The sequence below is a fragment of the Ceratotherium simum genome, chromosome 4, assembly GCF_057802395.1.
Source record: "Ceratotherium simum simum isolate JZ-2026a chromosome 4, ASM5780239v1, whole genome shotgun sequence".
NCBI lineage: Eukaryota > Metazoa > Chordata > Mammalia > Perissodactyla > Rhinocerotidae > Ceratotherium > Ceratotherium simum.
In genome coordinates, this window is record NC_141903.1 from 57,098,475 (window position 1) to 57,235,716 (window position 137,242).

Consider the following 137,242-nt stretch of genomic DNA (forward strand, 5'->3'; position numbering starts at 1 on the left):
TCACAGTCGTCTTTCCTGCAGCCATTCACTGGGCTCCTCCTGGCCACAGGTTCCCCATCTTTAATGCATCCCAGGATCAGATTCCAAGTGCAGAAGAATATGAGAGGCTATAAGTTATAACTGTTTTAATCTTTTCATATATGTATAAACCCTCAGAAAAATTACTAGTTGTTGTTTTCTCTTTTTCCTTTCCCTTCTCTGTCTTTTTTTCTCCCACACAATAAAAGCTCCGGGTATCTTCTGCTATTTGCCACAGCAGTTCACTTTGCTTGTCTCCCCTCCACGATGTTTTAATAATAGTGCTTCCAATAATTTCTAAACTTAAACACAATGCAAAGCTTGCTTACCTTTGATAAGTAGAAAAGCATTTTTACAAAAACAAAACCAAGCAAAAACTGCATACTTATGTTTATGTATGTCTGCAATGGAAAAAATAGGTGACCAGAATACACCCCAGGTCAAAAGTGGACCTCTATTTCCGGGAAGATGGAGTAGACACACTTTTCCCTATGCCTCCCACTAAGTACAACTACAAACCCTAGACATTATATAGAAACCAAAAATAAAAGACTGAAAGATGGAGAGATAAGGCAGACTGTCTACAGACAGCAGGAACCCACGGAACAACTTAGTGTTTAATTCTCTGGGTTTTCTTTCTTCCTCCTATACCCCAGACTTGGAGCTGAAGAATCCACCCACCCAGAGAAGTCGGTGGGTGCAGACACAAAAAGGTCCAACAAAAGCCTGCTTTCTCTAGCCAAAGGAGCAGGAAAGGGGCAGCCTAATAAGTCGGATAATAACTACTCTACTCCAGCCGAACACCATAGAAAATACTGTGGCTCCACCCCCAGCAAAGGTTGAGTGAGGAGCCTAGACTTCCACACTAGGCTGTAAGGAGGTGGTGTCAGAAAAGGCTAAGTAGGAAGCCAAGACTTTCATCTCTGCCAGATGGTAGCAAGTCCCTCCCTCAATGGTGTCAGGGGAGACCACGTGGGGGCTTGGAATCCCACCCTCCATGGACAGGAACAAGGCACTCCTCCTCCTTCCTGCTGGGGTAGTATGAGAGTCAGTCACCACCACCCCGTGGCAATGAGGCTCCCTCTCTCCCTAGTCAGTGTCAGTGGAGCAGTAACCAGGGGCTTCCAACCCCTCTGAGCCAGGGAGGTATCAACGGAGGCCTAGTGGGGAGCCAGAACTCCCACCCCTGCCTAGCAGTAATTTCCATCACACAAATTTTTAAAACTATAAGACTCAGAATAGGCACAGTAAGAAGTTATATATTTACTTGACTCTATTATTAGCAGTTCATTAAATCTAGTACCTTGGATGGTTGAAGTATTTAGTTTCCTCTCTGTTCTAAAAAACTTTAATTTTTAAAAAATTTACACAATATGTGAATATAGTCTAACTTGTTTTAAAAGTTCAAACTTATAGAAGTACTATGTAGAAGAAGGTATTTGTGGCTAACAGTTTATATATATCCTTCCAGACAATTTTATATCTATTTATATAAATATACACATATATATTTACGGATCTATATAGAGAAAAATAGCCATTGAAGTTTTCTTAACATAAGTGGAATCAGGTTCTATGGGTTGTTCTACTACTTTTTAAAAACTTAACACAATATCATGGAGACCTTTACATGCTAGTACATGATATTTACATGTCAATACAGTTTTTTCCCACTGTTATGAATATATCACATGATTATATCATAATTCAGTTATTCCCCAAATGAGTATCTTGTACATATTCTTTGGGCACATATACATGTATTTTTCTAGGGAAAATATCTAGAAATGGAATTCTTTTTTTTTTTTTTTTTGGTGAGGAAGATTGGCCCTGAGCTAACATCTATTGCCAATCTTCCTCTTTTTGCTTGAGGAAGATTGGCCCTGAGCTAACTTCTGTGCCAATCTTCCTCAATTTTGTATGTGGGACACCGCCACAGCACGGCTTGATGAGTGATGTGTGGGTCCACGCCCAGGATCTGAACCCTCGAACCCCAGGCCACTGAAGCAGAGTGTGCGAACTTAACCACTACACCATCAGGCTGGCCCTTAGAAATGGAATTCTTGATTGAAAATTGTGCACATTTAAAGTGTTGATCCATAACACCACATTGTCGTCAGTAAAGCCTGTGCTAATATACACTCCCAATAGCGTGTGAGTCTCATTCCCCGACACTTGGAACCCAGCATCTCTGAGCCGGGAGCACTAGCCAGAATAGCTCCCAGCTCTGCAGCAGCCCCTCCAACAGTGTCCTCTGCCAACCCAATCCTGTCTTCTTCCTTCCAGGCACTTTTCAAAACATCTAGTCCATTAATGGCAGTCGTTCTTGTTTTCTAGCATTACTTTGTTGCTTATTTTAAAAATATATGTCCTGTTAATTGAAAGGATTTGAAGAGATAGGCATAGGTGCTCAGTCTGACATCTTGTTCTGATCTTTTAGCTCTACACAAAGCGAAGATGAATGGTTCAGAATGGTCAAAAGAGAGAGACTTGCTAAGAACCTTTACATAGAAACTCTCTAGGAAATTTTCCTCTTTTGAAAATCTCTGACCCTGAAATCGGCCAGTGGGCTCTGTGAAACATCATCTGTGATGTTAGTTTTTCTGTTGAAAGCCTCTAGCTGCGGGTCAGGGGGCAGAGGACATAGATTTTTATATCATCCTAATGGACTAACAGCTCTAAATCAAATCCTGGCAGAGTATCAAAGACTCACGTCAGAAACGCAAGGGTGAAAGTTCCCTGTCTTGAAAATGTATAACTCTGGGCTTGTTTTTTTTAATGTTGAATATATTTGTCATATTCTTTTAATCTAAGAAACCAAAAGAAAACCACATGGTGCCAAAGTAAGAAAGAAAGACTCCAAAGAATACGGAATAATTTTGGAAGCAATAAAATCTACTTTAAAACATTTGCTTGTTTTAAAGAGCAGCCAAATGACCTCATGTCCATATCAAATTCTCAAATCTGGACAAACACATTCTGTTTTCTATTTAAGGTCCTGTAGGAGAGTCCAAGCAAATGCTTTGTCCAGCTGGTTTGTGCCTTGAGCTGCCTCTGCTCTGGCAGGATTTCACCTGCTCTAATCGGCAGGAAGGTTTCTGGCCACAAATTCCACACTCCAGGCTAGATCTCAGCAATGTTGGGAAGTGGAGAGATTTTTTTTGTATCTCCCTGGCTTAGATCCCATTTTGGATCTTTTTCTTCTTCCTCTGTGTTTTCTTCTGTGCCCTAGCTATAAAAAAGTTTTCCGATTCTTTGTTAGATTTAGGCGCAAATGACTGACCATAGCTTAAACTTTTACCCCTTGAAAAATGTCTGCATTTGAACATGGATGCTGTAACTGTGGAATCCTGGTGTCAGCGAGAAGAGGAGGAGCAGGTAAAGCCGCACTCTCTGGGCACCAGGGCCTTCCGAGTACTCAAGGTAGGTGAGGGGTAGCCTCCTTCATCTGCTCACCTGGCTGCCACTTCCGTCTTCTCACCAGGTCTCTCACCCCATGGAGGCCAACAGGATAATACCTTTGTGCCTCTTATGTTTAGAGAAGAGGCAAGAGTTGCAGGGCTTCGTGCAGTAACTGCTTAAATACGAGCCCCTCAGGGCCCTCCAGGGGAGGGAGGTGGTGAAAGCAGGTGGGATTCTGGCCCCTCCCCCGCCCTCTTCTTCAACCGAAGCCATTCTTGTTTTCCCTTTTTTAAAGTGTAAAATGTTTGAAAAAGGGGTTCTATGGCCAAAATAAAGGTGGAAAACAACAGTGAAGGAGAAAAAGCTCTCTGGAATGGAAAAACTCTGGGCTTTAATTCCTGCTTCCTGGAGCTCAGGTGACTTCACTATGCAGTGGCTGATATGACTAAGTCTCAGTGCTACATCTGGCCAAAGAAGATTGTACCCTGCAGCTGCCTCCCAGCTCAGGCCGCGCTTTTGTAGAGAGGGGACCTGTCCATTCCATCCTTGGGGCAGGAAAGATAATGCACATGAGAGACATTTTCCGTGAACGTGGAAAACCAGACTGTTGCAAACGTTATATTTTAAGTAACTCTCCACGCCTCAGTGTCGTCATCTGTAAAATGGGAATGATGACAGTGACCTCACAGTGTTATTGTGAGGATCCAGTGATGCCAAGCTCTCTGCCCAGTGTTTGGGCCACAATCAATTATCATTATCATTAAGTCAATTGTCATATCATCAAGGCTATTATCATTAAGTATATGCTGTTCTCTATCACTCTGCAGTCTCATCATGCATGACCACGTGTCTGGACAGGAACTGTTTGGATGGCATTATACTTCTTATCCTATATTGTTGAACTCCCATCTCCCCACAGCACCTAGTTTAGTGTCTGCACGTAGTCGCTTCTCAACAGAAACTCGTCAGTGAGTCATAAATATTGCAGCTGAGGTCGTGGACTCACAGTCCATGAAACTGTGTCGCCCAAGTTGCCCTTGTTTTTGTTTGCTAGAGAACGCTGCCTTTACTTCTAAGCACTTTGTGATTTTTACAGAAAAAGAAGTTTCTGTCATTTGATCTTTTGGTCTACCTACATGAAAATGTAGAGGAAAAGAGAGATAAAAATCAAGTTCTTTTGTGTTTTTCTAAATTTACTTTTGAGCAACCCAAAAAGAGCTTATATTTTCTGCTTTTAAACTATAGGATATTGGAAGAATCTTTTGGTTTCACTTTGCTTTGTATTCTCCACTTATAAAAAGAGGAGAAAAACACATTTTTGCATGCTGTGGAGACTATCTTGTTTTTATAAGATTAGAGAGGTAAACATCAATAAAGATCAGCTGCATAAAGTGTATTCAATTGTAGGAACATCAAGAGGACTACATTCTTTTCCACCATTGGGTGGATTTGAAATTAAAAATAGATCTGATATAAGATTAATTTTGTAATTTCTGAAGTGGCAAAATAAATGATTTAATTAAATTTGAAAATATGCATAATAAATATTGCAGTTAGTATTGAATAACAAAGGAGTTTTCTTACTTAACATATGCTTTAAAAATAAATAGGAATAAAATGGTACAGTCACTCCAAAATACAGTTTGGTAGTTTCTTTAAAACTAAACATGCACTTACCATATGACCCAGCAATTGCACTTTTGGGCATTTATCCCACAGAAATGAAAACTTATGTTTACACAAAGACTTGTACATGAATATTCATAGAAGCTTTAGTCGTAATATCTAAAAACTTGGAAACAACCCAAATGTCCTTCAATGGGTGAATGATTAAAAAACTGTGGTACATCCATACTCAGAAATAAAAAAGATCAACTGTTGATACAGACAATCATAGGAATTATGCTGAGTAAAAAGCCAATCTCGAAAGATTACATGCTATGTGACTCCATTTATGTAACATTCTTGAAATAACAATATTAGAGAGATGGAGAACAGATTAGTGATTGCCAAGGGTTACAGAGGGAGGGTTTAGCTGTAAAAGGGTAGCAGGAGGGAGCATTGTGTTGATGAAACGGTACTGAGTCTTGATTGCAGTGATGGGTACACTCATCTACACATATGATAAAATTGCATAGAACTATGCACACACACAGGCAAGTAAGGGCATGTGAAATGGGAAATCTGAATAACCTCTCTGTATTCCACCAAAGTCAATTTCCTGGTTTTGATATTGAGCTATAGACATGCAGATGATACAGTTGGAATAAACTGGGTGAAGGGTATTTAAGACCTCTCTGTATATATATTTTGCAACTTTTTGTGAATCTATAATTATTTCAAAATAAAAATTTAAAACAAAAATGTAAAAATAATAAACAGAAGTTCTATACAAAAGAAATTTCCATTGCAGACATTAGTTTTTTCAATAGACAGATATAAAATGGGTGCCCTATGGCGTGACAAATGATGTACGGAGGGTGAGCTTTGGGCTTCAAAAAAGTAAGACAACAGACTTTCTCTTTGATTTAGCTTGTTAACACAGATGGAGTAGATTTTATCATAAAAACTTTGCTCTCCAAATTAATAATTAAACTTTCCCTAACTCCAAATATTTTTACTAATCTCTTAAAAATCCAGGAGCGTTCCCCAGGATGGCTGTTATAGAGCACACATACTTATCCATATTTTCAGAGAAATAAAATGAAGCATAAAGTTTCTCACCATATTCATATTATATGCTACAGAGTTTCTGTTATCCCAGAAGTTCTTTATTCTTCCAATTCTCTGTATTTCCTTCCCTTTCATTTGATCTTCACAATAATAGCATGAAGTATGTAGAGGGAAAAAAAACAGAAGCAGAGAAATTTTAGGCTGCTAATACTACCATTCTCTATGAACTGCGAAGACAATCGAACATACACAGACACAGGTTTCGCCAGTAACCCAGACACCCCCGGTATTCCCCAAATGTTATACCAAAAGGACACAAAAATGTGGAGGGACTTGACAACTCCTCCAAAGTACTGTGCTGAGGCAAGCATTATACTGTTTGGTTCACTCCATTGCCCAACATTTATTCTCCAACAATCCTATGAGGTAGGTATCTTATAAAGAACCAGATAATTCATAAATTCATCAATGAGGTCTGTAGATGACTAAGCATGAGATTAGTCCTAGTCCTGCCACACTTGCAGTGACTCTGCGCTCAGCTTCTGGAGCCATGCTGCGTGGATGTGAGACTCACCTCTACAACGTATGAGTTATGCTGTCCGGGTCGGTTACATGACCTCTCTGTGCAACAGGTTCCTCATCTGTAAAGTAAGGGGAGTAATAACAATCAAGGTGTTTTGAGGGTCAAATAAGTTAATACGTGTAAGTTGTTTGGATCAGGGGTCATCATGTTTTGTCCTGTGGGCCACATCCAGCCCACTGCCTGTTTTTGGAAATAAAGTTTTATTGGCCCACAGCCACACTCATTCCTTATGTATTACCTGTGGCTGCTTCTCACTACAGCAGCAAATCTGAGCACTTGCAACAAGACCATACGGCCCACAAGCCGCAAACATTTACTATCTGGTCCTTTACAGAAGTTTGCCAACACCTGATTTAGATGAATGCTTGGCAAACACTAGGTGCTCAGTGAGTGTTGACTATTGTTGTCATTGTTTCTGTTAAAAGTTCACACTGAAGTCTTGGAGACTAGACTTGCCCCATTCATTGATGGATTGGAACTGTTTATACTTCAGATTTATCAATGAATCCTTCAATCACAATTCTAAAGTCTCTCAGTTACAAAATCTATACAGTTGGCCATGTTTTAGGCCTGTGTCATGAGGGCAGTAATCTGATAGACAGGTTTCTACTTTCAGAGAAAACTAGAGTCACTTTAATTAATCAAGAATAGCTGACCTGTCAAAAAATCTTGGTTTGTGGCATAGTTGCAGCACGGCTTTTCCAGGTCAGATGAACAAATGTGTTTGCTAGGAAAGCATGAGGCAATGGACTGATTTTCTCCTTATACCAGGTCATTATGGTCATGTGCTCTGGGGATGGGAAAGGTTATTACCTAAGAGGCCCTCCCATTTCTGGAGGTCAAGTCTAAAGATAAGGAAGAAGAAGGGGAGAGATCATAAACTAATCTGGATTTGCATAGAATAGAAAATAAAATAAAAATAATAATCCTTTCACTGACCCAGGTAGAACTCCTGGATTAATTGGTATCAGCCCAAATTACAAGGCTAAAATACATCCGTTCTTCACACAGCATGCATGTCATCTTTGAATATACAGATCAGATTATGTCCCTCCCTTGGCTAAAATCTTCTGCCAACTTCTTCTCATTTTAGCATAACATCCAGATTCTATGATCCTGCTCTGTCTACTTCTCTGACCTCGTTTCTGCCACTCTTCTCCCCGTTGGTCACTTGGGCCCACCACATAACCTTCTTTTGTTCCTAGCACACGGCCAGCATGCTCCTGCCTTAGGTAGTGGCACTTGCTTTTCCTCTCTCTTCTCTCTGCTTCGAATGCTGTGTCCCCACATCTTCACCGGCCTGGTTCCCGCTCATGCAGTGGCTCTCAGCTCAGACAGCACTTCCCCAACCAACTTTCTCCCAAGATTACCCACTCACATTCTCCAGCACATCTTCCTATTTTATTGCGTTCATCATCGTCATCACTCGCTGAAATTATCTTGTTTATTCATCTGCTTACTTGATAATTGTCTGTCTTCCTCCACTAGCACATAAGCTCTGGAATTTCCTTTGTACATAATTGGTAGTTAATAAATAATTGCTCAATGAATGAATAAATGAGTGAACCAGCAAGGTTTTTACCCCACAACTAAAACAAAAAGTCTGAGGTAGAAAAATCAGCACTCTTGAAAGAAAATTAATTTAGGTCAAGGAGCAGTATGTACTTGGAGTACAATAAGGTGACAGAAAGACTGTGTCAAACAGATCTATTTGGAATGTGCTTTTGAAATGCGTTCTTCTGATACGTCCATCCTATCTCCTGCCATTTGGGTAAGACTTTCCTACTTGGAAAGCCTATGGAAGTGTGTTTTAACTAGCAATTACATTCCTCCTTGTTAATCTTCACCAAACTGCCTTTGAGGCCAGCAGACAAATGGAATTCCCCTGAGCTCTGAGTTCCCCTAAATGCCTGCAGGTAATTTTTCCCTTCAGTGTCTCTGGGATCACAGTCAAAAGGTCAAGTCCCTCTTTCAGAAGAGAACAAAATAAATTATAAACACTCTGAACTTTTCCTTTGTGGTTCCATTTCCAGTTTTTTAAAAAATATGAGAAGTTATTAACATGCAAAAGCATATTAAGGAAAATTACCTTGCACCTGAGAGTAGCTCTCCAGTATTTTCACAAAGGCTACAAATAGACTCGTCATATGGAAGAAATGATGTCATTAGCCTTTGGAAAGATCTCTAACAAAAGTTCTTTTATACTAGTACTAAAATTAGACAAATATTCCACACAAAATGAGAGATCTAAACAGCCCCTTGAATTACCTGTACTGTGAACTAAGGCTGCTGTGAAAGCAGGCATCCGGAGCTTCAGGAATCTCTCCTAGGACCAAACGCGTCTACTTCCTTTGTCAATAACACATGGATATTACCATTGAAAATGTATTTAAATTTGCATACAATGTAAAATGTACACAGTTCATACATGTGAAAGGTTCTAGATTAACTTTAGAAATGAAAAAGAGAGGAGAGGGCCGGCCCCGTGGCTTAGCGGTTAAGTGCGTGTGCTCCAATGCTGGCAGCCCGGGTTCGGATCCAGGGCGCACACGACGCACCGCTTCTCCGGCCATGCTGGGGCCGTGTCCCACATGCAGCAACTGGAAGGATGTGCAGCTATGACATACAACTATCTACTGGGGCTTTGGGGGAAAAATAAATAAATAAATAAAAAATTATTAAAAAAAAAAGAAAAAGAGAGGAGAGTTAAAAATAATTCATTGAATTTAGAGAAAAACTACATGTAATACTCAATGCATTTGGATGACAGAAGCTTAGCCTAAGTACAAATCTTATTTTCTAGCTCAGGCGTTTTTTTAGTTGTGTGGTAAAAACCTTGCTGGTTCATTCATTCATTCATTCATTCAACCATGACTTATTAAGCTCCTATGATGTACCAAGTGAAATTCCAGGTTTTCTCAGAACTTATGCACTACTGAAGGGAGACAGATAATTATCAAATAAGCAAATAAATTTAATTCCAGATTTAAATCTGGAAGTTCTAAATGTCAAGCAAAATATCTGAAAGAGTCTTGACCAAGCTTTAATATTCTTCATGTAAATTATTTAACATCGATTTGGACAGATGTAGGGAACATTAATTCTAGCAAGAATTCAGAATTTCACATAAACACAGATTTCAGTGAGAATTTCAAAATAGGGCAGATGAGAAGTGTGTCTTCCAGTAAGATTATATTTTTATTGAGCTGAAAGAGGATTGGGCCCAGATTTTACTGAAGCAAATTAAATATTGGACATTTGTTCTAATCATGTAACAAAATGCATTTTCTAAATGGAGTTTATAAAATAAGATAGCTTTGTAGCTATTTGGTGGATTAGAAAGATTGGACTTTCACAGGGGGACACACTTTGTTGTTCTCTACAGAGAGCACAGCCCGAGGTGGATCTCTGAAGGAGAGCTTATATGCGCAGGAAAACTCGGGCCTTGTTTGCTGACTGCTCGGTCTCTGCTAGGTGCAGAGACCTTGCTGAGGGCTTTACACCCATGACCTCATTTAAACTTTACAAACAACCCAATCAGACAGGTAAGGAAATGGACAGAAACAGAGAGTTAAGTAACTTGCTCAGGTTGACACAGCTAGTAGGTCAGTGAGAAACCTAGATTTGAACTTAGATCCAACACTAGAGTCCATAGCACTCAATCACTTCACTGGGGCCTCTCTGTCTGAGAAATATCAATTAAACTTGAATCTGACTCAAGCAAGTGTTATGGTCCACTTGACTGTTTCCCTACAGCAAAGTGCTCAGATCCCTGGACAACTCCAGGGCATTCGAAGGGCTCATTTTGACAATGCCCAGCAAAGATATTTGGTCTTAGTGCTTTTATTTTTCACTGTGGATCTTAATACAAGTGAAGTATTGCCATTGAAGAATGCTTTCTGTGTCAGAGGAGGGCTTCTGGGCAAAGTCATGAGGCATTTACACTAAGGATTCATCTAACTGAAAATTTTCATTATGAAATATTTCAAATAAACAGAATAGCATAGAAAATAATATAACAGTTGCCTATGTAACCACCTCCAGAATTAAGGAGATGCTTACTATTGGGGAGGGGCTAGTGGTACATTTTTATCCACTCCTAAGATTTCTGTCTCTGTGAAGGGAGCTCAATTATTGATACACTTCTGGTCTCTCGCTGACGTCTCTGTTACTCCTGCTCATGGGAGGTGGAGAGTCTGCCCTCACTGGCAAGTTTGGTAACAGGAACTACTCACGCTTAGGGCTATCCCTTGCTTTCTTCTTCCTCTTGAGAGCATGCTTTCCCACAGAGAGCAGCTCTCAATTGCTTTCTGCCATATAAGCAGCTAAAAGTTTCAAAGGTGCTTGTGTGGGAGGCCAGAGGGGGATCCAGCCCTGTTGGTGACTGGATCAGCACTCCTGTCTATTTTTGGGGTCAAGTATTTAGAATTGCAGATCTGAGCCACATTTTCATCATCTGTTTAACTAGTAATAAATGTGATCTTTTGTTGTCAGTCTTTCTGACTCTTCAACTTCCTTTTATTTGGTTCAAAACTTAGGTGGGAAGAGGGGTGCTATTTTGAGGGACTCCTCAAACTCCAACATTAAAATTTAACTATGCTAAGAGCCCTCCTTCTCAAAATGAATAAAAGTTACAATGATAGCTAAAGATCACCCTCTGCCCCCAACCCTGCCACCATGTCTCCTTCTTCTTCCTTCCCTAGTGCTAACCACTAACCTGAGTGTATCCTTCCTGTACATATTTTGGTATTTTCACTATATAGATATGTTATGAACAATATTATATTGTCTTATGTGTTTTAAAATTTTATAAAATGGTATCATCCTGTGCACATCCTTTTGTAACTTGCCTTTTCCATTCAATATTTTCTTTGAGATTTTGTTCCATATTGATATATATGTAGACCTATTCTTTTTTAACTACTAAGTAGTATTTCATTATATCAATAACCTGAAGTTGTTTTTTTCCATTTTTTTCCTCAGAGTCAACAATGCTACAGTTGATATTCATGCGTATGTTTCCTTGTGCAAGCATTTTTCTGTGGTAGATATCTATATGAGTTAAAAAAATCTAGCTGATATAACCCTGGGTTCAGATAAACCCTGAAAACTTGAAACCTTGATGGCTTAACACAATGAAAGTTTACTTCTTGCTTATATAAAGTCCAAGTAGATGTGCAAGGTGGGTGTGAGGAAGAGGGAGACAGTTCTATTCCACAGAACCATTCAGAGACCCAGGCTGATGGTGATTCTGCCTCCTAGTCAAGGTCAACCTGTTTGTCAACATCCAGCCAGAAGGTGGAAAAAGAGAAACAGTGGAAAAGGTACTAGGTTTTTAACCTCTTTGGCCCAGAAATTACTTCCACTCACCTTCCATTGGTGAGAACCAGTGCACCTAAATGCAAGCTGGCTAGGAAATATTGACCCTGGTTGGGCAGACTCATTCCCCCAAACTGCTCTACCTTCAGAAGGGGAACATAAATTTTTGGAGGACAGCTGACCATCTCTGCCACAACACCTAAAAGTGTTGGTTCTTTCAAAGAAGAGTTATTCTCCCTAAGGTTTTTATTCTCTGGACTTTTCTTTGTACTGAGGATGGTATTATAGGCTTGTGAGTCTTGGTAGCAGAAATATATTAACAGAATTACTGTTAGCTTCGCTCTCTTGCCATCATACTTGATGGCATGATGAAAGTGAACCATTGTTAGTTGTGAATTATTGGTAGTGGGTGAGGGAACGGCACCACAGCAGATTTCATTCACTGTCACTTTCCCAGACTTTGAGACTTTGACAGATCCCTTGCTTACTGCAATGCCCAGTGATTCCACCAGGAAAAATCTTATCAACTCTAAAGGAATGGACCAGAAGATCAGACTGATTTTACCCAAATGTTATACCAAGAGAAATTCCCTGGGCAGGTTTTCTGAGGTCAAGACAGCTGGAGAACTCCTTGGGGCAGGACAGAGATGGAGCTTGGCTTCCACCCCTATCTTCCAAAAATTCTAGGCTACTTTCAGATCTTGTGTCCTCTGGTCACTGAACTCTGACTGCAAATAGGAAATAGAATTCTATCAAAGGCACTTGGGAATAACATAAAACCAACCCTACACATATTTAGGATCAGTAAGTAAAGGATCAGTGCCAAGAGGAGAGACGGTATTTAGGAAAAGTAGAGTTTGAAGTCTTTCTTTTAAAAACAGGCTTTAAAAAATACAGAAAACAAAACAAAACAAAATAAAAATATCTCGCTTTTGGCAAAGTACCCTCCAATCATCTAAATGGTGTTTCCTATAGAAAGGTAAAACTATTTGGTTAATAGTAAATGCTGCTCCATTCTCTAATTACTTTAGAGTTGACAATGATACGAGACTAGGGGAAAATACAGAATTAGAATTTAGTTGAGAGAGTATCAGATTCTCTATTACAGTCAAATATTCTGCAGCCATCAAAAAGAAGAATCATGTGTGCTGGTCTAGAATTATCTCTAAGATATTTGTTAAATAAAAAAAAAATGCATGTGTAGACAGTGTATGTAGCATATAAATATTTGTGTAAAAATAGGAGAATATAAATATATAAATGCACACATATATATTTACTCTTATAGGAAAGAATATTTCTAGGATTATAAACAAGAACCAACAATAGTTGTTTCTACTGACGGAGAATGAGAGATCAGGGGAATGGGCATCAGGGGTGAGAGGTAGACTAACTGATCACCATATACTCTTTTTTGTTTGAATTTGCTATTTGTGTGTGTGTGTGAGTGTGTGTGTGAATGTGTGTATGCCTGTGTTTAAGTGTGAGAAAGAGAAAGGTACAGTAGTCAATCCCACCACCTACTGAGAACAGTTTTTCAAATTAAGGATTAAAATCCAGTGAAAGTAAATTTAGTAATTGTCATTTGAAATTAAGAGAAAAGGGAAGCCAGCTATTATAAGACTTTCTCTCTATTTTTTCTAAGTTACTGCTTCTCCATCTGGTTTTGGCCCAACACACTGAGGGTATGATCCACGTAGTTAAAGAACAGCTACTCCTCCTGAAAGTGATTCTCCGCTGGGGGCCACACACCCTGTAGGACCAGGACAAGTGGTCCTGAACTTGTTCAAGGGACCATGGGCAGAGAGGAATGGAGAAACAACAGGAGGAGCAGATGATTCCTAGAAATGTGCTCACAGAATGGTTTACTTTAGAGAAACACATCCTTGTAAAACCATTAGGCATGTTTTTGCAACTATAATTGGCTTATATTCCCTTTTGTGACCAGGATAGATTATTTTAAAATATATTTCTATGTATTCTGTTTGGGGCAGAGTTCTCTGGACTGCATAGGGCCATCTTGCCAGCTAATATATTTTCCATTAAAATATTTCTGGTCATCCTGGACTAAACCCAATACAGAGCTCTGTTTCTTTGCCATCCTAACCTAAAGGGTAGCATATGACAACCATGGGGGAGGAGAATGGTGATAGTGTCATTTGGTGATTCTTATACCCACCTCAACCTAACACCCACACTCACTCACTTACCAGCCATCCTTGGGGAATAAACTGTTCTAAATCAAAGATCAATCTCATTGCCCATTGGCCATTATAACCTTCCACTGAAAGGGGAAATTAAACCAAACCAAAAGAAAGTTCACCAAATTCTTCTTACTGTGCTAAAAGGAAGAAAATTACCATAACAATTCTAATAATTTTTGATCCTAGTGTAATACAACTGTGACATACCTAGGCCATAGGTAGACACTTTATGGAGTGACACTTTCCAAAAATTCCTGTGGGTTTTGCCTTAAACTTTTCCTTTTCCTACAAATTTACTAATCAACCTTATCAAAAGGAAATTTGTGACATACCTAAATGCTTAGAGACCAGGGAACAAAGTTAGGGCTGGAAATAGTGACCTGGTTTCACTAGATGTTGCAGGAAAATTACTGATTTATAGGTCACTGTTTTTTTCTACCAGAAGTGTCTGACTAAATTAGGTTACAGCCTGCAGGCTCTTCACCTGTCTCTCACATAAATAAAATTTCCCAGGAGTGACTTCTCAGCCCTACTCATTGGATGACTGGCACAAAGACATTTCAGCCAGTATAAACTACCTTTTTGTTTGTTTGTTTCAAGAGAAACTCAGCTCTCTCAAATGGGTATGATATGAAAATTTGCTCAAAGCCAAAGGTGAGTGATAAAATAAAAATCTCTAAAAGGACCCTTCTCTGTCTAAGATTCTAGAATTCTATGATTGTAGGATATGGAATAGAAAGTAATGAGATGTGTTCCATGTAAATGAGCAGATCTAGGATTAGAAGTGTGTCATAACTTGAAGACAACTCAAAATTTATTTTTAGGCTACACAAATCTTTCAAGGCTCTTGATTTCAGAAACAAAACACACTCTAGTTAGTTTAAGCAAAAAACAGAATTTCATTAAAGGTTTTAAGTAGTTGTCAGAATCTCAGTGAGGGCCAGAGAATCAACCATGGATGCTCTGAGACCAGGAGCCACATGCAAGTTACACAGCAGGATGGCTCCAGGGAAGACCCCACTATCCCTAGACACAGACAGCCCAGCTCTTGACCCCAGCGGTGGACACTAGAAGCTACTGCTAGAATCTCTGGCAATGGTCTTGGAAGGTGCTGCCTCTCCCTGTACCTGCCACAGTGGATTCCTTGAGGTACCTCACTCACTTCCACATGGAGGTCTCAGTCAGGTGGGTCTGATTAGCAGAACCTAGACCCTCTATCCCCAAATCTAACATGTCAAGAGAGTTTCTGACTTCTTTGGAGTGCAAACTCTTCAAAATTAGAACATTCTCCAAATATAAAATGGGTCTAAACATAATGGATGTCCAAAATGCGTGACAAATGCCCACTTCAGTGAAGCAGTATAACCTCAGCTTCCCCTAGGTGCCTGGAGAGACTGAGACACATCTTTCCAGGGGAGTTAATGCCCCAGGTGGCAGACTCTTGACCAATGGGAGACGGGGAGTGGGAAAGAGCTGGCAGATAAATTATTTTCCCTTCCCTTCTTCTGATGGGCTGCCTTGAGATGCGGTAGTTTATTTGGTCTTCCTGTACCATCCCATGAGATAGAGCATTAACTGTACTTGCTACCAATAGCAGGCTGACTCAAGCCCTCCTCATGTTTGCCCCTGCCTCAGTCCCTTCTCCTCGACTCCTGCTTCCCTGAGACTGCACCTCCCTAAAAAGTGGCAGCTCATAAGCTTTTCCCTTAGGCTCTGGTTTCTAATGGAACTCAGGCTACAAGAGCATCTTATTGCAGATGCAATTTATTCTCACTAGAGTCTTTGCCTGGTCTCTCTATGACCAGCTTCAATTATTTTCCCTAGAAAACTTGTGATAGAAGCTCATGCTGATTTATAAAGTTTTCCTGTTGAAAACTTCTTTTCTACTATCTCTAATTTATTTTTGCCTTATGTGCAAAAAAAAAAAAGAATTATTCATTGGGGGATTGGGCTGTGAGTGTGGGGGTGGAGGAATTAACTTGTCAACTCTCAGATTCACTGAGAGTCTCCTAGCTCCTAGTTGAAATGGCTTCATGTTTTGTTATAGCATGTCTCTGTGCCCTCCCTCAGGTTATTTTCTCAGCTAAGAAGCCATTTGCCCTTCCTTTATTACCACAATTAAATGCTTCTTGTCCTTGAAAACTAGTCATTGGTGTCTCCTCTATGAGGAGGCTCTCCTGAGGACCCCCAACCACATCTCTAGTTTATGTCGAGCTGTGTATTCCTATAATACCCTATGCATTGTGTTTATGTGGGCTCCACTGGCCTTCAGCTATTGGCCTATTGGCCTGTCTTCTCTAAAAGATGGTAAGCTTCTTGAGGGCAGGGACCATATCTCATTTGACCTTGTAGCCCTAGCTTCAAGCAATGTAGCACATGGTGATTATTTAATAAAAAGCTGTTGAATGAATGAATAATATTTGTGGAATAACTGACAATAACTCCAGTCAAGGTCTCCGTGCCATGTTGTGGCAGTGCCATGTTGTGGTAGTGCCTGGAAAAATCCTCCATCCAAGCTCCTCTCTGTGTGGAAGAGCTGCTCCACCCTTACACTCACCTGTGAGATAGTCATAACTGCATTGCACCATCAGAGTTGAAAAAAATCCCTGTAATTTCCCTAGGTAGGAAGAAAGACCAATGAAAAGGTTTAGTGTCATGTTTGATTGGTTCCTGAGTGAGTGAATGAGGGTACTAAGAAATTAAATTTCTACTGAAAAAATAAGTAAAGTGTAATTTCACCTAGAACTTGCCTCATAGATGACCAGTGTTTTCGTCTTCCACATACCACTTCACGGATGGACATTTAACTCACTCCTCCCATATTTGGCAACCATCTGTCTCATACGTCTAAAGTTAGTACTCTTTTCAAATATTTGTTCAAATATGCCCTAATTTTTGGTTTATTCATTTATTTATGCATCCATTTAACAAATATTTATTGATGCTACAATGGGCCTGTTTCAGGCTAGAGATGCAACAGTGAGCAGAACAAAGATCATCCCTAATGGAGCTTGTGTTCTAATAGGAGAGGTGTACCAACATTGTAATCTTCACTCAATAATTCTTTCTTTCAACAAATATTTATTAAGAGCTATTTATTAAGCACTAGTTATTAAGGACTACATGGCAGAGATACAGGGGTGATTCATGGAGGTGACTCCAGATCAAATCATCACACAAATAGATAATAACAAATGGTGATGACTGTTATGAAGGAAAAACAGGTTAGAGGGGATCCAAATCTAGGTGGGGCTGGAGGTGGCCAAGGAAGGCTTCCTTGGGAATTGACTTTCAAACTGTGTCCAGAAGGATCATGACTAATAAGATAAAGAGAGTGTTAGAGGCTCATTCCAGACAGTGTTGCTAACGTATTGCAAAGGGATACTGGCACATTCAGGGGTCTGAAAGAGGCCCAGGGGAGCTAGAGAACGAGGAGAGAAAAAGAGGGAAGCAAGAAAAGTGGTCAGGACCAGATCATGCAGAGTTTCAGGCCATTTAAGGTGTCTGGTCGCTTACATCAGGGGATGACAGATTACAGAAGGCTGAATGAGGCTCTTGGTAAAAATTAGTTCATGAACTTAAAATTACTAGTCTCTATTCTTTTGGTTTACATTCTTGTATAAGAAGTTGAGGGGTTTTTTTCTGTTTGTATCATATAGGAATTGGTAATATTAAAAACTATTCTAACAGTTTTCACTAAAAAGCACTCTTAGGGGCTGGCCCTGTGGCTTAGTGGTTAAGTTTGGCATCCTCTGCTTTGGCCACCAGGGTTTGGTTCCTGGGGAATTAACGTACACCACTCATCCGCAGCCATGCTGTAGCAGCGACCCACATACAAAATACAGGAAGATTGGCAACAGATGTTAGCTCAGGGCAAATCTTCCTCAAGCTAAAAAAACAAAACAGGAAGATTGGTGACAGACGTTAGCTCAGGGAAAATCTTCCTCAGGAGGAAAAAAAAAAAAAGAAATCTTAGATTCAGTATAAAATTTGGGAAAGTGAATCTATTGAAGAGACTAAATGTCGGTTAACTATATTTGAGAGTCTGAATATGAGAGTAAGTGTTTTTATCTATCTTCCAGCATTTCAACTAGTATGTGCCTTCCTACCCTATTGCTTATATATCATAACAAGAACTTTCTAACTTTCACGCATAAAAGATGAAAATTTTTTTTGCAAAGAATCAAATTGAACCTCTGTACAGTTGTTTCTTGTTTCTCGGGTGACATCTGGTGGATAAAAACTGAAGTGCAGTTTTATACAGCTTAAGAAAGGTGAAGTTCTCAAATTCCATTGGTAGGAAGTCATTAAAGACTATGAGCTGAATTGGTTGAAAATTAATTTTGCTTATATTTTGACATGATATTATCCACAGCAAGTAGGCATTATGGTATCAGGTGTGATGGGGAGAACGCTCAGTGCTCTATTGGGTTTGGCAGGCCATGAGTTCTGCTCAAACCTCTGACAAGAAATAGCTAAATGATTTGATTTTTTGCTTTTTAAGGAGCTTCCAAATTAAAGAAACCGATTAGCTACAGACGGACAAGAATCAGATTGATATTGGACTTCTGGGTGGCAATACTGGATAGAAGAGACAACAAAACAATATCTTCAACATTCTGAGGGAAAATTTCTTTCTATCTAGAGTTCTCTCCTGAGCCAAACTCTCCTTCAGATGTGAGCAAATACAAGCATTTTCAGACATGCATCGGTATGAACATTAACCTTGCGTGAGTCCTCTCTGAAAGAGTTACTAATTTAAAACGTCATCTTTATCAAACACCATGTTTCAGTTTATTTTGAGGTATTTTCTTTTTTGCTATTTCAAGTTGGGTCTTTATTTCCGTTATGTTTTCTTTTTTTTTTTATTGAAGTGTAATTGACATACATCCATTATGTTTCTAACTGGTTGTCGTTTGTATAGATGAAGGCAATTGATTTTTACACATTAATTTTGTACCCATCTACCTCATAAGTTCTCATATTGTTTGCATTAGATTTATAATTGAGTTTCTTGGGTTTTCCAGGTATACAGTTATCTGTAAATAGTAATAAATGTACCTCTTTTTAAATATTCATACCCCTTATGTCTTTCTCTTGTCTAATTGCATTGGTCAAACCTCTAGAACTATGCTAAATAACAGTAGTGATTATAGATATAATTGTCATGCTGTTGATTTTAATGGGAATGCTTCTAGTGTTTCCTCATTAAACATAATGCTGACTTTTAAGTAATATCCATCTTTCCTATTTTATGAAGATTTTTAAAAATCAAGTATAGGATGTTGAAATTTATCAAATGCCTTTCCAGCATATTTGGAGAAAATCATATAATTTTTTTTTCTCTTTTAATCTATTTATCAGCCAGAGTTCAGTTGCAGAAAACAGAAAGGGATTTAACACAAGGAATGAACTGCTTATAAATCAGTGGAGAGCTGGAGGAGCAGGCTCTCAGAACCACACCACAGAACTGGCCCACCAAGAGACCTGCGCCCTCTGCCACAGTCAGGAAGTCACGCTCCCATCTGTTAGCTCCAGGAGCACGCCATCTTAATGTGATCTGGGATTGAGAAGTTGCCACCAGAATTCTTAACTCCAGGAACACAACTTCTTATCTCTCACCTCTGGATCAGGAAACTGATGCTAGAACTGTCAGCTCCAGAGTTGCACCATTTCTGCTATAATCTACCCCAGCAAAATGTATGCCTCAGACACCACCTCTTTCCCGATTTAATTAGAGTTCTGAAATCAAGTTTCAGACTAGTGCATCTGATTGGCAAAACATAATTTATATTGAGGACCCTAGGTTCCCATTCTGCAAGGGAACCTGGGAAATGATGATTCTGAGCATTCCAGCCTCTGCCGTATAGAATGGCACACTACAAAGAGATTGAAATAGATGCTGAGTGAGCCAACAGACTGTACCCAACCACTTCCTAACATAGTGATTAATATTTAATCATTCTTATGATCCTAGGGGGGAAAAAAACCTATTTTTCTTTTCATTCTTCTAAGGTGCTGCTGGATTCAGTTTGCTAAAACTTTGGTAAACATTTTTTGCATCAATATTCATAGTTGATTTTTTCAGTAGTTTTTCTGTGCTTTTGTTGTCAGTTTTTGGTAATAAGCATATGCTCCTTTTATTATTAGAATTTGGAAGCTTTCCTCTTTTTGTCTCTGCTCTGGAACAAATTCAAAAGCATTTGAGGCTGTAAGATTCAGTAAGATGAGCCTGTGAAGCCCTTTGGGCCTGGTGCTATTTGGGAGCCTACCATTTTGACAACTTTTTCTTTTTTCTTAAGTTTTTAATATTTAATGTTTAAATTTTGAATTTACCAATTTTAGTATATTGTATGTTTTTAGGAAAATGATTCATTTCATCTGGATTTTCAAATTTATCTGCAGACAGTTAAGCAAAATAGTCTCCTGTGATTCTTTTATTTTCCTTAGTATTTTTTACTATGTATATTTGTTTTTTCTTAATTTTAATTTTTGAGCAGCTTAGCTAGTAGTTTATCTATCTTAATTTGTTAAATTTATTTATTGGGATCATCATTTCTCTGTTTTTAATTTTATTATTTTCTACTTTTACATGTCTTAATTCATTTCTCCTTCTTTCCTGTTTTGGTTTTTTATAAACTGGCAGTTAGGAAACCCTTTTCAACTGTGATTACAAATCTAGAAGCATTAAAGAAAATACTAAAATATTGACAAATTTGACCACATAAAAATAAAAAGAACTTTTTCAAGGCAAAAGTTATAAAACAAGTTAAAAGCCTAGAAGAAAACATTTGCAATTTAAATCACAAAATTATATCACAATCACCTAATTGATAAAGAACTCTTAAAAACTGGAAAGAGAAAGACCAGATACCAATGGAAAAGGTGTGAACAGAGAGTTCAAAGAAAAAGAAAGCAGATGTCCTTCAAATCAGGAAAAAAAGCTGACCTTCACTCATTATAAGAGAAAGGCATATTAAAATTACTGGGAGATACCATTTTTTACCTATTCAGATTGTCAAAATTCCAAAAACTCCAAGAAATATCATGATGGCAAGTAATAAAGAAACAGGCACCCTCAGGTATTGCTAGTAAAAATGCAAACTGGTACAACTCCAATGGAAAGGAATTTAGCAATATCAAACTACATTGCATTTATCCTTGAGTCAGCAATTCCACTGAAGATACACTTCCCCAATATGAAATACTGATGAATCACTACTTGTAACAACAAAAGATTGGAAAGAACCCAAACATCTGTCAGTAGATGACTGGCTGTATAAAACAACGGAGTATTATGCATCCATTGTAAAAAAATGAGGAAGATTTCTGTGAACAGATGTTCACAGGTTATATAAGTTCCAGGATATATCGTTAAGTGAAAAATGTAAATTGTAGAGTATTATATATAATATGTGTTATGAGTTGAATTGTGTCTTCCAAAGAGATATGCTGAAGTCTTAATGTCCAGTATCTGTGAATGTGAGCTTATTTGAAAATAGTCTTTGCAGATGTAATCAAGTTAAGATAAGGTCATACTGGATTAGGATGGACTGTAATCCAATGACTGGTGTCCTTATAAGGAGAGGGAAATTTGGACACAAAGACAAACACACAGCGGGGAGGGCCATGCGAAGATGGAGGCAGAGACCGGAGTAATGCTTCCGCAAGTCAAGGATCACTATGGGTTGCCAGCAACCACAAGAAGCTAGAAGACAGGCATGGAACAGACACTCCTTCTGAGCCCCCAAGAAGGAACCAACCTTGATTTTGGACTTGACTTTGGATGTGTTTGGAAGCAAGACTTCTTAAATATACCTTGTCATATCGTTTTGACTTTACGTATATTACACGTTTTACATATTTTTAAAAAAGTAAACCAAAAAGAAAAAAAAAGAGGAAACACTAAAATTAAACACAAGTACAATCAAGAGAACCCAACTATATACAAATTGATTCCATAACCACACAAAAAAAGACAGATTTCAGAAAACTTTTGAACACAATACTCTGAGTGGATATCCTGTGCAGGACATATTCTAAGGGCAAAAAGAACTGCAAAATGATCTTAAACTTTGCTCAGTAGGTTTACTATTAGTGGTCATACTGGAATTATATTTTGAAACTACATAATTGTTGCAAGAAAAAGCAAATATGTAAATATGATATTTTAAGGAACCAAGATTTTCAGTGTAAGAGAAAAGAAATGTAAATATAAAAGAAGTTAAGGAAAGACAAACCTCTGATGTTAAATCAGAATTGGCACAAAATGTAAGAAATGAAACTATACAATAAAAATTTTTGTAGCTCGGACCACTGAAAGGGCCTAGAAGCGAGGACCCAGGCAGCTGCCTAATCTGCATGTTGCAAAGGCCTGCTCTAGTTTTCTAAGATTCTTTTTTTGTGTGTGTGTGAGGAAGATCAGCCCTGAGCTAACATCTACTAATCCTCCTCTTTTTGCTGAGGAAGACTGGCCCTGGGCTAACATCCGTGCCCACCTTTCTCTACTTTATGTGGGACGCCGCCACAGCATGGCTTAACAAGTGGTGCATCGGTGCGCGCCCAGGACCTGAACCAGCGAAACCTGGGCCGCCACAGCGGAGCGCACGCACTTAACCGCTTGCACCACTGGGCCGGCCTCATCTATTTATCAGATTCTTAATCATTTTTTGGAATTTCCTATCTTAATAACACATTAAAAATCTTGAACAAAGCAGTCATCTTGCTTGTTATATTTCTTTGGAGTATCCAGTCCAGTGTTGCCCCTTGCAGAGACCACTTAATTCAGGTCGTTGATTGACTGATTTCCCCTGAGGCTGCCAGGTGAAAGGGTGAAAGGTAAGTACATAAATTAGAGAGGTTTTACCTTCTCAATACACCCAAGCTACCTACTTCCTCCTACTTCATGGGGAAAAGAAAGCAGCCCTCTTCTCCCTCCACATCTACCAACCACCTTGTGCTAAACTCTCTGGTCAGGAAGAGCCTGTGCCCCTATCAAAGATCGAACTTTCCACTTGTGTCCTGGACTCCACGACACAAACACCGCCTACTCGTCCCCACCTTGAAACACAACACGACAACAACAAAGATCACACATCTTCTGTGATCACACATCTTCTTCCAGCTACTGCCTCATTTCTCTGATCAGCTGCATCACATAATCATCAAAATAGTTGTCTGAGGACATCATTTCTAGCCCCGACCTTCATGCTCTCCTCAGCCAGTCTCTGGTCCTCACCATGCCGCTGGCCCTGCCCTTGTCAGGGTGGCCCAGGGCCTCCCTGTTGCCAAATCCAACCATTACTTCTGTTTTCTTCTCACTCAACCTCTGGGCAGCAGACTACACAGTCGATCTTTCTCTCCTTCTCGAAACATTTGCTTCCATAGAATTCCAGTTTTCCTCCCTTCCCGCGGACCTCTCCTTCTGAGTCTCCTCCTCTTCCCGTCTGTGGTCATCTATGTTGGAGGGCCCTAGGACTCAGTTCTCAGACTTCAATTTATACTCTCCTTGAGTGATCTCATTCAGTCTTATTTTCAACATTTTCCATGTAGAGATGAGGACCAAATCCACATCTTCAGCTTGAATCTCTGTCCCGAGCTCCAGAAACGTTCATCCAGCGGCTTGTTTAACGTCTCTACCAGGATGGTCTCTGGAGTCAGGCTGCCTAGGTTTGTGTTCTAGTCTCTACCTGTGTGGCCTTGTGTCACTTAACTTGATCTGTGAAGTGGAGATGATATTAGGACCTACTTCGCTAGGTTATTTAGAACAGTGCTGGCACAAAGTAAGTGCTCAATAAATACCCAATTTGTTTACTTGTTTAAATTCCCTACTAGAAGTTATGAGAGAAGGAACCTTGTGTATGTGTCTAATTCAACAATGAATTCTCAAGGCCTGGCATATAGTAGGAGGTCCATATTGATTGACTGAATGAATGTATGAATTCCTTTAAAGGAGGAAAAGGCAGTGCATCCAAAAATCAGCTGAATTGCCCCTGGTTGCCTGTGCCTTGACTGGAGGTCATCTATGGCTTTTTTCCAACTTCCCAGCACAATGCCTTTGGAATCTCTCTTCTCATTGACCAAGTCCTAAGAGTGTAACTGTGTCATTCCTGCCTCTGGTATCTGACAGTGTGGGGCATGCTTCTGATTTTTTTTTTGGAAAATGTGAGATATAGTTTATTGTTCAAACTCATCAATACAGTAATGCTTTTTCATTTAGACTCAGTTTCGCAAGCACTTAGTAGAAACCCAGAAAGAAGTTCTATTATGTAAAATATCTATATATGTATAGATGTAGATAGATAAAATAGGCATATATAACCATATATGACTCGAATAAATTTAAGTATGACAATGAAAGACAATTTTCTTGGCGGTTAGAGAACGGGTGCGGGGTACAGGGGGTCGGTTTGAAAGATTTTGCCGAATAAGAGCCGATACTCGCAGGGAAAAAGCTTATACAAGGCTTTTTACAGAGCAGCGCAGAGCGAAGCCCGGGGCTCACCACCCTGCTCCGCCCCGCCCGCGCCCCGCCCCGCCCCCTCCCCGGCCCCGCCCCCTCCCCGGCCCCGCCCGCCCTGCTCCCGCCCGCCCCGCCCGCCCCGCGCCCCGCCCCGCCCTGCTCCCCGCCCCGCCCCGCCCGCCCTGCTCCGCCCCGCCCCGCCCCGCCCCGCCCCCTCCCCGGCCCCGCCCCCTCCCCGGCCCCGCCCCCTCCCCGCCCCGCGCCCTGGCCCCGCCCACTCTCCGCCCCGCGCCCCGGCCCCGCCCCACATCTCGGCCGGGTCCTGCATCCCGGCGGAGCCCGGCCGCACAGGGAGCCGTCTGCGCAGCCAGGATCTCCCTCTGCCTGAACCACTCGGGCCCGGGTGGCCGCAGCGGCCCCAGCGGCTCAGCGAGGAAAGATGGCCGCCCTGACGACGGTCGTGGTGGCGGCGGCGGCCACCGCGGTAGCCGGGGCTGTGGCGGGGGCGGGCGCGACCACCGGGACCGGCGTGGGAGCAGCGCCTATGCCGCAACAGGTAAATCGAGGAGGGTGGGAAGCTTCTCTGGTGGCGGGCGTGGGCCCGAGGGGGCTGCAGGTCCCGGAGGAGGGACGGGCCGCCGCCCTCGCTGAACAGGTGTCCCCTGCAGCGCGGCCCCGGGAGGTGGGAGGCGCGGGGTTAGCCTCCCGTTGCTCGGGGCCTGGTGCACCCCGGGCGTTGCTCTTTGTTCGCTTGTGCGTTTAGCTGCCCTTACAGAGCCACTTCCATGTGGTTTTGGAATCGAGAAAGACCTGGGTGGAAACCTGGCTCTGCCTCTTATGGCATGTGATAGGAGCATACTTATCCTCTCCGCGACTCAATTTCTTCTCTAAAAATTGGAGCTAATCATATGCACCTTCCCGAGCCGTGGACATTATGTCTGGGAAGCCCCTGGGACACTGCTTAGTTGGAGAGAGATTCAGTGCCCAGTAACTGGTGGCTGCTCTATTGTACCTGCGCTGGAAACACAAGGAGGAATCAAATATGGGATGGTCCAAGGCAGATGAGTTTCCAAAGATCCTCCTAGGACCTCTTTCTCCAGTAAGGACCAGAGGATCCCTCGAGGAGAATTGTTGGATCCACTTGCTCAGGCCAAAGATCCTAACTCCTCTCATTCTCACACAGACCACACCCAAAGCATGGGCAATTCCTGTCTGTTCTACCTTCAGAATAAACCCAGAATCCCACTCTTCTCACCACCTCCAGTGCTGCTACCCTTGTCCACGCCATGATGTCTCCCCTGGCTGAAATACTTTCCTGATTGGTTTCTAGTCTTCCACTCTTGCCTTCCTCAAGTATTCTCAACTGTCAGGGTGATTCAGTTGAATAATGGCACTCTTCTGCTCAGAACCCTCAGAGTATGAGCCAGCGTCTTTACCATGGTCTACAGGGCCTGTGAGCTGCTCCTAGCACCTCCCTGTCACCTCTTCTCCAGTTCCCTGCGCTGAGTCTGCTGCAACCATACTGGCTTCTTTATGGTCCCTCAGACATGCCACACACTCTCCTACCTCAGGACTTTGCAATTGCTATTCCTTCTGCTTGGAATGCTCTTCCCTCATGGTCCCATGGCTAGCACCATCACTGCCTTCAGATAGCTTTGTTCAAATGTCATCAGCCCAGTGATTCTTTCCATGACCTCCCCAAGCTGAATCCCCTGATCCAGCACACCCTGTCCCCTTTTCTCGTTTTATTTTTCTCCATAGCACTTATTACCATATCATATGTTACCTATTTTTTTATTGTTTTTCTCCACCCGCCCACTTCTCCACCATGGGAATGTAAACTCTATGAGGGCAGAAACTTCTGGAAGTTTTATTCACTACATTCCCAGCTCCAAGAACTGGGCGTGTTTAGTCCATAGTAGGAACATAGTAGGCACTCACTAAATATTTGTGGATCAGTCCAAACCTGCAGGAAGGCTGTTGTGAGCTGAGGACAGGTTCCATCTTTTTCTTCCCCTAAGAAAGCAATGATTTTGTGTCTTTACTTGTATAAGTTCAGGAAATTCCACCTCCGGCAAATTTTCTCACACATCCTCTAATTCTCTTTATTATTCTCATTCTGGCCCAAATGTCTCAGGAAAAACATATAAAATATATAAAGATACAAAATATATAAAATAATTTTAAGTAATTTAAAAATATTTTTTTGAATGTATGATCCTAGTAGTTTAGCTATCTTGCTGGCTTTCTCCATGAAACCTTTTTGGCTTGCTATAGCTCAAAGTGATTTGTTCTCTAAATTCTTATAACCATGTTTTACCTCCTGATTTGCGTTTCTTACAAGTTACCTAATATTGTTATTGATGCACACTTTTATCACTCCACTGCGGTGATTCTCAGAGGTTTGCCTTTCCAGGGGTTGGATCAGATTCACCTGTGGAGCTGTTTCAAATGTTTTATCAGTTCCCTACATTTAGCAATGTCTGGAGACATTTTTGGTTGTCACGATGTTGGGGCGGTGGTTGTGTGTGCTACTACCATCTAGTGGGTAAAGGCCAAAGTGTAGCCCCCTACAACAAAAAGTTGTCTGGTCCAAAATGTCAGTAATGCTGAAGTTGAGACACCCTGCTTCATATTCTCTCACCACTTTAGGGAAGGCAGAGCCACATAATTGACAATCACAGCAGTAATGGGGTAGAATTCCTCAAGGATGTTTGGGCTTTAAAAAGAGAATTAGAATCACTGCTGTACCATATTATGAGATCTTTTAGTTTAACTTTGTGTTATCCATCTTTGTACTTCCCTCAACATACCACACACATACCCATACACTCAAATTCTGCAGGCTAACACTGAACTTGAATATTTGTCATATGATTAAATGAATGAATGTTCCTACTGATTCTTAACAGTGAAACCAACTAAAATTTTCTTGAGAAGATATAATTTTCCTGGTGACAACCTCATGATATTAGAGATGCCCACCAAAATATTTAAAATTCCTGTATTAGTCTGCTGTCCATAACAAAATACCACAGACTGGATGGCTTAAACAACAGAAAATTTTTTTCATAGTTCTGGAGGCTAGAAGGTTCTGTCAGAATTGGTTTCCAGTGTGACTTCTCTTCCTGGCTTCTAGATAGCCACCTTCTCGTGTGTCCTCACATGGCCTTTCCTCTGTGCACGTGCAGAGAGAGAGAGAGCTCTCTGGTGTCTCTTCCTCTTCTTATAAAGATACCAGTCCTATTAGATTAGGACTGTACCTTTATGATCTCATTTAACCTTAATTACCTCCTAAAGGCCCTGTCTCCAAATATAGTCACAAAGGGGGTTAGGGCTTCAACATACAAATTTTGGGGGGACATAATTCAATCCATAACAGTTCCCTTAAATTATTTTGGAGTAATTATCTTTGAAATTTTAGAATGATTTTATGTTGTATTTTATTCTACAACCTCCTTAGGGTGTGAAATCCCAATTTCTTACCCATTAATTAAAGTAATAATGTATCTTATCTATGCTTTTTAATATTTGTGTATTATTTGTTCATAATCCCCACCACCACTGTCTTTCAAGACTGAAGACCACAAACCTCTTACCCTCCTCTCAAATCCATTTTCTTCTTGATCATTTTAATTGTTGAATTATGACTTTTTTGAAGTATTCCTAACAGATCACACTAGGTATGTCCTGGTTTTGTACCAGGGTAGGGCTATGTCTTCTGTTGTTTCTATTGACCTTCCCTCTGATGGCCTAAATTTTATGGCCCTTGGCTGCCTGCGGTAATCCTTCAGTAATAAGTACATTCCTTCTCTAACTTTAAATGATTACTCAAAATGGATTTCCTCTAGAAGATCACACACATGTGTAGGGCTCTATGTCCAAGGGTGGTAGGATGAATAATGGCTCCCAGGGATATTCATGTTCTGATTCCCAGCACCTGTGACTATGTGACCTTACATGGTAAAAGGGACTTGGCAGATGTGATTAAATTAATGATCTTGAGACAAGGAGTTATCCTGGATTATCTGGGTGGGCCGAATGTATTTACAAAGGTCATCATAAGAGGAAGGCAGAAGGATCAGAGCCAGTAATAGAGGATGTGACAATGCAAGCAGGAGGATGGAGTGATGTGAGAAAAGGGGCCGTGAGCCAGGGAATGAAGGAGGCCTCTAAAAGCTGGGAAAAATTAAGGAAATGGATTCTCCCCTGAAGCCTCCAGAAGGAACGCAATCCTGCTAACACCCTAATTTTAGACTTGACCTCCAGAACTGTAAGAGAATAAATTTGTGTTGTTTATCCCAGTAAGGTTATGGTAAACTAATTTGTGGTAAGTTTGTTACAGTAGCAATAGGAAACTAATATATAAGACCTGAGAAGGCCATAGGCCTCATCTTTGGCTAAAGCTCTCTGCAAACAGGAAGTGAAGGCTAAGGTTGAGTTGTAAACTGCCTGCCTGAGTATTGAATGTATGTCCCAGCATGCACACAGACCCCCTCAGCAAAGGCGGGGAGACTCACTGGTTCAAGGCATCCAAGAAAATCTCTTAGCTGACAACTAAGCTAACCAAGCAGAGATTTCAGTGCCACAGAAACAAAGAATATGGACTTTACAGAATTGGTTCGGGAAAGAGACTAAACGAACAGCAACAACAAAAATCCTTAGGGGTGGGAGAGAATCTCATTTTCAGAGTTACCACATTATATTTTTTTAAATGTCAAGTTTTTAACAAAAAAATTGTGAGACATGCAAAGAAACAAGAAAGTATGGTCCACACACAGGAGAATATTTTTTTAAGCAGTGCAGAGGAACTGCCCCTAAGGAAGACTAGATATTGGATATAATAGACAAAGACTTCAAGCTGAGTATTTTAAATATGTTCAAAAAACTAAAGGAAACCATGGCTAAGGAACTAAAAGAAAGTATGAGAATGATGTCTCACCAAAGAAAAAATATCTATAAAGAGATTAAAATTATAAAGAAGAATCAAATAGAAATTCTGGAGTTAAAAAGTGCAAGAACTCAAATGAATTCACTCGAAGGGCTCAACATCAGATTTGAGCTGGCAGAAGAAAGAATCAGCAGACTTGAAGATAGGTCGATTCAGATTATCCAGACTGAGGAACAGAAAGAAAAAAAGACTGGAGAAAAAGGAACAGAGCCTCAGAGTCCTGTGAGACACCATCAAGCATTATGCATAATGAGAATCTCAGAAGGAGAGGAGAGAGAAATGGGCAAAAAAAAAAAAAAAAAAGAAGAAGAAGAAGAATATTTCAAAAAGTAATGGCTGAAAACTTCCCAAATTTGATGAAAAATATTAATCTGTTGAAAGACAAAGACCAAAAGAAAATCTTGAAAGCACCAAAAGAAAAGTAACTCAATACATACCAGGAATCTTCAATAAGATTAGTAGCTGATTCTCATCAGAAACCTTGGATTCCAGAATGCAGTGGGATGATATAGTCAAAGAGCTGAAAGAAAAAGACTCTCAACCAATTCTATGTCCAGCAAAATTATTCTCTAAAAATGGAGAGATTAAGACATTCCCAGATAAACAAAAACTATGAGAGTTCATTGCCAGTGTATCTGCCCTAGAAGAAATATTAAAGGAAGTCCTTCAAGCTGAAATAAAAAGACACTAGACAGTAATTCAAATCCACATGAACAATAATATGAATAATATGAATAAAGTGTACTGGTAAAGGTAAATATAGGGGTAAATATAAAAGCTACTATAAATGTATTTTTTTGTTTGTAACAAACTTTTTTTTAGAAAATTGAAGAGGGAACACTTCTCAATTCATTCAATGAGGCCAATATTACCCTGCTACCAAAATCAGACAAGACAATATCAGACCAGTATCTCTCATGAATACAGATGCAAAAATTCTCAACAAAATACTAGCAACCCAAATCTAACACCTATAGCTAACGTAATACTTAATGATGAACAATTAAAAGCTTTCCCCATAAGATCAGGAACAAGACAAGAATGTCCACTCTCACCACTTTCTTCACTGGAGAGTCTAGCCAAGGCAATTAGGCAAGGAAAACAAACAAAAAGCATCCTGATTGGAAAGGAAGTAAAACTATCCTTATTTGCAGCTGGCATGATTTTGTATATAAAAAATCTTAAAGAAACCACAAAAAAACTACTAGAGCTAATAAACAAGTTCAGCAAGATTGCAGGATACAAGAGCAACATCCAAAAATCAGTTGTACTTCTATATGTTAGCAATGGACAATTCAAAAATGAAATTAATAAAATAATTCCATTTACAATAGTATCACAGAATAAAATACATAGGAATGACTTTAACAAAAGAAGGACAAAATTTATACTCTGAAAGCTCCAAAACATCATTGAAAAAAATTAAAGACTTACATCAGTGGACATTTTGGGTTTGTGAATATGAGGACAATACTATTAAGATGGCAGTACTCCCCAAATTGATTTACAAATTCAGTGCAATCTCTGTGAAATTCTCAGCTGCCTTTTTTTGCAGAAATTAACAATCTCATCCTAAAATTCATGTGGGCCATGCAGGGGACCCAAAATAGCCACAACAATCTTGAAGAACAAAGTTGGAGGATTCACACACTTCTTAATTTTAAAACATTCTAAACTATAGTAATCAACAGTGTGGTGTTGGCATAAGGATAGACATATAGATCAATGAAAGTTAAGTGGTAAACCCTTACATGTATGGGCAGTTGCTTTTCTGTGGGTGCCAAGATAATTCAGTAAGGAAAGAATAGTCTTTTCAACAAATGGTGTTGGGACAACTGCATATCCACATACAAGAGAGTGAAGTTGGACTTCTACCACACACCATGTACAAAAATTAACTCAAAATGGATCAAACACCTAAATGTAAGAAATAAAACTATAAAACTCTTAGAAAAAAAATAGATGTGAGTCTCCATGTCCTTTGATTAGGTGATGGTTTCTTTTATATGACACCTAGTGCACAAGCAACCAAAGATAAAAGAGATAAATTGGACTTTATCAAAATTGAAAACTTCTGTGCTTCAAAGGACTTTACCACAAAAGTGAAAAGACAACTGATGGAAATGTAAAATGGTGCATGCAACGTGGAAAACAGTTTTGCAATTCTTCAAAAAATTAAAAACTTTTGTGCTTCAAAGGACATTATCAAGAAAGTGAAAAGACAACTCAGAGAATGGGGGAAAATATTTGCAAATTATATATCTGATAAGGGACTTATATCCAGAATATATAAAGAATACTTCCAACTCAACAATAAAAAGATGACCCAATTTTAAAAATGGGAATGTAAAAAATAGAGTTACCTTATGATCCAGAAATTCCACTGCTAGGTGTATGCCCAAGAAATTGAAAACATGTATTCACACTAAAACTTATATGAAAATCTTCATAGTCGCATTATTCATATTGGCCATATAGTGTAAATAACCCTATTATCAACTGGTTAATGGGTAAACAAAATGTGATAGATCCATATAATAGAATATTATTTGGCCATAAAAAGGAATGAAGTACAGATTCATGGTACAACATGGATGAAGCTTGAAAACATTTTGCTAAGTGAAAGAAGCCAGACACAAAAGGCTACATATTGTATGATTCCATGTGGATTAATTGTCCAGAACAGGCAAATCCATAGAGTCAGAAATAGATTAGTGATAGCCAGGGTCTGGGGGGAGGAGGGATGGGGAGTGACTGCTAATGGGTACTTATGGTACTTAATGGGTTTCTTTTTGGCATGATGGAAATATTCTGGAATTAGATAATGGTGATGGTTGCACAAATTTGTGAATATCCTGAAAACCAGAGTTGTACACTTTAAATGGATACATTTTATGGTATGTGAATGATATCTCAATTAAAAAAATATTTCCTAAACTCATTACTTTATTCTTGCTTGCTCCTAGAAATGTAAAGCCTTGTTTCCTTTTTCCCTCATCTCCCACATCAGTCTGTCAGCAATTCCTCTTGGTTATACCTCCAAAGTGTATTTAGTCGTCGTCTTTTAATCTGCACCATCACTCCATAGTCCTAGACACCATCATTCCTTGTCTGTATTGCTGCACCAGCTACCTCACTGATCCTTCTGCTTCCAGTCTTGCCTCACCCCCTCCCCCACCTCCCACCAATTTATTCTCCAAAAAATATCCAGAAAGATTTTCTTAAAAAATTAAATGTATCATGGCATTCTTCTGCTCAAAACCCTTTAGTAAAATCCAGACTCCCTAAGTGACTTAAAATGCCAGTGTGATATGCCAGGTACCTACCCCTCTACTCTCATCTCCTACCAAGCTCCCCACCTTTACTAATCTATGTCACAATTGCCCTTCCTTTTTCCTCTGCTTGAACTAGCCAAGGTCTTTCGTCCTCTAGGGCTTTTGCACGTGCTGGTCCCTCTGCCTGGGACACCTTTCCTACGGCTTTTGGCATGACTGGCTGCATTCTTCCTTAAACATCATCCCCTTGAATAGAACTTCCATGACCATTCTAACTGAAAAACAACGCTTTACCCCATTATCTCCATCCGTTTTATTATTGAGTATAAATTTATTTTTGTTTTTTATGCAGGGTGATGGCTATTTTGGTACTTCAGGTGGAATTCGTCCTTTTCATCTTCAAAACTGGAAGCAGAAAGTTAGTCGGACTAAGAAAGCAGAATTTATACGCACAGCAGAAAAATTTAAAAATCAGTAAGTATACGAACACTATCTTCAAATAACATTACTGGCCATTTTATTATGAATAATATAAAGTTAATTCTCTTCCACGCTATCCAACCCCACATTAAGTTACAAAATTCCTGTCACTAGCCTTTAAATGTAAAACAAGAGAAAGGTGGGAAGTGTGAAATAGACAAATGATAGATAATAGGCTATTTAATATAAAGTTAATTTTTAGTAGAGTTATTTAAATTATATTTATTTATTTTTACCATTTGAATCAGTATATTTCAAGGGAAACGAAACAGTTATTACTTTAGATCTCATAGATCAAATAACAGATTGAATACATTTTCACTTAGCAAGGTAAGCACTAGGTAAACATTTTTGAGTGAGTGAATAATTTTAATGAAAAGTCTCTACCCTTGAGTTATTTTTTTTTGAAATGAGCTTTTAATTGATCTCCCTCCCTTGGTCTCTGCCCCTTTCAGATCCATCCTGTGCATTATGACTAGACTAATTGAAAAGTTGCCATTTATTTTAATTTTTAGTGTGTATGTATTTTTTCTTTAAATAACCAGTGATGTTTATTGAATGTTCAGTGTTGTCAGCAGCACCATGATATAAATATAGTGAGGAATGATAAAATAATTAGAACTCAGAGCACCCAACCCTACCCTGTGGTGGAGAGCTTTATGAAAACACTGCTTTGAATTTATACAATATCAATTTGCTAAAGAACCAAGAGAAAAGGAGCCTTTTGTAAGAAATGGTCACTGGACCAGAATTAGTGGCAGTTGTTTGTTTAGAAATTTTACCACTAAAAAAGTATATTGCTTGAATTTTGAAGTTGTACCATACTATACTTTTATAGTATGTGCATACATACTGTACTACCATACTATACTTTGAGAGATTGAATTCTCACTGCATTTATATAATATTTAGATTCTTAATACTCAGAATTTGAGAAAATACAGTTTTATTTTCTTTGATTTCCAAAATGCATTACCTTAGATAGAATTGGACTCTAGGTTAGGGGTTCTGGTTTATGTTTCTCTCTGGAGTGGGTAATCCCCCAAATGGTTAATGTCCATATATATATGTATAGCAAACCAGTAGTTTATGCCTGTACAGATACCTTGTCTACCACTACGCGTTGGTTTTACAGCTCTAGACTTTCTTCATCTGTTAGAAGGTTTTGGAAAAACTCATTGAAAGAGTATTAGAAAAATCCATTGGAAGAGTGTTTCTATACAACAGTTCTCATTGGGTACAAAGAAAAAAACATAATTTGTAATATAATTCTGTTCCATTTTCAGAATAGATAATACATTCACATAGTTCAAAAATCAATACATATCAAAGGGTACACAGTGGAAGGTCTCTGGTTAACCCCTGACCCCAGCCGCCGACTTCGCCTCCTCAGACAACCACTACTTTTAGTTTCTTGTGTATCTTTCCACAGATGTTTTATGTGCGTGTAAGGAAATAAAAATACATATTCAGATTTTTTCTTTTTTATGTAAATAGTAGCATACTGTACACACTGTTCTGCATCTTGTTTTGTTTTAACTTGAGTATATCTTAGATACCAAGGAATTTTTATTTTGTCAGGCATGATAATGGCATTATAGTGTTATGTAAGTCAAATATCCATAATCTCCAGAGATGCACACCGAAGTATGTTGGGGTGAAATTACATAATGTACTGGATTTACTTTAAAATACTTAAGTAAAAAAAAGAAAAGAAAAGAAAGATAGATGAAGCAGGAGAAGTAAAATTACCAAATCAGAGTGATATGAGAGGCATATCATATGAGGGTATATGAGGGGGTCAATTTACTATTCTCTACTTTTGGATATGTCTAACATTTTCACATGAAACCTTTGTTATAAAAAGAGTGTATCTTGGAGATCTTTCCCTATCAGTACGTAGAACATGGTACCACTGGATTGTATTCCAGTGTATGAATGTATCATAATTTATTTGACCTGCCCCTTAGTGATGGACATTTAGGTTGTGTTCAGTCTTTTGTTTTAACAAACAATGCTGCAATTAATTGCAGTATCCACATAGGTTCCAAGTCATCTTGCACATGTATGAGTGTATCTTTAGGAAAAATCCCTAGAAGTCGAAATGCTGGGTCAAACGTATATGAATTTGCAGATGTGATAAATATTGCTTAATTGTCCTCCATAGGTAATTTGCAATTCCACCAGAATGTATGAGAGGACCTATTTCCCCACAGTTTTATCAACAGAATATGTTATTTAAACTTGTAACGTTTTGCCAATCTGCTAGGTGTACAGTGTTGCCGTGGAATAGTTTTAATTTGCATTTCTCCTATTATGAGTGAGGTTGAGCATCTTTCATATGCTTGGCAATTTGTCTCCATTAGTATTTTTTGAATGTCTTTATAGGTTAATATTTCTAATCCAGGCATGGCAAAACATAATTTACTTACTGTCATAGCATATCCTGTGTCCACGGCAGATATTTTGATCGTAGTAATTTCCCCCACCCCCGTCCAGAGCCTAGATGGGCTTCCCAGTCCTCAGCACAAGACTCCAGTAGCCACCCTACTCCATTAGAGCTGACCTGTAGACTGAAGTCTGACATCCCATTGCTTCCTCTCTCAGACACACGTGCTGAGTTATGATCCCCTCAGCCTTTGGGGCAGCCAGGTAAGGCCTGGGACAGTCTCATCTGTTTACCCTAATGTGCCGTATAAATATTAAAATTTTCTCTATGTGTAGCAAAGTGAAAGAGATTGGGAAACTGCCTTAGATAGTTGTCCTTCAGGTTGTATGAAATTAAGTGGCCAGAGACACTCCACCACTCATTAAATCCGGGATTAGTGGAGAAGAATTCATATTAATTTCTACCTTCTGGGAGAAAGAAAACAGGTGTTGAAAAATAAATGTCTTCGTCCAACCGAAAAAGTTTCTTGATAGTATTTGTTTTGTTTTACCCCAGGGCTCAATCTAACAATTAGAACTCTTTACTGGTAGATGGACTAAATCCAGGGAATGAGGATGAGACAAAAGAAGCTTTGAAGTAAATGGAGACAATATCCCTTAAATATCCTAAAATGCCTGTCTTCATAGATAGTTTGCCTCTCAAAGTTTTAGTTTTATTAACAATATTAATAACTTGCATTTCCATAGTACATTTTTACTGTGTAAAGATCCCTCACATATATTATCCCATATAAGGTTAATCACAGCCCTGTTAGGTAGTGGAGAGCTGTTATTATACACATTTTAGTGATGAGGCAGTTCACACCAGGAGAGGTTAATATTATTCACATTTTAGGGGTGAAGAGGTTCACACCAGGAGAGGTTAAATGTCTTGGCTCAGGTTACAAAGTTAACAGTATCTCTGTTGAAAGCAGCCATCAGCAGTGGCGGCCATTTTCAGGCCACAGTGAGATTGAATTGGAATCAGTAGCCAAATAGCTATTGTATTTTCGAAGCAAGGATATGACTGCATTTCCTTAAACTAACATTTTGTAATTTAAATAACAATTCAAATTATTTGTGATTTTAGTTGAACTTAACTCTTTTCTAACTACTCTTTTGACTCTTTAGCCTTATTAATCCAAGTAATTATATTTTGACTCCTGGAATTAATCCAAATATAAAGTACTGATTATTATGAATGTCTTCATATTTTAAACAATTAAAAATACATTTAAATCATATTTATACCATTTGTTTCTTTTCCTAAAGAGTTATTAACATAGAAAAAGATAAACACAGTCATTTCTACAACCAAAAAAGTGACTTCAGAATTGAGCATAGTATGCTGGAAGAATTGGAAAATAAGTTGATTAACAGCAGGAAAACAGAAAGTAAGTTGAGTTCATGATGAACAAAAACTGTTGAGTGATATAAAGGTGGAGTTTTGCCCTGTGTTTGTCTTTGTGCATGGACTGTGTTATATTCTTGATCAAGGTTCTTCCTACTTGGTAATAAGTTTGTCGTTCTATGTGTATTTCTTCCAATTTAATAGGAGAAGGAGGGTTTTGTTTTCTGGTTGACAAACGAATTAATGCTATTAAAATTTCTTAAAATGAGGGAAATTGATTCTTGGGCTCTCTGATCTTAGCTCATCACCCTGGTATTGACTGAGGGAACATCAGCAGATTCAGAACTTATACTTAGTAGTGATATGAAGTGGTCAAGTCACATAATTGCTTAAACCTGAGTTTACTTATAAAACATAAATAAGATATAAAACCTACCATTTCTACCTCAGGAGAGCTGTCCTGTGCAGCCCATGAGATAATATATGAGAAAGTGCCTTATAGATTGTACAGCAAATATGTTCTATTGTTTGTTATGAATATTAATAGTGTACTAAATGTTGGCCTTAAAGAAGAATTCTATAAGAACAGCTTGTTTTATTGTAGAGTAAATTTTATATGTTGCAAAATCTTTATAATAAAAAACTGCTTAGCATTGCTTAAAGGAAAAATAATGGTTATCAACTGACTAAGCTTTGTAAAATATTAAGAGTTAAATATAGAGATTATACGGCTTATGGTAATCCTTCATAGCCAATTAAAAGAAATTCTTAAGTCTTTTTCTTTCAAAATATGAGATTGCGCTATTTTTAAGTCATCTTTTGTCAGGTAGTGTCAAGAATCATTCTCCCTCTTCTGTTGGAACGACAACAGGACCTAATATAAAAACCAAATTTCCAGTTCTCCTCTTTGATTCATAGAGAAATCTAAACATCCCTAGTTTAATATTTCTTAATTTCCCTCAGGTCTTTTGTAGAAAGTTGAGAGGCTGATCTTTCTATCTCTCGATCATGCCGTTAAGTACAATGTCTTCATTCTGTGCATTGTAAGACACTTGATATTCTCTCTTTTTCTTTTTTTGGTGAGGAAGAGTAGCTCTGAGCTAACATCTGTTGCCAATCCTCTTCTTTTTGCTTCAGGAAGATTGTCCCTGAGCTAACATCTGAGCCAATCTTCCTCTATTTTGTATGTGGGATGCTGCCACAGTGTGGCTTGATGAGTGGTGTGTAGGTCCATGCCCAGGATCCAAACTCGCGGACCCTGGGCCGCTGAAGCAGAGTGTGCGAATTTAACCACTACACCACCAGGCTTTCCCCTTGATATTCTCTTTTTTAAGGCAACTTTATTTTTATTTATTTATTTATTTATTTTTGTGAGGAAGATTAGTCCTGAGCTAACATCTGTTGGCAATGCTCCTCTTTTTGCTGAGGAAGACTGGCCCTGAGCTAATTTCTGTGCCCATCTTCTTCTATTTTATGTGGGATGCCGCCACAGCGTGGCTTGATAAGCAGTATACTGGTCCAGACCCGGGATCCAAACCTGCAACCCCCGGGCTGCCAAAGCAGAGCGCTACGCCACCGGGCCGGCCCCAAGGCAACTTTATTTTTAATCTTTTTATTTCCCTTTGTTCTACAATTTTGCCTCTCTTTATTCACACTTTGTTATTCACACACTCTCTAGGAGACGAAGGAATGCATTGTCTTTGTATAAGGATGTAGATATTTCCCCTTCCCATATGACAGCTCAGAGGTAGTAAATACCTTTTCCTTGCCTTAAATGTCATGCCACAGTTTTAGCCTGCATTTATGTAATATTGTACTTAAATGCTTTGCCTAATCAGAGTGGTAGTTCTAAATGAATAAATACAAGATCATTTGCCCTACAGTGGTATCGCTGTAGCTGATGAAACTATGGCAAAACAAAACAACAACAAACACTTTTCTAATTACTTAACTTTACTAGAGAAGTTTCTTGACCTAAAGTCCAACAGTGAGTAAGACCCTATAAAATACATTGGATATAGTTTCTGCTTTTATGAAACTCTTGAATTTTAATAAAAAATAGAATAAACCAAAGTCATATATACATATTTGAGGTTTGTTTTGGATATTAGCACTCGCTGCAGGCCTATAGGTAAACTTTTTAAAAAGATAATTGCTTTTAAGGACTTTTGGACAGAGCCATTTGGTGCTTCAGGCTCGTCTGAGAAGTTGCAAAAAATAACAGGAGGGAGGTGCATAAATAAAGTACCCAAAGATGATAAAATAATAATATTACTATTATATGAATATATATATGTATTTGTATGAATGTGAATATATGATGTTGGCCTAATCATTTAAATAAATATTAAAGTAAGATTATTACTTCAGAAAGAAAATATGGAAGAAGAATCCAGTTTTTCTGCTACTGATACAGAACATCTGGAAATGTCTCTGAGACCTTCCTCTGTTCTTCAGGCTTTTATTGTGGGCCTAACATTTTACTTCAGGCTGGTCCTTTGGTTGAGCTTGGCAACCTGTAGCATAGATACCACTAAATGGCACCTAAGGCACCTCCTCAAGGCTGTGACCAGAACACCAGCGGCTATCACCAGTCCCTGTCTTAAAGGATGTGGTTAGATGAAATTAATTCTCATTAGGAAGTTTTCAGTATTCATAGAATTAATATTGGTTAGACAGTTTTAATATTCCAACAATAGAGTTGAGATCAAATTTCAAATTCTCTTTCTGTAAATTATAACAAATTAAAAAGAAAAGACAAAACTGTTAAAGAACAAGACACAACGGAGCCTAAGCTACTGATGCATGTATTTAAAACAGTGTCCAATAACTCAGTCTCCACAGAGTTAAAAAAAAAGAGAGAGAGAAACATTTCCTTGGCACAGGTTACTGTAAGATTTAACCCATTGTGCTTTTAAATATCAGAGGAAATGGAGAGAGGCTTTATTTAGAGCAAAGGTACTTGAGATTTTCAGGCTGTTTTGACACTTATAAATAACCATCTTTTGGTTATTATTTTGTTGCTTTTGGCTGTCTTTTACTAAGTGAAGGTGATCAGTCTTATGTGTAGAATCCTGTATTGTAACTACATTTGTCATAGAATTATTTTAAAGTACATACTTCTTACAGGAGCAAAAATCCAGCAACAGTTGGCCAAAATACATAACAATGTAAAGAAACTTCAGCATCAGTTAAAAGATGTGAAGCCTACACCTGATTGTAAGTAAATTTAGATTTCATGTTCTTTCTTATGAATTAGTATTTTTTATTCGTTAGAAAAATTTATACTTTTCTAATAAGGAATTTTTCTATTTGGCATTAATGGAGCTAAGCCCTACTTTATTGGATAGGGATTAATAAGGTTACATTATAGAACTGTAATATCTGATGTTTATGTAGTTTTTATTATCTTTAAAATGCTATCAAGTCCTTACAAATCATGAAGTAGGCAGAACAGATATTAATGTCATTTATAGGATGGAAAATCTGTGGTGTGGAAAGATTCCGATTCAGCTAGTAAAGAGGAGAAAAGACTGATTCCTTGATTCATAGTCTAGTGCTTTTCCTATCATTTGCTTTTTGAAATAGTTGCCTCTCAGAGGCATTTTGAATAGCTAAGGAAATGGTTAAATAGCATTGGAGCAAATACTAGTCATTTGTAAAAACAAAATTGTATCCTTACCTCTCTGCTTACACCAACATTCATTCCTGAAGGATTAAAGCAATATAGTCAAGTGCTCAAGATGTATGGAGTTAAGAGTCAGACAGATGTTGGGTCAAATCCTTTATCTATCAGTTATGTGATTTTAGGCAAGTTACTTGATCTCTCTGAGCTTTCATTTCCTCAGCTCTAAAATGGAGATAATCTTAGAACCTAACTCTTAGGGTGGGTTGGTTGGTGAAGTGAGACAATGCACATAAAGCACTTGTGCAGTGCTCATAACATAGTAAGCACTAAAAAATGGTAAATGTAATATTATAATTATTATTTATTAAATTAATACATGAAACCATAAAAATACTGGAAGAGAACATGGGTTAATATTTTTATAATTGTATTATAGTTTGTAAGAATGACAAAGATCGGAAACCATAAAGACAGAAGTGGACATAATTGACTATTTTTATTTCATTTTATTTATTGATTTTTTTTTTTTTTTTTTTTTTTTGGTGAGGAAAACTGGCCCTGAGCTAACATCTGTGGCAGTCTTCCTCTATTTTGTTTGTGGGTTGCTGCCAAAGCATGGCTTGATGAGTGGTGTAGGTCCATTTCTGGGATCCAAACCCGGGAACCCCAGGCCACCAAAGCAGAGCATGCTGAACTTAACCACTATGCCACCAGGCTGGCCCCCATAATTGACTATTTTTTTAAAAAACTCAGGGGCTGGCCCAATGGCCTAGTGGTTAAGTTTGGCACGCTCCACTTAGGCAGCCCAGGTTCAGTTCCTGGGCGCGGACCTACACCAGTCATTGGCAGCCATGCTGTGGCGGCAACCCACATACAAAATAGAGGAAGATTGGCACGGATGTTAGCTCAGGGCTAATCTTCCTCACAAAAACAAAAATAAATAAATAAAGGTTCGTCAGTTAGAGAATCAATTAATTGAATTAGGGTAGATTTAGATAATGAAATATTATGTAGCCATAAAAAGAATGAGGTAGCCGTATACATATTGATATGGAAAGTTAACCACGTTTTTTTTTACTTCAACGTTTTGTTAAATAAAACATGCTTGTCACAAAACGGTCTGTGTAGTATGAAACATTTTTTTGTAAAAAATAATAATATTAATATTTAATAATATGAGTGCCTAGGAAAATATCTGTAATCAGAAAAAAATTGCAATCATAAAAATTAGCTTTATAAAAGCACAATTTTCTTATCCTTTTGGTTAAGAAATGTTTTTAAGTTAAGGGAACATTCCATTTTTTCCTAATATTTAATTCTTAGTCATACTGAAATATGATGTAACATAATTTTTCCATCCTTTTTTTTTTTTACAGTTGTTGAAAAGCTCAGAGAAATGATGGAAGAAATTGAAAATGCGATTAACACTTTTAAGGAAGAGCAGAGATTGATGTATGTTTTAAATTCATTTTGGATATAAAATTATTGACTTTTATTTTTCAATAATTCTCCACTAGCTTATTGTATACAAACCATTTTATTCTTATGTATTTAATGTTAGTCTTACACAAAAGCAATATAATATCTCTCTTCTTTTGTTTTAGGTTTTAGACTGCTTTTCATGTTGAAAGTGAATTTTCATTTCTATTTGGACAATATAAAATCCCAAATAAGAATTTGAAAGATTGTTTTTTTCTATGAGGAAACTCTTTTAAGCCTAAGATTTATAAATGTTAATAATTTTAAATGGCGACGATGACATGAAAAGAGTCAAGAATAATTAAATTTGGGGAAAAAATGAAGGGTTAATATGGATTGGTTTGTATCTTATTCAAACTTTATTTTTAAAATTTTAGATATGAAGAGCTTATTAAAGAAGAGAAAACAACTGATAACGAGTTGAGTGCCATATCAAGAAAAATTGACACTTGGGCTTTGGGTAATTCAGAAACAGAGAAAGCTTTCAAAGCAATGTCAAGCAAAGTTCCTGTAGACAAAGTAACACCAAGTACTCTTCCAGAAGAAGTGGTAGATTTTGAAAAATTCCTTCAGCAAACAGGAGGGCGGCAAGGGGGCTGGGATGATTATGATCACCAGAACTTTGTAAAGGTGAGAAACAAACATAAAGGGAAGCCAATGTTTATGGGAGAAGTTCTAGAACACCTTCCTGGAAGAACACAGGATGAAGTTCAACAGCATGAGAAATGGTATCAAAAGTTTCTGGCCCTAGAAGAAAGGAAAAAAGAGGTAATAATAATTGTAATAGCTATGTTTGTTGTACATGTCTGTGTTCGAGGCACGGTGCTAAACTCTTTAACATGTGTCATTAACTTTACAACAACCCCATGAGGTACATTTATATCCCATCTCAGAAAGGTGAAACTGAGGCATTGAGAAGTTAAGTAATTTTACCCAACTAATGGAACTATAGTTGTATTTCCTCAAGCCCAAACATTTCTACCCCAAGAAATAATACAGTGGGCCAGAAAACTTCTGATTGTGGGCAAAACCCTCTGTGTCCACTGGAAACGTGGGAAATCCAGATCTACTCAGGCTTTTGATAAAAGTCATCTTGCCAGCAAAAGCCACATTGTTTTCAGTAGAAATAAAGAGGCAGTAAGAAAGAACTCCTTGACTTTTAAAAGTTTATTTGAGTTTTAGAACCTCAGTCTCTTTGCTTATTTCAAAAGACTCAAAATTTTGGCTACCCCAGAGAAAAGAGTAACTCTTAATTGTAGCGAATACCTAAAAAGTTCCATTTTCACAAAAGTATTATTCTGGCTTTGGTTTAGATGAGGACTTCTCAGCCTTGGCACTGTTGACTATTTGGGCTGGACTATTTGCTGTGGGGACGGTCCTGTGCATGGTAGATGGTCAGCAGCAGCCCTGGCCTCCCCTCACTGGATGCCAGTAACACCCGCTTAGTTGTGATTATAAAAATGTCTGCATACATTGCCAGATGTCCCCTGGAGGGCAAAAATTGCCCCTGGTTGAGAATCACGGGTTTAGATAGTCTAAGTCTGAGTCCTTTTTTTGTAGACTTCAGCTATAATAAACTTCAGCTCGCTTGGTTCAACAACAAAGGTATGACTGTACAAGAGACAATACACCTAAGGAGCATTATAGAAATACTGATTCCATGTTTAGTCTAAAGTTTTAGAGGAAACAGCTGGGGTTTGTTGTTTTTTCCCTCTGAAATAAATTGAATGTAGAAAGATTGACACTTGGGACTTTAAGAAAAATTTTTGAAACATAAATTGTTTTTGAAAACTCAAAATAACAAGCTATTAAGAATTATTTGGGCTTTTTTTCCAGGCTACTGAAAACTTGGGGTCCCTGGACCAGCAAAGTGGTCCGTGGACCAGCAAAATCAGCATCACTTGGGAACTTGCTAGAACTTACCAAGCCCCAACCCTAGACCTAATCTGAACTCTGAGGGTGGGGCCCAGCAAGTTGTGTTTTTAACAAGTCCTCTAGGTTATTGTGTTACAAGCTCAAGTTTGAGAACCACCTCTCTAGGGGTTCCTTCTTGAGGGAAAAGGAACAGACACAGTGCTTCTTGTAATGAAGGTCAACCACCTGGATTCTAGCTTACTCTTCTTGTTCCCAACCACTCTGCTTCCTGATATTTGATGATTGATTGGATGTAGGGGTGAGGTAGGAGGGGGTGTGAAAGTGGAGGTGCCATTTACTGAAGTAGGACATGTTGGAGGGGAAGAGGGAAATTGGGGGGAAAAGCATTGGGAATGTAGTTTTAAATGTACTGAGTTTAAGATGTTGAGTAGGGAATTTACCATTTTTATCTCCCACTTCCTTTAATATGTCCTTTGTTTTGCCTAAATGAAGATACTTATTTTCAGACATGCCCTGAACTTTCTGGCCTGAGTACCCTTGCTTATCTTATTCTCATTTTCTGGAACCTCCATTTTTTCTTGTCCCCTCCACTGCCAGCCTATCACAATCTGCCCAGATCAGATGCTGCTTCCTGCTTGCCCACGCAAACATAAGTGATCCCCCTCAGAATTTCACTAACACTCTGTTTATACCTCTTTTATGATGTGCTATGGTGCATTCTGTATTCTAGTATTGATGCACATATCTCATCACACCTAGAGGAGACGCACTCAAACTTGATCCATGGACTGGATGTTACTTTGCAAATTATTACTGGTCTTCAATGAGGTAAAGTGATTGTACCAGAATCAGCTACCCAGTAAAGCACACTATTTAGTTCAGTTGACTTTTTTTTTCATAGAAAACTTTCTCATTGAAGAAAGCAGTACATTAGGTTTACATTCTGGCACAAATTCCTGATATTGTTGTGGACTAGCACTTTCAGTAGCATTGTACTAGATGGCATTTGGTATTGTTTTAATTGTCTATGGTTCCTATCACATTACCTTGCATATAGTACACATACCATAAGGATTTATTTAGTGAATGAATGATATACCATGAGGAATATCATGGGTTTCCTGACTTGAAGGGAAAGTAATTCAGTGTATGTATCCTTTATGGCATAGAGAGGCTGCTAAAATTTTAAATAACCTTTACATACTCATATGTAAAGCTATGGAACTATTTTAACTTTTTTTTTTTTTTACACTTATGAAGCACTATGTGCCAGACACTGACTTATTTAATCTTTGAGAGGTACTACCTACCACTTTTACACATGAGCAAAATGAAGACAGAGAATTTAGTGACTGATCCAAGGTCACTCCTAGTAAATGGCAAAGCCATGATTTGGTCCCAAATAGCCTGGCTTCAGAACCCATGCTCTCAACCACCCCACTTTTAATTCCTTTTCTGATATTTGACCCAAGAAAGGTCACTCAGAAAGTATTCTAAACCTAGAAAGAGGATTTGGAGGCAGAAGTGAGATGATCAGAGGAAAGGGATGTTGCCCATGAACGCAAACAAAGGAGATAAAGGGGAAGGGGACACTTAATGAGGTGTAGTCCTCGTGAACCTGCGGAGTAAGAGAGGAGAGGAAGGCCAAAAGAATAAACCATTATTCAGTGTTTTAAAAGATACATTAATTTTTTTAAAAGCAGAAGTAGAAAAAATTTGCATTTGTTTAAAAAAGCACACTTTAAAACCTAAGCAGCTGGCATCCTGCAATCAGTATGCTCTCTGGAAAGATGGATTTGAGGTTGTTTTAAAGAGCTTTTGGTTATTAAAAATACTTTTGTCTTGCTATCTTGTTTTAATCATTTAGTCTATTCAGAATTGGAAAACCAAAAAGCAGCAAAAAAAAGAGGAAATTTTCAAATTAAAGGAAAAGGCAGAGAACATACCTAGGCTTTTTCATAATAAACAGGAAGATAATCAAAAGCAAAAAGAGGAACAAAGAAAGAAGCAGAAATTGGCAGTTGAAGCTTGGAAAAAACAGAAAAGTATAGAAATGTCAATGAAATATGCTTCCCAGTTAAAAGAAGAGGAAGAGAAAGAGAAAAAGCAGCAGAAAGAGCGCCAGCGCCAGTTTAAGCTAAAATTACTACTAGAAAATTATACCCAACAGAAGAAAGAACAGGAAGAATTTTTGAGACTTGAAAAGGAGATAAGAGAAAAGACAGAAAAGGCAGAAAAAAGGAAAACTGCTGCTGAGAAAATTTCCAGGTTTCAAGAAAGAGTGAGTAAATGTGTTTCCTAAATAATTTTTTGATGCTACATGTAAAGGTATTACTTCCAGATTCAGTTCAGCAAGAATTAATTGAGTGCTTCTTATATATTGGACCTATACCTAGCATTAGTGTATCAAAATGAGTAAGGCATGCTCCCTAATTTCTAGTAGATTCTAGCCTAGTGGGAAAGATAGATGTGCAAGTGGGAGATTTCAGTATAATGTGGTAAATAGGCTGGTAATTGAGGTGTGGACAGAGAACTTTAGGAGGTGGATACACAGGGAGGGAAGCCTACCATAGCTATGAGTGTCAGACAGAAGGTGATACTTGAGCTGAGTCTGGAAGGAGAAGAAAGGGGAAGGAGAGGGGGATCCTTACTAGCAGAGGGAATAGCATGATTGGCCGCTTGAAGGAGTATAACAGTGTGGTTTGTGGGGGAAACTATAAACACTTCAGTATTCTTAGGGCATCCACTGGGAGATAGGAACCAGCAGGAGACAAGGCTGGAAAAATAGCCATAGACCAGACCCTGAATGTCTGGTCTTCTCTACCAAACTGGCTGGCTCTACCCCACTGGTGATTGGCTTCCTTGTTCACTGTCCAGCTCCCCACCATAATGTAAGCTCCATGAGGGCAGAGGTTCTGTCCTTTTTGTTCATCCTTGTCCTCTAGTGTCTGGTACATTGTAGATACTCAATGTATACTTAAGGGAACCAAAGTTACTCCTGAAATGTAGGATTTAGGTGATTTAAAACAAATATATACAAGAAAAATGCTAATCAAAGAAAGAGGTTGCAATCTTATTATCAGACAAAGTGGAATACAATCCAAAAAGTATTAAAAAAGACAAGAAAGGATACTTTAAAATGATAAAGGGTGCAAAAAAGGGTGAGATATAACTGTTATGAATGTAATTGTTATGAATTGTTATATGCATCAAAATACATAGCAGCAATATTCATAAAGCAAAAAATAAGGGAAGTACAAAGAAAAATAATAGACAAAAACACATTAATGGAATTTTTCTTAGTCCATATGTAAAAATCTCCCTAAACAACAAAAGATCTCATGCCTCCCCACCCCTCAAAGGGGCAAGCAGGCCACATAATAAAATACTTAGAAAAAACCCCAGTAAAACAGGAATATAATACAAGAGATCTAAAACCAGGCATATCTGTATTGATAAGTGAAAATGGGCTTAACTCAGCTCTTAAAAGAAAAGGAGTTTTAGAGTGTACCATAACATGAGACACCTAAAAGAAAGTGATTCAGAAATAAAGTACATGTATTACATTTATATTCAGAAAAAATAAAGCTCTTAGCCTTTGTTGGAAAAGGTTAATATTGAAGAAGTATTGATATTATGTTTAAGGTAATTTAATTTTACTTGCAAGCAACTAAACTTGGAAACAAATTCTAATTATTTTACTTTCTTAATGTTATCTTTTCTTGTTGGTATGTGTTTTTTAGGATTTACATAAACTTGAATTGAAAATTTTAGATAGACAGTCAAAGGAAGATGAAAAGGCAGAAAAACAAAGACGACTGGCAAAATTAAAAGAAAAGGTACTCTGTACTGACATTAATTTATCTTTATTATTATTGTATATCTTTATTGTTGTTATTGATTTGTAAGGATACAAACATAAAATCCATTTTCTTAATATCCAGCTTTATTTCTGTATCATCTCCTTTAAATTTCATACTTATGTATTTACATATTATGAAGCATAGCTTAGTACAATTTAAGCAACTATTGTTTAAATTCTACCATTCCACATTATAAGCACTTCATTTTCTTTTACCCTAAATTACTTCTCTCTTCCCACTCTTCATTCTCTTTGTTATTCTTCCTATATGATACTCTATTTTAGACCTGTGGCAGCTATGAGCGTCTCTTAATCTCACTGGTTATCCTCAGAACTAAAGATGTTGGTGACTCTCATGGGTAAAACAAAGGACTTACTGATGGTTATTTATCCTAAATTTATTGTCTGGCTATACCACTATCATACTTTGCTGCATTACATTTCCCTTATAATAGAAATAGAAAAAAAAATAGAACAACAATAGAATAGAATAAAATAATTGAACTAGAAAAAATAAACTAAACTAACAGTTTAAAATAGATGGATGAGGCTGGCCCTGTGGCTTAGCGGTTAAGTGCATGCGCTCCACTGCTGGCGGCCCGGGTTCGGCTCCCGGGTGCGCACCGACGCACCGCTTCTCCGGCCATGCTGAGACCGCATCCCACATACAGCAACTAGAAGGATGTGCAGCTATGACATACAACTATCTACTGGGGCTTTGGGGGGAAAAATAATAAATAAATAAAATCTTTAACAAATAAATAAATAAATAAATAAAATAAAATAGATGGATGTAGTCCAAAGGTTATTTTAGTTATATGAGCACAATTAGAAGTTTACTAAAGAGATTATTAACAGTTTTATTTCTGTTTAGCTGATATTAAGCATGTTTCTTAAAAGTGCCCTCTGTTACTAAGGATCTTACTCACTAGTACCAACTTAATAGTTCATATAAATTAACTGGCACTCGTACTTCTGATTACAGGTTGAAAACAATGTTAGTAGAGATCCCTCTAGACTTTACAGACCTACCAAAGGTTGGGAAGAACGGACCAAAAAGATAGGACCAACAGGCTCTGGGCCGCTTCTACATATCCCACATAGGTAAAAAGAACTTAGAATGGGTGTTCACTTTATAATAATTTAATAACTACATGTTTATATTTTATGTAGTTCTGTATGTATATTTTACAGTAAAAAGTTGATAAAGCAAATCTATATACATTTTTAAATGTTAACATTTAATCAGTTAGGATTTTTTAAAATTTCCATATATTTATAATTGCTCTTCTCTTCTTCTCCTTAGGGCTATTCCAACCTGGAGACAAGGAGTTTAAAAAGAATATGAGATAGTGAAATTGGTGTTCAGTTGATGAGAATGTTAGCATATTCAGTTATACCACGAGAGAGTAACTAACCATGTTCTTTAGCTATCACTAGCCTAGTCAGATTGATTATTGTATTATATGTGAATTGACAGGTATTAAGGTCCATGAAGTATTGTCATTAGTATTTCCTGTTTATACTAAGAGGGTATTTAATGCATATGTTGGCCTATTATTGATGTAAAAGTTTTTTGAATAAGTTTATGTTACAAACGTTATTTCACCTAAATACTCAGAACATTTCAAAGATACTTTGTTTTTGTCATGGCATAGCAAAATAAATTGGGACAATCATAGAATGCCATTTTTTAAACCAAAATTTTGTAACAGTTATAACTTGGAGGTAAATTAGCCTGAGTAACAAAAATGTAAAGTTTCTTTTTGAGTTATGAAATAAGTTAGTACTTTTTCTAAGTTAAATTGGTAGTTTGTCAGTTACTACATTTTTGTGTAATAAATATTTTGTATTTGTTTGAAGCATGCTTTGTTTTATATAGAGAATATTTATTTTAAAAATATGCTTCTCACCTCATATATACTCTATTATTTATATTATTGATATAATCTTTTTGGTTTCCTTTAGCTATTCCAAATCTCCCTTCAGCCTTTCTGGACTTCACACATTTATAAAATCTTTGTGTCTTTCACATCTTCCTGGCTGATGCAGTTTTCTTTTCTGCTTCTGTTTGCCTCAAAATATGAAAATTCTCTGTTCTGAAACATCATCTGAAATAAGTTAGCTTTTGAATACTATGATTTCTCTTGGTGGCATTTAAAATGTTTTAAAATTGCTAGACATATATTTGGTCAAAAGAGTTAATTTTTAAATTTCTAAACTTTTGTACATGAAAACACAATTTAACTTAATTTGACTCAACCTTTTATATTATAAAATCTTAGTTCCTAAATTTAGTTAGTTCCCAACTTATAGGAAAGATACCATATACACAATGAATATAGGAAACTTGTTTCTTACAACATTTATCTTAGAGTATCTTTAATTGTAATTTGATCCATTTAGGTTAAATGACTCAGAGATTTACTGTGAGTAGTGGTCAAAACCTTTTCTTATTTCACAGTTAATATTCAAAGTAGATGGCTTCTAAATTTTGGAAACTGAATTCTGATTATACATTATTGGTACAAAATGGGAGAATTAACATGAAACATCCTTAATCCGGAATGCCCATTTTACTTGTAGTACTTGTTCTCCATAACTTTTTTAAATGATTTGAGGCAGTTTAGAAATAAAATATAGAACAGGACAAGGGATTTTTTCTTTTTTTTGAGGAAGATTGGCCCTGAGCTAACATCTGTTGCCAATCCTCCTGGTTTTCTTTTTTCTCCCCAAAGCCCCAGTACATAGTTGTATATCCTAGTTGTAGGTCCTTCTAGGTCTTCTGTGTGCGACGCTGCCTCAGCATGGCTTGATGAGCGGTGAGTAGGTCTGTGCCCAGGATCCAAACCTGCAAACCGGGCTGTTGAAGTGGAACTTGCGAACTTAACCACTATGCCACCGTGCTGGCCCCAGGACAAGGGATTTTAAAAACACAACTGAACTGCTACAAGATACAGAAAAGTAAAGGTTTCTTATGTGTTGCTTCCTAACATGTGGCGTTTTGTTGCACACAAATGCAGCTTTCAATGTCCTGCATCTGAGGTAAGCATACTGGGTGATGTAATTCTTATGACTTTTTGTTTATTTTTTGTTTTTCTTTTTAATAAAAGAAATTTGGAACTTTCTTTGAAGAAAACAGTCCTTCTAACTGAATCTTAAATAAATGAGGGATTTATTATATGGATCCTTTATATAAAGGACATAGAATAAACATAATATGTTCAGTTACAGGCTCATAGAAGAGATGTCAAAAGAACATTTCTTACATTGGTTTAAAAAGTATATTAACAAGATACTTAGAAAAACACTAAAGGAAAAATGTTATAAAGCACTCATAATTCCATCACCCCAGGACAACTTTTTCCAAAAATATACCTACATATTTTAAAATAGCTACAGTCATAGGATACATTTTAGTTACTTTACTATACTCACTTAACATTATATTACACATATTTTCCTGTGTTTCTATATAATTCAAACATTTAATGGCTAAATAATATTCAATTATATAGATGCTCTATCACTCCTATACTTTGAAGACTTGAACTGGTTACACTTCTTAGCTAATAATGTAGAGTGGCATTTTATGTGGGGGTTAGATTCTGTCATGCATTTGTCAAAAATCTTGGCTGGTCAAAATCATTAACAGCCTTTTACTTACCTAGCAAGTATATTATATTATCACTCAATGAGTATTTCCTCCAGATTTGGATCGTATTGCTTGTTCTTGAGCTGAGAATCAGATGAAATATTTGGCTTCCCTGTAAGTGCCAGGTTGAATAGGATTGTCTTTCTGAACATATATAGAGTGTGCTTAGTTGATTCTAGTAAGTTAAATGTGTGCGATATGACTCCACTTTGAACATCTTCAGACATTTGACTGTGTGTGCGTGTGTGTGAGAGAGAGATCTTAACTGAAATAGAGTGAAAACTCCTCTAGACTGGGCACATCTGAAGGGCAAGGACTGTGGCCTCCCTATTTGTAAGGAAGCACCAAGGACAGCCGTCTGCCCTTGGTTAATGTGGTATTTGTTAAAGACATGCAGAAATGCCTGTGAATAAATAATTACTAGTACCTAAAATTTGGTGCTTTGGATTGTTGCATAAGTATAACTCCAGCCCACACAGTATGCTTTTAAGAAATACATTTTCTAAGAAAGCTAACAATTAAATTTATACTTAAACTTTTATTAGCACAGTTGCTTATAAAGAAGCTAGTTCAGGCCTGATCCTTGGGTGGATTTTTCTCCCAAGACTGCCTCATGAACTTTTTTTTTTTTTTTTTTTTAAAGATGTTATTTATTTTATTTTTTCCCCCCAAAGCCCCAGTGGATAGTTGTATGTCGTAGCTGCACATCCTTCTAGTTGCTGTATGCGGGACTCGGCCTCAGGATGAAAGGAGAAGTGGTGCCTCGATGCGCACCCGGGATCCGAACCCAGGCCACCAGCATCGCAGCGCGCGCACTTAACCACCAAGCCACAGGGCTGGCCCTGCCTCATGAACTTTTAAAGGGAATAGAATATGGCTGTAGCAACTTAAATCCCCCTTATTGATTAAATAGCTAGAAGTGTGTTATTTTTTAGTGTATGGGTAGTTGGAGAACATGTTGAGCTTGTTTACTATTGCAAATTGATGCATTTGCATTAACTCAAGCAAAAGAGTAAAATCTTTTAAGACTTGTAAAAGAAAATGGTGCAAGCAGTCACACATATAAATATATATATTATGTATGTGTGTATGTTGCATTTATATATATATTTTAAAGTGATTCCTGGTATTCTAGAGAGGACTAGGAACGACTCTGAACTTTTGAAGTGTCAGTAATTATTTCATAAACATTTATCTCCAGAGTTTGATTTGTAGGTCTAGTTTCCCTATCCATTCAGCTTAAATCTGTGGCTCTGTGGCCTTCCAAAAATGAGTCTGGTGGCAAATTTATACTGACCCATCCCTGTTTTCATATATACCATCCTTTAGGGTCATGATTTTCTCTAAGCGAACTCGAAGCTATTGACATTGCACTTCCTCCCAAATACCGAACGAGCGTAAAAGTTCTGGAAGGATTTGTGGACTGAATTTTACCAAGCTTGCGAGGTGTTTCCAAACATTTGGGGCTTAGAGTAGAAAAGCTTGGGTCGTGCGCTATCTAGGGAGAAATCAGAGAGATAAAATGCTGCGTAAAACTTTCTTTTAACTGTGTAATTTCAACCACAGATTGGGTCTGCGGCAGGCACACGCCCCTTTCCCCACCGGCCCCTCCACATCGCCCCTCCACATCGCCCCTCTGGGTTCCTTCGTGCCTCACGCAAATTGCTTCCGGGTCGCGGCGGAAGTCGCTTCTGTAGCAACATGGCGGCCACGGAGGACGAGCGTCTCGTGGGGACTGGTGAAGGAGAGCGGCTGGATTTCCTGCGGGACCGGCACGTGCGGTTCTTCCAGCGCTGCCTCCAGGTCTTGCCAGAGCGCTATTCTTCGCTCGAGACCAGCAGGTAATTCGTGGCCCCAGTGAAAGGGGTGGGCACGGGTTTCCGGCCCCAGCGGAAAGGCGCCGCGGAGCCCGAGGGCTAACTGGGCGCCTGCGGGGGCTGCGCCACCGCCCACCCGGCACTGCCCGGGGCCTCCCCTCTCCGCCGGGCCTGCGGCCACCCTCACTCCCCCGAGCTGCGGCGGGATGGTTTGAGGAAACTGTAAGTCGGAGGCTTTTGGAGTCTCCAGTTTCCGCCCTTTTCGTTTCCCAACCATTTTTCCTGTCAACTCGGAGCTTTCTTTTTACTCCCTCTCTGAGCCTGAGTCACTTGGCCTCATTTCTTCCGAGTATAAAGAAAAAAAGACAGGGTTTGTCATCGAACTTGAGATAAATAGCTTCTCCTGTGCTTCCCTTTCCTCCGTGCAGTCGTTAATTCTTAGTTGAATGCCTGTATGGTGTTTGATGTGTAGCTGCAGCAGAGAACCTCTGAGGTTTGAGGAGAAATTAACTTTCCAGGAATTGTAAATCGAATGATAGGAGAAGATTGGCGAAAGAGGTGCAGTGTTGCGTGAAGCAGCCTGTTAAAAGTGTATTTGTCTTGTAAGTTCTAGTTGGCTGAGTGTGATCTGGTAGAGACTGAGAAACGTGAATTAGTCATTCAGAGTAAAAGTCTGAAGTTAAGAGGAGGGAAAGGAGGAGGCGATCTCTGCTCTGAATTGCTGTGTTTTGAAGTGAGCCTCCAAAGCTGGAATGGGAAGAGAGAGGAGATTGTTTTTGCTCTGATCTCTCTCCACATTTTCTGAACTCTGAGTCTCTGGTATATTTTGTACACTGCATGACTGGGTCAGTTTTGGAAGTTTTATAGACTACTTCTGCATACGTGGTCAAGAAATATTTACTATGGTGGGTGCTGGAGTACAGCTGAACAAGACAAGCAAGTAGGCTTCATAGAGTTCTGTGCTGTGTGTTAGTAAAGGGTTCATGGGAGCATATAGGAAGGGTAGGTACCTAATTCAGATTTCTTTAGAGAGGGCTTCCCTAATCACTCTCTCCAAAAGAGACCACTTCTAGTCACCACCTGAAATTATGTATTTATTGGTTTATTTGTTTAATATCTTTCTTTCACACTGGATTGTAAACTTCATGAAGGCAGGATCTTGTCTATCTTGTTTACCTCTGTAACACTAGGGCTGCCTGGTACAATATGGTAGCCAACTAGCCACATTTGGCTATTTAAATTTGAATTAATTAAAATAAAGTCAAATTAAAAATTCACTTCCTCTGTTTGCAGTAGCCACCACATTTCAGGTGCTCAGTCACCACATTGGCCAGTGGCTTTTGTTTCTATTTCAGCATTTCCGTTATCTCAGAAAGTCCTACTGCACAGCTTTGCACTAGGACCTTGAATAGTGTCTGGCGTATGAGAAGCACTAAGTGGATATTTGTTGAATAATGTGAGCTGAGCCCTGAAGGATGAACAGATTCTTGCTAAAGAAAGAGTGAAGCATTGTTTTTGTATTCCTTTCTCCCTCCATAGATATTGATTGACTAGCAGAGCCCATACCTAGACCTAAATTAAGATTTCTAAAACTCAGTCCAATGATTGTAATGATATGGGATGTTAAGCAGAATGTTGATAAATCACATTTATATTTTATGGGGATTAATTTTATGTGAATTCAAAGCATTTGGATTAAAAAACCATCCATCCTTTTGTGATTGTTAAGCAGTTCAGCTTTGCTGGTAGCTATCATTATAGGTCTGTGGTTGCATTTTTAAAATTCCAATGTGTTTGATTGGTCTATTCTTTAAAATTCCAACATGGACAAAACTGTATAGATTAATGAATGTTGGCAGCAAACTATGTAACCCTGCTCACAGCATAAGTAAAAGTAAACAGCAAAAACTGTCTGATTGAACAACTAATTTAACAGTTGATTTAATAACTTTAGTATAATGTTAGGATCTACACCTGACATTATATATTAGATAATAGATATATAACATCATGGTGCATTAGTTAAGAAATATTAATTATGTCCTTTTTATGTCTCGTGTTTGTCACTTGAATATTTTTTTTTATTGTTTTTGGTTTTCTTATGGCTCACTTAATAACCACATTGAAGATAATCTGTACATATCAGTTTTTGTAGTGATTTTTAAAAATTTTTCAGTTTTTCTCTTTCTTGTTTCACGGTCTTTACTTTTCTTAGTTTAGCCTTAAGTCCTTTTGTGGTATATGTGGTTCATAATTGACTTTAAGATGCTTGAGAAAAAGTTCCAGCCTTTTAAGCAAAGGTCACAAAGTTTCTACTAATACCAGAGTTTTAAGATAAAACAATATGTTGACTAAGTCGAGTTCTTATCCAGTATTGCAGTTCTATTCCACAAGCATTCATTGAGTGCCTACCATGTGCCTGGGTATGGGGATGCGGTATTAAACCGATGATTCAGGTGTTCCTGTGTTCACTTCTTTTTACTGATAGATATGAAACAACTGACTTTTAGGAAGGCTGATTGACTAGAGATTTGGACACTTGTTTTCTGACCCACCATTTTGACAAAATTATTCCATTTCCTTGTTTCTTTTAGTGTGACAAGTAGAAATAACTTTTATTTTTCTAATAAGGGTAGCTTTATGAAAACAAAAAGGCATGTTGTTTGTTGTTTCTCTCGAGGTTTTTCTTCTATATGTATTAACTTCTCAAAACTGGTAGTTACCAGTTAACTCAAGTGAATATTAAACCTTGGATTTTGAGCTTTTTCAATTAACAGGTTTCTTTTTTATGAGTGGTTTAGAGAGTTTTTTTGGTTATGAGATATTGTTGCCATTTGTATTTGGGTAATGGGAATTAGAGTAGGCTTTTTTTATTGAGGATCAAAATATTGACCATTTTCTATGATGTTATTTTTACAGATCCAACTGTTCTAGAAGAAGGATTTAGACAATTAGTTTTTATTTTACAAGACATTCGCAGTCTACCTAGTCTTTCTCTTCTCTTGCCCTTCCATATTCCCCTTTGTATCCTGTGTTTTAACCACTCAGCGCCTACCATCCCACAAATACTACTGTCCTTTCATTTTCTCCCTTGTCTGAAGTGTAACACAGTCTAGCAGTGTGTCTCTCCAAGTGTGTGATGGTGATAGTGGGAGGCTCTTAATCAGTGACATCGAGTGCTTATAAAAATACACCTACCTGGGCCCTTCTCCAGATCTACTGCACTGGACTCTCTGTGTAGGCCTGGGAGTCTGCATTATAACAAGCATCTCAGGTAGTTCTGATGCACACTAAAGTTTGAGACTGTTTGCCTGATAGCAGAAACAAATATACAAACAGATTATTACAACAGTGCTTCCCAACTCTAATATGGTATGAATCACTTGAGCATCTTGTTAAAATGCGGATTCTGATTGCATAGGTCTGGGTGGGGTCTGAGATGCTGCAGTTCTAACAGGCTCCAGATGATGCTGATGCTGCTGGTCCCTGACCACACTTTGAGTTTGTTTGCACGATGATTGTGGTATTCACAGGACATTCTGGAAGCACCTAAGTAGCTCAACCTGAAGAGACGGGGCTCAGAAAAGGCTTTTTGGATGGAGTGACCCTGGAGCTAAATATTAAAGAATGTATTCAGTTTTTGTGTGTATGTGTGTGGGGGGGGTGGTTTATAGGCAAATGGACAATAAATAAAGACAATAAAGACAGATACGTGAGTGTTGAGCAGAGAAAGTCCATCAGTTCACTGATAGTGGTTCAAAATGTAAGGCAAGTGTGGTAGGAATTTAGTCTGGAGAGGTAGACATAGGCCAGATCACAGAGGACTTTGTGTACCATGTCAAGAAACTTGAATTTGATATCATGTAAGTGATAGGAAGTTGCCAAGCAGTGTATCTTCCTAGTTAGGTATGCATCTCAGAGTGACCATTGAATTTGAGATTGGTCATTGTATTGAGTGAGACAAGAACCAGAATCAGGAAGACCAGTTAGGAAGCTGTTGCAGTAGTCCAGGAGCCAGGTGCTGGGGCGCTAGAAGTAGGGATAGAAGGAGAGGATGAAGGAAGAAAGAGTCCCAGGATTCCAGGATTGGAACTGCCGTCTGGTCTAGAGAACAAGAGGCAAAAGGAGCAGGTTTAGAAAAGAGGACGGTGATTTCTATAATAGCACGTACCAGGTAGCTACTTAGTTATTTTTCCGCCATGATTTAACCTGCTTAAGGTTAGGAGGCTTGTTTCATTCATTTTTATCACGATCTAGTCTGTAGTAGATGTTCAGTAAATGTTTCTTAATGAAAAATTATTTTGCATGTTAAATAATTCCAAAGATGTGGGACTGTACTTAAAAATATTTACCAGATGAGTCAGCTATTTAAAAATATTACAGATGAAGAATAAGGCTTAAAATTCTAGAATTCTTGCAGTCTTTCAGTCATTCATTCCGAAGTATGTATTGGGGTCTCTATGTGCTGTGTATTTTAACTTCATGATTAATTCTAATGTGTCCTCTATGGCTGGCTCTTTCTTCATTTCCACTGTTAACAATTTTATCAAGCATCTGTGTTCCTATTTCTTAATATAGCTGCTGATTTATAATTTTAGAACTCTTGGTACTGTGATTTAGCTATAGCCCCACCTGAGATCTAGGCAGGGAATGCAGTCCACTGTTAAAGACACTTGGAGATCCCAGTAAAGAGATTGTAGTAGAAAGGGGCAGAGCAACTGATCCAAAGTTTGGGAGTCTAGTCAACTCCCATAAATCAGTGTTTCCAATATACTTCCAAATGGTCACTCACCTGCTCCAGCCTGACAATATGCTGCAAATTTAGTGGCGTAGAAAAATCATATTAGTGTGGTTAAATTCTTTTTTCCACTGCCCAGACTTTTTCTTTTTAATCCTTGTTTCTTAAGCCTGAAAAGTTTGTTGTTAAGCCTGAAAAATTGGAGATTTTTTGGAGACATCATTTAGTTTATCTCTCCCATCTGCGAACTGATCCCCTGGTGAAGCAACTTGATTTGGGGGGAAATGTTACTTTTTCATCTATGTAAGATAAACTTTTTACATGTATCGTTCGTAGTAGGAGAATGGTCAGGACGCCATGGCTTGCTTACTTCGGTTTTTCAGGCTACAGACTCAGAGTTCAGTTGTAGGGAAAAGAACAGACAAATGTTCTCCAAAGAAGTAATAAGGTAAAAATAACTTCACTGGCCTGATTTTAGGTGCATGCATGGCAAGATTACCCCTCTGTATACCTGCACCAGGGCAGGTTGCCCAGCAGTCTGTACCCCAAGTCACAATCATCTTGGCGCTATAAACCCTACATTATTTCTCTCAGAGACCCACAGCCCAGAATTCCTTTGTATTTCCTATGGCTTGTTTCATTTTCTCCCTCTCAGAATTTTAGGACTACTTGAGAACTCTGGTGTAGTGAGAAAAGCAGTACTTTCCTAGCCTATTTTAGAGGCAGGCCAGACATTTGCCCCAAATTGACTTATTGGTTCTATCTGCCAGCCATGCTGGGTGCTTCATTTTATAAACATAAGCTTTTCCCTCTAGCTGTGTTAATCCTATAAATCTTAGTCTCGACGGCTGTGAATTGAAAATGCTGGACTTCTGGAATCCGGTAATAGTTAAGTATGCAAGATTTTAAAATAGTTACCAATGAGTAGTTTACTCATGATTGATTTCTGGTATTTGCATTCATACCCAGGAGCAAGTAAAATGAAAAACAGATCATTCAGATAACACTTATATACGGATAGCAGTGTGACTTTAGAGCATTGTTTCTCAGCCTCGGTGCTGTTGACATTTTGGGCCAGGCACTTATTTGTTGAATGGGGCTGACCTGTACATCATAGGACATTTAGCAGCATCCCTGGCCTTTACCAACTGGATGCCAGTAGCACCCTCCCCAGTTGTGACAACGAAAAATGTCTTCAGAGTGGCCCCTGGGGGACGGTAGTGCCCCCAGTGGAGAAACACTGCTCTAGAGAAGTGCTTCTAAAGCCTGGCTGCACATTAGGCTCACCTGGGAAGCTTTTTTTTTTTTAAATACTAGGTGCCCAGACTCCAGCTTCCACCTAGAATTTCTGATTTCATTGTCGTGAGTAGAGCCTACCTCTTTAGGTTTTGTTGGTGGTGTTTTAATTTTTTTTAAGCTGATTCTAATATGCAGCCAGGTTTGAGAGACACCCTTGTGGAGAACATCACACTGCCACTCAGAATTCCTAAGTTGTTTTAATTGGTTATCTAGCATTGAAATCTCAAGCAAATTACTTGAATTCTTTGGACTTCATTATCTTGAGCTAGAAAATTAAAGAGGTGGGACTAGATAATTTCTGAAGGTAGAAAAGAATAGTAACATTTTTATAGCTCTTTGGATATGTTTTTTTTTAAATATATTGTTTTATTTAGCTATATCTCATTCTTTTTTTTTGTTTTTGAGAAAGATGCACTAACATCTGTTGCCAATCTTGCTCTTTGTCTCTTTTCTCCCCAAAGCCCCAGTACATAGTCGTATGTCATAGTTGTAGAGTTGTAGCTCTTCTATGTGGGATGCTGCCTCAAGATGGCCTGATGAGCTGTGAGTAGGGCCACGCCTGGTATCCGAACCCGCGAACCTGGGCCGTGGGCCGCCAAAGCAGAATGCACGAACTTAACCACTAGGCCACTGGGCCCTCACCTGGATATGTTTTCTTATTATGTATTTTCTACTAACAGGAAGATCTTTGTTTTATCCTACCTGATCAGGTTGTTTTATCAACAACCTTATGTTGCTTTTTTCTATAATAATGCTTTAATAAACTGAATTATTAGATGCTTAATTTTATCTGACTATAATCATTCACTTTATGGATAACAGCAAAACTAAAAACCTTGTTAGAGCTATCCAGGAAGGTTAGACGTAGTATTGTAGGTCTTTTGTTAGTTAATTCAATAAATATTTGAGTGCATACCATGAACAAGGCAGACCTTATCTCCTGAGACATAATTATCACCGAGAGCAGTGATTTTCAAACTTGGCTGCTGTTAGGTAGAAGTTTTTCCCGTGTCTACAGTGTCATTTTGTTTTGGAGAAAAGCTGAATTAAATTGCTGTTTGCTGCTTCTCCCCTTGTCTAATGGATGCCAGCCTTTTTCAGCCAGAGATCAGAGAGAATTATACCCTAAAAAAAATGAGTAACTGTTTTCTCATTCCTCCCAAAGTTGGTAATACTATTCTGGATAATACCATTCTAGATGCACAGGACAGAAGTTAATTTATTATATGCAATGCATACCTTAGGGCATTAAGGCTTAACTCTCTTTTGGAATCTCCGTTAAAAAGGTTAAAGAATGTGCCAAGTGGTTCTGTTATAAGATTTTGGACCAGATAATTTGAAGTATTAATTTATCAGTATTAGTTATAGGAATTATTAGACTATGGAAATGAGATTGCTCAAACAGCATTGTAGAATGCATCTCAACATGAAAGGAATGATATATAACAAATTCTGTATGTAAAAAGCAATCACCAAGGTACTAGTTTTTCTATGAAAGCACAAGGTTTAGATTTGTGATTTAGTGTACAATCTTAAGGGGGAGGTTGTTACCTTATAGTTTTTCATTCCATCAAAAAATATTTCTCTCTGGGAAAAGGGAGTTGAAATGCATTTGTATTTTTTAAAGTGTTCCTTATTTCCCAAAATTTGTTAAAAGTTTTTTTCCAAGGGAGTCACATTATTTATAAATAAATTTGAATAAAGATAGATTTATTCTAACATTGCTTAAGGCATAATTACTCTTGGCAAATTAGTGAAAATTGTGATTTTTATATATTTTCCAGCCTTTTGGCCTTATTTATACTGATTAGGTGCAGGGAAATCTCTTTTTTAAATCTGCTTTTAGCCTTCAGGTTGCTAATGTACTGGCTTCAGTGAATTCATGTACGCTTTAGATGGGTATGATTGGTTTCTTAACCCCTAAATGTCACTTTTTTAAAAATTGCAACAAAACGTTGATATTATTAAATTATAAAAATAAATTGGGTTTTTTGGGTTTTGCAAGATAGGAGTATTGTTTAAATTATTTTGAAATTGGAATAAGTTTATTATTTTTCTGAACCAGAAGGACTTCAGTGGTTTGATAGTTAAGATGAAATTTTACGTTTTTTTCTTTTAGGTTGACAATTGCATTTTTTGCGCTCTCCGGGCTGGATATGTTGGATTCCTTAGATGTGGTGAACAAAGATGATATAATAGAGTGGATTTACTCCCTGCAGGTCCTTCCCACAGAAGACAGTGAGTGAGTTTTTAGCATTTTATTTTTAGTGTGACTAGTTGTACCTGACATAATGTGTGTTGGACTAGGAAATCTTAGTATTTATTCATAAACTTTTAACGTATTTTAATTCATCTATGTTTTCCTTGTAATGCAACACTCCCATCCTGTTCCAATACAACACTTAAGTCTAGTCATTAATCTTTTGAGAGAACAGTTTAGAGTCGTCTGGGATTAGATAGATTCACAATTGTTGCACCATGCTATGTTGTGCAGTTCTGCTTTGATGACTTCTTGTTGATTATTTGTATTCCATATTTATGTTTGATAAGTTTTACAGCATTCACTCTATTTTTTGTTCCCAAGCATTCTTTTTGTCTCTTCAGTGAAAAAATCTTTGCCATCAGCAAGTTTCATTTCAGTCTCCTGGTCATTTTCCCTCTAATGTTTCATTAGCATTTCTTTAATGGTTTCTTAGAACTCTTATGTAACACTTCTTAAAGTCATTTTTATACTTATTAAAACTATAAATTTTGATCAAATAAATTCATAAATTACCTGATCAACTAAACACACAAGTTTTATAACCTCTAAGTGTAAAATACCTAACTTTAACTTGTAAATGTTAGAAATTCTAACTTTCACAAGATTAAGCAAATAAACTTCCAGAAAAATCATGCAATTTTTATCATGGTCACCCCTTACCTGTCTTTTAAGAGTCAGCATTTATAAATTAACAGTGTGGTTCATTGGTTGGAGTTATCATGTATAAATCTCCCCCAGGTGAACTTAGGAGAAATAATAGGCTAAAGCTTTATTTAGAAAGAGGGAGAGAGAGAGAGAAAAGAGGTTTGATCTATTAGTAGATGCTGTTGCACATAGTTTGTGGCTTTCTACTTTATTGTTCTTAAAGTTCATTGTGTTTGTTTTTATACATATATATATATATTTTTTTTTTTTTTTTTTTTTTTGGTGAGGAGGATTAACCCTGAGCTAACATCTGTTGCCAATCGTCCTCTTTTTGCTGAGGAAGATTGGCCCTGGGCTAACATCCATGCCCATCTTCCTCTACTTTATATGTGGGACACCTGCCACAGCATGGCTTGATAAGTGGTATGTAGGTCCACACCTGGGATCCGAACCTGTGAACCCTGAGCCGTCAAAGCAAAGCATGTGAACTTAACCACTATGCCACCATGCCAGCCCTTGTTTTTATATAATTTTTAAAATCCATGCCTGTTGATGAATTCTTATTGAAAAATGATTAAGCCTTTTGAACTAGGTCTATCGGAATATAATACATAAATCTAATCACTTTTCACCAGCTACATGAAGCAGCATATATGATATATTGGTTAGTAATTATAGATTCTAGCATGTTGGTCAGTAGAATTTATTGAATATTCTGCTAAACGTGTGGGGAAGGGCTGTGATAAATTACAAGGTAGGGTCCTCATTCTCTAGAAGCTTTTGGCTGAGGTGAGGTCACAGGTCTAGACATCTGAAAAATGGAAGTAATTTGTGTTTTGTCTTTTTATCAGGATCTTTTTTTCACTAGTTTAAGTGAAAGTCTGGAATTTTTTACAAAGTTAGATATTAGACAGATGTAAGGTAGTAGTATTACAGGTTCTGATTTTTGTTTGTTTACTGAGAATACATATGTGTCCTGATCAAATTATATACTGTACTTTCTTAAAGAAATATATCTCACATAGTACAGTTAGGAAATTATACACTGTGGTATGTAGAAAAGTTATTCTGTAAGTTTTTGCTAAAATATATTTTATATTATTTTTAGAAAAAATTTACTGATATTCATTCCCCTGAAATAAAACAGCCATTGTCTCTACAGAAAAGTATGGACCCATAAACTAATCTTACCTCAATTTAAATAAAAAAGGAATGTTAAAAAAAAAAAACCTAAAAAAAAGAAAAGTACAGACCATAACATTTTAGTGAGAGATCTAATACTATAGGTTTCAAGTACCAGAACGTTGGTCGCTTACCGTGCTTCCTACTTTGTCTTTTCTTATATTTTTCCCCACTTTTTTGGACTATTTGCTGGTTCCATGATTGAGGTATTTTTTTGTCTGCTCTTTAATATGTGTTTCTTTCCTCTACTATTTTATTAGTGAAATGAGTTTTTTACAACAAAAAGAGAATTCTTTTTTTAATACCTTATTCTTTTTAAAAAGCTGCTTGTCTCATTGTTTGATCTTTTGTTATAAGAGATTTGCTACTATCTGAACTTTCATATTATCCATAATAATTGTGTTTGCTACAAACTCACTAGAATGGCTAAAATGAAAAGGGTGAAATACAATAAGTGTTGACGAGAATGTAGCATAACCGGACCTCTCATACAATGCTGAAGGAGTTTTACAACTACTTTGGAAAACTATTTGGCAGTATTTACTAATGCTGAACACATGTACAGTCTGTGACCCATCAGTTCTACTCCCTAGTACATTCTCAACAGAAATGAAATCATGTGTTCACCAAAAGATATGTACTAGAATGTTGATAGCAGTATTTTTCACAGGAGCCCAGAAGTAGGAACTATACAAACTACCCGTCGTTGGTATAATGGATAAGAATATTCACACTATGGAATACTAGGCAATAATGGGAAAGAACCATCTATAACTGTATGCAAAAATTTGGATAAATGTCACAAACGTGTTTTGAAATAAAGAAGTACATAGTATATTATTACATTCATATAGAGTACAAAAATAGGCAAAACCAATCTGAGCTTTTGGGGAATGACTAGAAGGAAGTAGGAGGGTGCTTCTGGGGTGCTGTCATGTACTTTTTCTTGAGCTGAGTGCTGGTTATACAGGTGAGTTTACTTTGTAAAAGTTCATTGAGCTGTTTAATTATGATAGGTCTGCTTTTCTTATGTTTATTATACTTTAATGAAAGTTTAAAATTTTTTTTGAATTAGGATTGGTACTCAGCATTCTTTTGAGACCCATCAGAATTCTTTTTCCCGTTGTACTGTGGAGTCCATGGACTTCACTTGTTTGAAGCTCATTGCTACAATCATTGCTGCCTGACTGTTGCTTAAACTATTTTTGCTTACATCTGAATTGTAAACTTCTGGAGGGCAGGGAATCTATCTGTCTTACGTTTCTTTTCCCTTTCAGTGCCTAAAGCACTGTTGTATATCAGCGGTTGTTGCACTGTTAAATCACCAGTACCTTCTCCAACTTTGCTGTTCCTCTTTTGTGTATTCTCACATTTAGCCTAGAGCATCCTCTGGTTCCTCAAATATTTTCTCATTCATAAGGCATTTGAAGGCTGGGTAGAATATGCTTTCTCTAACTCATAGGTCTGTATTTGTCCCACTTTGTGATATCACGTAAAATCTTAGGGAATTAAATCTAAAAATGTTAAAATCCAGAGACCCTAAAGGAAAAATTTGATAGATTTGACTAAATAAATATTTTAAAATGTTATGTAGTGAAAGATAAAGTTAGATAAGGGACAGACTTGAAGGAAATTGTGGCAATATATATAATAGACAAATTATTAATATCCATACTATGAGAAATTCTTAAAGATTGAGAAGAAAATGACACATTGCCATTTAGAAAAATGACAAAATTTATGAAAAGGTAGTTCACAAAAGAAGTATAACCAATCAATAAATACTTGAAAAGAGGGTTAGCCTTACTAGAAATCAGAGAAATGCGATAGAAACAGTGGTATTACATTATTTTTTACCTAACACATCAGTTTAGCAAAAAGTTTTTAAAAGTTGGTAAGAGTGTGGAGGAAAGAGAGATTTAATATTCTTTTGGTGGAAATGAAAATTTTTACAACCTTTTGAGGGGCATTTTAGGAGTATAATTTTTTTACCCTATTTGACATATTCTCATGTGCGTTGTAGTGGGTTGAATAATGGCCCCCAGAAGATATGTTCAGCAGAACCTCAGAATATAACTTTATTTGGAATAAGGATCTTTGCAGGTGTAATTAAGGTAAGGATCTCAAGATCAATGACTGGTGTCCTTATAAGAGAAAGGAGAGGGAGATTTGAGACACAGAGGGGAAGGCCATGTGAAGACAGAGGCAGAGATTGAAGTGATGGATCAACATGCTAAGAAACACCAGGATTGCCCACAGCCGCCAGAAGCTAAGAGAGAGAGGCATGAAACAGATTCTCCCTCAGAGCCTCCAGAAGGAAACAACCCTGCCAACACCTTGATTTTGGACTTCTGGACTCCAGAACTATGAGAGAATAAATTTCTATTGTTTAAAGCCTCCAGGTTTGTGGTATTTGTTACTCACCTCGGGAAACTAGTATGTGTGCACAAAAATGTATGTAGAAGAATGTTTGTTTTGGCATTGTTTATTGCAATAACAAATTAGAAGCAAAATAAATGTTCACCAAAAGTGAAACAAACTGTGGTCCAGTAAAGAATACTGTGCAATAGTAAAGTGATTGATGTAGATCTGTATATGTACTGGCCTGAAATTGTTCATCATATATGGTTAAGTGATAAATACCAACATGTGCAGAGGTGTTTTGCTTAAATGATCTTTGACTATAAATATATAGGAAAAACTGAAAGAATACATAGAAAATCTTTGTGGGGGGGAAGTACGTGGGAACACATGTGGGGGATGGCAGGATAAGGTACTTTAATTTTATTCTGCATATCTGCACTGTTTGAATGTTTACAGTAAATATGTTTTGTATTTAAAAATTCAAGTTAGAAAAAGCTTTAGCTTAACTTGTCTTCAAAACACAACAAAAACAAAACTGAGCTTAAAGTTATATGGTTATACACAAATATTTTGCTAATGGCAGAAATAATTGCCTTACATTATTTAATATTTTATTATTTTCAAAGCACTATCAAATATTAACATCAAATTTGTCCTTTGCCTAATCTGCCTTCCACAGAAGAAGAAAATGAGAGGCAGAGTGATTAAGAGACCTGCCTGAGGCTACACGCAGATGTTAAATGATAGAGTTGGACTAAAATCCCAGGCTTCTGACTCGAAGTCCCAATGCTGCTTTACTGTTGAAGTATATAGGTCCCTAGTGGAAACTATATATATTATCATGTATGCCACTTAAGTACATTGTGAATATTTAATCAAAATTAACCCTGGCCTTCCACTTAACTCCAGGGTTGTAAAGACCCTAGCAGTAACCTAGTATTAAGTGTGTGGTCAGACCATTGGAGGATTGGGACCCTTCTCATCAATCTCAGGAGGAAGTATGTAGGAAACACAAGGGATCAGGCTGGGAATTCTGTGTTCCCTTCTCTGATAAAGGACACAACCAGAAAATTTTGGAGCCAGAACAGACCAAGGAGTATTATAGTCCATCATTTGGCAAATGAGGATGTTAAGGTCCAGAGAGATGAGTAATTTCTCCACAGTAATACAGCTAGTTGATGCTAGAGGCAAAATTACAATACAGTTTTCTGTTTTCTAGTCTTTTGATATTTCCATTACTGAAAATACCATTAATGGATATTTCCAATACTGATTCAATGCAATAGGTGCTCTGTTTATCATGTATGTTTTTCCATGAGATATAGATTTTTTTTTTCTTATGAGAACTTAAGCTGTTTTATGGCTCTAAAGGAAAATAAATCTGCTATCTGTTCCTTAATAGATCCCATAAAATATTAAGATTAAGTGTTTGAAAATGTAGGTAAGGTGGTTTAATATTAAAAGGTAAAGTGTTTAATTTTATTTTTTTAGTAGATTTTTCAGTCAGATTGCTGCCCTTTTCTAATAACATGCTTAAAATGCAGTTATAGTTTTACTTGGCTAAATTGAGCATGTTCCAAATATTAAAAATTATAGAGTGCCTGTTTTGGAAGCATCATAGATCAAGAATTTTTTGTGAAGATAGTTCCACAGTGGTTGGTTTATGTCCCCAGCTGTCCCTAGGCATATGTTTAGTAGGCCACAACACAGATCTTTTCATAGTCCAATTGCAATTCTAAATGAAACACTATTAAATCCTTAATCTCTATGAAAGAAAGTCTCCCACCTGTTTTTTCTTTAATTGGTCTAGGTTTAAGTCTAAAACTAACCTGTGAAATTTAGAAAATAGATTAAAAAAACATTTTTTAAGCTGTAGAATTTTTTATTTACTTTGGGTCTCTCTTGATATCCTGAAACAAGAAGTTCTGTAAGCTGTGTCCTTTTACTAGGAAATCTTGTGTTTTGTGAGACCTGTGAGGAATTATTTCTGTAGTCCTAAAATATAAATGTTCATTTTTACATAAAAAATTGCCACATTCCTCACTTGAATTCTGTTTGCTTAATGCAAAACCTAACTTTTAAAATGGAGATTAGAAAGTTAAGAATATGACTAAATCAGGTTTTGAATTATGTTTAAGCAACATGACCACCATTAATAGTGTGGTGCTGTTTTCTACCATTAATAGTGTGGTGCTGTTTTAGCCCGAGTTGTCCTTTATTAGAAGCACCTAAATATAATTTTTAATGATTTTTTTATTATCTTCCACAATAAAATTTTCTTTTAAAAGAGGGGATATATACCACTTTCTTATGAAAAGCAACTCTGCTGATTAAAATAAATCTTTTTAAACTCTCATTGAAGTTTTATATTATACAGGTTTATAACCATTTTCTTTGTTTTCTAAAGAATTTCTAAATGTACTGTCTTTATGATGCTTGACATATAGTTGGTGTTTATTATGAGCTTAATAGTAAAACCCTAAGTTAAAAGGTGAGATATGACTCAGTCATCAGGCAGGAGTCAGATTTGTAACTTAATCATTGTCTTTCATGTGTAGGCACGCAAATAAAGAGATTGTTTTTCTTTTCAGTTGATAGCTAAACACGTTATATTCTCTAATAACACATCCCTCTACGTTCACATAAGCATGCATACGTATTACATCCATGTACATGTTCCCATTTTTGCTGCTTCTCCTTTTCTTCCCACCTACCCAATTTCATTTTTCTGAAGTAATCTGAATAGTTATGATATTTTGCTATCTAAACTACTTCCGTGTAATAGGATAAACTAGTTTGACTTTATGGCTCTACAATAGTGGAGGATGCATTCACCAAATCAGCGGTTCTTGATTCTGACTGTGTATCAGAGGGATTGTTTTTCTTTTTTGTTTCTTTTGTTGTTGTTGTTTTTGTTTGTTTTTCTTTTTAATATGTGATTGTCCAGGCCTCACTCGCAGGGTTTTGATGTGAACCTGGGTTAGGACCCAAGAGGCATAGATATTTGTTCAAACTATTCAATGGATTCTGTGGGGCAGCCACACCACACTTTGTTTTGCTGCTACTGAATAGAAACACTAGATGGTGCTATCTAATTACCGCCAGAGAAGTTCAGACTTACCCTGACTGCACATCCAATTATAAATTTGAAATGAATTGCGTATTTATACTTTAATAATTGTCATGAATAAGTAAGCTTACTAGAATTATAAAGGAAGGCACAATAGCAGAGAATCTTGACAGTAACCAGAAAGGATTGCTAATGAATTTTTTTTTTTTTTTTTGGTGAGGAAGATTAGCCCTGAGCTAACATCTGTTGCCAATCCTCCTCTTTTTGCTGAGGAAGATTGGCCCTGGGCTAACATCCATGCCCATCTTCCTCTCCTTTATATGGGACGCCACCACAGCATGGCTTGATAAGCAATGCATAGGTCTGTGCCGAAGATCCGACCCTGCAAAGCAGAGCACAAGAACTTAAGCAGCACACCACTGGGCCGGCCTCTCAACTAATGAATTTTTAAGATGACAGTATGCACTCTCCTTTTGAAAAGAGGGAATAAAAGGCATTTTTATTTTAAAGAAGCTTTCCTTGAGAAATTACAACAGAAGCTGTTAATTTCTTCCTGTTTCACTTTTGATAAAATCTAATTAACTGATTTTAAACAGTTACTTTTTATTGAGCCACGGTCACTGTGCTGAGCACAATCTAAATATGTCCTTTAACACTTACAAGAACCCTGCGAGATATTGCTTGCAATATACTATTATACCTAGTTCAAAGATGGAGGGAACTAGCTCAGAGAGATTGTTACTTGCCTATAGAACACAGAGCTAGTAAGAATAGGATCTTGAGTTTGATTCCGTGTCCATGCCACAGTTTCCTAACCTTGTGTGGTATTTTTGAGCATCAATATTTTTGCTGCTTTTCAGAAAAGTTACTAGTTTAAATAAGCTGAAAACCTAGAAATTAGCAAATAGAAATGCCATTCATTCATTTACCTCTAAGGAAATGATATTTCATTCAGAAACAGATATTTATTAAACCTCTGCTATATGTCAGCTCTGTGTAAAACACCTGGGAGAATTATCTAACTTAGCAGGGGTCTCAAGAAAGGCTTCCTAATGGAAGTATAAACTCAGACCTGAAACGTGGAATCAGGTTTCTTCCATCAAAAGTAGAAGTGGGATCAGATTTTTATAGAGGACTATTAACAAGTCATTAGCTTGAAAGGATAACCTTTAAAAAGGCAATCTTAAGGGGAAAAAAGGAGAAAACTGATTTCAAAAATTTAAATCATAATAGAAAAACATTTTAGGCATCAGATAGAATATAGGGCTTAGGAAAATATACCTTTGGACACTACCCCTCCCCGAACTATGGAGAGATTGAAACAAGTGAAACATCCAATTTGGAATATGAAAGAGGTGTTAGGCAAAATTTTAAAGATGTCCCCCTTCCGCCAAAATTCCTATGCCCTGGTTATTCAATCAAACACTAATCTAGGTACAGTAGTCCCCCCTTATCCACGAGGGTTATGTTCCAAGACCCCCAGTGAATGCCTGAAACCGCAGATAGTACTGAACCCTATATATACTATGTTTTTTCCTACACGTACCTACCTATGATAAAGTTTAATTTATAAATTAGGCACAATAAGAGATTAACAACAATAACTGATAATAAAATAGAACTGTTATAACTACACTATAATAGGAGTTATGTGAACGTGGTCTTTCTCAAAATATCTTATTGTACAAATTTAATTCCTTTTCCATCTTAACTAAGCACTTATGCACTGTGGTTGCAACTTTTGCAATTTGAGATGCAATAACAGAACTAGCACAAATTTCTTTTTCCTTCTTCACAATTTCACAGATAGAAGATTTGTTCTTACTCTAGATCTTAGCAACCTCAGCGTACAATTTTTTTTCTTTCCTTATTAAGTTAAGAACTTTCACCTTTTCACTTAAAGGAAACACTTTACATCTTCTCTGTGGCGTATCCAAATTGCCAGCATCTCTACTCTTGCACTTTGGAGCCATTATTAAGTAAAATAAGGGTTACTTGAACACAAGCACTGCGATGCCTTGATGGTTGAGATGGCTGCTAAGTGACTAATGAGGGGTAGCATATACAGCAAAGATACGCTGGACAAAGGGATGATTCATGTCCCGGGTAGGACAGAGTGGGACAGGGTGAGATTTCATCATGCTACGCAGGAAGGCACTTGCAACTTAGAACTTGTGAATTGTTTATTTCTCAAATTTTGCATTTAATATTTTCAAAGCCCGGTTGACCACAGGTAACAGAAACCATGGGTAAGAGGGGGCTACTGTACTACACAGACTTTGCAGATGAAGTTAAGGTTACTAATCAGCTGACCTTAAAATATGGAGATTATCTGTAGCTGTTATATATACAGGTGGGCTCAGTATAGTCACATGTGCCCTTAAAAGGAGAAGGCGGCAGAAGAGTCAGTCAGAGAAATGCAGTAAAAGAGGGCAAAAGAGAGATGCTGCAGAAGGGGAAGCCAGAGAGAGCCTAAGCATGAGAAGAATTTGAGCACTGTTGCTGGCTCGGAGATATAGGGGCCCACGTATAAGAAATGGCAAGAGCAGCCTCTGGGAGCTAAGGGAGCCCCCTGGTTGACATCTAGCGGAGAAATGGAGATCTCAGTCCCACAACTGCAAGGAACTTGATTCTACCAAAGAACCTGAATGAACTTGGAGGCAGATTGTTCCCCAGAGCCTCCAGTAAGGAATGTAGCCCTACCAACACCTTGATTTTAGCATGGTGAGATCTGCCTTGAACTTCAGACCTCACAGAGCTGTGAGATAATAAGTAGGTGGTGTTTTAATTTGCTGAGTTTGTGGTAATTTGTTATGGCAACAATGACTAATACAGAGAACAAAATTCACCCTTATATCATCCCACACAATATTATTTTGTTTGTTCCTTTCTGGGATTTATTGATAAGCACCCTTTGCTTAATTATAAACATGATAATGCACATATGTGTTTGTATCCTACTTTTTCTCTTAACTTGATGGTATATATTTCTCCATGTCACTACGTAGTTTTCCCTAATTATTACTTTTTTGTATGTGTATAAGGAAGATTAGCCCTGAGCTAACATCTGTTGCGAATCCTCCTCTTTTTGCTGAGGAAGATTGGCACTGGTCTAACATCCGTACCCATCTCCCTCTACTTTATATGTGGGACCCCTGCCACAGCATGGCTTGATAAGCAGTGCGTAGGTCTGTGCCCAGGATCCGAACCCATGAACTCCCGGCCCGCCGAAGCGGAGGGCGCAAACTTAACCACTGTGCCACCAGGCCAGCCCCCCTAATTATTACTTTTAATAGCAGTACAGTTATTCATCACTTAATGACAGAGTTAAGTTCTGAGAAGTGCATTAGGTGATTTTGTAGTTGTGCAAACGTCATAGAGTGTTCTTACATAAACCTAGATGGTATAGCCTACTACACACCTCGGCTATAAGGTACTAACCTTATGGGACCACCATCGTATATGTGGTCCATCGTTGACCAGCGTGAGGCACGTGACTGTGTAATGTTCCTTTGAGTAGATATGGTATGTTATACTTAACCTGTTGAACTTTTGTGTCACTTCTAAATTTTCACTAGTACTGCAGTGAGTGTTTCTATGCATTTGACCTTTTTCATATTTGAAGTTATTGGAGCAGATTCTCAGATGTATTGACCTTTTTCATATTTGAAGTTATTGGAGCAGATTCTCAGATGTATTGTTACCGAGTCAAAGAGTATGAGCATTTTTATGACTCTTATATAGTGGCAAGTCTTAAATAGCTTGCCAATATAAAAGTCTTTAGCAAAGATAAGAGAACCACGTTCATCAAAATCAGTGTTAGACCGGTGGCATAGTGGTTAAGTTTGTGCGCTCTGCTTCTGTGGCCCGGGGTTCATGGGTTCAGATCCCAGGCGCGGACCTACACACCACTCATCAATCCATACTGTGGTGGCGTCCCATATACAAAGTAGAGGAAGATTGGCACAGATTTTAGCACAGGGACTATCTTCCTCACCAAAAAAAACCAAATCACTACTAGATAGTATCCTTTTTTAAATAATTTTTTTGTTAATAGAGGGAAGATGCTTGGTGGAGAGTTTTAAATTTAGTGGATAAAGTTTCTTAAATTGTTGAAAGAATTAGTGTATAAGCTACTGTTGTAAGTATTTGCGGGGATATAAAGCTGAATAGAGTACAGTACCTGATTTGAAGAAGTAGAAAAGTGAAAACCAGTTGTTATGAATTAGTCATGTAGCTGTCATAAGAGATATGAAGCTGGTTCCTCACATCAGGAGCTATTTTAAACCAACTTCATTTTTTTTTTATTGACAATTCATGTCTAGTCTGCTGAAACTACATTTCTGTCTTCTCCATCTATCATGCTGATTTTCTAATAGCTATCAAAACCATAATTATTTTCTTAATGTGGGTATGACTGTTTTTCATTTTGTTTCAGCTTTATTGAGATATTATTGGCATATAACATATGTAAGTTTAAGGTATACAATATGATGATTTGAGACGTGTATAGTATTTGCAAAATGATTACCACAATGAGGTTAGTTAACACTTCTGTCCCCTTACATAATTACCTTTGTGTGTGTGTGTGTGTGTGTGTGTGTGGTAACATGTAAGATCTACTCTCTTAACAGTTTTCAGGTATATAATATAATACTGTTAATTATAGTCACCGTGCTGTACATTAGAGCCTCAGAACTTATTCAGCTTATAGCTAGAAGTTTGTGCCCTTTGACCAATATCTCCCTATTTCTCCCATCCCCAGCCCCTGGCAACCACTATTATACTCTGTTTGTACAAGTTCAGCTTTTTTAGATTCGACATGTAAGTGAGAACATATAGTATTAGTCTTTCTCTGGCTTATTTCACTTAGCTAATGCCCTCAAGCTCCATCCATATTATTGCAAAAGGCAAGATTTCCTTTTTTATGGCTGAATAATAGTCGTGTGTGTGTGTGTGTGTTACACACTGCATTTCCTTTATCCATTCATCCATCAGTGGACACTTAGATTGTTTCCATGTCTTGGCTGTTGTAAATGATGCTGCAATGAACATGGGGTTGCAGATAGCTCTTCAAGGTAGTGATTTCCTTTTCTTAAAATGTATACCTAGGGGCCGGCCCGGTGGCGCAAGCGGTTAAGTGCGCGCGCTCCGCTGCGGCGGCCCGGGGTTCGCTCGTTCGGATCCCGGGCGCGCACCGACGCACTGCTTGGCGAGCCATGCTGTGGCGGCGTCCCCTATAAAGTGGAGGAAGATGGGCACAGATGTTAGCCCAGGGCCGTCTTCCTCAGCAAAAAAAAGAGGAGGATTGGCGGATGTTAGCACAGGGCTGATCGCCTCACAAAAAAAAAAAAAAATGTATACCTAGAAGAGGGGTTGCTGGATCATACGGTAGTTCTGTTTTTAATTTTTAAAGGAACCTCCACACCGTTTTCCATAGTGGCTGCACCAGTTCACATTCCCACCAGCAGTATGTAAGGGTTCCCCTTTCGTGGATGTGACTTGTTTTCTTTCTTAAGTTCCCAGTTTATATTCCATTGATATCTTGAAAAGTGGAAATTTTTAGATAAAAAAATATTTGTTTAAGTAAGCATACTTGGAGTAGAGATTAAGTGCTAACTTAGAGTGTTCTATGTACTTTGAAACGAAACAGATTGTTGCACTCAGAATGAAGATTTGTTTAATACTGAAAGACAAAGTACATATATTTTCTGTGACTCTAGAGCTGCTTATACCTTTAGCTTGCTCACATGTAAAGAAACAATGAGTTAAAGCAAAAAGACACTAGATGGGAAGTTAGGATTCTAGCTCCTGTTGTGTTATTAACTGACTGTTTCCTTGAACATGTCACTTAACCTTTCGGCTTCTGCTTTCTCTTCTGTAGAATGGGAGATTAAATATGTTGATCACATGAAATATGGTCATATAGGAGAAGTATGAAAGCATTTTGTACACAGTGAGGTGGTTTATAAACTAGAGGTAGATGGTAGGAAATAATTGTTTGTCTCTGGCTGGTTTGGAAATTAAATAAAGAAATTCCCATAAAGCACTTAGAATAGATCTGGCACATAGTAAGCGTTCAACGTTAGCTAGAATGAAAATGGAGACAGTGACAAAGTTTTGGTACTAAAATACTCTGTTTCTGAAAGATTGTATAATTGAACTGCTTTAGAATCTATACAAAAATAAGGTATACTTTAAATAAGTATGTGTTTTTATTTTCTAGGATCAAATCTAAATCGCTGTGGTTTCCGAGGCTCTTCATACCTGGGTATTCCATTCAATCCATCAAAGGTTAGTTCTGTTTTGGTCAGGAGAAAGGAGAAGGGGAGATTTTAGTGAGAAAGAAAACAAAAAAAATATACAGAAAGAACCAGGTTTCCAGGTTTTAATATAGCTAAATACTAATGTATATTATGAACTGAAACTCTTTAAAAGCAAACTATATCTGCCTTACTTCCTAGAAGAATGCACAGTCCATATACACACAGAAATTCCTGTCATTACAAAAATTATGTCCTTACTATCCTGTGTGTGTGTGTAAAAATTATTGGTGATTTCCTGTGGAAAATGGAAATAAAGCACTCAAGTGCTTGATACTTACTCTCTAAGAAGCCAGTGAACTTCCATGTGTTAGAGAAGGACTGTGCATTTGGCTCTCATTTCTTAGGAATAAAAGAGAAAGCTCTTGCCAAGGCAGCGATTGAAGACCCAAGTAGTGATGGCTTTGATGACCTTCATGGCAGTAGGCACACTGTCTTTAGGGTTATGGCCAAAGGCTTTGGTACCAGCACGTGCAGGTGTAGAAAGCAGTGAGTCCTAACAAAATGAGTTTTTTTTCTTAAAAGAATCAGACCCAGAACAAGTGTAGGTATTTCATCTGTACACAAAATACTACAGTAGAAAGCAGAGAAAAACTTCATCATTTTGTCAAAATAGAAACTTTTTTCCTTAATGGACTCAGTCTGCTTGTATAATGTTTACAGGCCAGTATCTGGCTACACTGAGTACATCAAGATTTATATCCACTTGCAAGCTGGAGGTAAATGGTGTGCTGCCAGTTTTTCCATAATCTGCTTCATAATTTTAGAATAAATAGCAGTGATTTTAGAGAAGGTGACATGGTTTGATAGAGGCACTGCTTCAACTTTCTTCCTCTGCCTTAAGCTGTAGACCAACTTGTTTTGTCAAGGTCATGTGAATTTGCCAAGGTGTCTCCAATCATGTGTATCCATTGCATTTTAGTAGGGACTCTAAAAACAAAGGATTCATAAAATTTGTCCTTTTTTGCCATACATATAATATTTTCCAATTTAAGCCAGTCCTGAATAAAGATAGCTCTCCATTTAGTTAAAATGGACGGGATATCTAGATGTCATGACATTGGTAATGATGACCATTATACAGTACCATACCATATACAGGTGTATACCTACACTTGTTGGAGTAAAGCAATGCTTTGATAACATTACTTTTAATAGACAGTCCTCTTCCTCCTCTGCAAGACATTTTCAAAATAACGAGAATAAAATTTAAGAAGAAACCATTTTTTACCTTTGGTGCACAGACTTGCCTGAAACCCATTTTTGGCCCTTAATTCACCTAGACCCTGGCATCTTCTGGGGAAGCTAGGTCCCAGTCCATGCTGTGTTGCCTTCATCTGAATTCTGAGTGGTGGAAGGAGCTAGAGACTTCAGGTGGAATCATAATGGCCCACAAGGAGTTGTCGCTGAAGAGGGTGGCTGAAGGGGGTGGCTGAAAGTCCAGGAGACAGATGAAGCCAAGAGAATCTGAGAATGCACACAGGATTGTCCAATAGAGTATGTAAATGAAATAGTGTCATTAGTTTTTCTTCTGAAACCACCAAACCACCTCTGGGCCACTGACTTACCTGGACCTTCAGTGGCCAGAGAGCACTTTTTGAGAAACACTAGTAGATTCTCCCAATCTGCTTTTCTCACTGTTTTCCTTCACAAACCCCATATTCTCTATTAAATTATGTATTGTCCTTAACGTGTACTACATATCCCAGAATTTTCCTTCTCAGCTTTTTTGCTTTTACTTTTTCTTCTACCTATAAAGCCTCCTCTCCATCTATATCTAGCCAAGCTCCTCTTCTGCTGCAGAAAAGAATCCTTTGTTTAAATCCATGTATTATTATATTTCCCTCATGACATTTATGACATTCTACTTTGTATTATAATTATTTAAGCAGGCCTCTCTTCTGCCCTCAAGGTTAAGGTCCACATTTGATTTATGTTTGGATTTTAACATAGCAGATGTTTAGTTTTAAGTACCAAAAAATGAAATATGCTATAGAAGTTCTAAGAAGGCTGTTATAAATATGGAATGGAATAGCTAGGAGTATGAGAATTGAGTTCTAAGGAGGAACTCAGAATGAAAGAGATATCAAGATGAAAATTTGCTTGGCTTATTTGTGAAACTATATAAAGAACTGTAGATGTAAAGCTGAATGTGTGTGGTGGGTTCAGATTATAGAGGTTATTGAACACCATGCATACTTATTCTCTGAGGAACCACGGAAGGTCAGTGAGCAGGAAAATAATGTGATTAAGTCACTGGTGGTTTCAAGACCATTGAGTCATGACTCCAAAGAAGTAGTGGCCCTTTTGATATCTGCCTTGTACTTGCATCATCATCATTGAGATTACTAGGATCTTTATAGACAGTAAGTTTATTTAATCCTCACAATAACCCTATGAGGTAGGTACTAGTATCTCCATTTTCCAGAATGAGGAAAATTAAGCCAGCCAACAGGTAGTAGAGCCAGGATTTGATGCCTTTCAGTGGTTGTAGAAGTTAACATTTTAGAAAGCAGAGGAGTCTATTTTAACCAAATCTTTGGTAAAGTTTCATTTTAACTTTCTGGTATTATGAGTAATTATTCTAGTATTTGAAGCAATTACTGATGAACCCAAACTAAAATAGAAGGGAAACTTATGAGAAAGATGAATTAAAAATATGCTCTTGAGGGGCCGGCCAGGTGGCGCAAGTGGTTAAGTGCGTGCGCTCCATGGCCCGGGGTTCGCCAGTTCGGATCCCAGGCGCGCACCGACGCACCGCTTGTCAGGCCATGCTGTGGCGGCATCCCATATAAAGTGGAGGAAGATGACAAGATCCAGCATCCATTTATGATAAAAACTCGGAATAAAATGGGTATAGAAGGAAAGTACCTCAACATAATAAAGACCATATATGAGAAACCCACAGCTAATATCATCCTCAATGGTGAAAAACTGAAAGCTATCCCTCTAAGAACAGGAACCAGACAAGGATGCCCACTGTCACCACTCCTATTTAACATAGTATTGGAAGTCCTAGCCAGAGCAATCAGGCAAGAGAAAGAAATAAAAGGGATCCAAATTGGAAAGGAAGAAGTGAAACTGTCACTATTTGCAGATGACATGATTTTATATATAGAAAACCCTAAAGAATCCACCAGAAAACTTTTAGAAGTAATAAACGAATATGGTAAAGTTGCAGGATACAAAATCAACATACAAAAATCAGTTGCATTTCTGTACACTAACAACGAAGTAGCAGAAAGAGAAATTAAGAATACCATCCCATTTACAATTGCAACAAAAAGAATAAAATACCTAGGAATAAATTTAACCAAAGAGGTGAAAGATCTGTACACCGAAAACTATAAAACATTTCTGAAAGAAATTGAAGAAGACACAAAGAAATGGAAAGATATTCCGTGCTCTTGGATTGGAAGAATTAACATAGTTAAGATGTCCATACTTCCTAAAGCCATCTATAGATTCAATGCAATCCCTATCAAAGTTCCAACAACATTTTTCACAGAAATAGAACAAAGAATCCTAAAATTCATATGGAACAACAAAAGACCCGAATAGCTAAAGGAATCCTGAGAAAAAGAACAAAGCTGGAGGTATCACACTCCCTGATATCAAAATATACTACAAAGCTATAGTAACCAAAACAGCATGGTACTGGCACAAAAACAGACACACAGATCAATGGAATAGAATCGAAAGCCCAGAAATAAACCCACACATCTATGGACAGCTAATCTTTGATAAAGGAGCCAAGAACATACAATGGGGAAAAGAAAGTCTCTTCAACAAATGGTGTTGGGAAAACTGGATAGCCATATGCAAAAAAATGAAAGTAGATCCTTACCTTACACCATACACAAAAATTAACTCCAAATGGATTAAAGACTTGAATGTAAGACCTGAAACTGTGAAAGTTCTAGAAGAAAACATAGGCAGTACGCTCTTCGACATCGGTCTTAGCAACATCTTTTCTAACACCACATCTGACTGGGCAAGAGAAACAATAGAAAAAATAAACAAATGGGACTACATCAAACTAAAAAGCTTCTGCACAGCAAAGGAAACCATCAACAAAACGAAAAGACAACCTAACAATTGGGAGAAGATATTTGCAAACCATACATCTGATAAGGGCTTAATCTCCAAAATATATAAAGAACTCATGCATCTCAACAACAAAAAAACTACCAACCCAATTAAAAAATGGGCAAAAGACCTGAACAGACATTTCTCCAAAGAAGATATACAGATGGCCAACAGACACATGAAAAGATGTTCAAAATCACTAACTATCAGAGAAATGCAAATCAAAACTACAATGAGATATCACCTCACGCCCGTCAGAATGGCTATAATTAACAAGACAGGAAACAACATGTGTTGGAGAGGATGTGGAGAGAAGGGAACTCTCATACACTGCTGGTGGGAGTGCAAACTGGTCCAGCCACTATGGAAAACAGTATGGAGATTCCTCAAAAAATCAAGGATAGAACTACCATATGATCCAGCTATTCCACTGTTGGGTATTTATCCAAAGAACTTGAAAACACCAATTTGCAAAGGTACATGCACCCCTGTGTTCATTGCAGCCTTATTCACAATAGCCAAGACTTGGAAGCAACCTAAGTGCCCATCAAGGGACGAATGGATAAAGAAGCTGTGGTATATATACACAATGGAATACTACTCAGCCATAAGAAACGACGAAATCCAGCCATTTGTGACAACATGGATGGACATTGAGGGTATAATGCAAAGTGAAATAAGTCAGAGGGAGAAGGCCAAATACCGTATGATTTCCTTCATTAAGTAGTAGATAATAACAACAATAAACAAACACATAGGGACAGAGATTGGATTGGTGGTTACCAGAGGGGAAGGGGGGAGGGTGGAGGGTGAAAGGGATAATTCGGTACATGTGTGTGGTGATGGGTTGTAATTAGTATTTTGGTGGTGAACATGATGTAGTAGTCCATGCAGAAATAGAAGTACAATGATGTACACCTGAAATTTTTGCAATGTTATAAACCAATGTTACTGCAATAAAAAAAAAAAAAAAAAAAAAAAGATGGGCATGGATGTTAGCCCAGGGCCAGTCTTCCTCAGCAAAAAAAAGAGGAAGAGTGGCAGATGTTAGCACAGGGCTGATCTCCTCACAAAAAAAAATATTTATATATATATATATATATATATGCTCTTGGGGCTGGCCTGGTGGCAAAGTGGTTAAGTTCATGTGCTCCACTTCGGCAGCCCAGGGTTCACAGGGTCGGATCCCGGGCGTGGACCTACACACTGCTTATCACGCCATGTTCTGGCAGCATCCAACATATAAAGTAGAGGGAGATGGGCACATAGAGGGAGATGGGCGTGGATGTTAGCCCAGGGCCAATCTCCTCAGCAAAAAGAGGAGGATTGGCAACAGATGTTAGCTCAGGGCTAATCTTCCTCACCAAAAAAAGACATGCTCTTATTCTATCAAATTGACACTTTCTTAAACTGAGGAATAAATTAGTACAATGTGAAATTTTACATTTTTCAAGTGAAATAATTTTTTTTAAATAACTGATTAATAGGATCAGTTATTTGGCACAGTTGGCCTCTGCCAACTCCTAGAGTCTGTACGGGATTTCCTGCAAGGAGTCGCATATTTTAGAAAGCTTAAAAGATCTTTGATAACTGTTCGTAGTTATCTTTTGTTGAAACAGTCAAATCAGTGAAACTAGTTTGACACGTACTCTGATAATATGAGTTTCCTAGTTAGACTTCCCAGCTCTGCCTGGGCGATTGCTAGTCTAATAGTCTTCTAATAAGTCTTTTAAAACACTTTTTGCAAGCAATGTCCATTTGGGCTCTAAATTTTATTGTATTTATTTATTTATTTATTTATTTTTGCTGAGGAAGATTCACCCTGAGCTAACATCTACTGCCAATCTTCCTCTTTTTGTGTGTGAACCGCCACCACAGTATGGCCACTGACAGACGAGTGGTGTAGGTCCATGCCTGGGAACCAAACCTGGGCTGCCAGAGCGGAGTGTGCCAAACTTAACCACTGTGCCACCAGAGCTGGCCCATGGGCTCTAAATTTTAAAAGTTATGCTATTGTATTTCTAGAGAATTTTTTGAGTTTAGTACTGTGAGGTCTTTGCATTTTTTGTTTTTTATTTTTTGCTATTCTAAGCACTGATGTTTATTAGAGACTCAAATAATTAAACTGTATATGAGACCAGAATAAGGTTTTTCAACTGTGTTGTTTTGTAATATTTTTATATGATGATTACTACTGTGGTATTTAATGTGGATTTGTACAGCACAAAAGAATTTTTATTTCTACATGCTTTTCTAACTTTATGAGACTTAAATTATTATACTTAAATCAACCAATATGGTTGATTAAATATGAAGTTCCAATAATTTAGTTTATTTGAATATCAGAATTACTTCCATAAAGCTTCAAGTCTTTAGGATAAATTTAAAAATTACGTAGCCTGGAAAGTATGCAATCATACTTATGTTGAGACATTACATAAAATCAAAGTTTTTCTCAAATCAGACATCTATACAAATCATCATGAACAATATTTAATTTTACTATTTAGTGAAACCTCATGTCAAATTACTTAATGAAATAAGTTTTCATTTCACTTTATTAATTAACATTATATTAATTTTGAATTCAGAATTCTGGAACAGCTCATCCTTATGATAGTGGCCACATAGCGATGACCTACACTGGCCTTTCATGCTTAGTTATTCTTGGAGACGACCTAAGCCGGGTAAATAAAGAAGCTTGCTTAGCAGGCTTGAGAGCCCTTCAACTGGAAGATGGAAGGTATGGGTAACTCTTTGTTACTTGTTTTTTTTAAGAAAAATCTTTTGGAACTGAAAAAAAAATGGGTAAAATACTATACTAGAACTTTAGAGCTTATCATAAACTCTTAAAGTTCACTGTATACATCACTGTACAGTTAAGTACCTAATCAAAAATGTAATCCAAGATTTCTTATATGAATGAAAGTAAAAGTAATCACAATAACAGAACTCCATTCTTTCCCTTTTTGTTTCTTTTTTCTTTTCTTCTTCTTCTTTTTTTTTTTTTTGAGGAAGATTAGCCCTGAGCTAACATCTGTTGCCAATGCTCCTCTTTTTGCTGAGGAGGATTGGCCCTGACTGAGCTAACGTGAGTGCCCATCTTCCTCTACTTTATATGAGACGCCGCCACGCATGGCTTGAAAAGCAGTGCGTAGGTTCTCACCCGGGATCCAAACCTACGAACCCTGGGCTGCTGAAGTGGAGCGCGAGAACTTAACTGCTACACCATGGGCTGGCCCCTTTTTTTTGTTTAGCTGAGACAATAGATCCATAAATAAATGGTTGAGTAGTTTCAGGATTATGATCTGCTTTAATTCACCTTCTAGGTGAAAAAATAGATATTTTGAAGTAAACATACATTTAGTCTGAACATTTATTCCTTAAGACATAGTGATAGAGGGAGAAAGGGATGAATATTAAATATTATATTCTTGCGTAGGTAGTTTCCATGACATTTTTAAAGGATAGAAAAAGAGATCGGTTCATTAGTATTTGATGGTTCGTGTGGTGTATCTAACTAAAGAAGAATCTTCCTAGAGTTTTAAGGTGAAACTTTTTTTAAGTCTAGGAAGTGATAAGCAGTAGTGATGCTAAGGAAAAGACTTTGTGAACAAATCCTATTATGTTGTTACATCTGTGCTCCATCTATTAATAGTCTATTTTCCTGTCAGTATTTTAAAAACACTGCTCTTGATGAGGGAAAAATTAGTGTAGACATACTGAAATAAATTGACATTAATTGGAAATACTGTAAAACAATATTTACCTTAGTTGTTACATGTGACTAATTTCTCAATATTTCAGTATAGTCTTTAATTACTGCTACCTTATTGTTTATAAATAAAGGAATAGACATGAGACATAGACGATTACCTCTCTAAAACTAAATAGGTAAAAATTAAATTAAAACAATATGATCAATTAATTAAGGGTTATCTATATATACATTTAGAAGAAATTTCACATAGCAAAATTTGGGCTTGGGAATTTCTTACCCAATAGGTCCCAGGTTTTACCTGCTACTGTTTCTGCCATTCTTAAGCCAGTGTACCACAGCTGTCCCTTGCTGAGAGCAAACAAACTTACTCTGAGTGGTGGTATCTGGGAAGGAGTAACTGTAGTGGTATGTAAAGCTACCCAGAAATCAGAACTTTGGAGTAGAGTAAGCATTTAGAGACAGTTTTATATTATTCAAGTTAATAGCCCTCTTCTGTACTGATTACAAGTAGTATATGGTTTTTAAATCCATATTTAGTGATAGATTTCTCTTGAGTAAAGACATGAAGTAGGTGTTTCTAACCTCTGCAAAAAAATATAGTACAGTGTTAATAGTAAATAATATTGTTATTTTCAGTTTTTGTGCAGTACCTGAAGGCAGTGAAAATGACATGCGATTTGTATACTGTGCTTCCTGTATTTGCTATATGCTCAACAACTGGTCTGGCATGGATATGAAAAAAGCCATCAACTATATTAGAAGAAGTATGGTGAGTTATGTTGATAAACTGAGTGTTCATTTTAGGTTATTATTGTTGGTATATGGGGGCTGCAGTATAATGCATGCCTCATCTCCTTCAGCAAGAATTTGGAAATAAGGGCAATACAGTTGATTTCTAGGTATGTCATGTATCAGAACAGCCATGTAGACATAATTGCCAAGGACAGATTGACTGCTTGGTCATTAAAATTTAAATGTAATCTGATTGTATCTAAAAAAAAAATGTCTTTTTTCAGAAAGAGATTGGTCAGCCTCAGAAGCGGAGAAAAAGAAAAAAATAAAATCTCAAAGGCAAATGTTGATAGTCTGTGCTAGCAGGGGTCAGTGGGGAGCCCTGGCCAAACATAATGAAAAATTATGGCGTTCTGGGTGAGATTATTCCTATATTAGGTATGAGGTTTGAGTTCCTTAAGCCATTTTGACTAGTAAGACCCAAATGTAACACGATTGACTCGGCTGACAATAGATTTTTGGATCACTTTTGGTTTCTTAGTACTTTAATGTGTTTTTTTTTTAAATCTAAGGTTTATTTTAAGGAGAATATCAAGTAGAAATGTTATTTTTTTCACACAATAATCTTTTTATCTGCAGTTGTAAGGAAAGCTTAATCTCAGCCAGAATTATCTTTTGCTCTACTTTTTAGTTTCTTACATAAAACTGGAGAAATAAAAGTGCTGCTTCCCAGGTTTATTACTTCCCAAATATGAAATTTTTAATTTTGTAGGTTAGAATATTTTAGGTTGGTAATTCAGCTTTTACTAGTCAGTATCTCAAAATGAAAATGTAAGTTCGTAAAGGAACAGAATTATTTTTAACTGAATGTGTGAATATGAATCAGATTTTGTAGAATCTACAGTAGCACAAATTTTTAAAAGCCTATGGAGGCAGGAAGAGCAAGCCTTTAAAGAAGTTTTAAGAGGAAAGGAGATTTATATTTTATACAGGGGTATTATACGCATGAGTACTACAGAAGTAATACTGTGTTCTTCTCAGTGCATTGTATTTGGAAGTACAACATATTGATTTGCCCTATTACTGGTGATGTTAACTTTGATCACTTGGTTAAGTTGATGTGTGCCAGATTTTTCTCTGTCAAGTTAGCATTTTTCCCTTTGTAATTATTCAGTATCTTGTGGTGAGATATTTGGAGACTTGTGTAAATATCCTGTCCCTCATCAAACTTTTATCCACTAGTGTTAGTATACATTGATGATTTTCCAGCTATCTTTCCTTCTATAATTATCAATTGAAATTCCTTCTATAATTATCAGTTGAAATTCTGCTGTTAGAAAAAGCTTTCTCTTTGCCTCCATTTATTTATTTAATTTCACTATGGACTCTGGATTCTTGTTTTATTCAGTGGGTTATTATCTGTTACTATCATTTTTTTTTCTTTTTTTTTTTCGTGAGGAAGATTAGCCCTAACATCTGTTGCCAATCCTCCTCTTTTTGCTGGGGAAGATTGGCACTGAGCTAATGTCTGTACCCATCTTTCTCTATTTTATGTGGGATGCCTGCCACAGCACAGCTTAATAAGCAGTGCGTAGGTCCATGCCCAGGATCCAAACCTGTGAACTTAACCACTACACCACCAGGCTGGCCGCCTATTATTATTTATTTTGGTGCTCACATTGTCCCAGATTTGGCCAGTGAGAATCCCTTCAAGCAGGCTCTTGTGCCTTTTTGACATGTCCCCTTCATTCTTTGAGCATCTTCTTTCTTTCTGCACAAGATATTCCAGGTTCATCTTTTACTTTCCCAGCCGTAGCTCTGGAATCAGTCATTTCTTCAAAGAGCCCTGGTTCTTCTTATTGGAGAGTGGTGTTTAGAAGCCAGGATTTGGGCACTAGATATGCTCATTGGTATTGGGATATCATTGCTTCTAGCCCCTCTCTCAGCAGGCAGAGCTAGGCAATGTATATATATGCATGTACACACAGACACCCCCCTTAAACACATACATCTATATGTATTTCTGTATCTGTCTATGTATTAAAAACCATGAGTCCATACTGATACCTCTAATTTCAATCCAACATTTTAACCTTCCTCTTTTCATTTGTAACTCCATTCTCTGACAGTGGCAAACCTGGCTCCCATTATCCAGAATGCATTGGCTCTTTTTGTGTAGATCCTCACCGTATATAGTCAAAATACTATATTTAATAAATACTTGGGTTACTTCTTTTGTTTTCCCCCCTTTAGTATGTTTGTTATTTATTTGACATACAATTAAGTTAGTTTCTGTTGAATTCCATTTTAGGATTCCCCCCCAACTTTGTTGATTTTATTTCCTTAATATGTGAAATATTAACTTGGTTCTGAAAGTCAGAACTATACAAAAAGGTATATTCAGAGATATGTAGCTCGTGGGGGCCTCCTGTGCCTCCTATCTTCCACCCCCTTCCTAACCCCCATATTTACCACCTTACTCCAATTCATTGTGTAGATAACCATTCTTATTGTTTTTGTCTTTCCTATACTTCTTTTTGATGAGCAGATATGTATATTATTTCTCCTTCAGTTTCTTACTCAAAGGTAGCATGTCATAGATACTGTTTTGCAGTTTGCTTTTCTTACTTAACAATATAGCTTAAAAATCATAGCATACCAGGTCATAGAGATTTTCCTCCTTCCTTTTTTTTACAGTTTCATAGTACTCCATTGTGTGCGTGTGTTATAGTTTTTTCAACTAGTCTATGTATAGAGTACATATTTTCCAAATATAAACAATGTTGAAATTGAAACCTTCTGCGTATGTGCTTGTGGATTATTGGAGATACATCTTCAGGATAAATTCCTATTAGTGAAATTGCTTGATCAAAAGGTAAATGCTTATGGGATTTTATTAGACATTGCCCATTTTCTCTCCAAAAAGTACGGACCAATTTATATTCCCACCAGTGTATGAGAGTGCCTGTTTCCATACAGCCTCACCAATGGAATGTGTTGTCATACTTTTTTGATTTTTACCAATCTGGTGGGTGAAAAATGATAGCTCAGTGTATTTTTGATTTGCATTTATTTTATTATGAGTGAGATTGACCATTTTCTTAACTCTAGCACTGTACAAAACCAGCCTGGAGGCCACATTTAGGCTGCAGTCCCTGCTTGCTGACGCCTACTTCTAGGCTGTTACTTTGCTTTTTTCTAATTTTGTATATGTTCTTTCTTGTGTGCTTATCTTTCATTTTAGCCACTTTTCTCTGACCCTTTTTACTTCTTTATCTCATGTGGATTTTTTTGGCTGTTTTCAGCCTTTCTTTAATGTCCCTTAGTGTCTTTTCATTTGAGACTGTTATTCTTTAGGCATCCTATAATTTAGTCTTCATTTTTGTTTAGTTTGTCTTTTTTTCCCCTTTCTTTTCTGAAATTAACTCTCTCTTTATTTCTTCTTACTATTTGTCCCTTTCTGCTTTTAATTTTTAATTTCCTTTTCATATCCCAAATGCTTGTTTGATGATATGTAATTAAGTTTGTAATTGGGGTGCTGTATTACAGGTTTCTTCTGCTTTGTCACTGTTTTGTAGAGATGGAAGCAGATTTTCATATACTGAGATGTTTTCATTCTGATCACCGTGTTTTCATCTCAGAGTTACTTTGTACTGACTTGTCTTTTTCTTTTTAGTCATTTAGTGGATTTTTTTTTCTTACAAGAATTCCCTCTTTTCAATGCAAAGAAACAAAGTTTGATTTCTGAGTATTATTTTATTTTTGCTTTTTTTTTTTTTAGCGATGTGGGAAGAGTTCTGAGTTCTATGATTTTCTAGTAGGAGAGGTTCTCTTTGGTTTCCTAGGTCTCTAAATTTTTCTCTTTTGACTTTTCCTTTATTATCTGATCTTCAAAGGGCCCTTCTCCCTTCCTTTTTAACTGTCTTCACCAGAGTTATGCTCTTTGAACACTGCCACCTTGGCTTACACGGTCTCTTAAGTCCCTTGCCTCTAGTCAGTGCTGAGTTTTACCAGAACTCTTTCAGTTGAGGCAGTCCTCACTCTGCATGGTAGTACCAGACTGTAATGATGATCATGCAACCTGAAATGATGCAAAGTGATCTTAATCATCAATGGGAAAAATCACTGTTGTTCTGTGACCTTTACAATTTTTTGCCAAAACATTAAAAACTCTTACTGTCAGTTATAAATATATGGAGAATTTTTTTAATAGTAAGACCAATATATTTATTTAGCACACTATAATTTAAAATATTAGTAATATTGAGAATTAAAGTGTTTTATTTGCAAAAAATTTATAAAAAGTAGTTTGAACCATGCTTTGCCTTCTCGTTATATAACAGTATATGCAGTGAGCGTCTTTACTGTCTTGATAAATGATATACTCTTTTCTAAGTTTGTATCAGCTTTCAACATTTTATCTTTTGCGTTATCATTGTTGTGAAATAGCTCTGAGAGTTCTTTTTCTGTGAAGTGTTTGCCAGCATCACTTTTCTAGACTATCTTAATCCTTTTCATCTTAACTACTCTCCTCACTCATGTAGATATTTCGCCTTCACTTAGCTCTTTGGCTACGTATGTAGTCTCAAACAGCGATACTGTCAACATTCCCATGATCAGCTATTTCTTCTATAACTCTATGTTTGAACTCAATTTCCTTTCCAGTGCTATTGCTTTTCATTTCTTTACTGCACTTTCATCTTTGGTGGCCAATCTCCTCTTTTGGTTATGCTGTTTTTTAAAATGTCACGTGGGTTTATTACTAAGAGACAGTACAGCCACATACTTTGCTGTCTGTGTGTGAACTGTTATAATAACATGCGCAGTGACAAATTACTAACGGACTTTGAAAAAGGTAACATGATTGGTCACCATCATGAGACACATCTGTTATTTATGTAGTGATCTGTGGACTGAGGAGCTAGCAGCAAGTTTATACTTTATGTGATCACTCACAGTTAATATACATACCATGGTTACTGAAATTTGAACCAAGTTGTGTTGTTTAACAAGCCATGGTACGTATGGGGCATTTGTGCATATTGGAACTGTGCAAAGCAAGGACTGCCTGTATTTCACAGTTAGAGTAGACTTTCTCTTTCAGGCAGTAATTTTAGATCAATCTCAGACCTGCCATTAGCTCCCTCTCTCTTCCTCACGATTTTTCACAAATTGCCCTTGCTCTCTGTAAAAATGTATCAGGAGTATGAAAGACAGCTTGTTGGGATTGGGTGTTTCTTTTTCTGTAGACAGGTAATTTGAACATGTCTTCCAGCTTTGCTAAGGTTTCAGTTTTATATAGTTGTATTGTTCTTGTTCAGTTTTGATTTTGTAGGATATGTGGGGAGATTCAAATTTAGGCAGACACCGTTATCCTTGGCTACTCAAAAGGCTCAAAATAGATTTGTTTCATATTTATAATGTTTTATGAGTATAAAATGCTTATATTTTTCATAAACTCACATATTCTTGCAAGTGGGAGAGGATAAGGCTTGGAGCTTTTTATTGGGTAGAAATTGAATATGTAGATGCCATCTGTGAACAATCAATTCTCAGAATGTGCCCAATATATACATTTAATAATTTGGCATGATGAATAAGACAAGAGCAGGTTTTGAAAATGCCTAGATCTACTTCTTTGTGGAAAAGAGTAAGTATTTTGGAAGATGTAAAGGGGAAATAAAATTAGATCAAGAGGGAAAAAATTAGCATAATGGCAACTTATTTAAATTATTTTTATTTCCCTATTAAACTGAACAATGTTTTTCTTTTTCAGTCCTATGACAATGGGTTGGCACAGGGAGCTGGACTTGAATCTCATGGTAAGGCATCTTAAAATAAATGAACATGTAGTTTCTTTTGTTCTTTTAAATAGCTTCATGGTATCTTCAACATGGAGGACCTCAGAAGTTTGTCTCAACCCTTGGTGCAGCTTGAGTATGTTTCCTCCTTCTCTCTTTTGAGACTGTTGTGCCAATGTGAGCCTCTTCTAGGTCATTAATCATTCAGAGATTATTCAGACGAGAATGTTCATACAATATTTTCTGGTAATCTTTTCAAGTGTTTACTTCATGAAAATATCTTGGGATGATTTCTTAGGATATTGTTAGAAAACAGCAAGTTTTCTTCTTTGGCATAACACTAAAAAAGGCTAGATGCAGAATATTAAATATGAGTAATGAATTTGTGAGTAAATGAAAATTTTTTATTTGCCTTTAATATAATTATCTTTAGTCATAGTCATAAAACATTTTGATACATAGTATATGTTCAGTACATACATTAGTATAATCTCTTCTTTCACATTTTCCCCTACTTTTGGCAGAACCAGAATTGTGAGATGTTAGTCGCTTAGTTTGTCAGCACATCAATAGACTGAACTCTTGCACATTGAATTTTTCCATGTAAAAGTAAATAAGCTTCCATACTCTTTTTTTAAAAAGATAAAGCCCAGATCAAGGAGGCTTTCTGAGTGAACTCCTTATTTCCCATTGATCACAGCAATTTTTTTGTGCTCACCTGTCGTGTCCATCCCTCTGCCAGTGTGATGGAGTGGAAAGAACAGATCAGTATTCAGGTCTCAGCCTGACACTAGCTGTGCGACCTTGGCTCCTCGCTTAATCTCTCTGAGTGTTGCCTTATCAACAGAGTAGAAATAATTATATCTTTCTTTAAGGTTCTTGTTAGGATTATAAGAGATATGGGGAAAAGTGGTTTATAAACTATAAAACATGTATAAAAAGATGTTTTTAATACATACTCCTCAACCCTGTGTCCTTGTACTTCCCCTGGGACCTTGTCCTATCAGGTATCTCCTCCCTCTCTCACGTCTTTACTGCTTCCTTTAATGTAAGTATTTGTAGAGTGTGTGTCACTAAGGAGTATAAAGAAGACTGTCTTGGATTTTCCTTTGAAGCCATATTATAATTAGGACAACTTAATTCTTGTGTGTGCCTGAGTCTATACGAGATTGGGGGTGGGTCAAGCTGGCAACAGCACTTGGTAAGGAGGGATATACTTGTAGTCGCACAAAGAGGAAATCTGGCATCTGTAAGAATTTCTGAGAAGACAGGGTCTGGTGCTCACTATTGTAAAGGGTGTTAATGGCTGAGGAGAAACCTTACTAGTACAGGAGACCTGTGGAACAGACACTCTTGTTCCCAAGAAATTGGGATTACATTCTCTGGGATATGAAACAGAGAGGGCCGCTCAAACATGATACTCTGTGATGGATCCTGTCAGGAAAAAATCTTGCTCAGTCACACAAGTTGTGATTTTGAGTCAGTATGACTTGAGTGGGATTGCACCCATCAAGATCATCAGTGATGGACTGTGATTCATGCCAAAAAGCTTCCCTCCTTTTATCTCTAAATTTGGCTTGGTAAATTTGAGGTCTAAAACCCTAGAAGAGGGCTTCCTAATCAGAGTGCCACAGTATATTGGTGTACCGCAAATGGGTTATAGGTATGCCAAAGCTATTGCTCCCTTAGCCTTTGGGCAGCCAAGCAGGACCGGGGTGTCTGGAGTCCCTAGTAAGATGGCCAGGAGCACTCGCCTCAGGGCACTGTGGTGTCAGGTATTATAATGTGTTCGATGAGGTTAGATAGGCTGAGAAGTACCACTCTAGAGGACTTTGGTATAGCTTTCCTTCCCTGTCTTATCTTGTTACTATGTACACTGGTGGCAAGTGAAACCTCTTCCTAAAAAGCAGTCCTGCAGTTTGACCACCCTGTGAAGTCATTTTGTTCTCTGGCTTTATTTCACTTTCTTCAGGTTTTGGCTCAAATGATATTTTTGGATAAGCCCCCTATTTAAATTTGCAAACCACCCACATACACACCCCCTATAGAAATGCACACCAACCACATACCCACACCTTCTTCCCTATTCTCCTTTCTGGCTTTATTTTTCTCTGTATCATTATATTTTATCTCTTTGTTTGTGTCTATCTCTCCTCACATAATGTAAGACTCATGAGAACAGAGATTTTGGCCTGTTTTAATCACTGTTGTATCCCTGACACCTGTAACACGTGTGGCACATAGTTGAATGAACTAACAGCTGGTTCGTTGTCATCATCCCTGTGTTGATGGTGCTCAAACCGTGTTTCCAAATCTGTACTGTTGCTTCTGAGCTGCATAGCCCCCTTTCCATCTGCCTGCCAGGCATATCTACCTTGATATCACTTCACTATCTCAAGCTGCACATTTTTAAAACCATCGTTCTCCTCTTTCCTTCTTCCCAAGCCTGTTCTTGCTGTTTGGGAATGTGGAACTACCACTAAATCTACTGATATTTCATGGAAGCCAGAAACTCAGAATTTGGGGTGTTTAATCTCTTGTTCTGTGTGGCTTTTTTTCCCTTAATTTGCCAGTCACACAGTTGTCCTCCATAGGTCACCAGTTTTTAATCCTTGATCTATAGGCTAAAAGGAAAAGAATTGATTTATTAAGCAGCTGCTCTGTGCCAGCTACCGTTTAGTCTCCTTTAATTCTCACGCCAGCCCTCTGAGAGTAGGCATCTTTGTATTAGTTGGATTCAATCAGAGAAGCAAAACCACTATGAATATTAAAGACTAAGAATTTATTATAAGAATGAGATTTTACATAGTTGTGTTAAGAAAATGGAGAAATAAGGACCTGAAAGGGGTAGTTTGTGGATCAGGGAAAAGTTACTGACAAGCCCTGCTGAAGCACTGGCACAGGTGGACAAGTCAGACCTTGCAGGGGAATCTGGAGAGCCAGCACATCCAGCTGCCAGAGGGTGACTGTGATGGAGGAGCCTGCGGAGGGCTGTTGCTCCTGCATCTGTTTGTGGGCCTGATGTCACCACGACAGGAATTAAGAAGAACTTGGATTCCAAGTATTTGAGAGAATAAGGGCAAGCTGGAATCTCTCAGCACCTCTGCCTTTGTCTCTTACCTCCTCTAACCACAACCAGGGCAATGGCTGCTGCTTCACTTCCACCTTACAAATCTTACACAGATTTCTGTTAACTTCAGGCCATACAGAGAAGGGGATTCTGGGAAACAGAATTCTAGCTTAGCCAAGTTAACACAGTACAAAACCACCGCAATAATTACTGTCATTTTACTCAGAGAAGTTAAGTAACTTACCTAGTAGGCTCACTTGTCAGATAAGTGTCGTAACCCACTTGAAACCCTTTGCTTGCTCAGCAATACCATTCTGCCCACATTTACATCCTTTAGTTTAGTTCTCTGTGATCCGTTTCCAGCCTAGCTTTGTCAGGTAAGTGATCCCTTCCATGCGCTTTAAGCTGTAGAGAAAATGTAGTCTCCACGTGTTCTTACATGCCTTTTTACCTCTGGACTTGGCTGATATTCTCTTTTTTTTTTTTGGCCTGAAGTACTTCTCCTCCACCTACTTTTCCTCATTTCCCTTTTATTAAACTTCCAAGTTTTACCCATCTTTTTATGCCTGGTTCCAGTGTCACATTCTCTGTAAAACCTTTCACCATCTCTTGTTCCTGCTAGCCCTGAGCACCTTCTCCCTTTGCTGTGTTCCCGTAATCTTGGTACATACCATTTTCACAGTACTTACCCTTGTTTACCTTATCTTCTCTGCTAGCTTGTAAGCTGATCATGTCTTATTCGTGTCTTACTCCATACGTGCTATACATTTGTAGTAGTTCAGTATGTATTCAATGAATTGGTTATCCTGTATCCTACTCTGCATCCCAAAGCTGAGAAGGCTGAGTTTAGAATGTGTACTTCTGCTAGTTTGATAATAATCAAGTTTCTTCATATGCTTTTCTTCCTAATTCTGTAGTCTAAATGTTATTTAATACAATGTTGTGTTCTTAATTCATCTGCTCTTCTCTAACTACTGCTTAGCCTGGAGCCCATTTGTCATGAAAACTAAACAGGCACACTGGAACCTTCTAGGCCATGATCATCAAATGTAATGATTCTATTTATCCTAGTGATTCTCTTACAATAGTACAGTTTTAGGGTAAAATCTTCATGTGTTTTGGAAGAATTGAATTTTCCTGTGTTGCTAGGATTAAAACTATTTTTTCCTCTCAGGATTCATAATATAAAATTTCTGATAAATTATGATTTCATGATTCTTTTAAAATATCTCTACTCCTTAATCCCAGAAGAGAAATATTAAATTCTCTTTGGCTTAATTTCATCTAAGCATTCAACTCCTTTGAATACAGAGCTAGAGCTGGGAACACCTCCTTTACCCACCCCTGGAAGAACTGGGGTAGGTTGGTGAGAGAGAACCTGTATGGTCCCTTCCAGCTGTGATATTTTATGACTGAGGTACTCTGCATACATTAATTATCCGTATAACTGAGACATATCAGTTTAGGTGGCAAATTTTTAGCAATTTCAGATGGAAGTCTGTCTCTTATTTGCATGTGCCCTAATATTCTCTTACTGTTATATGCCTTCGATAAAGAAGATTATTTTCATACATTCTTCAACCAAGGCATTATGAACACAATTTAACCTTTTCTTGATGAATTCAGGTCATTATTATGAGAAGCAATTCTTGTATTGTACTGTAATATAATGATGTAATATTCTTGAAGTTTTTTGAAACTTGTGGGAATTATTGACCTAATCCTATATAGCCCCAAAACAATATTCTCTTTGAGTTCTTATACCTGCGTTCTTTTAGTATTTCTTAATTTACTTATTGTCAAGATGTTACCTATCTTTTCTTGCTGTTTTATGTCTGTCTCTAACACTCTTCTAACGTACTACTTTTATTTATTTATTTATTTATTTTTGTGAGGAGATCAGCCCTGTGCCAACATCTGCCAATCTTCCTCCGCTTTTTACGGGACTCTGCCACAGCATGGCTTGCCAAGCGGTGCGTCAGTGCGTGCCCGGGATCTGAACCCAGAGCTCGCGCACTTAACCGCTTGCGCCACCGGGCCGGCCACTAATGTACTACTTTTAATCCAGATTTTTAGAACTAGTTTCTTAGAATTTTGTGTAAAACAAGAACCTCTCGGGTAAATGTTGGTAAATGAATTTTAGCTTAAAGCATAACTGTTTATAACTGTTTTTGGCTGCTGAGAGCCCAAACTTACTTCAGAAGTTATTATTTTCAAAATCTGGTGATTTAAGCAAGTAAAGAGTATTTTTACTTTTGAATTGCGTCACTTTGCTTTAAAGAATCCTAACAAGTAATTTGGAGAGTAACAATTAAATGCCTCTTTTTACTTTTTGGTAGTTAGTTTTAAAGATTACATACTGTCTATTAGAGGCTTTATGTGTAATGATGTTATAATATGTGAAGTCATGGCCAGCTTATGAAAGAGAAATTGAAACTAGTAGGTCGGTGAAGGGGAAATAAGATCGATGGTCGCTTAATAGATGGTCTTCTAAAGGTTGTGACAAATTTGTTTTGCTTTTCTGTTTTAATTCACTCATGATTAACATAGATCTCCCAACTAATTGGGAAAAATTCTGAAGATTAAATAGTTCTTACTGACAGTAACCCTTTTAATGTGATAGCTGCCTTGAGCTTTCTAGAGGGAATCTTCACTTTTCCTTTTCCAGAGAATACATCCGAGATTTGTAACACCAGAAGGAAAGGTACAGGATGAGGCATATTAGGAACAATCCATTTATTTTATTTTTTTAATTAATTTTTTTGTTGAGGTAAGATTTGTTTATAATATTATATAAATTTCAGGTATACATCATTATATTGCAACTTATGTATAGATTACATTGTGCTCACCACCAAAAGTCTAATTGCCATCCTTCACAGTACACATGTGTCCTTTTACCCCCTTCATCCTCCTCCCACTCCTACCCTCTCCCCTTCTCTCTGGTAACCACCAATCTATTCTCTGTATCTATGTGTGTGTTTGTTGTTGTTGTTTTATCTTGCACATGTGAGTGAAATCATATGGTATTTGGCTTTCTCTAACTTATTTTGTTTAGGTCCAAGGAACAATCCATTTAAATAGCTGAAATTAATAAAAATCACTAAGTGAAGTTGTAATAAATTGGAAGTATAAGTGTTTTCACATTGTTTGGAGTTGATAACAAATAGTGCTAGTGGAACGTGTTGTTTCTATTCCTTTATGGAAAATACTGACTTTTCATTTTCTGAGGAAATTTATTACCTTTTTGAGTATATTGGTTTCCTATTGCTGCTGTAACATTTTACTGCAAACTTAGGGGTGTAAAACAACACAAATTTATGCTGTTACAATTCTGGAGGCCAGAAGTCTGAACTGCATCTTACAGGGCTAAAATCAAGATGTCAACAGGGCTGGTTCCTTTTGGAGACTCCAGGGGAGAATTTGTTCCTTTGCCTCTTCCAGCTTTTGGCGGCTGCCGACATTCCTTGACTTGTCGCCGCATCCCTCCAATCTCTGCTTCCATAGTCACATTGCCTCCTGTTTCTGTAGTTTAATCTTCCTCTGCCCACCTCTTATAAGGACGCTTGTGGTTACATTTAGGGCCCACCCAGATAATCCAGGATAATCTCCCCATCTCAGGATCTTTAATTTAATCGTATTTGCGAAGTCCCTTTTTCCGTGTAAGGTAACATGCACATGTTCTAGGGATTAGGACCTGGATATCGTTGGGGGGCATTGTTCAGTCCACCATAGCGGGTGTGGATACTCACTGTGCATCTACTTCCAGATACAGTTTTCTTCCCCCCGCCCCACACACACACACTCTGTCCCTCTCCCCTCGCTCAAACTTTTCTTCCTTAAATTTCTTAAGCTGACTAGGTATCATATCTGCACGTCAGCTTCTAGCTTGTTTATCTTATGTATGAAAATTAGTCTGTAGCTTGAGGCAGATTGAACTTCAATTCATAAGCAATATACTGTCTTTAAGGGAATTAAAATCAGACTGAGGTGATGGAGTCCTGGAGAGGGAGTGGTGGTCCTAGATTTTAGTTTCAACTCTGCCATTAACCATGTAATTTATAACAAGTTCCTTAATCTCCCTGAGTCTTTTTTTCATAAGAAAAATGTTTCTTTTAGCTTTAAATTATTTTAAATTCTTTTCTCTTTCCATATTAATGTTGAAGACTTCAGTGCTTAGTGGCTATTTTAAAATTATAATTGTCTTTTAAATTTAAATTACGTTTATTTCACTATTTTCTAGAATTCTTTAATCGCTTTTTTTTTCTTCCAACCATTTTATATTATTTCCCTAGATGTCTAACTTGACGTTTAAAGTATTGTGTGGTTTTTATTAACAGGAGGATCCACTTTTTGTGGCATTGCATCCCTGTGTCTGATGGGTAAACTAGAAGAAGTTTTTTCAGAAAAAGAATTGAACAGGATAAAGAGGTGGTGTATAATGAGGCAACAAAATGGTTACCATGGAAGACCTAATAAGCCTGTAGACACCTGTTATTCTTTTTGGGTGGGAGCAACTCTAAAGGTAAGAGAAATAATGAAAATGACAAACCTATATTCTGTGTTAATGTAAGCTGTGCTTAAAGAGTTTGGTCTTTGTAATGTTCATTAAATATTGTTAGATTTAGGCTACTAAGTTTTTCCTGTTGCTCTCCCAAAGCTAGTCTCTGGTTTTTCCATAGACTTCAGTTATCTACTTGAAAATTCCCATTCTTATAAAACTCAAGTGGCCCAGAAGCTAGGTAAGGAAGTAGGTATAAGGTCACAAAAAACTTGTTACTGAAACTGACCAGTAGTCCATCTAGAGCGGGGGTCTGTCTGAACATACCAGTAAAGGTTTTATGGGAAGATATTAATCTTAAAAGATAAACCATGAGCCATTTCTTTAAAAACCATTTGAAATTTTTTTTTAATTTATTTGTGGAAACCTTCTGAAATGTGTTAATTGATATGTTAATACATTTTTCCCCATCTCTACTACCTTTTGATATACCTAATTCCATGAGGTTTTTAGTCACTAAATACCCACAAGTTTTCTCTTAAAATTGCCTTTTCAGGGCCAGCCCGGTGGCATAGAGGTTAAGTACGCAGGTTCTGATCCTGGGCGCAGACCGACACACTGCTTGTCAAGCCATGCTGTGGCAGCATCCTATATAAAGTAGAGGAGGATGGACATGGATGTTAGCCAAGGGCCAATCTTCCTCAGCAAAAAGAGGAGGATTGGCGATAGATGTTAGCTCTGGGCTAGTCTTCTTCACCAAAAAAAAAAAAAAATGCCTTTTCACCTTTAAACAATGTCACTTAGTTCTGATATTCTGAAATCTAGCAAAAGTCTAATGTTCATCCTTTACATAATATCCTAAATTTTTCTCTTAAACAAAATTCCTACCTATGGTTGAAATAAATTCAGAAAACAGAATGATTTTCAATGAAGGCAAGAGCCTTTCCCTTTCCTCACTTCTAGTGCTATTCCTCAGATGTACCATTTTAATTTTTTTAATTGGGGAAAACTTCAAACATATTTAAAAGTAGACTATATATAATGAACCCCTATATGTCCATCAACCAATCTCAACAGTTTCATCCCAAAGCCAGCCTTCCTTCATCCATACTCCTATCCACTTCCCTCTCTCTCACTGTATTATTTTAAAGCAAATCTCAGATACCATTTTTTGTATTATCTGGAAATTCTTCGATATAATTGCTAAATGAAAGTAACTTTTAAAAAACCACAACTGTAGTATCGTTATCAGATCTAAAAAATCAGCCATAATTCCATATTATTATTAAATATCTTGTCAGTGATAATGTATATTACTTGTTGCATCACATCAAGAGACACATAATTGCTGGTTGTTTCTCCTTTTGATCAAAGGGCTCCAGAATTGTCAAACCTGATTTCTCTGTTATAAGGGAGCCCATCAGCTTTTTTTCCTCTTTACTTTTTTTTATGGTGGAAAAATATATATAATGTAATATTTGTCAGCTTAACTATTTGTAGGTGTACAATTCAGTAGTGTTAATTACAATCACAATGATGTGTAACCATTACCACTATCTATACCCAAAACTTCTTCATCATCTTCAACATAAACTCTGTAATCATTAAAGACTAACTCCCCATTCTCCCCTCCCTTCAGCCCCTGGTAACCTTTATTCTACTTTCTCTGTGAATTTGCCTGTTCTATGTACGTCATGTAAGTGGAATTATATAATATGTGTCGTCCTGTGTCTGGCATATTTCACTTAGCATAGTGTGCTCAAGGTGATCCATATTGTAACATATATCAAAATTTCATTCCTTTTTATGGCTGAGTAGTATTCCATTGTTTGTATACATAGTATATGTATGTGTATTCTATTGTTGTATGTATACCACATTTTGTTTATCCATTCATCTGTTGGTGGACACTTTAGTTGTTTCCACCTGTTGGCTATTGTGAATAAGGTGGCTATGACATTGGTGTACAAATATCTGTTCATGTCTCTACTTTCGTTTCTTCTGGATATTTATTTACCTAGGAGTGGAATTGCTGGATCATATGGTAGCTCTATTTTTAACTTTTTGAGGAACCACCAAACTGTTTTCCACAGTGTCTGCACCATTTTACATTCCCCCTAGCAGTGTATGAGGGTTCCAATTTCTCTACATCCTCACCAACACTTGTTTTTTCTGTTTTTTTAGTAATAGCCATTCTGTTGGATGTGAAGTGGTATCTTGTTGTGGTTTTGATTTTCATTTCCCTAATGATTAGTGATATCGAGCATCTTTTCATGTGCTTATTGGCCATCTGTATATCTTTGGAGAAATGTCTATTCAAGTCCTTTGCCCGTTTTTTAATCAGGTTATTTGGTTTTTTTCTTGTTGAGTTGTACAAGTTCTTCATATGTTCTGGATATTAATCCCTTATCAGGAAAAAGGTTTGCAAATATTTTCTCCAATTTCGTGTTTGCCTTTTCACTCTGTTGATAATATCCTTTGATGCACAAAAGTTTTTAATTTTGATGAAGTCCAATTCACCTGTTTTTTCTTTTGTTGTACCAAGTGCAGTGTCATGAAGATTTTCCCCAGTGTTTTCTTCCAACATTTTTATAGTTTTAGCTCTTGAGTTAGGTCTCTTTGATCCATTTTGAGTAAATTTTGTATATGATATAAAGTAAGAGTCCAACTTCATTCTTTTGCATGTGGATATCAAGTTTTCCCAGTACCATTTGTTGAAAAGACTGTCCTTTCCCCATTAAATGGTCGTGGCACCCTTGTTGAAAATTGGCTGACCATATATGTGAGCGTTTATTTCTGGGCTTTCAGTTCTATTCTGTTGGTCCATGTGTCTGTCCCTATGCCAGTACCATACTATTGTAATTACTGTAGCTTTATAGTAAGTTTCAAAGTCAGGAAGTATGAGTCTTCCAACTTTATTCTTTTTCAAGATTGTTTTGGTTATTTGGGGCCCCTTGCACTTTCATATGAATTTTAGGATTGGTTTTCCAATTTCTTACAAAAAATGGTGTTGAAATTTTGATAGAGATTGCGTTGAATCTGTAGATCACTTTGGTTAGTAGTGACAACAATGTTTTCTTCCTATCCATGAGTGTGGCATGTCTTTCCATTTCTTTAGAGCTTTAATTTCTTTCAGCAGTGTTTTGTAACTTTTAGCATACAAGTCTTTCACTTCCTTGGTTAGATTTATTCGCATTTAATTCTTTTAGATGCTATTGTAAACAGAATTTCTTTCTTAAGTTCCTTTTGGATTGTTTGCTGTTAGTGTATAAAAACCTTGTCACCTTTTTGCGGAATGGTTTTAGCAGCCATTGAGGATCATTGCTTAGATCCATTATGTCATTGGGGGTTGCAAAATGGTGATAATCTATCATTCCTTCTAAATTTACTAACTAGGATTCTTTATTACTTTACCCTGAGGTATAGTTGGTACAGTGAAAGGCAGGTAAATAATTCTTTCTCTTAATTTTAATAATGTTCATTCAGTACAGTGAGTTGGTTCCCTAGCATCACCTAAAGTTTTCCAATAAAATAATTGTGTTTTACAGGCTTTTTTTCCTTTGAGTATCATTGTGAACTCATAGATTTTGAAATTTTATATGTTTTAATCCATTACATCATTTTTAAAACTCAAATTGTCCCATCATTAGCCAATAGGAGCCCGTTCAGTTTGGCTCTTGAGTCTTTTTGATATGATCTTGGTAGTCTTTGACAACTTTGTAAAGGCAACCACTTTTAAACATTTTTTGCAATTTTAATTCTCGTGGATAACTTTAAATAATATGCTGATTTCTTGACTTATCACCTTTAGACAGTATCTTTGATTTTCAGCTATGAAAAATGAAGATTTAACCTTACTTTTTTCTAGCAAATTGTTACTGGTTTTATATATTTTTTTTAGTTCTGAACCCTTTCTCCTCTTATACCTTCTAGTTCTGTCAGTTTACCTTCACTTTTATAATGTCAAGTTAGGTAACATTCAAATTTTATTCAGTAACAATAATAAAATATTTTTTGTTTTATGCTTTGCCTTGTAGGTTGATTCTAAAATTTGAAAACCAGTAGTCAGCACTTATTATGATCATGTAAATATTGTTTATTGCTGAACTAAATACAGTGTTAAGATCATAGTTTCTGTTTATGTAATGACCCATATGCCCCCTGATGGAAAATGTTTCTAGCATCAGGATTCTAAAGAGTCTCTTTCCTTGTATCCTATTAATTAAATCAAAATAAATGAATGTTTGTTTCTTATTTGTGCCATAACTTTATTGGTTTTGTTTTTCTTTTTGAGAAATAATGCTTTTTCATTAATCACTATTATCTTCCATGGCTCTCTGATTCATTAACATACTTTCAACTGCTTTGTGTCTTACAGAAATTTCTTGAACTCTATTGTCCACTGCTCACCCCCCACCCCCGTTCTCTTCACAGTTTGATTTATCCTTAATTTTTTCTGTTCAGTGGGCTCTTGAGAGAGAAGACAGATACATGTCCTGAATCTTTAAGCTACCTAATTTTTATGCTAAAATCATATTTGTCTTACCTTCCATCTTTCCTAATTAAAGAGCTATAATTTTTTATTATTCTCAAACAAAACTGTCTCTAACATCTTGTTGATAACTTTGTTGCTCTTTTTTGAAATATTTTTAGTTCCAGTTACTGCCGGTTTCTAACTAATAGCTCAAAAGCATCATAAGTGTGATATAATATATATAAGAAGATAAGAAGATAAAATTTCACTTTTTTTGCTTGTTTTTTAAATTTCACTTTTTTAAATGACTAAGTTGAATAGATTGCAGAAGTTGTGTTTTGAACCTAGCTAAATGTGACACAAAAAGGTTAGTTGGGCATGGTTCAAAAGAAGGAAATAGTGAGTGGTGGGTCAAGAAAAGGAGAGTAGATTTGATAAGATGATAAAAAAGATAATAATTTTAAGTGCTCAAGTCCGCAGAGGCTTTCTCTGAGAGCCTTGATAGAAAAAAGCATATTTAAATGATTCATATCTGAAAATTGAGCCAAATGTCAGTATGAAAGTTTGTGTCAGTAAATTTATATTTGTCATGTCATTTCAGCTTCTGAAAATTTTCCAATACACTAACTTTGAGAAAAATAGAAATTACATCTTATCAACTCAAGATCGCCTCGTAGGGGGATTTGCCAAGTGGCCAGATAGTCATCCAGGTAATTTATTTTTTGTATGAATCCAGAACAACTTTTTTTGTGTTATTTCTTGAGTAGATCTTCAAGCATCTTTGTCAGAAAGGGCATATGATAGAAAATTTAGCTTACATTAAATAATATATTTTTAAAAGGATAAATTATTTAAGTTTAGGGTAGATTTAGGGTGTTGGGGGTATAAAGGAGGGGTTTAATTATCAGGATGTATTTGTATAGTTTGCATTTTTTCCAAAATATTTCACTTAGCAGTGTGTTATTTCATTTGAGGCAATAAGGCAGCTGGTCTGAATGGGCCCATTTCAAAATAAGAGAATCATTTGTTCCATCCAAAATCTTTAGGATTATTAGCTATCACTTGAGCTGTGTAGAATAAATTACTCTTAATCCAAAAGGAACCAGTTCTTATTCTTTTCAGAAGTCATTAAATCAAAAATCTCAAATCCTGAATATAGGTGTCCCTCACTGTCCATACTCTTGTTCCGGCAGATTCAGGTTATTTTTTTAGCTGAATACTTTGCTATCTGAGCTCTCACCATTCACCATGTAAAACTCAGGAACAAAATAGATTCAGACAATGTGATGTTCCATGCTTTCCAAACTTAGGAATGGCATAGATGTGAAGAGCGAAGGATTCTTGTGTTTCATAAGTACTTTTAAATGGGTTCTTTAGAAATAATGAAAAATATTTATTAATAATGACATTTCTTCAAAATATGTGGATAATTCTGCTGTTTCCCAAAGCTGGACAGACCTCATTCTAAGTTACATGCTCTGATATAAAACTGCCTGCTCAGTAACTACATGGATGTCGTCTACAGGCCCCTCAGACCTAGCCTGCCAGCTGAACTCCCAATCTCCATGCTCCACCCTGCCCCAGAGTGTTAGTGGCACAAGGCCCAAGTGCAGGCCTAGGATTCTGCAAAAGTCTTATCGTTGGTCTTCCTGCCTCTAGTCTAGTCCGCCTTGTATTGACACTTTCTGTGTGTGTGTGTGCATGTGTGTGTGTGTGCTCGCGCGCACACGTACATATGTACGTACATGTGTTTAAATGAGAGGAGAGGGGCCAAAGCTTTTTTCAGACTCTAAAAGGGAGCTCTGATGCAAAACAGGTTGAGAAGCTCTAATCTAAACTCTTCTATTAAATCTATCAATTATTCAAAAACTTTCTCAGCACTCAGAGTCAGTTCTTTGGCATAGCACGCAAGACCTTCCAAGATTTGGCTCCTCTCTCACCTCTAGCATCGTTCTCCATGCTACCTACCCGTCCCCCTTGTGTTTTTTACCTGTAGCAAATGAATCTGTTTACAGCCTCCCCAAAAATCAATTTACGAGTTTGTTAAAAATAATTCAGAACACTGACATTTTTGATAAGCAAGTTGACAAAGTATTAGCTATTAATATATGAAACTAGATTAAAGGAATGATTGTTTTCGCAGCATTGTAATAGAATCATGGTTTTTATCATTAGTCTAGAACCTCTTCAACTCATCTTCTATCATAGAACTGCTTGGTCGAAATAGGTACTTGAATCAAAATATAAATAAGGGGCTCACGAAATTGTATTTTTGTATCTGAATGAGCAGGAGTATTTCCTCACATCCATACTTACCTGTATTTTCATGTAAAATATGCTTCTTTAGAAAAACTGTACAGTGCTTTTAATTTCTAAAGCAAAATAATATTTTTAAATTTTGGTATTTGTAACACAGCTATAAATATATTAGAAAAGTGCCTCAAGAAAACAGAATTATTTTGGTCTTGATGCCTTTGTTTTCAATCAGTGCATGGTACTGTTTTAACAAATAATATACTATTTTAACAAATAATCGGAATAGGGAAATAATCTCTTTATTGTATAAACGTACTTGAAATGCATTTGGAGTATTTACAGTAGCTTTTTTAAAGGAAAATTCTTGAAGCTTTTTTGTGGAGAGATCAGTTGTTAACTTTAACATTTGTGTAAATACTTGGATGTAATAGTTTTTACAGATATGTTACAATGTCTTCAGAGCCTCTGCACTACAGAGTATAAAAAGTCTTTGTGATAAATTGAGTTTATGTGGAAAGACCTATTCGCAAGGGATGCCTTTATGAAAATCATTTTAACGAGATTTTTAAAATTAGTTTATTCTTGGTTCTAAAATCTAGTAGCAGATTTGACGCTAAGGGATTTTATATACATTTATAAAAGAAATTATGGAAAGAATGAAGTTTTATTACAAAGAATATATATTTCGACATCTAAAGTGCTTGAAAACGTCACCACCCACAAAGAGTTTTTTTTTAAAAAAAGCTATTTAAGGTTTGAAATAATTAACTTCTGATTCATGGGCTTTAACAAAAATCCTTTTGAGAAAAAAATGTTTTATTTTTAAATTATCTGAAAAGTGTAAGATCCTATTTTATGCTATTCTGGATGTATTTTATTTCTCTTTCTGTTACATTTTTTCCTAGAAAAGTTTCCTCATTTCTAGACAGTAAAATGTAATACTGCTTTGTGCCCTTTGTAATTTTAGAATAACTGCAAGGAAAATATAATAGTATAGGGAAAATCAAATTTATTTTTGTGTTCTGAAAATTAGAGGAGAATGACCCAGAAGAAACCTAAGCATTCTCTGAAAAAACATAAAGGGGGATTAACGTAGGCCTCCATTAGTGAAAAAACTTTTTCACAAATAACATTGAGTAAGCACAACTATTTGTCATTCCTGTTGGAAAGTTAAATGATACTTATGTAAGTGAAACTTTTTCTTTAATTCTTTTGACAAAGTTTGGTAACATATTTTGAACTTTCATAGCTCTTGAGGTCATAAATAATGGCCTATTCAAAAATAGAAAAATAAAAATAATTGACTGCTACAAAATCCGCTTTTTTTTTTTTGTGGTGTTCCCATAACTGCAGGGCTCTGAGCTCTTCAGAAGCCCATATAAGGCTGACAGGCAACAGCCATGTGATTTCAGTGGCCACTTTAATGGAAGTGGGTTGCTGCCTCCTGAAAGATGGGAAACTGTAGTGAGACCAGTGTAGAAGAATTGTTATGGTATGAACACTCACATAACCAAATAGAATGTGAGTTTGTTTTTATTGTTAGGTCAGATATTTTTAGAATGGCTGACATTACCCTAAATAGGAAAATTAAATATGGGACAGCATTCCAGAATGGATTATTTTGCTTAAGCTTCTTTCATTTAACAGTATGTGTATGGTTTAGGAACTGTTAGAGGTGAAACTTGCGGGGGGTAGTATTGCTACTTAGATTCAGAAATTTGTTTAAGGAAAAATTTTCCTTTTATGATACAGAGTTAAAGCCACTTGTTTCCATATTCTGTAGTAATAAAAGGGGAACACTCACTACAGTGAAAAGTCTTACATATTACTGCTACTCTTCCTTTTTCTCCTTTAATCACAGAGGATGTTGGGAATGTCACGGCTTCAGCTAGGAACTTTTGTTTTTCTTTGTTAGTGATATTTTCTTGAATAAAATATCATCTGATTTTGATGATCTGGTTTTTAAAAAATTGGTGTTTGAGACTTTAAGAAAACAAATACTTCAAAAACCATAGTATTTTTCTAAATTTATTTTTAATGTAGTGATGGGCTGATAGATATGTAGCTAAGATATTTTGTAGCATGTACAAAAAGTATGCCTGTTGTAATAAAAATGCCTCATTTTCAGATGCTTTGCATGCATACTTTGGGATCTGTGGCCTGTCACTAATGGAGGAAAGTGGAATTTGTAAAGTTCATCCTGCCCTGAACGTAAGCACTCGGACTTCCGAACGCCTTCGAGATCTCCATCAGAGCTGGAAAAGCAAGGACTCTAAACAATGCTCAGAGAATGCACACATCTCCACGTGACTTGACTTTAGATTGGGAGGGTGGGGGGATTTGTAGCATAACTGTAGCTCAAGGTTAAAAGCCATGTATAACCAAGCGTGCTCTTTTTTTAAGAGGTAGATTCCTACAATCAAATCTTGTGCTGATGTCACTTTGGGATATGGTCTTGAGCCAGTAACCTTTGTACTGGGTTTCAAGAAAATCTTTGTTGAAGTTTGAACCACAGTGGACTCTCTTGTGGTTCTTAAATGTTTATACTGTATTTCTAAGAAGTTCTTTGAGGCAAATTAACTGTATGTAGGTTATCTTTTTGAACAACTCTTCAGTAGACTGTATCATATTATAAAAGGGACAAAAATCTTCAAAATAAGTTTACAGTTCACATAGCATTGATAATCTTCAGGTGAACACTTAGTGATCGATCATTTAAAAAGCTTGATTGCTGATGGTAGAAATTTGCTTTAAGGAATTAAGTATCTGGGATTATTCTTTGAAAACAGATGATCCCATAGTCTTTAAAAAGAAGAATGACTTATTTTGTCTTATTCTTCAGTGTGCCAATTAAACTTGTGTGGCTTATATAAATGAAATTAACTTCATAGCAAGAATGAATAGGCCTGACTAATACGATAATTTTCTAAAGAGAAATTGTTTGAACAAGACTATTATGTAACTGAGGGAAAAGTAATTTAACTGTATGTGATTTTGAATGGGAAAGTTTTGTGCTGTGCAGGTCATTTATTTAGATATTGCTGGTGGATAGCAATTATGTTTGATTTTCATCTCAAATTATTAGTTGCTTTTCTTTTTCTTTCTGGGGAAAAAATAGTTTTATCTAGAAGGAGAGACATTTAGTGGTTTTGTTTATTTTTCTGAGATATGTGATATTATAAATTATACTTGTACTTTTATAACTGAATTATTTTTAGCCATTTGGATTCTTTTTAGTTTCTTGCCCCCAGTGTATTAGCTGGTCTAATTTCAAACTGATGCTTTTCTAATTTTTTCAAATTAAATAAGTAAAAATTTAAGTAAAAAAAAAGAACCACTCAAGTAAATTTAATGGTATAGCTGCGTACATGGTTGTTTATATATTTATATTTTTAGGTAAGTGGGAGGGAAATGTACCATTTAGGGGTTAAGGACTGGGGTTTTGCTTTTGTTCTTTTTGTTTTGTTTTCTTCATTCTATGAACTAGCTAATTGTAAAGGAGTTAGTTTAAAAATTCATCTTTATTAGTAATCAATTTATCAATAAATCATATCCATCACTGTTGCTCAATGACATTCAAAGATGTGAGACTAGTACTGAAATGGGAGAAGGAAATCTCTTCACTAAAGGAGCTGAGTTTAAGTTAAAGTCTTGGTGATAATAAATGTTGAATTATTCTACAAGTATCAGTATAAAAACTAAATTACTAGTATCACTGTTTAAGTATGGGGATATCTAAATTTTTATTTTAATTTCTTTCCTAAATTGGAGAAAAAAGACCCTTAAATAATGATCCTTCCCAAGGGAAACCTAGTATATATATTTAGAGAAATGATTCATTTATTATTGGCATGCCTAGTTTTAAACCTCAGTTTGGCAAAGTAAACTTTTTTTTTTAATTCAGAAATAAAATCAGTTTTCTGATGGTGGGGAAAAAATAACCTTAACAACAGATGTTATCCTTCCATGAGTTATTCTAGTTGCTTCTATTTAAATCTTGGCAAATTAAGGCATCCATATCTCAAACTAAGTCATCTCTTAGACATTGGGAATTAAAATAGCATAGATGTAATGGCTTTAGAACTATGTAAAAAGCCCAGATTGTTTTTCCTGAATCACCATTAGTGGTTGGAAGGTAAGAAAGTAATAGTAACATAAATGAAAGAGAATTCCAAGGTAAAAGTATTTCAAAAAACTGTTAAGAAATATTTTCTAATTACTTGTATAATTTAATAGCATAAGATTCTAAATTATGATATGATTCTAATTGATATACTTGTGAGAGGCCTTGTGAAACTTTATGGACCAGTGAATGTTCACATTCCACAGCAGCATATTGACCAAAAAATACCTGGCCAGTGTGAATTGTGGAGAAACTTTCTTTTTCTGAATAGTTATTTACAAGAAAAGTATTTATTAATAAAATAAATTATAAGCCATATTTCACATATATACTTTGTTCTTTAGCAGTGATAATATAATGAGAAGGAAAATATGAAGTTTAAAATCTCAAATAACTCTATTCCCTATGCTTTACCCCCACCCCCAGTATGGTATTTTTTAGAAGATAGTAGGAGAAGCTTTGTTTTGAGCGTCTGCATGAAAACAAGGTTAATCAGGTCACACAACATAATTCAACCTATTTATCATCTACAGTGTTTTTAGATTTGACCTATAATATGTATATGTTTTTATTAGATCTTTAAATAGTTATTTATAAGTATTTAACTTCAAATAGAAGTTTTGCTGACAGTGGTACATAGTTTGAAAACTTTTGGACCTGATAATATTTGAGAGTCAATTTAGTAAGAAGGTGCTCTGGAGTCAAATAACTTGGGTTTAAATCCCAGATCTGCCAGTTCAGCTGTATGATCTTGGACCCTAACTTCCTCATTGATAAAATGAGGGGGGTGGAATCTAATTCATGAGGTTGTTTGAGAATTAAATGAGATAATGCATATAAAGCACTTAGCATAGTACCTGAAACACAGTAAATTCCTAATTATAATGTCTGTCATAACCATCATAAAATTATTGTTATTAAAACCTCTTTTCTGTAATAGAGATCTCACCGAGTTTAAACTTGGGGAAGATAATGGCAGCAGTGTAGTTTCTGGATCTCCCCGTGAGAATACAGCGTAGCTAGGATAGCCACAGACCCTATTCTACAAAACTAGATGACAGGTGTCCCCATGAACCTCAAAATACAAATAAGTAAGGACAAACCACTGACCAACATAGTTTCAGCATCCGTGTGGGAGTAAGTGAGAGGCAAGCAGCTGGTGTCTGACAGCCTTGAGAAGAGGAGAACTAGAACATTGCCCACATTTCTCACTGCATTGGGCCAATCTGAGAGCAGAAGCTGAAACTGGGAGGGGTTCTACAGGCTCCCATTTGCAGGTGAGTGTTATAGCAGTATAATAAGGTCTGATGATTGTGCTAGAACAGTCTGGGCCCTGTCTTGTATACGTCTTAAAGCTAATGATGTCTCACTGCCTAGCATTGAGGAGAAACTGCTAGAATTAGAATCCAAATTGGACAGGGCAGGTACAATAGGACAAAGAGAAGAGAAAGTCCAGGTAAATGTTGGAAAGGAAGGCCAATATACATACATTATATATAGACATATGTAACTTTTAAATCACTTTGTGAAAATGAAAAAGGAGAGCAAAGAAAAGTCATTGTAGAGCACCCCTCCCTCCTAAAAGTACAGGAAAACTCATTTCACCAAAAAAAGCAACTGAGAAGGATTTCAGTCAAATCCCATTCAAAGTTATTATAAGAAATAAAAGAATAAGCGGACCAACATCCCCACAATGAAAGCACACCAGAAAGACATGACCACAAGACTGATGAAAACCTAATACTTAAAAAAAAAGTTGTAACAGAAAATTTATAGAATTTAGAGCCACGTCAATAAAAATGGGAAAAGCTGAAAATTAAATGACCAAGTCTTAAAAACTGTAGGAAAAAGCAAACCAAAAGAAAGCAAAGAGGAGAAGAAATTAGTAAAAAGGTGGGGAGGGGGAGAAAAAGATAGACACACAGCCAGCTAACCTATTCAAGAAAAAAAGGGAGTAATCAAAAGTTTAAATGATAAGAGAGAAATCACAAAACAGGAAAATTTTCAAGATTATGAGACTACTTTAAATTTTTAATAAATTAGAAAAATAACTTTTTTTAGAAAAATGCAAATTGCCAAAATTTACCCTAGTTGATACAGAAATTCAAAACAAACCAATTACCATAGAAGAAACAAGTAAAGGACTCCTTACAAAAAAAGCGTCAGGCCCAGATTGTGTCAAGGGGATTTCTACCAAACCTTTAAGATTAAATAATCCTGATGTTTAAACAATTCCAGAGGCTAGAAAAAGCATCTCGAACCGTGAAGTGCCAAAAAAAAGAAAGCCTTCCAAAATTCATTTTTTAAAGTGAATATAATAGCATTGTTTCCAAAACCTGACAAACATTGTACCAAAAAGAAAATTCTCATGAATATCAATGCAAAAATTTTAACAATATATTACATACAATCCAACAGCACTTTCAAAAAGTAATACATCATGACTAAGTTTAGTTTAAGTTATAGGAAAGCACACATAATTCAGTACTAGACAATCCATTAATAGTCATGTAAAGAGTTAGGGAGAAAAATCATGATTACCTCCATCTTTGCAGAAAAAGCATTTGATGGAATTGAGCACTCATTCACGTTAAATATACTCAATAAGTAGACATTGATGAATAATTCATTGACATTGTACCTCTGCCCAAAAGCCAGCATCTTAACGTCAAAACAAAAGAGGGTTTCCAACTAAAGTCAGGAACAAGGCCCACTATCTCCTCTACTATTTAACATTGTGTTGGGGGTTTTAGCCAATGGAAGTTTGACAAAAGAAAACAAAGATATGTGAGTTGGAAAGGAAGAGGTAAAACTATTTGCAGATATGATTTTATATCTGGAAAACCCAAAGAAATTTGTTCAAAAACTGTAAGAGAACTTAGTAAAGTAGTAATTATATACAGTTAGGATATACGTATCAGTAGCCTTCACCAGCCACGAAAGAGTTCATACTCTGATTCCATTTAGATGAAGTTCAAAATAGGTAAAACTTATCTATGGTGTCAGAAATCAGCATCCTCTTGCAGTCACTACTTCCCTCCCCAGAGGTAAGCACTATCGTGACTTAAATCCGCATCAATTAGTATGGTCTCTTTTTGAGCTTTATGTAAGTGGAATCATAATATATACATTATTTTTTAACTGGCTTCTTTAGCTCAACAAGGACTGGAAGAGTACAAGGTGGCTTCTATGGTGCTGGTAATGTTCTGTTTCATGATCTAGGTGCTGGTTACATAGGTGTATTCACTTTATGAATATTTATCAAGCTGTGTACACTTATGATTTGTGCACTTTTCTGTATGTATAATTATAGTTCAATAAAAATGTTTAGTAAAAAGAATAAAAGACTATATATATACAAACCTCAGCTAGTTAGAAGATATACTTGAAGAGAAGATCCCTTTTATGATTGCAAAAAAGAAAACAAAGAAACAAATAGTTGCATAGTATTGCATTGCATAAACATATCATAATCAGTGTCTTATTTTTCACAATTAACAAAAATATTGCTGTAAGATCCTTGAAAATGTATCATTGCCTACTTAGTGATTCTTTAAGCTAAATTTATAGATGTGGAATTGCTGGGACAAAGAGTGTGCACATTTTAAATTCTAATTCCCTTTGCCACGTTGCTTTCTAAGAAGGTTGTACTGGTGCACACACACTACCTTGACACTGAGATTTTAAAGGTGATCAGAAAATAGTCTTCTGATAATAAAATACTGTCTATTTGTAACTCAGAATTGTGGCATTGGAAAAGACCTTAGTGGCTTAGTTCCTCACCCTCATTTTACAATTATAAATCTGAGGCCCAAAGATGAAGTAACTCATTCAAGACCTAATATGTATGTATGTATATGTATATGAAATTAGTGGCAATGCTGCGAGTAGAATGCATGTTTTCTGTCTCCAGGACAGGCATCTTCTTTTCATGCCATAATATTTCTTTAATTGAGGTGTTCATCCCTTGCCCTTTTAATATTTTTCCAGATGTTTAGTTCTAATAACTTTTCATTAAAGCTCTTGTTAAAGCTTTAGCTAAATTAAGTGTTGCCGTTAAAAGCGTATGTGGGATTTCCTGAATTGATTGATAGTGCACTACAGTTATGTGAGATGTCACCATTGGAGAAGCTGGGGCACGGGTACCTGGGGCCTCTCCATCATTCGTTTGCAACTTCATGTGGATCTATAAATTTTTCAAAATTAAAAGTTTTTTAAAAGGGTATGTGGGACCGTGAAAGGCATGTAAAATTCATTGTAGAAACTATGAACTTAGGCCCAAAGCCAGTTTCCCTTTCATTTAATCCTAAATAGGCAAGTTGGGGAGTTTGATCAAGCTTTATGAAATCTCTTACGGAGTGAAGGAAAATAATCATTAAAATAATCAATTTGATAAAATGTACATAAGTAGCTTGCTAGAATGTTAATGGATTTTCATCTTTCCATTTGAATTTCAGCATTTGAGTATCACACTAGAATGTCCACAAATAATATTCTGCTGCAGAATTTTTTTTTTTTTTTTTGCTGTAGAACATACTGTGTAAAACATACAGTGGTTAAATTATAGAAATATGCATATAGGAATAATTGTTCAGGCAATACCTTTTACTTTTATGCCTCTTAATACTTATTTTAATACTTCTCATACTAAGTTTATTTCCAACTCACAAATGTTGCTGTAAACATCATATATAAATTCTTTGGAGTTCCTAGAAGGAAATTTCTGGATTAATTTGTGGATGTATACTTTTAAAAATACTAGTAATAACTCTTTAATTGCCATTCAAATACAGTGTAGCCATTCATAAACTCACCAACAGAGTATTAGAGTACCTGTTTCCTCATGTTCTCTGCAACTCTGTATGTTATCAATCTTAAAATTTTTCCATTCTGCATGGGAAAAAAATGGTATTCCCTTGTTGATAAATAACCCGTGTGGAAAACAAGTCTAAGTTTGTGGGGTGTGGGGGGTGTCATTCTTTATATGTGCTGTGTGAATGAATGCTAGTTGTTCTATGTCTGTGAGAGTGACATCAGAATAATGTCTTTCCATTAACGTAGGACTTAATAGCAATAGGTTTCAAAGTGTGGGCTGCAGACAGGAGCATTGGCATCTCATGGGAACTCAGAAATGCAAATTCTCTGGCCACCTACTGAATCAGAAATTCTGGGAGTGGGACCAGCTATTTGTGTTTTAACAAGCCCTCCAAGTGGCTCTAATGCATGCTCAAGTTTGAGAACCAATCACGGCTTTAGAAAAAGCAGCTTGGGCAGGAGATGCAAGTGAGAGCCCCGTAATTTGCAAATTTAAATTTTACAAAGGGGTTTTGGTTAACAGTATGCTCAGTATGATTCAACAATGTGATCTTTACTCCCACCCTGAAAGAGCTAATATGATCTTAGTCTGTGGTAGCAGGGTTGAAAAGGTAATGAATGCTCAGATATGCAAAGAAAATATAACATGTATTTTCTCAAATGGACCCAGTCTTCATTTGCCCATATCTTTGGCTGTCAAGAGGTAATGGAGGCTAGGGAACGGGGCGATTTAAATTTGTCAACTAACAATCTCAGTCTTTTCTGATACCAGTGTTTTTTTGCTCCTACTCCTTACTGTCTGGGTATATATGACTCCTGGTGGTTGGTGGGGGCCTCTGCTGCAGGTTGCTGCTCTGGTCTGGTGCCTGGACTGGTGCCTACTGAAGTGTCTGCCGATGGCCTAGTGTGGCCTTTGGAGGTGGGTTGCTGCCATTTGCCTCTGATTGCACAGTCCCGGCACAGTAGCCTTTGCTCTAATTCCAGGCCTCCTCCAATCTACCCGATCTTAGTGACTCCATAGCTGCACCCTCCAGCCCCCTACACACACACCTCTGTGGCATATGCAGAAACTCCTAGATCTTAATGCCTGAAGCACTGTCTCCATTTCATATATCTAGCTACCTCCCCTCCCACTTCAACACTGCCGAGCTACCCTGGATGTAGATATAAAACTGTTTCTCCTAGAACTGCAGCTTCTTCAAGGCTATGCCTGGAGAAGCAGGTCAGAGGGTGACATCACATACTACATGTGTAAATATTTAAGAGTTACAAATCAAACTAGAAAATTATGATGTTCTATCCTCCTAGGTTGACAAATATATAATGACAGATTTGAAAAAAAATAGCAGGTCATACCAAATAATTGTGAGTAGCATAATTTCATAATTAATTTCATTTTCCACCCCAGGCCATGATTTGGCAGTGGCTACTGCTGGGCTGAAGCAGAGTAGACAATGGGAAAAAATTTCTCCCTGGCTTGCCACTTCTTCTTGGAGGGAGTATAGGAGGTGGTTCTTTCACCCCAACTTAATCTCTCTTTGCCCACCTGCACCCCCTCCATCTGAGCTCAGGGTTTCCCTTTACTTCACACAGTTTGTTCACAATACATGCCCAGCCTCCTACCCCATCCACATCACCCTTTCAAGCACCTCAAAGGAACCTGAGGCTGGAAGGCCAGGATCAAATCTAGATATCTTGGCCGCCTCAGGGTTCCCAGCCAATGGCCAGCTCTCTTTTTCCCACCCTAGGCACCCTCCACACCTTGAGGAGCTCTCTTGTGCTTGTGACAAGTTCATATCACCTCCAGCTTCCCCATCATCACACCTTGGCCCTAGGAGTGCATATCCTGGCAGCACAGTCCAAAAAGGACCTCGGGAAGAAGTCCCTGCAGGCCCTGGAATTCCAGGATCTGTGGTACCTGGGGCATGCTCTAGAGAGGGGCCCCACCAATTCCTCATCTTATGGGAGCACTGAAATGGGGTCCTTTAAAGTACAGGAGCTCTCTTGCCCAGATCTAAGGGCAGTACTGGCAGGCCACTAGCCCCTTTGTTCTCCCTTTTTTTCGTGCCTGTCTGGACCTTGCTATTAGTCATTCCACACACCTCCTCTCCTCTGCTATCTCTCATCTTTCCACACTCACCCAGCGCTGGGAGTAATAAGATTTCCCCCTTCCCATGTGGCAGGGACTCCATTTCTTCATCCCTTGAGTTTTCTGTACCACTGCCTTGATATGTTCATTGGAGTTTTAAGAAATTTAGAAAATCCTTTCTCAGGTGACAAAGCCTGGCTTTATTATTCTTATTTTGCTTCTGTGTATTTCCTCCCTATCTCCTTGCTGTAATGTGCTAAACCTCTCAGGTAAATGAGTGCCTCTGTGGAAAAGGAAATGCAAAGGCAAACAACACATCAAAATTTTTCAGTTAGTTTCCCTGCCACATCACTTTAATGGAAGTAGGGTAGCAAAAATGAAGGAGGTGATGACACCACTGTGCTCTGTACTGTCAGGATACCACAGTCAGTTCAAGGTGCCACACACTAAAAACGTCAGAAGTAGAAAAATCATGCTTTCCAGAGGGCAAGGAGAAATGGGCCATATTTATCATATTCAAATATATAAAGAGCCATTCTATGGAAGAAGCTTTAGATCCAGTGGCTACTCCAGAATTTCTGTTAGGACAGGCTTAGGGGATAGCCATCAGTAAGAAAGTGAGGCCTAGAGGACTTGCCTTGAAGGTGATTTGCAGATCACTGTACTCTTTATTTATTGTGTATTTATTTGAGCTGGCTTTAGAGAGAGCAGGTGAAGATTACAGGTTAGTGTTAATGTATACCCGCTCGGTAGTCACAGTTTGGCTCCACCAGTAAGGGGACTGCTCAAAACTAGCATGTACAATAAATAGTATTTGTTGAACAATGGAATTAATAAATGAATCGCTATGTGAGAAACCTAAAGAACTTTGCAACATCAGAGCTGCCTGAGGCTGGCATGGGGAGCCCCAGTGAGTTCCCTCTGCTGGAGAAGCTGAGGCTTGGCTGGAAAGCAGGAAGGGAGCATGAGGACTGCAGGCTGGCAGTGCCGAGCTAGACCCACTTTCAGATGGCATTCAGTTTGGACAGAGGTATTCAACAGAAAAACAATTATTTTAGAGCATCAACCCATTTCTCTAAAAAAGTAGCATTTATATTGCCTGTTCTGAACAAACTGCATTTTCAGAGTAAGCAAGTCATCCTAGTGGATGAGGAGGTAAAGTTCTCTTTTTCAGAAAAATTCTCAGTTCGTAAATGTGGAAGGAATGATGATGGTTGAAAAGAACTGTTTGGCAAATGCGAATAGATTCTAGGCAACAATCATCAGTGGATACTAAAACCATTAGAAGAAAAGTTGATAGAGAACTTTATTTATTTATTTTTGTGAGGAAGATCAGCCCTGAGCTAACATCCATGCTAATCCTCCTCTTTTTGCTGAGGAAGACCGGCTCTGAGCTAACATCGATTGCCAATCCTCCTCCTTTCTTTCATTTTCCCCCAAAGCCCCAGTAGATAGCTGTATGTCATAGTTGCACATCCTTCTAGCTGCTGCATGTGGGATGTGGCCTCAGCATGGCCAGAGAAGCGGTGCATTGGTGCGTGCCCGGGATACGAACCCGGGCCGCCAGTAGCGGAGCGCGCGCACCCAACCGCTAAGCCACGGGGCCGGCCTGATAGAGAACTTTAAAATGGAAGGCTCAGGCTGCCACCATCTGAATCTACTGATCAATCCGAGCGTCTCTACAAGTGGAACATCAGACATTATGAGCCTCCTGATAGAACGCCGTGTGAGGTACACAGTACTATCTGTCAAGATCCTGGCCAAAAAACGTTGAGACTGAATCTAATCAATTTGCCAGATCTAACTTCTAGATCTAACAAGTGAAATGGGAACAGGTAAATAGCCCCATGAGGAAGCAATCAGCCGTATCAGAAGGTAGAACATCCTGAAGACAAATCTCTTTTTTTTTCCAAGTCAAAGGCATAAAAAAATGGAGGGAGAGGGATAACGTAGACTGTTGTAGATTAAACGAAATGTAAGAGACATAACACAGACTTTGAGTCCTAATTTGAACAAACTAACTTTTAAAAGACATTTTTGAGAGGAATCAGAAACTATGATTATGAACTAGATATTGATATTAAAAAATTATTTTTAATATTGTTAGTTGTGATAATGGTTTGTGCTATAAAAAATTTTTTTCTCATATTTTAGAAATACATTCAGAATTTGGGCTGACAAATTCAGAGCTTCGTTTTAGAAAGACTATAGTGGGACTCACTTCTGAGGCTTTTTATTCAGAAGGCCATGGTAGAGACAAGAATCTTCTTGCTTGCTTGTTTTAAGCTCCATGGGTAATGCCGATGAGAAGCCAGGCTTAGGAATCACTGTGTTAAATAACTCAAAGGTCTCTTCTAACCTGGAGAGCATATGACCTTAAGGTGAATTGGGCTGATAAATGAATGTCTCTTAAATAGTAGTAGTGGGGAGCAGTGTCTTTAGGAGGCAGTTAAGTTTCTAGCAAAAGTATTTTTTTTCCTGGGAGGTTCATCAGTAGTTGGAAGCCTGAAGATTTGAAAAAAAGTAAGAAGCCCAACAGGTCTTTATTTTCTACTTCAGGCTTAGCTGGACTAGGCAATGTCCAACACTGAAGAAGGAAGATGTTTTTATTGAAAACGCTTAAGAAGTAGGAGTTGGCTCCATGTTAGTTATTATATTGAAAACATTTATATTTTATCTCTACATCCCTCATAGATGAAACCTAAGAACGTGGGAAGAATTTCTAAATGTAAGGCCTATTAATATGGACGTTGACAAAATTAATTTTAGGAAGCACTACTTTTAAGTTTTTTCAAATGACATTGTACTACCTACTAGAAGATTATAGAACGATAGAGCTCCAAACCAATTTCAGCCTTCATTTCTACAACAGGCATGTACTAACGTTACTTTAGTGTCTAAATGGGTTCATAGTGCTCATCCCAATTTATTAAAATGAGATTTTATTTAAGTCATAGGAAATTGCAAACTGGGTTATAACCGTTGAATGTTTAATATTGATAGTATTTGCAGAAGACACAATAACACTTATTCTGTGCTTATAAATATATAATAACATAATGGAAATCTATTAAATGTTAACAGTCCATGTAGCAGATATCTGGAATGTACTTTTCCCCAGAGTTCTGATAGTATAGTTGTGGGGAGAGAGAAGGTGGTGGGAGGGGCATCAATGAAGATGCTTGCCTGTGTTAAAAACAAATGTCTTTCTCTCCAGGTCCTTTTTATTTTGCAATATTACATCTCATTTCAATTATTTTTCACTGTTGTCTGAAAAGAGGGCAGAAATTGTCAACTGAGGAAACAATTGAAAAAAATTCCAGTTTACAGGGAACTTTTTATTTCAAAGATTTATTTCCTAACAGACTAATAGATAATGTAACAACCGGGGTTTAAACACAGGAGACCTAATGACTCATCTTTTCCCCTTAAACACACAATACAAAAAGCGTTTCAAGACTACATGCCCCAGGAGGTAAGCCATTGTTACTACTCAAACCAGCAGAACTAAAGGGTGCTGCATGTATCACCAGACTTTTCAACCATTGAGACAACTCTGTCTTTTCTATTGTTTTTTTTTTAAAAGGTAGGCAATCATATCAGAAAAATTTTAAACAGGACAAAAGAGGTGCTGTTGACAAGAAGGTCTCCCTCCCACACCTGACCCCCCATTTCCCAGTCCTCTGCAGAGGCAACAATTGTGACTAGTTTCTTTTCTAGAAATGGACCTGCAGATGTAACCACATATGTGTAAATGTGTTTATACTCACACACTTACATACAGTGATGACTCAAAGACCAGTTGACTCAGTGGAAATTCAAATTTTCATTCATTTGACGTAGCCTGGCATTTATAGGTAATTAGGAAAAATGGCCAACTTAATTTTTGTTATATTTTGAGAAAGGACAAAGAAATGACTTAAAATAACTTATAAACCCATAAAAATAATTAAACAATAATAACTGGAAGGTCATAGAACAAGAGTCTTACTTTATAATTCCTCCACTCCTTTGTTGCGACTGCATAACAATCTTTTAACCCTGAGCTTGACCGAGTTTGGCTGCTGCGGAAACCACCTCAGGCTGAGAGGAGCTAAGTCCCACTACAAAGGGGAACTGGCACCGAGATTTCCATCTCCCAACACTTAATGCTTGAGTCCAAAGAAGGCTCTGGGCCATGCTGACAACCAATATCCGCTGCTTTGGGTAACTGGGAGTATTTGTTGCAACACTGTGGTTTCTTAGTAGAAAGCCAGATTGTGGTTCCTACAGCACAGACCTGGTTGTTTGAACTGGCGTTGCTTCCTCGCCTGCTTCATGTCATAGAATGCATAGAAAATATTATTTGTAGGGCACCTGGAGTAAACCCCGGAGGCTGCTTCTGGACAAAATCCACCATCCTGGAGGCTCTGTTGGCCCAGGTCCCACCCCACACCCTTCCTGTCAAAGGGCTGAAGGTATCATATCTTAGCACACAGGTAATCCATTCCAGGTGCTGAAATCTGTAATTATTTGTTACCTAAGTGAGGCTTGCAGATCACCTTAGTGCAGCAGCAGTATCAGTTGGAGCTTGTTAGAAAAGCTGACATTCAGACCCATTGAATCAGCATCTACGTTTTAACTAGCTCCCCAAGTGAGTCTCGTGAACATTTAAGTTTGAGAAGTGTTGGTCTACAGGGTGATACCTACCTCCTTAGCATGCTATATAAGATCCTTGGAGACCTAAGCCCTACCCATGTTTCCAGCCTCATCTTTGGTCATTCTCCTGTCCCCAACCCAATCACAGTGAAGTGTCTATAATACCTGAACACATTCTGCTCTATTCTTTCCTTTGCACAGGCTGGTTCTCAGCCTAGAATGCCCTTTACCTGCCCTTCTGAACTCTTACTTATCCTTCAACTGTCAATTTAAAAGTCAAGTTCCACCTGCCCCAGCTGAATTAGGCAGAGCAAGAACTAGCCCATTATAAAGTCTTACCTCCACCCTGTTGCTCCCTAGTTCTGATTATGCGGCTGTTATAGTACTTATCACACTGGACAATAATTATCTGTTTACTCTATTTTCTCAAGCAGATTGTGAGCTCTTTGTGTCAGCAGCTTTGGTTTACTCATCTTTGAATTTCTAGAAGGTAACAGCACATGGTAGGTACGAAATTCATGCTTATTAGATAAATCCGTCAGGGTATCTTGCTGGCCGTTTCTTCCAGGAAACTATTTACCCTAAAAGCAATAGTGTATATAATGGTTATAAATCAGTTCAAAATAATTCTGTTTGTATTCCTCTGATTTGTGGCCAGTTTCAGAAAATGCAGGATACTATGTAAACCCATTTTTCATCCCTCAGGCCAGATATAAAATTATGGTCTATCTTTTCAAGATTTAATATATTTTAACTGTAATAAAGTTATTGCAAAGAGAAGTTCAATCATATCAAAATAAGTTATAGAAGAAAAACATCTTCTGATATGACCACTGTCTACTAAATCACTGTTCAGTGCTTATTTTTCGAAAATGTAAGGCTAAATATTGATCACTCACTGTTTCTTTTCCTTCAAGATAGTAAGAAATCTTTATTCCAGCTGGTCTGCGTCCACTTTAAAAATCACGTTCTCATATCTCGTATCCTTTTTCTTCCTCAATAATTGTCAACTTACCTCCACATACATCCTCAGCTGGCCTTCTCCACGTATCACTTTTTAAATCCTCACCTGGATGCTAAGGCCATTCCGCCATGCTAGGGAGATCCATAAAAGGAAGATGTTATAAAGGACCAATCTCCCCCTGATGGCTGAACAATTATTGGTGTAATTTACCAAGGAACTACAGCCCATGAGACCACACCAGGTGCTGAATAAAGCCCAGCAGATAGTTTCTTTCTTCTTCTGAGTTTAGGAAAGTGGGTATGAAGGAAGGGATGTTACCTGTCTCAGGATATGATGTGAACATCTAGATATCTTTGAGAGGAGGAGCTTCTACGACATGAGAAGGGGAGGTGGTGGTGGCAGCGAAGACTTGAAACAGAGAGAGAAGAGGACTCAAGAGTGGCAGCTCACCATCCTTCAGAGAACATGGAATGGGAGCGAATAATTTCAAAATATATAGAATAGGGGCCGGGCCTGTGGTGTAGCCCTTAAGTGCGCGCGCTCCGCTGCTGGCGGCCCGGTTTCAGATCCTGGGCGTGCACCGATGCACTGCTTGTTAGGCCGTGCTGTGGCGGCGTCCCGTATCAAGTAGAGGAAGATGGGCACAAATGTTAGCCCAGGGCCAGTCTTCCTCAGCAAAAAGAGGAGGATGGGCAGATGTTAGCTCAGGGCTGGTCTTCCTCAGCAAAAAGAGGAGGATTGGCATGGATGTTAGCTCAGGGCTGGTCTTCCTCACAAAAAAAAATAGAGAATAAAACTTCGCACAGACAGCTGATGTAGAACCCCCAGTTTAGGAAATTGCTTCTCTAATTCACAGACTCACTATTAAAAAGAAAGGAAAAAAATCCTTCACGTTTGCAAAGTGGGCTATGTACAGTGCCTTGAACCAAGGCCTAGTGGCCTAAAAAGTTAATATGGCTCCTAAAATCTCTCACAGGGAGGAAAGGGGCCCAGAGAGTGTCTCCCAGATCTGGTTCACAGCCTAAAGAAGAAATGCCCATGCCTGACTATCAAAGGCCATAAGAAAATAACATTAATCTCCATTGTCCTGACTACCTGATCAGTCACTTAAAGCATGAACAGAAAATCAGGGCTGTCACACTCTCTCAGGAGTGCCAGCATATCTTACAGTGCAGAAAATCCTGTGCAAATCTCCCTTCTCCATTCATACCTCAGAGACACAGGAGTAAGCCAAGTTACTTGGACAGTGATTTTGCTATTCGTGTATAGCAAAGCCCTTTCATGTTCTCACCAGAACTGGGCCACTGAATGTAAGATTTATACCCTGCCAGAAAATGGGCTTTAGTGCAGTCCCACTACTGCCACTCAGAAGAGCCCTTGGGGCTGTAAGAAATCAGATGCAGCAGAACCAAGAAACACATTTTTCCCTAACCAGAATTCACCTGCCCTTCAGGCTGAGAATTTTCCCTAAGGCTAAATAACCACCTCTTGTCTGGAGGTGTCTTTCCTCCAGGCTCCTTCAACGCCCTTTGCACATCTACCATAGCACTTAGCTTCTTGTATTGAAATTACCTATTGATATATTTGTCTCTCCCTAACTGCACCATCTGGACCTTGAGCAGGAAACTGAATCTTACTCAGTTTCAGATTCTCAGGGCTTACAGTACATAGTAGGTACTAGTTAACATTGGTTGAACTGAATAGAGTTGACTCCATCTAAGCCAGTTTCCCTGCCCAGCCTGCAGTGGTACTGGGAAAGGTAAATAGACAGGGCTCCCCACCCAGCTACACCCCCATTCTGGTGACCTTTGGTAAGCCATTCCCTTTGCCACGTCTCATTACCCTGTAACACAGGAATCATAAAATGTGCCACCTGCATCAGGAGAAACAATAAAAACTGATGTGTCCCTGTCTCAAAAGTGTCCAAAGCTCTTCAGAGGAGAGGAGGGGGTATTTGGTTCAGGGTTTCTATAAACATCAGCCAGCCTAGTAGAATCTCACAAATACCACAGGACTTTACTATGTTTGTTTCTTTTGTTTTAATAAACTTTTTATTTTAGAAGTTTTAGATTTACAGAAAAATTGCAAAGGTAGTACAGAGAATTCCCAAATACTCTGCACCCAGTTTCCCCTGTTATTAACATCTTACATTAGTATGGTACATTTGCTACAACTAATTAGCCAATAGTAATGTATTATTATTAACTCTGTTCAGACTTCCCTAGTTTTACCGGGTGTCCTTTTCCTGTTGCAGGATCCCATCAGGATCCCACATTACATTTTTTTTGTCTCCTCTTTTTCCTCTCCCCTCCCCCTTCCCTTCAAATCTCCCACATTACATTTAGTTATCATGTCTCCTCTTGGCTGTGACAATTTCTCAGACTCTCCTTGTTCTTGATGACTTTGGCAGTTTTGAGGAGTACTGGTCAGGTATTTTGTAGACTGTCCCTCAATTGGGACTTGTCTGATGTTTTTCTGGGATCATGGGTTTTGGGAGGAAGATCACAGAAGTGCATTTTTATACCTTTCTACTTTTTAAAAATCCTGTGTCAATTTCTCCCTATCTCCCCCTTGCCCTCCCCAAAAAGCTGTTATTACATTGACAGTGCCTGCTATGCTCAAGGAAACGAAGCTTTGTTTTAGTATGTGTTACAGGAAGTCATTCTTACCCAGCTGGATAGCACTGGCAGTGGACTCTTCAGAAGAAGCTTCCCTGAAGGAGTGGCCTTAGAGCTGCAGACCAGAGGCTCTCCTGGGCTTTTGATAGTGAACTGAGATGAAGGACCAACCAAAGGCAACAAGCCTCTGTCATGGAAAACAGAACAATGCTGATAGAAGACACTGCCTGAGGGATTTTATAATCCTTTGTGAGTAATGAAAGACTGGAATGCAGAATAACATGTGATAAAAATATGGCGACATTCAAAGGCATCTGGTCAAAGAAACGTACCCATGCCCTCCGGAGGGGCTGAGGCTTGAAGAGTAAAGGCAGAAAGTGGAGAATTTATGAATATGATACCAGGTGGTGACTAAGAGCAGGGCTCTCTCCTGGCTCTGCCATGGCCCATCAGTGACTTTGGGCAAGTCACTCCACTGTTGGTGCCTCAGGGTGACCATCTCTGAAGGGTGGATATAATAGTCCCTGTCTTGTAGAGTTTTGTGGGGATCAAATGGGATGATGCGAGTACTTACAGTAGTGCCTGGCCCACAGTGAGCGCTCAGTACATACAGCTATTATCATCATTATTATATGAAGATTGGAGTGAGCTAATCTGGGAGGCATCTTAAAACTAAAACCCTAAGGCTCAAAAGGCTTCTAAATAAACTAGCTGAGAGAAATGTCAGATTTGTGGAAAAGATTCAGGAAACCTGTCTCTTAAAAAAAAAATCCTTAGTTACAACTCGCATGCACCTGCTGGCAGGTGGAGGCGGCAGACGCTTAGTTTCTCAAGAGCATGCTGACTTACACTTCCTCATGTCTTCTCTCACATGATTTAAACTTAGAACCATGTTCAGAGGGCAGTTAACCAGGGCTAAGTTTGCTGCACTGTCTAGGATCATGAAATGGAACTAAGCCAACTGGCCTTCTTTGGAACAGTGTACTTGGACTCCAGCCACTGAGCCAGCTAGCTAATGACCTGCCAACACAAACAAGCTTTGACATTCACCCTCATCTCAGGGATCTGGTAAGCATTAGAGGAACTCAGTTATCTGAAAGTGCTTGGTAATCTGTAAAGTGCTTTTAATTGAGAAGTATTATCAGTGTTGTTAAGCCCTTCGCCCAGGTCTCTGTCTCTGAAGAATGTAACAGGAAACAAATGCAGTGATTTCTCTTCTTCGTACACCCTCTCCTTCCACATTCCTGCTCCAGGTATTATCATAGATGGTGCAAGTGAATAATAATAATAGGATTAATTAAGTCCTCAGTCTGTGCTGGTTACAATTCTAAGCTCTTTACATGTATTAATTCATTTAATCCTTATAACAACTGTCTGAGTCAGTACCATTATAATGTGCCCATTTTTACAGGTGAATAAACTGAGATACAGAGAGTTAAGTGAATTGCTAAAGGTCAAATAGCTATAGTGTGGCAATATCAGTTGGGACTAGGTTTGGTTGCATGTAACAGAAAACTCAAATAACATGGTTTAAACAAGTTAGAGTTTGATTTTCTGTTGAGTAAAGGAAGATGGGAGGTACCTAGTCTAAGGCTAAAATGACAGCCTCACCATTCTGAGAGACTCGGGCTCATCTCTCTTTCTTCTCTAGTCATCTTAGTGCATGACTTTTATCCTCAGATTCTCCTCAATAGTCCAAGCTGGGGATTGGAATGCCAGGCATAAGAATGGTGCTGCAGTTGGGAGAAAAGGAAGGAGAGGGCAAGAGGGCTTTCCCAGAAGCCCTACCTAACAACTTCCATTGACATCCCATTGGACACCCCCGCTGCAAAGAAGCCTGGGAAATGTGTCTTGCTATTTTTTTTTTTTGGCACATTTCTCAAGGTTCTGTAACAAAGAAGGAGGAGAAAATAAATTTTTGACCCAGGGACCATAAAATACAGTTTCTCAGACTAGAACTGTGTGTTGGCTGGCAGATGAAGAAAAGGCTGTATTACTGTTTTTATTTCCTACTTTGAGTAATCATTTAAAAAATACGAACAAGGTGGTGTGTACAATAAAAAAGAGAACTTTACTAAGATTTCCAGTTTTCCCTTATCCACAATTTAGAGTTATAATTATGAGATTCTATAACTTCATAGTATTTAAATGATTTTGTTAGACTCTTAAAAATTAAGAGTAAAAGAAAGAAGCAGTGTTTAGATGAAATAATTTTCTTCTTTATTTTTATTTGAAAATTTTAATCTGAAGGGTTTTTCCTGCAAGACATTACTCTCAGATTTCTCTTTCAAGGAGTAAATGTCCGATATTAAAGCTTTCTTTTGTCTTTTAAGGAAAGAAAGGAAAAGTATTTGAATTAGATGTTTAGAGAATTTCTTAATTGGGTTATACTATACTTGATTATGGCTAAAACCTTTCTTTTGACCTCAGTTTCTCCAGTTGTTAAGTAGATATATTCATTCATTAATTGAATAAATACTTGTGGGCTTATTAGGTGTTGGATGCTTTATAGGTGATAGTCATTTTTGTCTCATTATTAACAAAATGATGAGGTTACGTGTAACAAATTAAAGTTTGTTACTCAATGAGTACTTTTATGGTAAACTGAATTTGGTATATTGAAAAAAGAAACAAAACTCCTTTTGGAATCATGAATTACAAATATTTCAACTAAGTACACATTACACAAAGCAAAACATGATGAATCTTTACATATAAGGATACTGGAAGACAGATATTAACAATTTTCCTTTTTTTTCCTTTTTTTTTTTTTGGTGACAAAGATTTACTCTGTGCTAACACCTGTGCCAATCTTCCTCTATTTTGTATGTGGGTCACCACCACAGCATGGCTGACGAGTGGTGTAGGTCTGCACCTGGGATCCAAACCTGAGAACCTGGGCCACCAAAGCAGAACACACCAGACTTAACCACTATGCCAGGGGACAGGCCCCAACAATTTTCCTTTTTAAGAGTGAACAACATACTGTGAAATGCCTTTGTGAAATACAGTGCTCTCCCCTAGCAAGCTGATGTAACTCTAATATAGATATATTGCAAAAAATATTCTTCTCATTTATATTAATGTAGCCATATTGCTTCTATAAAGAAATATTTATAGATACTGCTACTGTATTCCAGAAATATGTTTGGAGGAAAATGGTAGTAGAAGAGTCTTCTACAATGGAAAATATTATAATAATGTTTCCCCTGATAAAATTCAAAATTGTGTATGTCACAGTAAATGAAGAGATAGGAGTTCAGAGTCAGAGCCTAAGGCTATGGCTGGAGTGTTATGGTTTTTTTCAGTTTGTTACTAATTCTGATTACCGTCAGACACTAGACAAGCCATTCAAACTAGTGAATTCTTCACCTTTCCTTTGTCAGAGTACACGGCCAACAGTGGTTGTGGGAGGAAGCTCGGAGCACCTAGGAGCTTCGGTCCACCGACTGGAGATCTGTCTAAATGTGTGGGCCTTAGGGAGAGGGGCCCAAAAGTGGTTTGAGTCCACTTTTGAGTATATTTAAAATAGAGTATATTTAGGGCTGGCCTGGTGGTGTAGTGGTTAAGTTCACATGCTCCGCTTTGGCGGCCCTGGTGGCCCAGGGTTCATGGGTTTGGATCCCTGGCGTGGACATACACACTGCTCATCAAGCCATGCTATGGCGGTGTCCCACATACAAAATAGAGGAAGACTGGCACAGATGTTATCTCAGCAACAGTCTTCCTCAAGCAAAAATAGGAAGATTGGCAACAGATGTTAGCTCAGGGCCCATCTTCCTCACCAAAAAAAATAGAGTGTAGTTACTTCAAATTAAAAAAGACACAGAACCCTCCATTTTAATTATAGATTCAAATAAGAAGCAAATGAAGTAAAACAGAGTCAACAAGGAGAAGAGAGACAGCAAGAATAGCAGGACTCTGAAGGAGAGGGTCCTGTGGAAAGGAAGTAAATATGGCAGTTACAAAAAGCAGCAAACAGGTTAATAAATACAATTCTCAACATGCTTTCCCCATTATGCCCTTGATCTTATTCAGAAAAAGGTGATTTTTTATTTTAAGCCATAGCTCCTGTCTTGGCCTTGGCTGGCCCTTTTGTAGGTGAAAATGTGCCTCCTTCTTGGCCAAAGCTTATCCTTCCTGCTCCTCAAAGTCAGTGTTATTTTTATGGTATGATGCTTATAGAATCCCTGCCTTCGCGTTTTTTTCTACTCTGCAAATTTTTTCCCAGATATTTCTCTCCTCTGTAATAGAACAACAGTGCTTGAGCCCTAGCAAATTCTTAGATTAATCAATAAATCAGTAGCCTATATTGGTGTTGGTAACATTCTTAAGTTCAAATTAATGGAGATGTGAGCTGTGCTCTTTGTTGAGGAACCCTGGTACAACAAGAAGGAGATTTTAAAAATATGTCTTGGTGGCAAAATAGAACAATAGACACGCTTTGTCATTTTTGCCAGAGCCAATCAACTCCTTGTTTGATAATCAGACAGCAGCCAATCTTACACTAATTACTACCTCCTAATATACCCCTTCTGTTCACTCACTGCCGTCAAAAACAATGCTAGATCTGAATCTGAGATCCCGTAAATTATCCCTCCTCCTTCCTCTCCATATCTCCCCTCCCTCAACACTCACAAAACAGACAACCTTCTAAAATAGAAAAGGAACAACGGGAAGATGGCTGTTAGAGCCAGCCCATTTATCCTATTACCAGCACTAATAAGTAACTTCCTTTATCTCTAGCCTGTAACATCTCAAAGCAACAATGCACTCAAGATCCTTCAGGATGGTAAGAAACAGGGATGCTTAGCTATGAGAGGCAGGAGGCATAACACAAAGTGGACCTTTGCCCCAGGAAGATGACCAAGATACTGTGGGGAGGTTCTTCAGCCTCACAAAGAGCAAACTTTTGTGGCAGTAACACAACCAGGCATGATGAGAGAAACAGATCAAAGAAACTAAAAACGGAATATGCAGTTAAATTATTTATGATGAGGCCGCAGCTGTATTGATCAGAGGCAGTTTTCTCTCTTAACCCTACCTTCCTCGTAGCTAGTGAAGCTGCCATCCCCCAAAGAATTATGCCCCAATGAGAAAGTGCAGGTGGGGGGGGGGAGGGTCAGTATTACAGGTCAGGACCTGGGTTAAGAGAAGACTGGTTATCCAATATAGTCCTACCATATCTAATGACAAACAAACTGATGATCTCTTCGCATATCTCATTTCCTAGGAAAGAAATGGTGTATCATTTCACAGTATACCCTGCAGGAAAAAAAGGTTCTACCCTCCCTACCAAGATCATGTTACCTCAGCATCAAAAAGCCTAATACAAAATAGGTTTCAAAGCACAGCATGGTATGAAAAGGACATTTGTATTTTAAGAATCTTGTTTATCTTGTTCATCGCTGAATCTGCACTGCCAGAACACTACCAGGCACGTAGGAGGTGGTCAGTCATATGGAATGAATGAATGAGTGTTGTTGGTATATATTGGGATTCAGTGAATAGACTTGGAATTCAGGCCCTGAGGGCCACGTGCTCAGCAGCATGCGTTAGGGGCTGCCAGTTCCTATGATAGCCTGGGTTGGCCATCCCAGGCTTCCTCCTGGGCAAAGCCTTGCTTCCTAGAGAAATAACTTATCGTCCTGCAAGACTGAGAATGAGTTTAGGATATCTGCACACAGTTTCAACTTTGCCATTTGGGAAACTCTAAGAAAAGGATTGATCTTTTGTCCTTACACAAACACTCCTAAGGCAGTTTGCCACTCTCTTTGGGCCATAGATTGTGTGTGATAAACTTCTGAATAGAAGAAACTAAGAAGATACAGTGTTCTTTTCACCTCAAGGGAAAAGGGACTTGAAAAGAAAACTCTGTTCTTAATGCTTCTGAGGTAACCAGCACTTTATTTGGGGAAAAAAATGCTATTCTGATATAGAGAAGAAAAAAATATTGGCAGCTGACCAAGCTGGTTCATTCCAAGAAAAAATTCTAAGAATTTGTTCCAAATGCGTCGTGGAAAGCCATCTAGGAAAGGCATATTGTGATATATCTCCATCACAGACCACTTTGGTTAATGTGCTACCTTTCTTCCTGATAGTCAACACTTTTTGGAAGTAAGTAAAAAACCACATTGTTGAAAGAGAAGGAAATGTTAGGTAGGTGTGCCCAGTTTTCTGGTGATATTTAAACCAGAGGGTAGTAGAAATAATCAGGTTCCAGCAAAAGCCTAAAAAATGGCATCATTCTTGGACCTTGGACAAGATAGAAGGTAGATCCCATGCGAATGCCTCTGTCCCTCCCATCCCAAATTCCTAGAAATGAAAGATTTTTTTTTTTAATTCAGAGCAGTACTAGAAAATAGAAATGGATATAATAGGTGGGCCAGAAATTATTATAAGGAATCCTGAAATATGCAAGGCAGATAGAATAATATTAACAGAGAAGAGCTACTACCTAAAAATAGGAATGACTTTAAATGCGCTACTGACTCAGAAAAGCCAGATGCAGGGAACAGGAAGAGCCCTAGGCCACCAAACAGTGATCAGATGGGACAAATGTGGACATTAAAGCAAAAATGCTGAAGAACATGTTAGTACATCAGCTTCAGTAATGTATTAATAGAATCATATATCATAACCAAGCAGGATTTATGCCAGGAGAGGTTCAACATTGAAAAAAATGAATGTAATTCACTCTATTACTAGATTCAAAATGGAAACCATACAGTCATGTAAACAGATGTCTCAGAAAGACATTTGATAAAATTCAACATATACATCTAATAAAAAATTTTTTTAGTATACTAGAAATAGAAAGAATCTTCTTAACTCAATAAAGGATACTATTAACACAAAATCCTTAAACCAAAAAATTCTCAGCCACAAAGGACTGTTTCCATTAAAGTCAGAAATAAGTCAAGAATGGCTACTATCACTTCTGCTATCCAGCATTATACTGGAAGTTCTAACAAATAAGACAAGAAAAAATAATCTCTAAATATTGGCAAAGAATAGGAAAAAAATGGCATATATATATGCAGATAATATAATTGTCTTTTTAAAAAATTCCGGGAGAATCAACTAACAAATTATTAGAAATAATAAGAGAACCCAACAAGGGGACCAGAAACAAGATTAACAGAGAAAATCCATGGCCTTCCAATTTCCTAGCAATATCCATGTAAAGGACATTGCTATGGACTGAATGTCTGTGTCCCCTCAAAAATTCATGTATTGAAATGCTAACCGCCAATGTGATGGTATTAGGAGTCGGGGCCTTTGGGAGGTGATTAGGTCATGAGAGTGGAGCCCCCTAAATGAGATTAGTGCCCCAGAGAGTTCTCTCGCCCCTTCTGCCATGTGAGAACACAGCAAGAAGACACTGCAGTCTGCTGTGGCTAGGTGTGGCTAGGACCTCTTTGGGTTTATCTTTCTTGGGGTTTGTTGAGTCCTTGGATCTGTAGATTAATGTTTTCCATCAAATTGGGGAAGTTTTTAGGCATTATTCCTCCAAATATTTTCTCTACCTTCCTCTGTTTCTCCTCTCTTTCTCAACACCATATGTATATTTGTATGCTATACAGAGTCCAAAGTTTGGTATAGCATAAATTATTCAAGCATTCCTTTATTGGTGATGATTAAATTGCTTCCAGTTTTTTACCATTATAAACAATGTTGCAATTAACACATTTATATATGCCTCCTTGAAGGTGCTTCTCTGAATAGATACTGAAAAGTGGAATTGCTGGGTCATTTAACATTTTAATCACTGTTGCCAAATTGCCCTCCAAAACAGCTGTTTCAATACTAAAACCCAAAAGTTCTTAAAGGTGCACATTTCCTTATACTCTTACAAAAATTTGTATTGTCAATTTTTTTAAATTTCCGATAACCTGATGAATGAACAATGGTGTCTCATAGTTTTAATTTCTGTTTCCTTATTACTATTGTGGTTGTGCATCTTTTCATGTTTATTGGTCATTTGTTTTCCCTCATTTACAAATAGTTTGTTCATATCTCACCCATTTTTCTATTGGGTTATTTATTTTTTTCTTATGGATTTACAGGAGGTTCTGGTTTTTTTTTTTTAAGACTCTCACTTCCCACCTCTTAATGCTATTCCCCCAGGTTTCATTCTTTTCTTTTTTCCAGCTTTATTGAGATAGAAATGACATATAACATTGCGTAAGTTCAAGGTGTACAATGTGTTGATCTGATACACTTATATATTGAAAATGATAACCACATAGTGTTAGCTAAGACCTCCATCACCTCACATAATTACTATTTCTTTTTTGTGATGAGATCATTTAAGATTTACTCACTCAGCAACTTTCAAGTATATAATACAGTGTTGTTAACCATATTCACCATGCTATACATTAGATTCCCATTTCCTCCACCCCAGAATTTTTCTGATTTCATTGAATTGTGTATGTTTTCTTGTAGCTCATTGAGTTCCCTTAAAACAGCTATTTTGAATTCATCAGGTATATTGCAGATTGCCATGTCTTTGGGATCAATTTCTGGAAGATGATTGTGATCCTTTGGTGGTATGATGTTTTATAGGAGGTTCTTTTTTTTTTTTTTTGTGAGGAAGATCGGCCCTGAGCTAACATCTGCCGATCCTCCTCTTTTTGCTGAGGAAGACTGGCAGTGGCCTAACATCCATGCCCATCTTCCTTCACTTTATATGGGACGCCGCCACAGCATGGCTTGCCAAGCGGTGCGTCTGTGCGCGCTGGGATCCGAACCAGTGAACCCGGGGCCGCTGCAGCGGAGCGTGGGCACTTAACTGCTTGTGCCACCGGGCCGGTCCCAAGATAGGAGGTTCTTTATGCTTAAATGTATCCCTTTATCTGTTGTATATGTTGCAAATATTTTCTCCCAGTCTCTCTCATTTCTTTTAACTTTGGTATCTTTTGATGTACAGAGGTTTTCCCATCACCATTTGATTGATCCATTCATTCACTAGTGATTTGAAATGTCACCTTACTGTTTAGTAAATAAATAAAAATCATGTAAAATCTGATCATGAGTTTTTATCTAGATTTTCTATTCTTTTCTATTGATCTATTTGTCTATTCTTATACCAATTATTCTAATTATTATGGCTTCAGTTTTGTATTTACTAGAATATTGTTCTTTTATAAATTGTCTTGGGCATTCTTATGCGTTTCTCTTTTCAATTAATTTTAGAATTAATTTGACAAGTTCCTGGTAAATCCTTGAGATTTTTATTGCAATTTGGATTTACAGATTAATTAAAAGACTGAAGGAATTCATTGCTAACAGATTGTCTTAGAAGATATACTAAAGGAAGTCTTCAGAATGAAAGGAAATGACTACATATAACAATAAATGATGAGCACCAGAAATGATAAACTTGTGGGTAAATAAATTGTATCCATATATTTTTTTCTCTTCTTTTAATTTCTTTAAAAACACATAATCTTTTATTGGATTGTATAAAGCAATAATTATAACACCATTTTGTTGGGTTTATAACATATAGATGTAATATGTATGACAATGGAGGGAGGAGAAGTGGAACTATATTGTAAAGTGGCTATATTTTACCAGAACTAAATCAATATTAACCAGAAGTAGACTGTGATCAGTTAAAATTTATAATTCCTAGGGTAACTATTAAGAAATAAAAATTTTGTTAAAAATCAATAGAAGAATAAAACAGGTACACTAAAAAATATTTAACACAAAAGAAAGCAGTGAAGGAGGAACACTGGCAGGACAAAGACACAAGACACTGAAAACCAACTTTGCCAACATGGGACACTCCACTCAACAGGAGAATACATATGCTTATTTATTTATTTTTTTTGGTGAGGAAGATTAGCCCTGAGCTAACATCTGTTGCCAATCCTCTTTTTGCTGAGGAAGATTGGCCCTGAGCTAACATCTGTGCCCATCTTCCTTTACTTTATATGTGGGACGCCTGCCACAGCATGGCTTGATAAGCGGTGCATAGGTCTGCGCCAGGGATCTGAACCGGCGAACCCTGGGCTGCTGAAGTGGAGCACGCGAACTTAACCACTACGCCACTGGGCCAGCCCCAGAATACACATGCTTTTTAAGCACACGTGGAATGTTACTCAAACTAGTTGACATTTTAGGCCCGGATCAGTAAACTACAGCCCAAGGCCAGCCACCTAATTTTTTTTAACCATTTTTAAGTGTGCAATTCAGTGGCATTAATTACATTTATAATGTTGTGCAACCATCACCACTATCTATACCCAAAACTTTTTCATCATCTCCAACATAAACTCTGTACTCATTAAACAATAACTCTCCATTCCCCACTCCCTCCAGCATCTCTGATCTTCTTTCTGTCCCTATGAATTTGCCTATTCTAGATATTTCATATAGATGAAATCATATAATATTTGTCCTCCTCTGTCTGGCTTATTGCACTTAGCGTAATGTTTTCAAGGTCCATCCATATTGTAGCATATATCAGAAGTTCATTCCATTTTATACCTGAATAATATTCCACTATGTGTATACACCACATTTCGTTTATCCATTCTTCTGTTGATCAATACTTGAGTTATTTCCATCTTTTGGTTACTGTGAAAAATGAAGCAATGAACATTTGCGTATAAGTATCTGCTTGAGTTCCTGTTTTCAATTCTTTTGAGTATATACCTAGAAATGGAATTGCTGCAACATATGGTAATTTTATGTTTAACTGGTTGAGGGACCACTAAACTGTTTCCCACAATGGTTGTTCCATTTTACATTCACACCAGCCATGTATGAGGGTTCCAATTTCTGCAAATTGTCAAAATCACTTATTTTCCATTTCTTTTTTTATTATAGCCATCCTTATAGGTGTGTGAAGTGGTATCAATTTTGATTTGCATTTCCCTAATGACCAACGATGTTGAGCATCTTTTCATGTGCTTATTCAGCTGCCTATTTTTATAAATAAATGTTTATTGGAACATAGCCTCACCCCTATGTTTACCTATTGTTGATGGTTGTTTTCATCATATAACAGCAGAGTTGAGTAGTCAAAAAGACTGTATGGCTATAAGTGTAAAATATTTAATTAATATCTCACCCATTAAGAAAAAGTTTGCTGACTCCCATGTTAGACCATAAAAAAGCCTCAATATATTTAAAAAACATTGAAATCATTAAAAGGATATCTTTGTCCAAAACAGAATTAGATTAGAGATCATCACAAAGAAATATGGGAAATCTAAAATATTTAGAAATTTGGAATAATTTGTAAATTAAACAACATACTATTTCTAAATAACCCATGGATCAAAGAAGAAATCACAAGGGGAAATTAGATAATATTTCTAACTGAATGAAAACAAAAACACAACATATCAAAATTTATGGGATGTAGCTAAACCAGTACTTAACAGTTAAAGGCTGATGCTTCTCCCCAATGATTGGGAACAAGGCAAGGATGTCCACTCTTGTCACTTTTATTCAATATCATACTGGAGGTTCTAAACAGAGCAATAAGGCAAGGAAAACAAGTTAAAGGCATACAGATTGGAAAGGAAAAAGTAAATCTTTCTTTAATTACAGATAATACTATAAGGAATCTACAAATAAAATCTCCTGGAATAAATGAATTTTGCAACATTGCAAGATATAGCTCATTATGAAATTATTAATTGTATTTCTATATAAAAGCCAAAAATAAAATTAAGAAATCAACTTCATTCATAATTTTAGCAATACATTTAACAAAAGATGTGCAATATTTCTGAACACTAAAAGCTATAAAGCTTAGTTAAGAGAAATTAAAATCTCAATAAACGGAGAGATATTCCAATGTTTTAAAACTGGATTATGAGATGGTTGCACAACTCCATAATTTAATAAAAATCACTAAACTGTAGACTTATAATGGGTGGATTTTATGGTATGTAAATCATACTTCAATAAAGCTGTTAAAAAAAAAGGAATTGGTTTTTAAAATGACCTTTCTACATACAGGTGCTAGGATGCATTTGTGGCAGGAAGTCACATTTTATGTTTGCACTTTTGAAATAAAAACTGTTGAAGTAAATATGAGGGTTTATTAAAACCAAGATCTTTTTATATTCCTTATTCCAGGTTCTAACTCTTAAATTAAACTGCTAAACATTCATCATCATAGATTTCAACTTCTAAACCTTCACGAATACAATTATTCGTGTCCACAGTTTAAAAAAAATTTGGAATTATTTTTGTCAGTGTTATTTGTTAAAACTGTCATGTGTTATGTTGTTTACCATCAGGAGGAGAAAATAGGGTGCTGTGGATGAAAATGAAGTCAAAAGCTGTGGATCCCTATAGGTTACAACTATTTCAATAATTGGCATGGCAATAGAGCAGTTACAGTGAAAAGTTTTCTCCATTAGATGGAAGTTGGCAATTAGCAGATTTTCCACAGCAAGGGACTCTTTAAAATTGCTAGTCTTCTCAGTGTGAAAAATTCACACATCACATAATCCCTCTACAAAATATCTTTCTCTTAGGTGGGGAAGTTCCCTGTGAAGCAGCATCTGTTGTGTTAATTTTATATTTTTGAGAAATATGAATTAACTTTTTCTTATTTTTGGTTCCTGTGGAGAATGAAGTTTGATATTAATCTTATTTTGTTTTTAGACGTAAGAGAAATAATAAAGCAACTTTTGTTTGCTACTTATTGACTGTCTGACCTTGTGTCTTTGAAGTCTATGCGTAGAATTTCAGGTGAAATTTTGATGTGGTGTTCATTTTGTATGCCTGTCATCTTTGAAAGATCTTTACTGCTCCACAGTGCTTCACACACTGACGACAATGAGGAGTGGAAAATACCACCAGGCATTCGAGTAAATGCTCAGGACCCAACCCAGGTTCTAACTTCCAGACTCCGATCTGGACTCTCATGGACAGTTCCACTTCTTGCCACAGCAGCAGCTGAGGCTAAGACCCTTGCTCCCACCCCGGTCTCGGTCTTAGGTAGGAATCCAGGCAACTGATAAGGATATTTTGCCTGGAGTATTTCCTAGTAGCAAGTGATCAGGTGGACAGACCTTTTACAATAGCAACTTTTTCAGGGAAAAGAGTGGCAGCTAGTGCTGCCAGATGACCAAGGGACCCTTAGTTCAGAGATCTTAGCATTTAGAGCAGGAAGGGGTTAGAGACCACTTAGTTCAAAGCCAGTCATTCTATAGAAGAGAAAACTGAAACCCAGGAAATTGAATGGACTTACCCCAGGGGTAGTAGAAACTAACAGTTTCCTACCCAGTATCTGTCTCCCCTTCTTCCTTACTAACCCTTGATTTTGTTCAGAGTGGCAATGTTCCCAGAGTAAAATATCCACCCTCCTGGCCTCCCTTGCAGCTAGGGGTGGACATCTGACCTAGTTCTCACAAGGGAGATGTAAGTGGAGGTCATGGATGGGGTTTGGGGAAAAACTTTTTAAGCAGAAACACTTGGCTTGGATGCCCCTTTGTCTCTACTTTGCTCCTTCCTGCTTGTAATGCAGACATAAGATTTGTTGTTCAGCTGTAACACTGTGATTTTTATCACGGGCCAGAATCCATTCTGGGCGTGAAAACCTTTCACTTTTAGAGCAATATCTCTTTCTGGCAATCTGTCAAGTATTGCCAATATTAGGGAGGAGTCCTTTCATGGATGCTACAGACCTTATTTGAAATCTACTAGTTTTGCCTATGGACGCAAAGAGCATACACGAGGTTCTACAGAACTTGAGGATGGGAAGCTTCTAAGCAAGAAGCATTCTGACTGTGTCTCACCTCGTACTGAGCCCCAACTATGAACATTCAGCACATTAATTTGCTTCTTGCTCTAAGAGGCTATCAGCACCAGCCCAGAGAGGAATGCAATACACCGAAGGAGCAAAGTTCTGGTGGAAGAACAGTCAAGGAGCAACATTATTGGAGCTTCATGGAGAGGGGTGCAGGAAAGAAAGAAATCGTTATACATGCTTAACTTGCTGGGCCAGAGAGGAGAAATTAGAAAAT

At 37.4% G+C, this 137,242-nt stretch overlaps 2 protein-coding genes across 2 annotated transcripts; both read left to right on the top strand.

Moving 5' to 3' along the window:
• Window positions 1-25,009: 25,009 nt before the first annotated feature.
• On the top strand, window positions 25,010-49,851 carry CCDC112 (coiled-coil domain containing 112). The gene is made up of 10 exons (XM_004420298.3): window positions 25,010-25,217; window positions 33,240-33,361; window positions 37,067-37,188; window positions 40,275-40,364; window positions 42,150-42,225; window positions 42,630-43,020; window positions 45,995-46,408; window positions 47,871-47,966; window positions 48,975-49,093; window positions 49,296-49,851. The coding sequence occupies exons 1-10, from the start codon at window positions 25,101-25,103 to the stop codon at window positions 49,324-49,326; spliced, it is 1,578 nt and encodes a 525-aa protein (XP_004420355.2). The 5' UTR covers window positions 25,010-25,100; the 3' UTR covers window positions 49,327-49,851.
• Window positions 49,852-53,329: 3,478 nt separating this feature from the next.
• On the top strand, window positions 53,330-107,553 carry PGGT1B (protein geranylgeranyltransferase type I subunit beta). Its single transcript, XM_004420299.3, has 9 exons — window positions 53,330-53,485; window positions 61,618-61,736; window positions 75,249-75,316; window positions 82,026-82,177; window positions 83,792-83,924; window positions 89,664-89,709; window positions 97,099-97,283; window positions 102,335-102,443; window positions 106,118-107,553. Exons 1-9 carry the CDS (start codon window positions 53,346-53,348, stop codon window positions 106,297-106,299), a joined length of 1,134 nt encoding a protein of 377 aa, XP_004420356.1. The 5' UTR covers window positions 53,330-53,345; the 3' UTR covers window positions 106,300-107,553.
• The last annotated feature ends 29,689 nt before the right edge of the window (window positions 107,554-137,242 follow it).

Bases quoted from the DNA above. Each gene is read 5' to 3' on its own strand.
- CCDC112 (XM_004420298.3), top strand. From the start codon at position 25,101: ATGGCCGCCCTGACGACGGTCGTGGTGGCGGCGGCGGCCACCGCGGTA. The intron at 40,365-42,149 runs GTAAGTAAATTT...TTTTTTTTACAG, and splicing joins TGTGAAGCCTACACCTGATT to TTGTTGAAAAGCTCAGAGAA. The intron at 42,226-42,629 runs GTATGTTTTAAA...TTAAAATTTTAG, and splicing joins AAGGAAGAGCAGAGATTGAT to ATATGAAGAGCTTATTAAAG.
- PGGT1B (XM_004420299.3), top strand. From the start codon at position 53,346: ATGGCGGCCACGGAGGACGAGCGTCTCGTGGGGACTGGTGAAGGAGAG. The intron at 53,486-61,617 runs GTAATTCGTGGC...TTTTTCTTTTAG, and splicing joins TCTTCGCTCGAGACCAGCAG to GTTGACAATTGCATTTTTTG. The intron at 75,317-82,025 runs GTTAGTTCTGTT...TTTTGAATTCAG, and splicing joins TTCCATTCAATCCATCAAAG to AATTCTGGAACAGCTCATCC.